The 144,179-nt window shown below is 39.3% G+C and overlaps 5 protein-coding genes across 5 annotated transcripts; 2 read left to right on the top strand and 3 right to left on the bottom strand.

Moving 5' to 3' along the window:
* Positions 1-6,127: 6,127 nt before the first annotated feature.
* prlh2r (prolactin releasing hormone 2 receptor) lies at positions 6,128-8,628 on the top strand (the record flags this gene model as incomplete). Its single annotated transcript, XM_083906723.1, has 2 exons — positions 6,128-7,027; positions 8,308-8,628. The coding sequence occupies 2 exons, from the start codon at positions 6,128-6,130 to the stop codon at positions 8,626-8,628; spliced, it is 1,221 nt and encodes a 406-aa protein (XP_083762849.1).
* Positions 8,629-17,590: 8,962 nt separating this feature from the next.
* bahd1 (bromo adjacent homology domain containing 1) lies at positions 17,591-26,329 on the bottom strand (the record flags this gene model as incomplete). The annotated part of the gene is made up of 6 exons (XM_083910659.1): positions 17,591-17,783; positions 17,878-17,969; positions 19,056-19,135; positions 19,215-19,374; positions 19,620-20,029; positions 24,733-26,329. 6 exons carry the CDS (start codon positions 26,327-26,329, stop codon positions 17,591-17,593), a joined length of 2,532 nt encoding a protein of 843 aa, XP_083766785.1.
* A 27,801-nt stretch (positions 26,330-54,130) lies between these two features.
* ivd (isovaleryl-CoA dehydrogenase) lies at positions 54,131-63,698 on the bottom strand. The gene is made up of 12 exons (XM_083910694.1): positions 63,228-63,698; positions 61,649-61,738; positions 61,452-61,503; positions 61,115-61,284; positions 60,912-61,005; positions 58,814-58,944; positions 58,618-58,714; positions 58,434-58,527; positions 57,668-57,749; positions 57,469-57,573; positions 56,806-56,878; positions 54,131-55,032 (listed from the first exon to the last, which is right to left on the bottom strand). Exons 1-12 carry the CDS (start codon positions 63,360-63,362, stop codon positions 54,899-54,901), a joined length of 1,257 nt encoding a protein of 418 aa, XP_083766820.1. The 5' UTR covers positions 63,363-63,698; the 3' UTR covers positions 54,131-54,898.
* Positions 63,699-65,977: 2,279 nt separating this feature from the next.
* Positions 65,978-77,410, top strand: itpka (inositol-trisphosphate 3-kinase A; the record flags this gene model as incomplete). Its single annotated transcript, XM_083906712.1, has 7 exons — positions 65,978-66,373; positions 73,117-73,213; positions 73,394-73,607; positions 75,407-75,611; positions 75,945-76,046; positions 76,480-76,551; positions 77,171-77,410. 7 exons carry the CDS (start codon positions 65,978-65,980, stop codon positions 77,408-77,410), a joined length of 1,326 nt encoding a protein of 441 aa, XP_083762838.1.
* Positions 77,411-80,409: 2,999 nt separating this feature from the next.
* On the bottom strand, positions 80,410-118,502 carry ltk (leukocyte receptor tyrosine kinase; the record flags this gene model as incomplete). The annotated part of the gene is made up of 29 exons (XM_083906701.1): positions 80,410-81,414; positions 81,502-81,592; positions 82,425-82,559; positions 84,308-84,409; positions 84,769-84,861; positions 85,526-85,623; positions 85,712-85,841; positions 86,594-86,658; positions 86,991-87,081; positions 87,170-87,356; positions 91,916-92,029; positions 92,114-92,275; positions 95,782-95,880; positions 96,852-97,037; positions 99,614-99,770; positions 100,326-100,454; positions 100,548-100,698; positions 101,847-102,021; positions 102,775-102,846; positions 106,547-106,641; positions 107,285-107,445; positions 107,526-107,626; positions 108,548-108,697; positions 111,269-111,394; positions 111,674-111,813; positions 115,736-115,970; positions 116,483-116,632; positions 117,970-118,065; positions 118,472-118,502. The coding sequence occupies 29 exons, from the start codon at positions 118,500-118,502 to the stop codon at positions 80,410-80,412; spliced, it is 4,527 nt and encodes a 1,508-aa protein (XP_083762827.1).
* Positions 118,503-144,179: the final 25,677 nt, after the last annotated feature.

Here is a 144,179-nt window from a genome sequence, read left to right as displayed (position 1 = left end):
TGTACTATGCCGTCGACCTCAATGTCATTCTACACTATTTCGTCAAAAATCGGACAATTTTTTGAAAAAAAATGTTGGTCCAAAATCTGACAACTTTTTTTGAAATTTTTTTTTAGCCCAAAATGTGACCAAAGCGTCTAACTATACTATGTCATTGACCTCAATGTCATACTACACTATTTCGTCCAAAATCTGACCATTTTTAAAAAAAAAAATTGGTCCAAAATTTGACAAAAATGTCATATTATACTATGTCGTCCAAAATCGGACAACTTTTTTTGATTTTGTTTTTTAGCCCAAAATGTGACCAAAACGTCATACTATACTATGTCATTGACCTCAATGTCATACTAAACTATTTCGTCCAAAATCTGACCATTTTTTTTTTTTAAATTTTGGTCCAAAATTTGACAAAAAGGTCATACTATACTATGTCGTCCAAAATCTGACAACTTTTTTTGACATTTTTTTTTTAGCCCAAAATGTGACCAAAACGTCATACTATACTATGTCATTGACCTCAGTGTCATACTACACTATTTCGTCCAAAATCTGACCATTTAAAAAAAAAGAAATTTGGTCCAAAATTTGACAAAAAGGTCATATTATACTATGTCTTCCAAAATCGGAAAACATTTTCGAAACGTTTTTTTTTAGCCCAAAATGTGACCAAAACGTCATACCATACTATGCCGTCGACCTCAATGTCATTCTACACTATTTCGTCAAAAATCTGACAATTTTTTTGAAAAAAAAATGTTGGTCCAAAATTTGACAAAAAGGTCATACTATACTATGTCGTCCAACATCTGACAACTTTTTTTGAAATCTTTTTTTTTAGCCCAAAATGTGACCAAAACGTCATACTATACTATGTCATTGACCTCAATGTCATACTAAACTATTTCGTCCAAAATCTAACCATCTTTTAAATAAAAATTTGGTCCAAAATTTGACAAAAAGGTCATTCTATACTATGTCTTCCAAAATCGGAAAACATTTTTGAAATTTATTTTTTAGCCCAAAATGTGACCAAAACGTCATAATATACTATGTCGTCGACCTCAATGTCAAACTATACTATTTTGTCCAAAATCTGACCATTTTTTTGAAAAAAACATTTGTTCCAAATTTTGACAAAAAGGTCATACTATACTATGTCGTCCAAAATCAGAAAACATTTTTTAAAAATTTATTTTTTAGCCCAAAATGTGACCAAAACGTCATACTATACTATGTCGTCGACCTAAATGTCAAACTATACTATTTTGTCCAAAATCTGACCATTTTTTTGAAAAAAAAAATTGTTCCAAATTTTGACAAAAAGGTCATACTATACTATGTCGTCCAAAATCTGACAACTTTTTTTGAAAAAAATTTTTTGCCCAAAATGTGATCAAAACGTCATACTATACTATGTCATTGACCTCAATGTCATACTACACTATTTCGTCCAAAATCTGACCATTTAAAAAAAAAAAATTTGGTTCAAAATTTGACAAAAAGGTCATATTATACTATGTCTTCCAAAATGGGAAAACATTTTTGAAACGTTTTTTTTCATCCCAAAATGTGACCAAAACGTCATACCATACTATGCTGTCGACCTCAATGTCATTCTACACTATTTCGTCAAAAATCTGACAATTTTTTTGAAAAAAAAATGTTGGTCCAAAATTTGACAAAAAGGTCATACTATACTATGTCGTCCAAGATCTGACAACTTTTTTTGAAATTTTTTTTTTAGCCCAAAATGTGACCAAAACGTCATACTATACTATGTCATTGACCTCAATGTCATACTACACTATTTCGTCCAAAATCTGACCATCTTTTAAATAAAAATTTGGTCCAAAATTTGACAAAAAGGTCATTCTATACTATGTCTTCCAAAATCGGAAAACATTTTTGAAATTTATTTTTTAGCCCAAAATGTGACCAAAACGTCATAATATACTATGTCGTCGACCTCAATGTCAAACTATACTATTTTGTCCAAAATCTGACCATTTTTTTGAAAAAAAATTTGTTCCAAATTTTGACAAAAAGGTCATACTATACTATGTCGTCCAAAATCTGACAACTTTTTTTGAAATTTTTTTTTAGCCCAAAATGTGACCAAAACGTCATACTATACTATGTCATTGACCTCAATGTCATACTACACTATTTAGTCCAAAATCTGACCATCTTTTAAATAAAAATTTGGTCCAAAATGTGACCAAAACGTCATACCATACTATGCTGTCGACCTCAATGTCATTCTACACTATTTCGTCAAAAATCTGACAATTTTTTTGAAAAAAAAATGTTGGTCCAAAATTTGACAAAAAGGTCATACTATACTATGTCGTCCAAAATCTGACAACTTTTTTTGAAAAAAGTTTTTTAGCCCAAAATGTGACCAAAACGTCATACTATACTATGTCATTGACCTCAATGTCATACTAAACTATTTCGTCCAAAATCTGACCATCTTTTAAATAAAAATTTGGTCCAAAATTTGACAAAAAGGTCATACTATACTATGTCTTCCAAAATCGGAAAACATTTTTGAAATTTATTTTTTAGCCCAAAATGTGACCAAAACGTCATACTATACTATGTCGTCGACCTCAATGTCAAACTATACTATTTTGTCCAAAATCTGACAATTTTTTTGAAAAAAAATTTTGACAAAAAAAAACCTTTTTGTCAAAATTTGGTCCAAAATTTGACAAAAAGGTCATACTATACTATGTCTTCCAAAATCAGAAAACATTTTTTAAAAATTTATTTTTTAGCCCAAAATGTGACCAAAACGTCATACTATACTATGTCGTCGACCTCAATGTCAAACTATACTATTTTGTCCAAAATCTGACCATTTTTTTGAAAAAAAAAATTGTTCCAAATTTTGACAAAAAGGTCATACTATACTATGTCGTCCAAAATCTGACAACTTTTTTTGAAATTTTTTTTTAGCCCAAAATGTGACCAAAACGTCATACTATACCAGGGGTCACCAACGTGGTGCCCGCGGGCACCTGGTAGCCCGCAGGCAGCCAATAAGGTGCCCGCGGGCTCACTTCACTTCACTTCACTTGCATGTATCCATATGATTACTCAGTAAAATATCATTGATATTGTTTATAAAAACTGATAATTGTTAGGAGTTTTGTACTGGAATGACTGTGTATGCAATTGAAGGCATGATATTAATAATTTAAATGATAAAAAAAAAAAAAAATGGTGCGTAATATGTGAATATGGTAGCCCTTAATATTATTCTTTACCCTTAAGGTAGCTCTCGGTCTCAAAAAGGTTGGTGACCCCTGTACTATACTATGTCATTGACCTCAATGTCATACTACACTATTTCGTCCAAAATCTGACCATTTAAAAAAAAAAAAATTTGGTTCAAAATTTGACAAAAAGGTCATATTATACTATGTCTTCCAAAATGGGAAAACATTTTTGAAACGTTTTTTTTCATCCCAAAATGTGACCAAAACGTCATACCATACTATGCTGTCGACCTCAATGTCATTCTACACTATTTCGTCAAAAATCTGACAATTTTTTTGAAAAAAAAATGTTGGTCCAAAATTTGACAAAAAGGTCATACTATACTATGTCGTCCAAAATCTGACAACTTTTTTTGAAAAAAGTTTTTTAGCCCAAAATGTGACCAAAACGTCATACTATACTATGTCATTGACCTCAATGTCATACTAAACTATTTCGTCCAAAATCTGACCATCTTTTAAATAAAAATTTGGTCCAAAATTTGACAAAAAGGTCATACTATACTATGTCTTCCAAAATCGGAAAACATTTTTGAAATTTATTTTTTAGCCCAAAATGTGACCAAAACGTCATACTATACTATGTCGTCGACCTCAATGTCAAACTATACTATTTTGTCCAAAATCTGACAATTTTTTTGAAAAAAAATTTGGTCCAAAATTTGACAAAAAGGTCATACTATACCAGGGGTCACCAACGTGGTGCCCGGGGGCACCTGGTAGCCCGCAGGCAGCCAATACGGTGCCCGCGGGCTCACTTCACTTCACCTCACTTGCATGTATCCGTATGATTGCTCAGTAAAATATCTTTGATATTGTTTATAAAAACTGGTAATCGTTAGGAGTAAGCACTGGAATGAATGTGTATGCAGTTGAATGCATAATATTAATCATTTAAATGGTAAACAAACAAAAGAAAATATTATATGGTAGCCCTCCATATTATTTTTTACCACTAAGGTAGCTCTCTGTCTCAAAAAGGTTGGTGACCCCAGTACTATACTATGTCGTCCAAAATCGGAAAAAAAATTCAATTTTTTTTTTTAGACCAAAATTTGACAAAAAGGTCTTACTATACTATGTCGTCCAAAATCGGACAATTTTTTTGAAATAATTTTTTTTGCCCAAAATGTGACCAAAACGTCATACTATACTATGTCGTCCAAAGTCAGATAACTTTTTTGGAAACTTTTTTTAACTCAAAATGTGACCAAAACGTCATACTATACTATATCGTCGACCTCAATGTCACACAAATATTTCTTCCAAAATCTGACCATATTTTTGAAAAACTGTCTCTTAAAACTTTCAATGACCACAGATATTTGCCTTGTTATCCAGTCCATGCACATTTTCATTCCCTCCGCACTAAATCTGCTGCTAATATACCTTTACTCTGGGTCGCTCCTTCTCACATGCTCCGGCTACCGAGAATCACAATTTTTAAATTAGGCTCTGGGTTGATGAATATGTATGTGTAGCACTGGCCAAAGATCATGGCTTGTTGCTTAACTGGTCAATTTCTGCTTGACCCTCCCGTGATGGTTGCCGTCTGGGTGCGGTGACAACAACAAGTGGCTGGAACAAGACATTTAGAACCACAAGTTTTCCTCTCCTTCCTCTTTGTTTTCTTCCAAGTCATTTGAGACGGCTTTTTTAGAATGGAAGATATGATCATGAAAATGTGTTAGTGTCTCTATAAACCTGACTATATATTCTCAAGGCACATCACCGTACGTCCAAAAACCATCAAAAGTCTTCATAAATTCACCGTTTCTATCAACCAGAGGGTCACTAAAGGAACATTGTGTGAGATTATAATGACTATTCATCTAAACCACACTGGGGGGTGACTCACGCACACTCGAGAGACACAGAGCGGGAGAGAGGGAGCACATATCTTTATTCTGAAGTGCTCTGCATTGAAGAAGTGAGGCAGCACAGCAGTGGCACTGACTGCAGACAGAGGGGACGCAAACAGGTGCTCACGCCTTATCAACTTAAATCTGACTGACAGCTATTGCAGAGGTAACTATAGTTTATTTTACTTTCATAAAATTCATCTAATCATCTAACAAGTGTGTATGAGAGAATTAAGTAACGATTGCTGATAAATGAGGCAATTTGAGATGATATGGAAATTGTTTTAATGAAAATCACCCTGATCATTATTGTTCTCATCTGTCAATATTCAATAGAAAAGTGATTCAAATTTGCTTGTTGTTGATTCAAATGGGAAATATAGAGCTTTTTCAAACTTGTACAACATCTTATTGTCTCATTTCAGGCTATACATAATATTACTTATCCTTTATATCAGTGAAGCTGCGTCAGTTTATGTAGAATAAAAAACTGTCACAGAAAAGAACCAAAGAGGAGGGAGAAATCACGTTCCTCTCTTCAGTGGCGCCCACGTTACATATTCATCAAACTGGACCTAAGTGTGGCAATGATTCAACGGTAAAGAGAGTGAAAAGCAGGATGAGACGGATGAACGGTGTTCTTGCTCCAGCTTTGTAACGACGTAGGTTTATTGACTATCGGTTGCAAAGATGGTCACTAATTAGTCTTCTAGTCTTTATCTTCCATCATCGTCATCATGTTCCACGCTGAATACAATCAAGTGATGGTGGTAAATTAAAGGGCCACTTCACCCATAAATTATATACGTAGATAAATGTGCTATTCGATCACCAGACGGTGGACACGAGAGGAAAACAACAGAGGAAGTTTTTGACGAAAATTTGACGTCAAAGTCACTTCCTTCAAAAAGAATACAAGCCCTACACCATTAAAAAATGGGTGAAACAGCCCTTTAAGTATGATATAATATGCCTAACATGTTCTTTACTCCAGCCTCTGCAGAGATGGACTGGGAGAAGTCACTGAACCAATCCAGTGTGAACTCCTCGTCCTCCTTCTCCTCCTCTTGCTGCAACGCCACAACCCCCTTCTTTTCAAACGCCCTCCACTCCGCCGCTTCCTTCTCGGGCCTGGACCTCCTGTACGAGCTGAAGCTCCTCTTCATCCCCCTCTACTCTGCCGTGGTCCTCGTCGCCTTCTCTGGCAACCTCCTCCTGCTCCTCCTCATGTGGCGCGACAAGAAACGACACACCACCACAAACTTCCTCATCAGCAACCTGGCGCTCGTCGACCTGGTCATGTGCGTCTTCTGTGTCCCCCTGACGGCGTCCTACGCATTCGACAAGCGCGGGTGGATATTTGGAGCGCGCATGTGTCACTTCGTCAGCATCATGCAGTCTGTGGCCGTCTACGCCGCAGTCCTGTCCCTCATGGCCATTGCAGTCGACCGCTACGTCGTCGTGGCGTATCCCATCCGCAAAAGAGCGGGTTGCCTGTTCTGCTGGGGTCTGGTCGTCCTCATCTGGCTGTCCTCTCTGGCTTTATCGACGCCCACAGCGCTGCACGTCGTCCACTTGGACCTGCGGGCCGCAGGTTTGCAGATGGCCGTGTGCGAGGAGTTCTGGGACGGCGAGGAGAGAGGCCGCCTCGTCTACTCCTGTTTCATTCTCTTCTTCTCCTACTTTGTCCCACTGGCAGCCGTCTCCGTCTCCTACTGCGCGATATCCTATCAGCTGAAGCAGAGGACCACGTTTGGATTGACGGCGTGTCCGGAGCTGAGGTCTGCGCGGGCGGCCTGGAGCAAACAGAGGAAGAGGACCTTCTACCTGCTGCTGGTGTCCGTCCTCTGTTTCGCTTTTTCATGGCTGCCATTACAGGTAGATTTAGAGTTTGATAGTTACACATCTCGGGAACGACTAATGGTGTTTTTCCACTACACAGTACCGCCTCGCCTCGGCACGGCACGGCTCGACTCTACACGACTCTTCGACTCTCTCGAGTCATCACAGCACGGCTACATGAAACTGCCGTGACTTTGCGACATTTGTTCAGTACTTCCTGCATGACGGGAGCACATACTGCAGTGCTGTTGCTAAATACACCAGACTCCTCTGTTAACTATTGAGATTATAGACTTTTCCTTCCTAGATAGTCAGAGATTAAAGGTGCCATATGTAAGAATGTGGCCAAAAACGGTTACTACAATCAAATACTGAGGTCTTTTAGGTTTCGTTTTTTTGACGTAACTGGCAACCCATGGTTGCTCGGCAGCTGAGACTCTACTGACTGCAATGATTGGTAGACAGCGGTAGGTGGCGCCACATGCCAAAACATGATTTCAAAACATAAACATGATTTGCAGTCTGCAAAATATTTTTTTCAATGCAAATATTTTGGCTGTACTGTTGTTGTTGGTGAGTTCAGTTTGTTATATGAACATTATTCCTGAGTCTCTGTGACATATAAGGAGGATTTTATGGCCATTGTAAATGCTTTACATTTATTACATAATGCACCTTTAACGCACATTTTCAGGATTTTTAAATCGTTCTAACATGATCATGATTCTTCCAGTGACGACACTACATAGTACCGGCTCAGCTCGCTTGGTACCTCACCAGAGCAGGTACAAAAAGAAGTACCCGATACTATCACTAATGGAGAAACAAAATACTATCGCTAGTGGAAAAGCAAAATACCCGCGCGAGTCGAGGTGAGTCGAGGTGAGTCGCACTAGTGGAAAAGCGCCATTAGATGAGAAGATTGACACTACACGTCTTTAGTTAAATGTCCAGGATGTCATTCTTTAGCAGAGGTTAAAAAGCTTCGGTTCCGTTGTTCGCGTTCATCAAGATTTCTCTTCTGTTTAGGTGTTTAGATATGAAGAGTACATCCATACCAAAGTGACTTTTGACTCACATCGGCCTTCAAATCTCCCAATTCATTGGATCAAAAATGTTCAAAAAGATCAAAATGATTTAAAAGTTGAATATGTGGAGAAATCATCTTCATCTTCTATATTCACATGACTCGACTTGAGACTCTAAGGTTAAGACTTGTGACCTTATGACATAACATAAGTGAATTGAATCTTTGACACTGGATCTGTAAAGTGAACAGAATCAGTATCTGTTCTAAATTGAACTGTACTTTGCAGGTGGTGAACCTGATCCGCGACCTGGACACTGACTTCTCTATTTTGGGCAAGAACTACATCAACGTCATCCAGGTGTCCAGTCACCTGTTTGCCATGAGCTCCACCTGCTACAACCCTTTCATTTACGCCTCGCTGCACAACAAGGTCTTGTCCTACCTGTGTCACGGCTTCCTGTCCCAGTGGAGAGGACAGGGGAAGGACCGGGGTCGAGGGTCAAGCATTTTGAAAATGTCCAAAGTGACGCGGCTGCACACCTCCACCGTCACGGCGGATTTACCCGGTGCTGCGAGTAACGCTGTTCCTGAAGATGAATATGCTTAACGTTGTGATTTCAGAGGAAGATACAGGGTTGTTTCTTTTTTGGGTCATTGGATTCAGATTTTCAGTGATTTAAGTCACGTGTATGTAGTTCTGTCCATATGTTCGTATTCTTGGGCTTGACCTTTAAATGTGTTTTCTTTTACTGTGTATGTATTTAGATCAGTTTTATTTATGATAAATGAGTCTGTGATAATGAATGAATGATGTGTTGCTGTCTCACTTTGGACATTAAGATAGAGTAAAAGTAGACATATGATCCAAGGTTATAATAGTTTGGGATTTTTCATTAGTTTTAGTTTTTATTAGGTTTGACTTTTTGTTTATAAAAGTTATTAATTTTAATTCGTTTTTAGAGGTTTAGGGTTAGTTTTTTTGTAATATATATGTATTTAAAAAGGTCATACTCACATAAAGCACAAGTATTGTTTCATAAAAACCCAGCAAAAGATGCCATTTTAAAAATGTATTAGGACAAATGAACATATATAATAATAAATAACCCTCACGAGACACAGCTACTGACAACATCATTACTGTGCATGAAATTCATTTGCAAAGATGAAAACTAAGCACATTTTCACAATTTTCTTAATTCTACACAAGTCAGTTTCCGTAAGTTATCGGGGGGGGTTTTGTATTTCGAAAATGATTTTTCAATTTTGTTTTTGTCATTTCGTTAGTTTTCGTCAACTATAACAGCCTTGGTCTGTTCACTATTTTTACTTCACCTAAAGGAAAAATTAGAATGCATAATTATATTTATATTTAAAAAAATACGTTCCAGACTTTTACACAACATTGCGATAGATAGCATGAGACAAAATTTAGACAAAAACAATACACAAACACAACATAATGAGATATGCATAGCTATAATGGTGTAAATCCTCTGCAAATATTATATATCCTTACCCATAATGCACAGATGAAGACTGAGGCTTTGTTCCCTGCCATTATCGCCAACAATTAAGATCTTCACAACTCTATAAAAAGAGAATAAAGAATACCAGGGTATATAAAGTATCAGCCATAGAACCCATTTCCAACTATATAAACACACCTAAGCAAAAAGTCCTCAAAATGTTTAAATTGGATTGAATTTGTGAAATTTGGAAATAAGTTCACTTGGCTCGTTTTTATGAACAAAAAGAAAAGCGGTCTATTTTTGTGTCTTCTGCACAATTATTGCTACTTTATATCACAACTAAAAATGTGATATTAAATGAATCATAACTTTGGCTCAAAAACAAATTTTTTAAAGCCTGCATATGTGACCTTTAAACACACACCCCCAGGATGTCCATATAAGGAGATCGGTGCCGTGTGAGCACTAAGGGTTGAAACTGTGGTTAAATCACTTAAATCACGGAATTATTACTGGGACACATCCAGAAAATATGTATGCAGTTTTTTTTTTGTTTTTTTTTTAGGAGAAAAAAAAAACAAAAAACATCCTCTAAAGGTGTCAAGTATTTAGCGTGATCTACCTTTACACTTGAACAATAACACAGCTCTGTTAATACTGGAGTGGAACCTTAATCAATGTTACTGGTAAATCCTGTGTTTGTTCTATGTATTATTTCATTTAAAAGAAATATATCTGCTATAAAAAACGTCTATTACACCAGGTTTATTCAAGACATCCTTGAGCATTATATACACACGTTGCACGAGTTCAACTCATTGACAGCTTGCTAATATATAAGAGCAGCTTTATGTCGCATCATTGACAGACGGAAAAAAACAACAGAGCTGGTGCCTGAAACTTTTGCACAGTACTGTATATCATATGATGTAGATCCAAAATATATATATTTGGTGTCCTTATACAAAATATAAGGACACCAAAGTTGAAAAGAAGCTCAGTTGAAATGAAACCTCATTATGTGACATCTTTTGAAATGGTTCCATGAAGATAATGATGACAATGAGACGCTGGAGCTCAAGGGAGAAAAAAACACGACGACCATTAATGTGCAATTATATCAATTCAGTGAGGGTAATTATTTGATCTGCATGGGGAAGGTGTAAACAGTCCCTATGCCTATCTACTCGGATGCAACGTCTATATCAGTGTCAGTGAAAGAGCATTTTCGCTGACATTTTAATTCCAGCGTTTACACCTCTGCGCGGCACACTCCTGCTCCACTCGTCTGCTTGTCAAACATCACATCAGGAGGGGAATTATAATCACCAGGTAACGCTGTTGTGAAAAAAAACGAATGTATTCACAGACGTATGCACCATGCCTTTATTACTAATGTTTGATTATGTTTGTGGGGAAAAAAAAGCTTTGTGAAAATGCAAATAGGAACGCTTTAGAAGAGTCTTCACATTCAAATGTCGGCGACCTCGAGTCGTCGTTTTCATGCCGCGTGTATAAATTCAGGAGCGACCGTGGTTTCTCTTTTATTCTGAGGCTGCTGCTGCCGACCTCTAGTCAAGCTCAGGCCTTTGAGGGACAAGAAAAAGAGCAAGAAACAATAGAGTTCTTAAGAGAATATGGTGCTTAATTGTTTCCACTGGCTTTGTGTAGAATGTGCAGGGGAAAATACTGAATAAAAATTAGCATTAGCTCGTATGTAAATCTCAATGTAGTTTTTATTGACATCCTAAAAAACATTAAATGCATTTTTCTTTTAACCCTTAGTGCTCACTGGTCAATTACTGGGAATAATACACACTAAACTCCTTATATGGACATCCTGGTGGTGTGTTTCGACGTCACATCTCCAGGCTATCAAATAGAAGCAATAAGTGTGCATAAGACACACAAAATAAACATTTTACTTCTTTTTTTTTGTCCATTAAAATGAGCCAAGCGAACTTTGTACTGTGACGTATTTCCAAATGTCGCAAATTCAATCCAATTTTAGAAGAATTTGAGTATCTTCTGCTCAGGTGTGTTTATATAGTTATATAAAAAAAAAATCACTGTCGCATATGCAAATGATTCACCTGCACACCCCGCCTGATTGAGGCCTCATACATTGGACTCCTGATTGGAGTCAGGCGGCGTCTCCTCGTGTCACGGCGCTCGCGTACAAACGGGATCTTTTAATCACTTGAGGTGGAGAGGAGCTGGATGAACGAGGAAAAGCACAAACACACGCAGAGACACAGAGTGGACACAAGGGCTTTTGAATTATGCAGATCATGCATTACTTTCTGTTGTGTCCATGACAATTGAAGGCAAACAAATCATTTTCAGGAGTTTCATTAATGACAGAGAATAGGAAGGAGGGTCCATAAACAATCGCGAAGTATCACTTTACATTGTTATTTATATTTCTAACAACTTTCTACTATCTACTACCTTACTATTCTACTAACTTACTATCTTTGTTACAACCAAACAAAATTAGAAGAAGAAGAGTTGGTAATGGTCTGTATTTAAATAGAGCTTCTTTAGCAGAGCCAGGAAGTGAACCCACAAAACTTAAAGGGATACTTCACCGATTTGAATGTGGCTTTGTATTGCTAGAATAGCAGTAGTATTTTTTAGAAAATGTGCTTCCCTCCCTCAGTTTTTCCCTGACTTATAAAAAAACTGTTTTCCCTTATCCAAATGTGCCCTACTGTGAGTCAAATGACGCGTTTTGCATCACAGTAGGGCACATTTTGAAAATGGAAAACAGATTTTTTTTACAACTCGGTGAAAAACTGAGGGAGGGAAGCACATTTTCTAAAAAAATACTACTGCTATTCTAGCAATACAAAGCCACATTCAAATCAGTGAAGTGTCCCTTTAAGTACATTTTATATCAGAAAATGACTTTTGATACTTAAGTACAGTAAATGTAATATACTCTAAGACTTTTATTAAAGTATTTTCATTTTTTTTAAGTCAGTTTCTGGTACCTTGTCAGATGTCAAACATTGCTGTGATCTCTGTTTTTGATTAGATCCTGTCAAAGTGCGCCCCCATGTGAACAATTGCCAGTACTACAGCTGTCAACCTACCAAACCTGTTGATGGAATGTGGTGGAGACGACGACTCATACCTACCTCTCCCTCTTTTTCCTTAACTAGGAGGGAAACTTTTCCGTTTTCTTGAGCATTTTTTAACATCGTTATACAGAACAGCACAAATAATATTCAAAGGAGGGAAACTAAATGTAATATTTTATTAGTATAAAATACTCAATGGGAACATCTACGTTTATACTTCTGCCTTTTCAAACATAAACGTGTTGTCTTTGAAATAAACCGATCTATAATATATATATCCATATAATATCTGGCATATGTATGCATGAATATTGGGAAAACTGTCCTTAAAATTAATGTTGTTTGGAAAACATAAGAGAAATATAAAAATCAAACTAAGTATTGATCATGTAAACATAGATAGAGTAAATATTTAAATATATATAAATAAATATATTTCAGTTACTGTGTAGGGGAAACATGTACAAAAGCACACGTTCAACCGATAAATGTATACAGTATATAATGCATAAAAGTGCAATCAGATGAATAAATAACGCAGGATATAGAGACAAACAGAAATTAACTCTTCTTCCGGATCTGATTCCGTTTTAAAACGGCGCAAAAAATAATGTTGAAAAGCAAGAAATGATTGATTTCCAAATAAAATCAAGATGTTGTTTTAAGAGAGACAGAGAATAAAAACATAAGTTAGTTTAAAAGAATAAAGCAAATACACATTTTAAATAAACATAAGGATGAAGAACAGCAGTTTAGATGGAGGTAAAACACTGAATCTCACACACACACACAGGTGCAAACGCATATATTATTTATTACAATTAAATATTTTTTTTCTTATATTACAGGGGTCCATTTGAAACCATACAAATAATCTGTGCTGTGATTAATATTTTCCAAGATAAATCTCCAGAAAAGAACGCCATGCAAAGTATACAAACAGAAGTTTCCCATGAGAAGGAAAGAACAAATGTTTTTTTGCGGTCTCTGTACACCGGGGAATGAACCTCCTCTCACTCCACATCACTCTCTGTTTGTGGTGATTCAAGATCAGAGCAGTATTATCTGACAAAAAAAAGAAAGGCAAGTGTTTTTGTGATTTTGTCAGATTTGTGTAAGGTGAATACGAAAAAAAAACAAAAAAACGGCAAGTGCTCGTCTTTGTTTTCAAGGAAAAATGCTTGGAGTAGAAGTGGACTTTAGGGTTAATAATGGTGGGGACAGGCACAGAGGACCAGCTATCACACATCTGGATAAATATAATCACGTTGCTGAATGATTTCTAAGGCCATGACACAACGATCAGCGGATCACGCACTATATTTGACTGAGATGAGGCCGAAAACAACCCGAACTACAACAGAAAGCCTTAATTCTTTCAATCCGACGCGCAAACCTGCGATCAAGAGCACGCGGAGATCCTCCAAGAAAACGTTTCACATTTTATAATGCTCAAATAGTGAACAGACCGAAGTTAACATGGCAAAGAAATCGTGTTTTGGGGGGGAATATGAGCATCCAGATGGACAGTTCAAAGGAGGAATATGCAGAATAAGTGGATTTTCTTTTTAAAACAGAGCAGCGTTCATTTACAAAGAAATACAAATATAAAGCTAAATGCGGGTTCTTCTGTTAGAGGACAAAACTACTTTTTTTTTTTTTTTTTTTTTTAGGAAGATATAATATATTTAGGAAGTCTTCTTGTCCACATTATCAAAAGATCAAGACAAAATCTCATGTACGTACGTTAAATACGAAGCGACAGCCACCACGCGCTATAGTTACTGAAAGCACACAAGAGGTGACAAATAGGGCTGTCAAAGTTAACACGCTAATCGTTGTCGATGAATAATTGTACTTAATTTTCTGGTGTGCGTTAATCTCTGATATGAAAGCCGGTGTAACAGGCCATGGTGTCAACCCAGTCCAGAATAAACCCGGGGTTAAAGTGGCCTGTGCGAGATTATACCCCAGATTATAAATTAGCCTATAGGCCATCATATAACTCTCTTGTGTAAATGTGTAATTATTAGAGGCTTGTTTTTGGATAAATGTATGAAACTTACAAAAGTAGTTGATGACTTCTATGTCCAACATTTTGTTCTGGTTGCCGATGAAAAAAATGTAATGAATTTCAAGAACATGTTTTATTTTCAGCTAAAATATAGATTATTCCAGGTTAAATACATGTTCCTGTTCCTTTATAAATATTAGTGAATGAATATACTGTGTGAATACAATCAAAATCTCTCTTTACACAAGAGGAGTATAGTCTGGTCCAGGACAGTTTGCCCAGTTTATTCTTTATTCTCGTAAGTGTCTTTTTCTTCAAAATTTATTTATAACTTTATTCTTGTAAATTTTACGACTTTATTCTTGTAAATTGATGATTTTATTCTTGTAGATTTATGACTTTATTCTTGTAGATTTTCGACTTTTTCTCATAAATTTACAACTTAATTCTCATAAATTAAGACTTTATTCTCGAAGTCTGTGAAAACATTTTTTCTCAATGTGGCCCTAATTCTCCGTTGTACAATCCTTTGCCTCGAATGTCAAAAAAAAGCCCCAGATGCGCGACTCATTGCCAAGACCTGCACAGAGGAGTAGTTCTGTGTGTCTGAAACGCACACCGTCTGATTACTCATTCATTTTTATTATCCGTTGACAGCCCTAGTGACAAACCGTGAGCTTTGCACACGTTGGTAGGTAGCATTATTTACCTCGTAGCTGCTCGAGTGATAACAATCTCTGTCCAAAAAGATCACGTTCAAACTTCAAATAAAAACACGCGCATACATTTGTCAAAATAAAAAGGGGGCGGGTAAAGGATCGAGTGGTTTCAAGTGTCTAAACGAAAGGCTGGGAATGTTCTATAAGGCAGCAAGATCGAGGGCACACTTAGGGTAAAGACAAGGTAGCTGTAGCTTTTCGGTGATTAAAGGTGAAGAGGCGACGGACGTGAAAAGGCAGGTGACAGGAAACTGGGAGGGGCCAAATAAAACCCGATTTGGTCACATGATAACAGGCTTCCTTCAAAGTGTGTACGATATCCTTCACAGGTGTCCTCCAATCTGCCCGGAGGACGTCGAGGACTCGACAAAAACATTTAAAAAGGCTTCTACTGGGAGAGCAAGCTCAATCTGTCACAGACACCGACCTGCGTCCTAGTCAGGAACGAAAGCCGCTCACATCTAGAACTCTTTAAATTTACCCTTTGAAAATAAATTAGATCTTCTCCGTACACAAATAAATATGCAATCTTCTCTCTCAAAACATAGGAATGAATCGTTACCACAGAGCTAAAAATGCTACACCGAATACATCACTCCGCAAGCTCATAAGTGAAGAATATAGGTGACAAACTTTTGTTGGCATCTGTCGGGGAGCAAAACAACTCACCCCCCGACATCATAAATGCAAATATACAGTCAGCTGCACCCAGGGCAAAACAGATTCCTCAGCATTGGCACAACAATAATCCCCTCAATGCTCGGGGGTCTGTTGGACGTCTTCTTCACATAGAAACAAAGACAAACTGGACTGTGCTTTGTTTGGAGGCAGCGTTTCTGTTCCACAGTGTGAGAACCACCGCAATATTGTGCCAAATTCACCAAAAAAAACATCACTAAAAACGTGTCAATTATGGTCATGTCAAATCATGGAATATTCCTCAAATATGCTTTCTCAATGAGATTTACATCTGTGTGGTAAATATATATATATATCTGGAGGCAGTGGCCGGCGAGCTCAGCTTGAAAATAAAGACCGAGGGGAAACAGCTGTCTCCAGTGTTTGTGCTGAGCTTCGCTCCAGGCGCTCCATCTATATTTACAATACAGATGTAAAAGAAAATATATATATATTATTGTATGCATTTCACATTCACCAAAACTACTACTTCTCTGCTGAACTTACACACACACACAGAGAGAGAAATCGAATCAATCAAACTTGAAATCTTCCTCGACGACGGATCGCTGACACTTATGTGTCTGATATCTACAGGCAGGTCGTCACATTAATCACCTTTAACATCAACCTTTCTCAATCTCTCTCTCACGCTATATATAGATATATATCTCAAATGTCACATTTCTAACAGCGTTTTTATACAGCAGAGTACATTCCAGGTTCTTCCTCGCAGCTGCTAAAACACCAGAGAGCCGTTATGTGATAAAGCCCAATTACACTCGCTATAATAACTCTTACACAACACTCACTGTATGTCAGACATCACTCCTACTGAACTAAATGTGTGCGTGTGGCAATGTTTTTAAAGGAAAAAAAAGAATAACCTCATGTTTTCTTCATCTTAGACTTCCAGTTCCTCTCAGACAGAGGCAGCAGGTAGGGTTTTTGTAGCGGACGCCGCTTTTCCACGACACGGTCCCAGCTCGGCTCGACTCTACACGGTTTGGTTGGTTTTCCATTACAATATAGTTCCTTCTCATTGTGGGCGGATTCATCACAGCACTGGCTGCGTGAAACTGCGCGACACACACAAATTAGTGACTTGTGAAGCAGTTGTTTTCCATGTACGGCATCATTAGAATTAGTTCATTAAAAAGATTTGTTTAGAGAATCGTTCAGTACTTCTGCGTCACTGAACTGAAACACAACAGCAGGGCTTGTGATGCGGCTCGTCGTTTGCGATTGAGATTTTAGACATTTCTTTTTCTTAATGTTGTAGATTAACGCACGTTTTCATGATTTTTAGGTCTTTCTTACTGATCTACAGTTCGGCATTGTTCGGTTTGATTCTTGTGTCAGACGCCACGCTCAAGACTCTTCCTGTGATGACACTCGGTGGCCTGCTCAGCTCTCTTGTAACCTCACCAGAGCAGGTACTAAAAGAAGTACCAGGTACTATCACTAATGGAAATGCAAAATAACCGTGCCGTGCCATGTCGATTCAGACCGGGACCATGTACTGGAAAAGCGCCATGAGCAAAGTTGTGTGGGATGTAACCAGAGTAGCATTAGCTCACGTCCCATGTCCCGTCAGCTGCTACTGCAGGTTCTTGAGCAGGCGTCCGTAGCGGAAGTCGTAGACGTGTCGACTGAAAAACACCAGCTCTGGGTTGATGTCGTCGGGCACACAGTGGTGGGTGGGCGTGGCGTTGCTGGCGATGGGCGGCACCACGAGGGAAGCGGCGCTGTCGTGTACGCCTTCCCTACAGCGTTTTAACAAGGCACGGAATCTGGACACGGCACAGAACACAAAGTGGTTTAGCTTAGATCAGTTTACCCAGCGCATTTTAATAAAACAATAAATTGCCTTTTTTTTTTTCTTACCGACAATACTGTGCCAATGTTAGGACATAGCATTTGTCTTCAATACAGGCCACACTGTTCACATCCTGGTGACGGGACGCAAAGACCTCGTTCTGGTGGAAGAGACGCGTGTTAACGTATGTAAATACTTGTAAACAGGAGATGGCTGAATACGCACATATTAGCAGGATTAGTATAACCTGGGGTGATTTTTCCAGACCTTTTTAAACCAGGTAAAAGTTGCTGTAATCTGATTATGGCACATTCTAGTAAAACTTGCTTTACCTTCCCTGTATTTGACGGCCAACGGATTTTCGTTGTAAGAACAGAATCGGAAAACAAGGGTCACAACAAAATAAGCTACGCAAAGTGGAAAAAACTGTTTTCCACAGTCATGTTGTTTCCCAATTTCCACGTCCAGACAACTGATCATTCTCTTCCTTTACTTTTTTATTCCTTTTCAATGATTTTTTGGGGTTTTTTTTTGTAAATAGTAGTCAGGGAAATGGCTCGTTGTGATCCATTTATGTCGAACACAAACCGTTAAGTTAAATAAAAAGATAACAAACTGGCTGACTAGTAGTGCCAAATAATTCCTCCTCAATCTAAAGTACACTACCATTCAAAAGTTTGGGGTAACCTGTACAATTTTGTTGTGTTTTCCATCAAAAGTCACAATTTAATTCATCAAAAAAGTTGCAAAATGAATCGTAAATATAGTCAAGACATTGACAAGATTATAAGTATATAAGTATTATAATAAGTTTGCCCTTTCGTCAAAGAACCAGCAAAACAGTTTTCAGCTGTGCTAACATAATTGCACAAGGGTTTTCAAGGGTTTTCTAATCATCCAATAGTCTTCTAACATGATTACACAATGTACCATTAGAACACTGGAGAGAAATGGGCCTCTATACACCTATGTACATATTCCATTAAAAACCAGACGTTTGCAGCTAGAATAGTCGTTTACCACATTAATAATGAATAGAGTGTGTTTTTCCGATTAATTTAATGTTATATTCATTGAAAAATAAGGACATTTCTAAGTGACCCCAAACTTTTGAACGGTAGTGCACATAAAGGGTTCTACCTGGAAGTTATAGCAGAGACATGAATGTGTAAATGTTACATAGTCTGTCTTTAACTCATAAAGCCATTCTTTTCACAGCCACAGTACGAGCGGATTGGTGTCTCACCTCACAATGAATGCTGGTGCTGCGTCCCCCCTGTGTGTGTTCTGGACGATAGTACCAAAACAAACTCATCATCATCTCTCCTGAGGAAGAGAAAAACACACTTGTTTCACCCTCAGCCCTCGGGGGCAGCAATCAGTGCGAGTAAACACCGTGTTCTACCTGACTCAGGCTCTTCCCACAGAGCTGAAATCTTGGCCACAAAGGGCAGAGACTTCTTCTTAGGTCCAGATTTCAGCAGAACGGCGTCTCTGACCCGAATCAGCTCGCCGTCCCTCTGGACTCCTTCGAAACACTTCCTCAGCACTGGAGCCTCCTCTCCCTGTGAACACAAGCAGCAGGAAACACAAACTGAGAAGCTGTGTGGAGTAAAAAGCTGCAGGATGACATTTGTATTGAGTGGTTCTGTGTCTTAACGGAAACGTGGAGGGGGTTTGAAAAGACAGAAAACCGCAGACCTTCCAAATCCTTTTTAAGGACGAGTTAAATGACACCAGATTTAATTACAAACAGAACAATCACGGCGGCATGAAAAGGCCCCAGCGTGACGTTTTTTTTTCTACATACCACAGAGAAAACCTCCTTCTGAAAGGACACGCCAACTGGCCGCCAGCCGTTGGTGGTTTTTTGGCGGCCCTTCTTCGGCTGATTGGCAACCAGTCGCTCTTTGACACCAGGATAGCCGAGCTTCTGTTTCTTGTCCCTGTTGAGAGTGCAGACAGCTGTGCTGATGCTGCCGCCGCCGCGCGCGCCAGACCTCGACCCACTGGGGGGCTTGGCGCTCTGCGGACTCTCTTTTGCCACCTGCAGCGGAGGCTGCGGTTGGCTGGGGTCGGAGAGCGGCGTCTGGACGCGGGGCACCGACTGAGCGGCTGGAGGCACAGTGGGGACGGGACAGCCAGTGAGGACTCTGGGACCGGGAGAGACGGGGATGGAGGAGGGGCCGTGGTGGTCGCTGAGGGTCGATGAGTAGTCATCTGGGGAAGGAACGAGGAAAGATGATGAAGTAGCATGCACACTTTAGTCCTTTAAAAGGCACTAAACGTGGTGATCAACAACCTTTAAGGTTATGGAATAGAAACATGAACCGCACTCAGCTGCTCTGCTGACGCAGCAGAGAAAAGACACAGAGGCTCAATTAAGGTCAATTATAGCCTTTAACCGAGCACACGCACGCACGCACGCACGCACGCACGCACACACACACACACACACACAATTAATGGTCAATTTAATTCAGTGTAATCTTTTAGCTCTCTGCATTTAAACCTCATCACGAGCCTTTATTTGCTCCATAGAGAATACATCATCATCATTTGTTAACTCATCGAATAAGCTCAAAAATGGCAACAATTATATTAAATTAGAACACTATTCACGAAGCAAACAACACCTTATGAATTATGCAAAACAACAACAGTAAACCACAAAATCAAGATACACAAATTGCAAATAAAATATCTATTTGATCATTCAAAATTATTGTATTTTATTTATTTCAAAATACACCTTTTCCGTCTGGAAATCCGACATAATAATTGTCTAATAAACAACTAATAAGTTACATAATTCGAATTATTTTGTCGGATGTCGACAGGGGAAACTTGGGGAAGGAGTTCCAGGTGGACAGCGACTCCGTGACTACTTCCTGGTCCATTGAGCTGTCGCTCCAAAATTCAGTAGCCAATCAGCAGGCAGCTTCCTAAGGCCCCGCCCATGGCCCATTTTGAGTTTGTGCTTCATTAGGTGCCTGCACCGCAATGCATTTAGGCCTGAACTCTAGTAGAACTAGAGTTCAGGCCTAAATGCATTGCGGAGCAAGCACATCTTATAATCCTTCGCGTTTATTCCGTATATTATTCCTCTTCCGGCCGTTTTTTGCCGCGTAACTTGTCCCGCAGCTTTGAGAAAACCCTGACACAAGTTATATCAAAACGTGCGGTTTGATCGGGAATCGACTGCTATGACTTTTATAAGGGTTTCGCGTAACCATGGCGACAAAAATCGCGAAAAACCCTTAACGAGTTCCACATAGACATGAATGGGAAACGGACTGAACAAGTCGACAAAACCAAGCCCGCTTTGGAGCCTCACAGTGTCGTCATACTTTCACGTAGAAACGTGATTTTTACTTTAAACGGGTCACAAGACTTGGGACTTTTATCACCTAAGTCACGGTTTCGATACATATTACGGTTTTTCCACAATCGCAGTTTAAGTTTTGCAAAAAAAAAATAAGTTTTTAAATTTTATAATGGGTGTGTATTGCGTGCGTGGGCGGTAGCTAGAGTGTACACTGTAGTGAGAATCAGAACATTATTCCCTTAAAATCTCCAAACAAACTCCTCTCCTGCCCACAATTTCCAACTTAAACAGACATTTTTTACATCAAAATGTTGCTATGGTTGTTGGCTAACCCTGTTTGTTGTTTTCATGTTCATACGACTTGCGGTTTTTCTTCAAATCACCTAATTGCGCAGAGAGTTCTGGTCAACGTCCCCATTGACTGCCATGTTAAAAATTTAGATTTGGACTTTTTGAAAAGTCAAGTTCAGGACATTTTAAAACTGTCATTACTCGGTCAATTCTCACCCGTTTCTTACGAAATTAAATGTGGACGCTGCTCAGAGCCTTGTGACGCTCACAAACCAAGAATTTGAACTCTATCATTTACCGTTCATGAGATATGACAACTTTAAAAGGGCCTGTTTTCTCTGTTGTCTGGAGTTTTCGACAGAGACACAGGTGCGTGTGTGCGTGAGGTAAGGAGGAGGAGGGGGAGGGGCTAGGGGGGGCTTGTCAGTCTCCTACTATCTAAATGTACTTCTCCACCACAAACTTTGACACTCAACTCCTCCCACAGTTTTGGGAAAAACCCCACACATCCTATATCAAAATGTGCGGTTTGATCGGGAAAGGTGTGCTATGACTTTTCTAAGTGTTTCGAGTAACCATGGCGACAAAAATCCCCAAAAACTGTGCAACCATTTCCACATACACATACATGAGAAATGGTCAACAACATGATCAGGACCCAGTCCACTTTAGAACCTCACAGTGTCGTAATACTTTAACGTAGAGACCTCAAACTTTATATGTGAGACCAGAGACCCGTCCTGAACATGTCTGCAGAAGGAGACCTCACTACAGGAAGTGGAACACCTAAAACAGGAAGTTAAATATAACGTTGCCATACATTGACCGATCTGCACGAAACATCATATGTGAGACAAGGGACCCGTCCTGAACATGTTTAGGGACACGCCCTTGACCCAACAGGAAGTCGGCCCATTTTAACGGCAAGTGCCCACATATTTACCAGCAAAGGTCCTGCACGCGACGACACATGCCGGAAGCTGCAGGCACCATCGAAATTACGCCGGCGGAATTTTCTAGTTTTTGTTGTTTTGCTTCTTAAAAAGTGTTTTAAAATATTGACACTAATCTAATTCCATATTCACCCACATCCATAAGATAATAGTCACATAATTAGACACATTCAATTTGACCACAGAATAATAATAATAATTTACCACACAAAAATCACAGCAAAGACGGTTAAATCATCTTCTTTCTTTCTTACTCCTTGTACACTTTATTATGACCTTGATTATTGAGCACAGCAGCTTCTTCCTGAGACTATTGACGAATAAAGAGTCTCCGTGTTAAATAACCCACAGTCTGTTATTGATCAGCTGAGAGGTACATCCCTCACCTATAGATCAAAAAACACTAGACATATATATATATATAGAGAGAGAGAGGAGGGTGTATTTAAACGCTGGTCTATATAGTAGGGATTTTCTTTATTTTTTTCTCCTTAAATTTTAGTAAAATTTTAGAAAGTGAATGGGACTGCATATAAATTCCGTTGTACTTTGTATAATGACAAAGACGTGTGACTCTGTGGAGCAGGTATGGATGTGCACTGTGGATATTTAAGATTCAAGACACTGTATTTATCAATAGTCTAAAACGGAAGCTTTGAGATCCTTCCTTTTCATTTTCATTTGACCCTTGTTTTTATAACCTTTCTTCCAATTTTAGCTTACTTATGAATATAAATGTTAATGTTACACACACGTCTATGCTATGAGTGCTTCTTATGCGGGTTGACCTTTTTTCACCAGAAGACCTGAAAATGTAAAGGGGAAAAAACCCTATTAGTAAGGGTTTCTTATGAGATGAGGGTTAATGCTGCTCAAAGCCTCAGCAGAGCCTGACCTGGTTTAGACTGGAGACCACAGAAAAAGAGCGGGAGAGAGAGAGAGAGAGAGAGAGGGGGGGGGAGAGATGCATCTGTTCATGTGTGATAGTTGTTTTGAGGTCACATTCAGGTGTGTTTTTTTTCCACCACACATGCACGGGTGCTCACAAACACACACACACACACACGGCCCTATTTAAATGATCTACAGTGTATGGTCTAAAGCAGAGTTTCAATGTTTCCCTGCTCTAACACAACTGAAACTCAAATAAATGGTGTCTTTACTCGGCTTCTGCAAAGCTCCTTGATGAGCTGACTATTTGAATCAGGTGTGTCTAAAGTACGTGGTGCAAGTGCATTAGGGCGTGTCCAACTCCAATTTTGCTCGTTGCACAGAGTGTATTCTAGGCCCAAATGGGTTGTATTTCGTGTCTGAATTATTCGTAAGTGTGTTTTGGTCATAATATAGTAAATGACTCAAACATTCTCAGTGAGCGTCTCTCCACTCCGTTATTTCTTATCTTGTCAACGTCTTGACTATATTTTCTATTCATTTTGCAACTCTTTCGATGAATAAAAGTGTGACTTTTAATGGAAAACAAAAAAAATTGTATAGGTGAGCCCAAACTTTTGAACAGTAGTGTAAATCGTGAGCTTTAGCTTTTCATCGCACGCGATGTAGTCTGGGCTGGAGGTTTAAAAAATGACTGTAAATATTGTACAATAGACTGCACAGGATAAGACATTGCACCAGACATTCATCCTGAATATATAACTAATGAGGAAAAGAGGCCGAGCGCGTCCCTATTTCTTTAACAAGCAGAGTTTAAATAAGCATGAAAACACTGCACCAAAAACAAATCGTACATTCAGCTCAGCTCGTTACTTTTTTTAGCTGCGTATTCTCCGTCCGTGCTGTTGTATTCAAACAAAGACACAGAGCAGTTTTTGTTTTTGTTACTTCCCACTCAAGTTCCATTAAAAGTAGTAAATGAATTCCAATCATAACAGCTATTCTCGGCACATTGTACAGACCTGGCAGCCACATTAATGTGGAGAGCACATGGAGAATAATCGTATACTCGTGGTGTAGTTATGAACGTTTGTTGCTTATTAGGAAACCCTACTGTCTTTCTGTAAGTGACTCATTATGGGCATAATCACCTGTGAGAACAGTTGTTTTTGTGGCTCTGCAGGGAGCTTTATCATGGTTGAGCACGTACGGCTGATAATGCCACAGTATAAAGGCTTTTTAAACGACACATTTATAACACAAAAAGACTTGATACTGTCATTTACCAGTGTGGGGAAATGTCTCACACAGTTTCATGATTAGAAAACGTAGTGAATGGTCCAATCAGGATAGTTCCAGGTCATTATTTACAGTATTTCCTAATCCCTCTGGAATAGCTCACAATAAGCCGACAGTGGTAGATTACCAAATGATCAAAGTCCAGTTTCCGATCGACTCACCTCTTTTGATGCTGAGGTTACAGTTGGTGCAGTCTGTGGGGTTGAAGGAGCACCCTCCTCTGGTGATAGCTGGAATCACACTGGTGTACGTGGAGTAGCTGTTGATTCTGCAGGTGTCTCCGCAGCACGCCCCCACCGAGGTGCAGCAGTAGACTGGATGGCTAATCCCTGAGGGCTGTGGACCTGCGCTGGGCAGCAGCTTGAGTCTCTTTCCACCCCTCGGGCACAAGGCGGCCCCGGGTGACACGGGAGGGGGAGTGGGGGACGTGTCCGGGTGGCTGAAGTGAACGTAGTACCCCGGGAAACAGGCGTACGTGTGCGGGCTGATGGTGATGGCTGCTGGGTGAGGAGGCTGGAGATGGTGGTGGTGATGGTGGTGATGGTGATGATGGTGGTGGAACACGTCGGACGTCGGCGAGCCGTCCTGCGGCTCCTTGAAGGGCTTGTCCTTCAGGAAGAGGGCCAGCCGGTGACAGTACTCGACGCACCTCTCCTGGGAGCAGCAGTAGCAGGAGGAGGACACCTTGGTCTCCTCCTGCTCCTCTTTGATTGTTTTTAAGGGGAATCCCAGAGCAGAGCCGCAATAGAGAGCATGTCTGAGGCACTCTTGTCCCCCTGTGGATTCTTTCCACTCAGGATCCAAAGCCTCCTTCTTACATAAACTACAGCCTCCCTGGGTGTGAGGCCCCAGTTGTGGTTGGACCACATCCTCTGTACCCTGTTGTCTGTGCTTTAGCTGCTCCTCGTGTTTGGGATGCATTGTTCTTTTGGTCTGCTTTGTTCCTCCGCACAAAGATTTACCGCTAATCTCACCCTGAGTTGTGGCTGCCGTGTCGCCTCCGCGCCCTGGTTTGGGCTCCGACTTCTTTTGCCGCTTGGTTCCGTATTGGGCGCTGGTGAGTTTGAGCAGTGTTGCAGCAGTGAGGCCGGCCTGACGCCGCGGGGTCGGCGTTAATAAACTCAGCCAGTCGATTTCCACTGGCGACCGCTTCTGTTTTTTAGGCTTTTCTTTCAGTGCTGCAGAAACATTTTTGGCTCCACGCTCAGTTTTAGCAGGACCGTGTTTAGCTGGATCTTCCTTAGAGCTCTGCCGTTTCTTGTTGAGATTTGCTGAGGAGGAATTGTCTCTGTAGAGCAACAAGCTGTTGACAGCCTCAGCGTTGAGAGCGGCCATTCTCCGCCTGCGGGGCTCGAGGACGGGCGTGGGTAAGGCGTCAGATCGATTGATTTTTGGTTCCAGTGTTTGCTGATTGGCTGTGGAAGATTTATTTCGTCCCAATTTGGTCTTTCTTTGAAGCTTCTTTTTACCTTTAACACTCTTTTGTTTCCCAGCTTTTGGCGCATACTTGTGTTTACCCAGAACGCCTTTCTCCTCCAGACGCGTGAGCAGGACGCGACAGTCGAGTGCGTCGCCATCTCCCACCGCCAGTATCTTCTTCCGATGCTGGTGTGAATCTTTCTTAACTTTCCTCGTCCTGCTTTTCAGCTCCTTCTGTCTTTCATTCCTCTTTTTTACACCACCACCTTCTACGTTGCTTGCCTTCTCCTTGTGGGGCTTCCTGCATTTTAGTGGCTGGCTCCGCTGGGCTTTCACCATGGTCTCAGATCCACCACTTCCTCTTCATCCACAGGGTCTAATGGCGACGGTGTGTCTCTGCTCAGAGACGGCCTTCAGTCAGCATCGTCATGGATCGTCGCATGGGTCCAGACAAGCTCTGAGGGGATGGGAGACACAGTTCAGACATTGAACCACATTCAAGTAGACATATCATACCCTATTTTATCCAAGTTAACCTAGTTCCCTGGTGTCCTAATGAACATGTCTGTGACATGCTTTGGTCAAAATATCTTAAGGATGAAGCACAGCAGTTCAATCACCCTGACAAAACAGCCCCGTTCAGAAAGCTTGGTCTCTTTAAATGCAAATGAGACACAGGAAACTAGATCAGAGTCACTGAGGCTCCGATAGCTCCAGTTAGCATTTGGAAAAGCCATCATTTGCCGACTCAAGCCGGCACATTGCTGTCATTTATAACATGTATCCACTGGACACGTAAATCCTCTGAGGCTGGAAGTTTGTGTAGAACTCTGTGCTGCACTGTGCAGCCAAGAATAGAACACTGCGGACTTCTGCTCTTCTGGATACTATTGCCCTACTATTTTTAGGGACAAAGCGGTACTCCGCGAGACAACAATTCCAGGAATGTCGCATTGTGACGTCACAATAAGTGTGGAAGTCAACATCGCTTTATCGTTTTATCTCCTGTACTTAGAATGAAACAGATCACAAAAACATGAGCGAGTCATCTTTTTTCACACCTTGCCTACCCATAGGGCCTCCAGAGTCCCAAATATAAGTATTAAAATGATTAAAAAGTTGAATAATGTAACAGACAGGATCTCCTGATGCATTATTCAACAAACCAGTTTTACTTAGTTTGCCGTCAATTTCCACGTCCCCAGAGAACACGACCACTGAACACAGACTAAAATCTTCTTCTAACATGCAGATAAAGCTGCACACACACTCGCAACCCAAAAATAAAATAAACCCTCTTGACTTGTTCATCCTTTGTATCAACAAAAAGGCAATTTTCAGCTTCTTAAACGCGTGTTTAAGCAGATTAATGACTAATGCAATCGAGCTCCACATTATGAGGATTCACTCAGGCACAGAACAAAGACGAGCTTTCACGCATCTTTTTTACTGCTTGATGGATTCTTTGAGAAGTGATATGAATCTGTTATTCCACAACTACGTTTTCCACACGGCTTCAAAGAATGGGTAAACATGAGAAGACTGAAGGAGTAATCGTGTCTTCGCATTCTCTTCAGTTTTCTTCTCACTTTGCTGTGTTTGGGGCATTTTCAGGCAGTGGGTGTGTGTGTGGCATCCAGCGAATAACACAGGGTGTGTGTGTGAGGGTGGGGCTCTATAAAAACATAGCAAACAGATTACACTGCTGTTTCCGTCTCTCCTGTGCCTGCGTCTGTTTATCTGTGTCAGAGTTGACTGCATACAGTGGACAGAAAGAAAGTGTACACTTTAGCTGCAGGAAAATGTGCTTCTTATAAGGTTGGACATGCTACTATTCCCTCTTTCTGCACAATTTCACTTTACTGTAATTGAGTAGGTTTTTTGTGTGTATTTGTAATTTTTAAAGTCATATTTTTTTAATTGTAATTTTACTTTTTTGGGGGAGTTCTGTACTTCACTACGTTTTAAATCACATCTTTTACTGAGTTACTGAAAAGTTTTTTAATTTAAAAGAATTCATGCACCAGAAGCTTTGGCAGTGAATGAGGAGGACAGGTGAACAAGGAGGACATGTTACCGATGAGGACAGGCGAACAAGGAGGACAGGTGAACGATGAGGACAGATGAACGATGAGGACAGGTGAACGATGAGGACAGGTGAACGATGAGGACAGATGAACGATGAGGACAGATGAACGCTGAGGACAGGTGAACAATGAGGACAGGTGAACAATGAGGACAGATGAACGATGAGGACAGGTGAACGATGAGGACAGATGAACGATGAGGACAGGTGAACGATGAGGACAGGTGAACGATGAGGACAGATGAACGATGAGGACAGGTGAACGATGAGGACAGGTGAACGATGAGGACAGGTGAACGATGAGGACAGGTGAACAATGAGGACAGGTGAATTGGCATCAATAAAGGTCCCTATTTGAATGAGAAAGTTAAAGCATTTGTGACCTTTGACCCATGTTGACTGATACATTATGTGATTACATTTTTCATTTTGTCAGTGCTTTAATTTATAAAGGTTTGCCTACAATTAAAAACAAGTCATTTGATATTTGTGTTCCATTGTGTCCTTTTTGCACAACACAAGAAAGAACCTTGTTTAAAACAAGTAAACTTTTACTTTTACATAAGTAAAAGTATCACTATTTTGATCACATTTTACCAGTATTGGAAACACTGTTCTAAGTGTTCATCTAAAATAATGTTTCTTTCACTTTATTTGGGTTTTACATGTATACTTATATATATGTAATATACTTGTATTGTATTATTTTCTTCTTCTTTTTTTTTTACCACAGGAACCAAATATCGTACTTCATGGACCTTGGTTTTCTACATGAAATACAACAAATTTTATGACCAGATAAAAAAAAAAAGAAACTTGCTATGGCAGTTGGATTTAGGTACATCCTGCCTGCTCGTCCACCTGTGACAAATATAATTCATTGGACGGTAAGACACACCTGCATACTGTATATAAATATTCCAAATAAGTGCAGGAAGCTCTCTGTAGATCTCATATCAGAGCCAAGGCAGAAAAACAGGTCCTTGAAGAAAACCAGCTCTGAAATGACCTGAGACTGCAGGTGCAGCAGTTTAACTTCCAACACAACAAATGACCTGAAGCACACAGCCAAGATTCTGTCAGTGCTGAATTAAAAGGGTTCTGAATTTTGCATACATTTGTAAAACCACGTTTTTGCTGTATCGTTTGCATTTAATCTGTTTGGAATTAAATCTACTACACAAAATGTGTTTCCCAGAACCTCAAAGTTTATGATGTTCTCAAACATCTAATTTCCTCCTTTTTTTTATGAATTCTTTGTTTTATGGCGCAAAGAAGCCAGATAATATCCACATTTAAGAAGCTGAAAACTATCAAATCAACGAATAATCGATTATCGTTGTAGCAGAACACACTGCAGACTATATCTGTCCTCGACTGTCGTTGACTCGACTGTTGTGGTGCGACGTACGACATGATACAATGCATTATGGGTGTATGAATCCGCATATCATTATTCATTTGACTTTCAAAATAAAATGAGAAAAGAAAAAAATGGATAATGATTGTTTTTTTCCAACTTTCAATATTGTACTCAAAAGACAAACTGGGAAAGATCTTCAGTATTTCACCAAATATACAACCATTTGAATCAAAGCTTCTCCAGCTAATTTACAGGTAAATTATCCACATTCTCCTTTTACTCTGTCAACACAGAAACACCTGTGAGTTAATGATGAATTAACTGTCAGTGACACTTGAAAAAAAGAAATAATTCACCACTTGACCTTGAAGGAAATAAGTGAACAAGTGCCATTTTTATATTTTAAGTGACTCTGATTCATCATGAAAGCATTTCACAACCACACACACATTCCATTAATGTCCGCTACACAGCAGCCATGATGACTAAGGCAACTATTTGTAGAAAGGACATTTCTATACACGTCTTTTTTGTCAATTTCCAGGGAAAATGTGTCCAACGTGTGAGAGAATCTCAGATGCCGTGCAGTAGTTTTCAGAGAAAACCACCAGCAGATGAAGGCTGGTGTAAGACAGAGTTGTAGAAAGACAGACTTAAGCATGAACGTACACTTGGGCTCAGAGTGACTGTGCTGCCGATTGTCGCCTCTTGATCTATAAAAAGGTCACTGCAAATGCTTCTTACATAAATGTCTTGTTTCATGCGGCTAAAGGTCACGTTAAAGAAAAAATACTGACAGATGAATTATAGCAGATTGATTTTCTGTGGGTCACTCAGTCAATTATGGGCTGGTTTCACACTAAAAAGCATCATCTCACATGGAAAACCAGCACTTCAAATAAACTGCTTTATCTGCAATATTTGGAACCATGGAACCACTCGCTTTTATATTCCACATGAGGGGGAATAAAAAAAGCAACTCACTGCAACCATTTAATCTACGAGTGCCGACGGCAGCTGACTGCAGCCGACTGCAACGTGCGACACTTTTATTGCAAATGATGTTTCTCTCTGTCACATCATGGCAAATGTTTATCAGTGAGCTGCTTGCAACTTAGGTTTGAGCGGCGACAGACGAGAGGAAGAGTGTGTGTGCGTGGGTTAAAGCCTTAAGATAAATGGAATACAGCCGATTTCTGCTTTTCCAAGCGCTTGCTTTCCAATACGTTTCCTGCTTTTTCCTACAGAATGAAAAAAAATGGTAAAGTTTCAGGTCATAAAACGCCCTCTCCCTAATAAGTGATGTTGATGCAAGAGTCCACGATGAGATCTACTCGACATAATGACACATGACACTGCACAACGATGACAAACTGTTATCATGGAACAACCTAATGAAGGGGCAGCAAAAGCAAAAAAATCACAGGGAACAGACGGAGAGACTTTTATGTTGTTCAATACAACGATCTACAACAGAAGACCGTGAGACTTGTAAAGAGTTTTTCTAAACACAGGATATTATTTGTAAGGAAGAGTTTTGGGAAACATGGAAAAAAAGGTTCTGAAAGAGAGAAAAAACAAATAAAAACAGCATGAATTCTGAGATAAAAGACAGAAAGTCAGAATTGTGAGAAAAGTCAGAATTCTGAAATAAAAGTGGGAAAAAGTCAGAAAGTATGAATTCTGGGGAAAAGTATGAATTCTGAGATGAAGAGAAAAGACAGAAAGTCTGTATTCTGGGATTAAAGTCAGAATTCTGAGAAGTCAGAAAGTCGGAATTCTGAGATAAAAGTCAGTAAGTGGGAATTCTGAGATAAAAATCAGAAAGTAGAAATTCTGAGAAAAAAAGTCAGAAAGTCAGAATTCTGAGATAAAAGTTGGAATTCAGAGAAAAAAGAATGTCTGAATTCTGAGATAAAAGTCAGAAATAAGGAATTCTGAGAAAAAAGTATGAAATAAATATGGCTCTCTTGTAAAGCATGGCTCTTTTCCTGACCTCTAGAAAAAGCAGAGTTGAGTTCTAACTAAAACAGCTCAGCTGGAGTGGGCACACACACAACTCTCTGGCTGGACATTTTGAAAAACCATCCCATGGCTCCGTCTGGCCCTTCTAACCGAACGACTCGGTGAACCGTGAAATGCAATCCATGACGGGAGAAATTTAATTTCCAGATAACAAGAGGACAGAAGGAGCCTCACATTGAGTTTCTGTCCGTGGATATCAAATCAACTTGTTCCATTTGAATAAGACAAGCACGCACAGCGGGAAAGACGAGGGCTGTTATTTCTCCCTGGCTACACCATCATCACAACGCCGACCACAGAGAGAGACTTTACACTCAAACTAGACTCATTGCGATAAAATATTTGCAGCCACACACACACAAATAACACATTTGAGTTATTATTTTACATGGTATAGGAGTTTAAACACAGGACTGGTACAAGACGTTCACTTTGAAAACGTACAGAGATTAACAAATTAAAAGCCCCACATCTATTAGCAAAATCACTTTCTGTAGTTCTTTATCCGAAAATGATTTTTGAATGCTTAAAATATAATCATCATTGTTACCCATGATTTTTTAAATGCACTGTTTTACAAAAGAAATAGTAAAGCAGAGAAAAGCACATTATTATGATGCATTGTGTTATTATTAGGACGTCAAATTATAGTGTTTTACTTGCATTAGTTTTAGTGGTTGAAGAAGATGACAGAGCCCAGTGAGTCAGTGAACAGTTGTACTTTTTTTGACTTCTCCAAAAGGAGGAGGAGCCTGTGCTGGCCGACTGTCACACAGGCTCATTCAGAAGAAGAAGGACACTAAAGTGTAAAGCTGTCATCGAGACAGGGGGAGGAAACAGAGCCCAGAGGCAGCTGGTGTGCAGCTTCATAGACTGGAGTGCATATTTCCTGGAGCTCATCAGCAGTTAAACAGTCGTACAGCAGCAGTGTCGCTGTAACTTTTAAGGTTAATACGTTCCTATCATTTTAGTTCTTCCTTTACTTTTTTTTGTGTGACAAGAATCTGTCGTGGACTCCTGTTTCTCTCGTACTTTTTTGGCAGGCAGGCAGACGGGCAGACATCTGGCTGCATGATGAAGTATTTGCATTATATTAAAACTTTTTAAAGGCAACGCAAGTTGTGCCCGAGTAACGATGAAAGCCTGTCGACAGCAGGAAAGGAAGCGATGTAAGAAAAGGGTTTGAAAAGTCTGTGTTTATAACAGACAGCATTAATACAGAGCTGTCAAGGTGACTTTGTGTCTGTCATTATGGAACAGATACAATATTAACATTATTATACGTAGGGCTGAAACAATTCATATTTTGATCATTGGTTTGAAGGTTTTTCCTTGATTAAAACAAGATTTCTGATTGTTTTAGCTTCTTAAATGTGAATACTTTCTAGTTTATTTGCTCCACATAACAAATAAAAAGTTAAAACTGAATCATTTTGGTTTGTGGACAAAACAAGATGTTTGAAAACATAATCGTTTTGAGGAAAAACTGATTTTTGACTACTTGACTAAAAAAAGCCAATTTTTATTTCAAATAAAGATTAAAAAGCTGCAATTTTCTATCACCACATCTTTCAACTCAGATTTTACATTTTCCCAAAGGGCATGTTATACAATTATATACGAATACACAAATTCATCTGCTTAGTAACACAAATATCTCATCAGTAAATCCCATAGCAACAATTCAATGCATTTGAATGATTTAAGTGACTTAAAACATGCTATGGTTCACAAAACTGCTGCACTATTAAGATGTTTTACACACAACCATCTGTAGAGATACAGTGAGTAGCAATTTTCCCAGAGAAATGACCTTACTGTAGTCAGACTGCTTTAAAAATGATAAATAAATGATGAAATGAAAGACAACAGTAACCAGTGATTACAACCAAGCAGATGCTACTTTCAAAGGTGCCCTGTGTGCACCTGAGTGGCTGCCGAGTGAACACTCGGCTACTTAGTAAGTACACCTGTTCAACTTAATGCAAATACCTAATCAGCAAAATGTAACCGGTTATTAAAATGGGTGGGAAGATGACTGTGAATGTGTCAGGCTGCTCTGTGTATTTCAGAAACTGCTGATCGACTGGAATTTTCAAGATAGAATGGTCCAAAAAAAGAGAAAACAGTCAGTCTGGAAAAACCAGCGTTCTCCAGGTTCCTCCTACAGTCCAAAAAACATGCAGATTTAGGGCTTAGGCACAAATTGGGACACACTAAATTGACGGCAAGTGTGAGAGTGGATGATTGTTTGTCCCTATATGTGTCCCTGTGATGGTCTGATGACCTATGTCAGCTGAGATTAGCACCAGCGTCTCCTGTGACCCTCATGTGGAAGATAAAGCGTTAGAAGATGGATGAACGGATGAATGTCAGTGAGCAGCAGCTCTGCAAGTGAGCGATGTAAGAGAATGGTTGAAAAAAAAAAGCTTGAATTAGGCTACAGCAGCGTTAAGGGTGCCTAATAACGTAGGTCTCGGCTCACTTCAAGTGAACTCAAGGTATGAAGCGGACTACAAAGCAGGGCATTGTGGGTAAACACAACCACAACATGCACGCGAGTAGAGCGATAGCCGGGAGAAATGGCTCGTGGTCAGACATTGAGTGAGAACGAGGTAAAATAGTAAGTTGCGGTTTAATAAGAGGGGTCTCCTTCAGTAAATCTTGATGCAGCGCCCCCCTAAGGTGAGGAGGGGAATGCATTATTTAGTGCAGTGGGGGGCCATTTCATTTGGTTCATTTGGGGAGGTGTGAACGCGCAACCGAACTCTGATTCGCCCACAAACATACGTAGGTCTCGGTTCGCGTCAAGTGAACCAAACGCAGGAAGCGGAATGCAACGCAGGGCATTGTGGGTAAATGCAACCAAAAACATAGGCGCGTGTAGAACGATAGCTGGGAGAAACGGCTGAGTCCATTTTTGTAGCGTATTAATGTGTCGTATGTCGTCGTTCACGGTTTGTCTCGCCTTCTCCTTCAGTAATTCTTGATGCAGCGCCCCCTCAGGCGAGGAGGGGGAATACGTTATTCAGTGCAGTGGGAAAGCATTTCATGAGGTTTGTTTGGGGAGGTGTGAACGCACAACCAAACTCTGGTTCCGCCTAAAAACTTAGGTTTGCGTGAACCAAATGCAGGAAGCGGATGACAACGCAGGGAATTCTGGGTAATGTTAATGTTGCCGATGTTCACATAAAACGATACGATTTGATGCAGCAGAATTTGCCCTGCGTTAACCAACAGATCAGCGAGTCTTCTTGTTCGCGGTTTGCCACGTCTTCCCCCATCAGTAATACTCTATGCAGCGCCGCCTCAGGCGAGGAGGGGAATACGTTATTGGAAAGCGGACTATTAAAGTGTGAAAGCCACCCCTGTGTGCCTAATAAAGCGGCACATGGGTGCACGAAACGTCACATGTTACTTTTCCTCAGACGGTAACAAGTTACATGCACCATATAATTACAGCAGTGCAGTGTTTACTTTGAAAAGTAACGTCCACCAACGCTGTTACACTATCACACTGTTACACCAACACTAGAACCATCCTCCTTCTGCTCTTCCTCTTCCACCCTTCACCTCCATGCAGGTTCAGCAGTTAGTCACACACACACACTCGCACACACACACACACATCCACTCGCGGATTTGTGGATGATTTTCATTTCTATCAGAAAACGCTGTGTTAGTGTTTGTGTGTGTGTGATAAAGCTAGAGCTGGAGCTCGTACTTGGCCATGGTGGTGTTGTTAGTGTTAGTGTTGGACAGCGTTAATCTGACAGCCTGCCTGTCGTACTGTAGCGCGAGAGCTGCGATTACAAGAAGTGGAGGAAAACGAGTCACAAAACAAGCTCAACATCCTCCATCGATCGCTCGCGTTAAACGCCTCTAATAACAGCCCGAGTTTTGATTGTTATTTCTGGTGTAGACGCAGAATCACATTCACGAACCCCGCGATCCCACCGCGTCTCCAAGTGTGACGGCAAAAAAAAAAAAAAAAAAATTAACAGTCGCGATTCATCGGTTTACCTTGCGTGTCCCATCGGAAATGAACGCCAATCCGCAGCAGGGGGAAAACATGGGTTAAAAAAAAACCCAATAATAATAATATTTACAATAATAATAATAATCCTCGTCCTGTGCACCGCGGTGTCTTCTGCCCACTTCCTAGTGTGTCGGCGGGGCTGTGGAGCTGGAGAGAGATCCGCGGAGAGAGCAGCTCACAGTAGCTGGAGACATGGTGAACAAATCGGTGAGCGGTGACCTACTTCCGAAGTGGCATGCTGGAGATAATATATCCATGCGCTGCCTGCATTACCGGGACATCCCTCTGCTCTGCTGTCATCCTCCTACACGGAGTGGAAAAATTGCTTTCTATTTCCACTCGAAACTGTTTGTTTTCCCCCCCGTGCACTCTGCTCCAACTATCGATCTGACATCGATTATTATTCGTTTTCCGAGAAGCTCGACTCAAAAGTTTAAAGGAGCTGCATGTAAGGAAATGGAGGGCGGGTTCTCAAAGTGTGGCGCGTGCACCATCAGTGGTACTTGGGAGGAGAGTCAGAAATGCTGCTCTAATGTGAGCGTCAGTGGTGGCCGGGTCTGTGTACTTGATGGCCAACGGGTTTTTGTTTTAAGATAAGATAAACTTTATTTATCCGTCACAAGGGGAAATTCACTTGTTACAGCAGCAAAAACATAAAAGGACCAGAGAATGTCCTGTAATTAAGCACTTTTGTCCATTTTTTCCAGAATAACTTGCAATGAAATATCTGGCAGTTATTTACAATTAACTGCGTGTTTTAACAAATTGAAATGAAGAAAAACAAAAAGGTTCAAGATTTCTGATCAAACAAAACGTTGCATAACTACAGTAATGCAAAGTGCAAACGTGTTGTCAGCAATAAGCTAGGCTTTAAAGGGTTAAAGAATGCTAAAACAGACAAAAGGACTACAGTCTTAGTGCATTATGTATAGTAAAAAAAGTTATGGACATTGTATACAACAAATGAAGGCTAGAGAAATATCACACACTGCAGGTAGATGCGTAAATAAATATAGTGAATATTGTGTATACTATTGTAAGACTATTGCTAATTATTGCATAATTAATATAATAATGATAATGCACTGTTGTACAGGCAGTAGGCACAAGATGGTGGAAGGTAATGGTTACAGTGCAGGCTGCAGTCAGGATGAATGAGCTGCGTTTTTTTCTTTTTGCACCAAAATACCATTTACAAATAGGGAATCATGAAGAAGGCGAAAAGAGAGAATGATCAGTTGTCTGGATGTGCAAATAAACAGAAATTGGGAAACAAAATTACCGTGTTTTTTTCCAACATTGCAGAGCTTATTTTGTTGTGACCCGCCTACTAAAAGAGTCTTTACACCAATTTGCTCGTTTTTTACAGCGCAAAACAGACTGTGAAAACCTCCACATGCTGTTAAACACTCAGCAAGGAGCGACCCACGGTTTTTCCCTGTGACCATAATACATTTGACCTGTTTTTACTGTTTATTCGTCATTACAAAAATATAAGGAAGAATTGCACAAATACAATATAAAACTCTATGATGTTAGGTTTTATATAACAGAAACTGTGTAGGTTATATAATATTTCCACCAGTGCTGTCTTGTTCATGGTGACTCTGGCTATTATCACGCTGAGTTTCAGTGTCAATATTCACAGATTACACTCACGGAAATCAGGAAAAAAGTGCCGCACTGAAGGGACATTTGTCTGAAAAAAACAGAGATAATTATATAAAACTTGTATCCATCTGCTATAAGAACACAGTTAATCAAAACAAATGTGTTCTTTTTTAAACTGTTGCTCAAAGTTCAAATCCCAATACGACAAAATCGAGTCTTAATCATGTATTTAAGTGCAAAAAATTATGTTAAGTATTGGCTTTTAATCTTTAATGGAATGATTGACTCGACGAAAACAAGCATTTCTACCATTGTGGCCATTTTTGTAGTCCTTTGAAAGGAGAGAAGCTACTGAATCATCATCACATTTGGTATATTTGTAGTCAAGGAGTTGCTGGAGGGGATCAATGACATCTGTGTGCATGGAATCATTGTAAGCATGGTGTTAAAAAAGAAATGTCACTTTTCTCCTTTGGTTTACTCAAATTTACTCAGGCATAGTCATAGACACAATATTTCTATCACTGGTTATAGATTCTCTGAGGTCCTTAGATGTCCTTAGACACCAAGAAGAACATGCACATGGACCTTAATATTGTGGAGCAATTCTTCATTTAAATTTGTCTTATAGGCGTTTTTTGTCTGAAAATATGGTCTTAGGGCTTAAAAGGTTAAGAAACTAATTATACAGAAATATTGTAGGACTTCATTTTGTGGTTTTTGTATTATAATAAACTGAATATCAAGTTTTATTTAAAAGACGGTTTATTAACCTCTTTTGCTGTCATTTTAAAGTCTAATATAATAAATACACTCATAATGAAAATGACAGCTGACATAAAGTCGGTGCGAGAGCGAAATAGATGTAATGAGATCAATGTCATGTTTATTAATGAATAAAAAAAAGAATATCTCGAGGAATATTCCAGAGAATTTTCCCCTCCATTTAGATTAATTACAGCAGAAAATAGAGGCACACATCCCTCTTAATTAGTCTCATTTACTGTATCCTCTTCTCTTAATGATACATGCAATCTAATAATATGGATGAGTGATCTGTCTGCGCTCATCATTTATTAGCCTGCTCCCTGATAACATCGGCCTATTATGACACACAGTCAGAGTCAGACTGCTCGGCTTACAGGAGTCGCTCAGCAGGTGTTCGGTTTCCAACACAACTCCATCTACGTCTGCTGCCGACAACTCTTTTATAAACCTTTTAAAACCACAAAACTGACGAGTTAGCGTGCAGTCGGAATCCAGCGTAATTGGGATAGATGCTAATTGTCTCCGTCGCGATCAGCGTTACAGTGTGTAATTAACAGCTGTAAACGAGCCGAGTGTGTTGAGTTAATGAGGCATGAGAAGCCACGCGAAGCTGAGGGAGTGCAGACTGCTGAGATCTGACCTGCGCTGCAATAAACACACACTGCAGCGAGAGAGAGAGATGCACAACTCAAACCAGGGTGAATAAATGCTTCCTGCACTCAGTGAGTTATGTCACTGAATCATAAAAAAGTCAATTCTGTCAGCGATCGCGCTGTCGAGTTATGTCTTGTTTATTCTCACAGGGAAGTGGTGTGAAGGTAAATAACTGCACCAGAGTTAGCCTGCGGCTAAGTTCCATGTGTTGTCCCTGAGCAGGTGAAACACTGGAACTGGAACAACGTCCAAAGTATAGGGCGGAACAATTTTGAATAAATTGCCATTCCGGGAATGGTTATTTTTACATAATTATTCTCATTTTCATTTGAATGAACATGTTTCAAATGATCACGGTGTGATATTTGTGCAGATCTTTGAGAAACAAATATGTTTTCTTCAGTCTGGAGAACATAATGTGTACAGGTCAGGCCAATATCTGATCTAAAATGGTCATTTTATGAAAGAAATTTAAGAAATATTCTGCTGTTCAGCCCTAGACGAAAGGTAACATAATACGTCATATTGATCACATAGACTAAAGCCTGAGGTGTACTTCCGCGCACATGCTATTTTGGCGGACCATGATATACTCACGCACCAGGGTCCTGTAGTATCCCACTCCGCCATCGGGTGGCGGTACAAGTCTGGACGCGGGGAATAGGACGCATTCCTACCAAAGAAGAAGAGAACGATTGCAACTACAGCTCCCTCGGACGCGTCTGGTTCGAGCGGGGCTTAGTTCGCACAGAACTTACAGTTCGCACATGTGCTGACCACGTGCACCCAACGCGCTCTTTGCGCACAGTTCCAAAATTATGGCTAGCGTTGTGCGCGTAAGTGTACCAGGGCCTTGTACTACTAAATGGTACGCTCTAGACCCAGACCCTGTCCTATCACGAACAGGACCTATTTCCATAAATTCCATTAACAGGACACAAGGGAGAGGGCAAGAGGGAGGCAGATGATTCAATGTGGCGACCCCTAAAGGGAAAAGTCGAAGGAAGATGATTTGTTTTTTTAACTGGCGCAGCTTTTTCCAGCCTTTTACAGCCCTTGAGGAAATGCCAATTACATGCGCTGTTAATTACCACATAACAACACTCAGCCAATCACATCAGAGAACTGGAGCCACACTGGATACAGCGCGTCTGCATTTTCTGAACGTCTTACCTCATTTCGTGGGGTTGGGACACATGATTACAGCATCAGCGCTGGCTTTGCTGGGATTAGAGCTCTCGTCTACTTTCTATCTGGACCTATCAGGATTTGGGCAGTTGCTCAGTGGCTGCCCGCTGCTCCTAATTCTAGGAAGGCTTCTAGTCGAGGACGGGTTAAAAGCAGAGATGGAATTTCCCCTGCGGGACTGATAAAGGACTAATTTATAAAAGAATAGAAGAACATTTATAATTCCACTTTGTATTATAGTCTCTCACATCAGGAAGCTAAACCGAGGTATGTCTACATTTGTCCCCCGTTTTGCACGATCTCACCATAGAAAAGCTCTCATCTCCAGAGAGATTTCTTGAAGATGATGAATCTTTCATTCTGGAGTTGGACAGAGACGGCGCCGCAGCAGCCAGTGAAATAACACAGTAATACTTTATTGATCCCTTCCTCGACTTGCCCCCCCGCCTGAGAATGTCGGACGCCTACAAGCTGCCACGGCATCAGAAAGGTTTACAAAAATATCCACCGTCTGAACTCGGACTGCCAGATTATTTATAGGATATAAAGGTAAAGGAGGTAAAGTTGTTTTTAAGCCACCATGTTTGCTTTCCCTCCCGTTTGTTTATTTACACCACAGTTTATTTTTTAAAGCAGCGCTAAACAGTAAGTACTTCATACAGTGTATATTAGATTACTTTCTTCTAAGGTTTGTAGAGAGAACGTAATAAATGTGGCGCCAAAGTGAAAAGATAAATTATCACCTGAATCTGGAGTTTATGGCGGCCTCGCAGCTAATTCCAACTCGTTGTTCCGCTGCCGTTTGTGTCGTCTGTGTTTTTTCGGTTCACTCTCACCACTTTCTGAGCGTTGTTTTCAACCACATTAGGCATCTGGGAGAGGAAAAAAAAAAAGCGCCCTAAAAATAAGCACAACACACAACCTGCTCAACGGCAACAGCAGACGGACACAGTTAATGATGCGATGGAGAACATCGTGGAGCAATTAGCCGCTAAACAGTCAGGCTAATCTTTTGTGCACATATTTTTCTACTCTTATTTGATTTACAAATGTATATCTTTGCCAACGAGGTTATGTTTTGTCTGTGAGCATAAAGTGGTATAGAAAACATTATTTAACCCACAACCTGTGAGTCAGGGGATAGATTTCAAAATCTTACTCTTGGTCTTCAAAGCACTCAATGGTCTTGGACCAAAATACATCCGAGACTTATTAGTTCCCCATGAAGCATCCTAGAGCCCAAAGATCACCAGGGACAGGTTTACTGGTTAAACTGGTTCAAATATTTAATATCGTATTTAAAAGACAGGGAATACTTTGTCCCAGTTGGTAATTAGGAGCCAAGCGAACTTCACAAATTAAATCCGATTTTAAAACATTCGAGCACTTTTTTGTTCAGGTGTGTTTATATAGTTGGCTTTTTCATCACATTGCTTATAGGTTGAGCTGAAAAAAGGATATACACACTCTATATTGTACATTCTTTTAGCCTCTGTAAAGACAAAAAAGCAGCCTCAATGCTCTGTGTTGACTCTATACAGGTAGGTGCGTATTTTAAAACACAGATAGTAATATTGCTTTTTTATATCGCTTACTCACCGAGTTATTCCACTAAGTAATCTTTAATAATATCTTAATGATTTTTTTGGTGAATTGGCCTGTTGCAGCTGAATAACAACACTATTTCCTTCCAAGTGTGTATGAGAACTGATGTAGCCATGGATTTTTATTTACTTTGATAACATTTTCAGATCATGGCCAAAGGAAGACATTAAGAAATCACAGATCTAAATATGGATCCTGATTCAGGATTTTTATGTTGAAACAATTTTCATCAGACTAAAACAATAACATATTATGCTTAGTCGGACTGGAGTCAGACTTCTACACATCTGATTTTAGTTGGACTAAGACAATAATTCGGTTTTCTTAATGTCATGTTTGTCCGACTAAAATCCAGCTAGTCTTAGTCAGTCTATCATACCTGGATAATGCGATCCGTAGTCCGATACTCCCGCATGTATATGCTGAGTCGGACTGGAGTCAGACTTCTACACATCTGATTTTAGTTGGACTAAGACAATAATTCGGTTTTCTTAATGTCATGTTAGTGCGACTAAAATCCAGCTAGTCTTAGTCAGACTATCATACCTGGATACTGCAATTTGTATATACTCAGGGGCCAAGAAACTCCACTGGAGTGGAGTCGGACTGGATTTAGACTTCTATATATGCACCAAAAACCAAGGTTTGTTTTTCTGTGACGTAGAGGTCAACAGAAAACTGATTCAACACACACTAGCTCACAGAGAGATACAGCGCCACCTATGGAGGCGGAGTCAGACGTACACGGCTATTCGCGACAGGTCTATTCAGCCACCGGAAGACTCGCCACTAAAAGACAGAAGAGGACGTCATCATCGGACTCGATGGACAGCCACGAGCACTTGCCAATAAACCAGATTCTGATTCTGATTCTGATCCCCCCCTCAACTTCCTCTTCTAGTCCTACACAGAAAACATACAAGCCACAGGCTGAGTTTGAAGGAGAACACGGAGCAGACATGAGGTTCACATTAAAGTCCCCCAAAGCTTCCGCGATTTTCGCTCCTCGTCATCGTTAACATGATCTACAACGACGAAAACCTCCCTTTTGCCGTCATTTAGTGTAAAAGTGGTTGGCGGAGCAACAACAACGCCTCCCAACTCTTGTGAACAATGCCTCTCTCGGGTGTTGTGACTGTGGTCACACACACACAAAAGAATATGTTAACACTCCAAAAATGTAACAAACAACCAAACCTCGAAAACCAGAGGGATTTATTTAGCCACATAACGAAAAGCAGCCAGTCTCTGCTGGCCAGTTCACAAAAACGGTAGAAACGGGTTATTGTAAAACATCAATATTATAATTATAATTATCTCATATATACGTTTTGTGTGATCACGTCTTAAGCACACAAACGATCCAGTTAATCACTCAGAGAACCGTGTATGTTTGCTTGTTTTTACAACGTGTGACAAAGTCAAGTGTTTTGCACGGCTAATGGCAACCGCCGTGTGAGTGCTCTGTTTGTGTGTGTTAGTTATTCACACACACACACACACACACACACACACACACACACACACACACACACACACACACACACACACACACACACAAATGTGTTTGTGTGGGTTCACAAACAAAAGGAACAAAAGTAGAAAATTGGGGATTTTCCAGGTAAAAGGCATGAAAACAAGCAGTGTACACACACATATACAATACATATAATGATGGCAAAACTGTGACACTGAAGGTGGGAAAAGTAAAATAAATAAAAAAAACTTTCCAGCACACGAACGCATCATCACTATGACAAATCCCAAGACTGTCATTTCTCAACATCAGTCTATTCTCATTAGTAAAACTTTTAAAATACATGGAAACATGTATCAGCCGAGCTGAAACCCTACTCTGTATTTATCAGACAATGGGGTTGACAGAGCTGCCTCAAGGTGTAAGTGAATGAAGCAGCTGCTTGGGGGCCCCCCTGGTGATGCGGGGGGCCCCCCAGTAGAATGTGGAGAAACCACTCAAATTTAAAATCTTTTATGAGCTAATCAGATTCTCCAAATTACACAACTGTTGAAACGTTTGGGGTCACTTAGAAATGTCCTTATTTTTTAAGGAAAATCACTTTTTTTTTCAATGAATATAACATTAAATGAATCATAAATACATTCTATACATTGTTAATATGGTAAACGACTATTCTAGGTGCAAACGTCTGTTTTTTAATGGAATATATACATAGGTGTATAGAGGCCCATTTCTCTCCAGTGTTCTAACAGTACATTGTGTTTGCTAATCGCGTTAGAAGACTATTGGATGATTAGAAAACCCTTGTGCAATGATGTTAGCACAGCTGAAAACAGTTTTGCTGGTTCTTTGACAAAGGGCAAAAAATCATTATTTCTAATCTTGTCAAAGACTATATTTTCTATTCGTTTTCCAACTCTTTTGATGAAGAAAAGTGTGAGTTTTAACGGAAAACACACAAAAAAAAATGCATAGGTGACCCCAAACTTTTAGCGTACGTCACGTACTTACCAGCAGCCAGACTCCTCTATCAAGGAAATGCGTCATTTCGCTCCAGCCTTATCCATCGCGAACGTGTTTCGGGGTGTGAACACAGCGTTTAGATGTTTCCACTGCTCAAACACACCTGATTCAAATGATCAGCTCGTCAGCAAACACCCTGCAGAAGCCTGATAACGAGCCGTTTATTTGAATCAGGTGTGTTGGAGCAGAGACACATCTGAAACATGCAGGGCAGGGGGATTTGAGAAACGCTGTATTAAAGGATTCACGCATGTAAATAATGCGTAGCTTAAAGGTGAAGTAAGTAGTTTCTAGTGCCATCTAGAGGAGAGGCTGAAATTTACAACAAAGAACTGCTCCTCTGCTCACCCCCTCCCTTCCCTGAGCGCTAAGGTATCCGCAGCTGGTCAAATGCTGTAGCAGACAAAGCAGAGAGAGTGGAGGCGGGACTTCCGCTATAAGTAAAGAGACACTTGATTTGTTCTCTCGGGTTTGTCCTTACAGGCTCCGGTAGAAACAGGGAGTCTCGCTGCTAACAGTGGCTATGCAACCGCGGCCCACGACCATGTTATTTTACATGACTTTTTGAAACACTACGAAAATGAAACAAAAACTATTATACAGCGACTAGACAATGCAGGAGCACATGATATGTATAAAAGAGTGGATTTTGGGTTATATAAACCCATAAATACTACACAGTGTCCCTTTAAGTTATTTGGTTTCATGTTGGAGTTGACGATTGCCAATTTAGTGCACATTATGTGAAATTTTAAAAATCGAAGTCGTTAAACTGCTTTACTTGTTTAAATCAGTATCACCACACTCAGTGCTTCACTTTGAATACGAAAGTGTAAATTTGTTCTAGACCAGGGGTGTCAAGTCCAATCCAAACAGCAGGATGAATTGGTGAAAAATGTCTCATAATAATAATGTGGAATATTTTTCAGCTCCAGATACACTCTTAGAAATAAGGGTTTCAAAAGGGTTCTTCTACAAGGGCTGAGGGTTCTACCTGGAATCATTTGCTTCTGAAAAACACTTTCCCGAAGAACCTTATATGGTTCTACTTAGCACTTTTATTTCTAAGAGTGTACCTGTGACTGAATGCTGTGTGCCTTTGCAGATCCACTGTGATTTCTAACACGTTGTAATGCGCGTGCATAAATGGTAAACATTTAGAATTGGACAAATAATTGTAAAAATGTACAATTCTTTTGTCAGAATGAGTTCGAGACAGACAGCGACTCCAAGCCTGCGACTACTTCTGGTCGCTACAAAACGCAGTAGCCAATCAGCAGGCAGCGTCCTAAGGCCCGCCCATGGTCACAATCGCAAACAAAAAACAGAGCAAACAGAATTCCCGATCAACGCAAACAAAAAGTGTATTTTCAAACAAATAAAACACAATATTTATGAATATTAAATCGATATATCATCTGCAATTTGTGTATTTTGTTTGTTCAATTCATAAAGTGTTGTTGACCATGAACTGACGTCTAAAGAGACGGGAAGCCGTCTAATTCACTGCTCGACGTGGTGCCACCGAGTTGTCAACAGCTAAATCACTTGTCAGTTGTTTTGGTTTGTGCTGTAATAAAATGAGTTGGACACAGCTCATGTGATAAATCCATTCCGCCCCTCAGTCTTGTTTGTATATGGAGACAAGGACAGCTCGACTTAACTGTGCATGGAAACCTCACTGTTGTCAAGTTTATAGGCGAGTTAAGCAGCAGCACAGGGGGCACAGGACTGGACAGGAAGTGTAATTATCTGTATCTGTAAGAGCTCGCTCGGCAAAAGATGGGAGAAGACGGAAGAAGAAAAAAAAAAGGGAAAGTGACTGTAATGAAGAGCGATCTCACAGCGATCAAAGCAAAGCATGAGAGATGAATGAGTGAAGAAGCACGCCACTTCTGCTGAGACACAGTCGTCTGACACGGGCTTTTTCTTTGAGAGCGAGCGGCGGAGGGAACAAGAGGCGGGGGTCGGGAAGAAAGATTAAGACAACTTGTGGGAGACGGCGACGGAGCGAAGAGGAGAGGGAGGGGGGGGGGCGAGGAGGAGACAAGAGAGTGACGGATTGAAATAGAACAGAGAATGGAGACGGAGCGAGGAGATTGTCATCCTCATCATGAACAATGACTCTCTGATGGGAGGCCTCGCTCTCTGGATTTTTAACCCAGCTGAGGAAGGAGTGTAAGGGGGGAGGGGGGGGTGGGGTTTAGCACACCCGCCTGCCTGCCCACCTGCCAGAGACTCACTCATGCTTTTCAGCATCTGCCAAAGCTGAGGGACGCTTGGTGCCATGTGCTTTTTAACTGAAGGAGCCTGATGTTTGTCAATCACAGTGAGGGCTTCTGTTCTGTTCTGTTCTGTTTAAGGCCTTGCTCCACTCCAACACACACACACACACACACACACACACACAAACGTGAACAATCCACAGTGTGTCTGAGAAGCGAGGAAACACATCCACTGCAGCTGTGGACTGGACGACAGCTGACGCCAGGCTGTGGGTCTCTGCCCTCTTTCCTCCTCCTCCTCCTCCTCTTCTTCTTCTGCGTTTCCATGAAACAGACCTGTAATTTTCACAGCTGTGTCTCGGGCGGCGTGCCAGAGTGAGTAAGGGAAAGAGAGACTAAGAAGGGGGACAGACGGGGGGGGGGGGACAGGCTAATGGCTTTAAGAGAACTCAGGGAGCTAATCACGAGTCACTCAAAAGTCACCGCTCATTCAAACCCGAGGACTATTCAGAGAGCGAAATCTACCTGTGAAAGCGCACAAGAACACGCTCTGACGGCTGAAATCTGAGAACAGCAGTCAGATAGAGACGGGTGGCGATAAAGTCAACAGTGTGGTCTTGTTAAACTGTTCCTTGAAGGTAAAAAAAAAACAAAAAAAAAACGAGTGCACCCACAATAATCCCAAATTACAGGAAAAACTATTTGCACGCGACACTAGGTGAATACAGAAGGTCTCTAAGCCGAGCCAGGAATTCAGGCTGTAAAACTGTGTTCACAACAAACAAAACACTTTAGGAGCGAATATAATACTAACACTTTTCTTTAGGTTTCCCTCTTCCAAAACTAACTTTGGGAGATGTATGTTGTCCACATTCCCAGATCTGAAATGAGTTGGGATTATCACAAGACATTCAGAGCCGCAGTCGGGCTTGAAGCTCCAGTTTCCAGCTGGATTTGGAGAAGCAGTTATTGAACATTAAGTAACGCGATAAAGTCACGTTTCATTCGCGGTGTGTCTTAAACGTCTAAGTTGTATCGAGTATCGGGTTCTGCCTGTTCTGCATTTGGGCAGAAAAAAACCACACAGTCGACACACACAAACAAACAGAAACGAGACGGGAAAAGCACAAACACGTGCTTCATGCTACATTTGCAATATCTGATAGAAAAAAAGGTCTGAATGGAAAAGCTTGTGTTTTAGCTCAAAACATATACACACATTCACAATTATTAGAATGGCTAAGTAGGCGGCACATAGTTGGAACATTTGGATCGTTTTCTGTAATTTTCTGGAACAATTTTGAAGTAGATGGCTGCTGTAACATCATCTAGTTCCTGTATGTATACAGCACTATAGAGACGTATCAATGTCTTCTCTCTTTGTACGAGTGTTAATTATTCTCTACTTAAAATTAACAAAATACTCAATAAACGAATGGTTAAGGGGGAAAAAGGGAATCTATTGCACAAATAAAGTGGTTTTAAACATGAAATTTTGAATTAACCTTTTGAATTTAACTTAAAATTAACCTTAAAATCATGAATAACTGTATATTTTATATATATACATATATATATATATATATGTATATATATATATATACACACAACATATGCTGATTGTATTGTTTGAAATTCTTATTGTGGTTTGAAAAATTTTCCAATCAGGGCTGCAACGATTATACGACCGTTAATCAATTATTAAATGAATCATCAACTATTTTGAGTCTTATTTTCATTAATCTTTCTGGTTTTTTCCACTTTCTTTGCTCCATATAAACAAAGAAATCATTAAATCAGAACCAACAAAACAAAGACGTTCGAGAACATCATTTTTTTTTTACGTTCTTCTGACATTTATTTCCGCTTATGTCTCTTCCAGAAAACCGCTAAAAAAAATACTTGACAGATTAATCATTTATGAAAATAATCGTTAGTTGCCGTCCTGAATTTGACATAATACTGATTCATTTATTTTAGACTTTCCAAAATTCCAAAGCCGTGCAACGAGCAGTCGTCCACGGTGAAGACAAATGCGATGAACTTACAGCTCAAACGACTGAAACATGGTGCAGATCATGGACCGACAGCAAAGTCATCTAAAAGAAGAAGAAGACGGCTTCTCCTGAGCAGCATACAAACAAATCACACCCACTGAGCCCAGTGAAGTCCTATTTGATCATATTTACCATCCGTCAGTGGAGCAACACTGTGTGACAATGATGACACATCCATGTCAGAGTCCACTTACAACGACGACTAAGACTAAAACACCACCTAAAACCACAATAATCCACATCATTGTATGTTTTCTGGCCTGAATCTGAGCAGGAAGCCTTTTGTCTCCTGCAGCGAGGACAGTGTTTGGGAGTCATAATCTCCCCCCATCCTCTGTGGCCATAACAGGACACTTCCTCAGAAATAATAGGATTATGTCACTGCACCTCTGTTCCAACACGCTGCTGCTGCTGCTGCTGCTGCTGCTGCTGCTGTATATACAGCACTGTCAGTGAAGGCTGTGGAGAACCAAACGGACACAAATCTACCAATACTGACGAGGAACTCACCAACAAACTTGCATTTCATGCATTAAAACCCTGAGGTGATTTCACGTCAAAGCCTGATCGACAAGTACACAAATGTACAGATATATGTAATTTCACGAGCCGACTAACACGTGTAACCCGGATCAAGTTCTGGATGAAAAACATAAAAAAAGACAAATTTATGAAACTTTAAGAAACTAAGAAACTTTACGTTTGTGTATTTCTGCATTTTACTTAATGATATCTCTCTTTTTTAACTCTCCTTTAGCTTTTATATTCTGCTGTGAGTTTTAAATCTGAAAGTGTTTTGCCTCTGTAACTATTTGTGCTGTTATCTTGACCAAGAAGACCCTGGAAGAAGAGCTCTTGTATCTCAAAAGGGAACTTCCTGGTTAAATAAAGGATAAATAAATAAATAAATAAAAAATATTAAATTTTTAACATTTTAACATTCTTTTACCAACTGCCCATGTAATATTTATATTACAACATGTTATATCAGAAAATCTTCATTGGCAATAGACTCAGATATAGATAGTAATATATGTGCATAATGACGCCATGTGTGTTTTATGAGGTAAAGGTCATGGAAGGTACATAAAGTGACATGTCTCCTACTGCATGACTTACTGTCCTCACTGTATTAGTAATTACATGTATTATTCAAATGTTTTGTCCTTACTGTTTTAAAGCATAGTGTCATTAAATTCTGTGTTACACCTTGTAAAACCGTGCCCTGTTTTTGAGTTAAAATAAAATGTGTAACCCTTTAGATTAGGGAACACACATTCACCATTAACTAGGTGCTTACTAACATATATAAGTAGCATAATAGCCCTTTATACCTCCCTTTTTAGTATTTTAAGTGTCTTTGTTGACTTCCAATATATCCCTTTAAATAAAATGTTTAATTTCTATCGTTTTTAGAGACCTTTTTTAGAGGAAAAATAGGGTTGAATACATGTATAAATGCAAAATTACGCTGAAACAAACCAAATATATAATCAAATCATCTAAAAACAAAACCTAAACTGCAGACCTGTGTTTTCTGGAGCTTCAATAACACAACATTCATTTCCAAAACATTCAACCCTCCTGTTGTCCTCAAATATACAAACAATTTGACCCCAGCAAGACATTTAAACCTCAATATTCAAAAGTGTGTAGCTATTCAAGTGTCTTTGTTGACTACTCATACAGCCCTTTAAATAACACATTCCACTTCAGTCATTAAATGTGATAATATATCGTTTTCAGAGACGTTTTGTAGAGAACAGGAGGGTTAAATACACTTATAAATGCATCATTAGGCTGTAAACAAAACAAAACAAACTTGTAAGTGTATCAGTGTGGAACAGCAGCAGCTGCAGATCTGACTGTGACACTTTCACTTTGACCATGACAGTTTAAAAACCTTCTGTTGTTCTTTAAGTCTCTCACCGTTTATGAAGTGTGGAAAAGATCACGTCCACGGTGTGAGAGGGTGATGTGTCAGGTGTACACGTCCCGCAAAACACCCACAACTCATGTTGAGTTGATCGCGTGAAGCCTTTCTATGTGTTCCCTTCCTCTTCTTCCTCCTCTTCCTCTTCTTCTTCTTCTTCCTCGCTCGAGACTACGCTGCTCCACGCGCACCCCCTCCACTCAACTGACTGTAAAACCACGACACAGGTGTGTCCACGCGCGGCCACCGTTCCACAGAGCTCCCGTAAAAACAAAACTACGAGTCACTTCAGCGTGTTTTTTACATAACAAGCATCATCCGCTTTATGTTGACGCGCCGTGGAGAGAAAACATGGAGTTTCTTAAAGGGCCACGTACTGACGCGCTGTCCACATGTCCACATGTCCACCGCAGCAGCAGCGGCAGCAGCAAGGGTGGTGGTGGTGGTGGTGGTCGTAGTCCGACTGTGGTTGACAGATGGCTCTCACCTAGTTAATGTCTTTAACCCTCCTCCTCCTCCTCCTTCTTCTTCTTCTTTTGACACTTGTATTAAGCCTGTGGCAGCTGCAGCAGGACTGGAACAGGACTGAAGCAGGACTGGAACAGGACTAGAGCACTAGAGCAGGACTGGAACAGGACTAGAGCAGGACTGGACTAGAGCACTAGAGCAGGACTGGAACAGGATTAGAGCAGGACTAGAACAGGACTAGTGCACTAGAGCAGGACTGGAATAGGACTAGAGCACTAGAGCAGGACTGGAACAGGACTAGAGCAGAACTGGACTAGAGCACTAGAGCAGGACTGGAACAGGACTAGACCACTAGAGCAGGACTGGAACAGCACTGCAACCGGACTGGAGCAGGACTGGAACAGGACTAGAGCACTAGAGCAGGACTGGAATAGGACTAGAGCACTAGAGCAGGACTGGAACAGGACTAGAGCGGGACTGGACTAGAGCACTAAAGCAGGACTGGAATAGGACTAGATCACTAGAGCAGGACTGGAACAGCACTGCAACCGGACTGGAGCAGGACTGGAACAGGACTAGAGCACTAGAGCAGGACTGAAGCAGGACTGGAACAGGAGGACTGGAGCAGGACTGGAACAGGACTAGAGCAGGACTGAAGCAGGACTGAAGCAGGACTGGAACAGGACTGCAACCGGACTGCAACCGGACTGGAGCAGGACTGGAACAGGACTGGAACAGGACTGGAGCAGGACTGGAACAGGACTGGAGCAGGACTGGAACAGAGTCAGGCTTTACTGCTCTGGGACTGAATGAAGGGTTTGTTACTCATGAACAAAAAGCATGTGACTGAGTCCTCAGTGTCATTTTAACCCTCAGGCTTCAGTTTAATTTACTACCCGCTTAAGTCACTGAAAAAATTAAGTCGCAGAAAACTGTTATGAAACAAACACATTATGCTCAAAACTACCAAAAATTCAATCATTTTGAGGATTTTAACCCTTTAAATGCCGGTTTGATTACTTGATGTCAAAAAAACAAAAAAATGGTTGTTTTCCATATAATCAGTCTTGGATATGTCAAAGCTGAGCCAAAAATATTGACTTTGATGCATTATTGTGTAGCATTAAAATTCACTGCCCTCTTGTATCTATGTATAGATATGTACACACATATATATGAATCTGTACTGTTTTTTATAGCAGTTTCTGAGTGACAAAAGTGTACGGTCAATTTTTTGTTCACAACGTTCTATTGATCTTTTACAACAATTAAAATTTGAATTGCAAAAAGTTGTCAAGAGAGAGACATTGTTACAAAAAAGGAAAAGGAAACATTTGCTCAAATGGACTAAAATGGACCATAATGACACTGTAGAAGCCAGTATTGAGTTTAAATGATTAATAATACATTATGTGAAAGTAATTTGAGTAAATACTCTTGTGGCTTTGTGGACCTTTGATGCCTTTGATCGCATACAGAGCTTTAAAGTGGATAACTTTCTTTTTTTTTTACACCATGGCTTTATTGACTTTGTTATAATGGCCTTTAAAGTTTTTGAAGTTCTTATTTTACTGTAAAGCCCCTGGTGTGCAATTAGATAGCATAGTATTATCACGTATATCAGTCAGTACTGACAATGCTGAAATCTAAAGCTGTGAATCTCCATCTCGTGTCAGAAGCGCCATCATTTTAACCACACAAACACATTCACTTCAGCCTCGAAGCTCATAGCAAAATGTGAAACCTTGTCTTGACAATAACACATTCAGGGAGGAGTCCTTCCTGCTTCATAAAGAGCCATACAGCCAGAAGGTCAGAGCACAGTCAGCATACAGCGCTTACACTGCAGCCTCCTTCACTGAGAAGTGAACTCTCCATTGCGATCACTTACAACTGTTCATGTTAGTGTATATGCATTAAATAGACCACCAGTAATACCCAGAAATACAATACTATCATCCTCTATCTTGTTGTTACCTTTTGGTTGCGGGAACGTTCCCTGAAGGTCTCTTGAAGGTGGTGAAAAAGCAACATTAGGGCAGTGTTTCTCGATTCCTGGTCCTGGAGACCACTGGAGACCCTCCTGCATGTCTTCATGTCTTAGGTGTTTCCCTGCTCCAACACTGATGATTCTAACAAACGGCTCATTATTTGGCTTCTGCAGAGCTTACAGACGAGCTGATCACGACCATCAGGTGTGTTGAGGAGAAAAAGCCTTGGATGTCACGTGATTAGTACTAAATGAATAAGAACAAAAGTAGAAACACAACCACAGAATAATATGTCTGTAGCATTGCGACCATATAGCTGCTCATAATTGGTTATTATCACTGTGTATGTACATTTTAAAAAAGCAACTAAATTATGAAATAGAGTTAGAAGTGTCTTGAAAAGAGAGTCAAAATTTTCATAAAGTCACATTTAAGGCTTTTATTTACGTCTCTCTTACATGACTTCATATGCTCAGAGGTGGAAAGGTGGAAAATCACATAAATCACGTACATTTTCACCAGGTCTGATGCAAAATCCATGAATTTTGGGGTATGGGAATGGCCTCAAAAACATGATTTATTTAGAGGAAAAATAATAATAAGAAGAATAACTCTTTCAGTATCAATAGGGTTCTTGCACAGTCCTACTCTAAAAACGTTGGCATGAATTAAAATTAATATTTCTTTACATTTCTAGAACAGCACTTTTATTGTACTTAGTAAAGTTAGTTGCAAAATAGTGCTACTCTCACTTCAGTAGAATACTTCAGTCCTCTTTCCACCTCTGCACACGCCGTATATGATAATAACACATGTGAAAGATTAAGGTTGGATTTATTTGAGACTACATTCTACGAGGATTAACGTTTGAATCTGATAGCGCTGAGCTCAGAGCGGCAGAAGGTATGAATGTTTAAAACAGACGTTTACTTCCTGTAAAAGGGAAAATCCACAGTGAAACAGAGCTGCCATGTATTATTCAAATGAAAGCGGGATGGTTTCAGTCGTTGAACTATTGTCTCCCCCTCTGGCTTTCCTCGAAACAATGAGCTCTATATTCAGTGGACACAGAGGAACTGTGTGTGTAGAGAGAGAAGTGAGTTTTGTTTACAGTTCTTCCTTCTCGTCGCCTTTCCTTTATTTACTTTTTCACCACGGGATCCATTTGAACCATAAATGCACCCACATTTCAAGACGAGACACAGTCGTCGTCTCTGATTATAGTCACACTATCTTTGACATCTTTCTGCACATGAGGGTCTTCACCTTTGGAGAGTCCCCATTTCCCCCCGTCTGCACTGGGGTTTATGAAATAAAACAACAAACTCTCGTAGTAAGATCTAATACTTTAGGTTAAGAAATCATCCCAGGTTCTCTGAAACGTGAGCGAGGCAGTGATAACTGTGATAATTATCATCATCTCATAATTTAAAAAAAGCTACTTTTCTTAAAAAATTAATTGAATAAATTGATATCCACTTAAGTTTCTTTCCATGTTGAAGATGACGTTATTACGGTTACGAACGTTAATATTATAATAATAATAATATCTTTGTGTATGTAACTTTTTATGTTAAATAAAATACATTTCTGTGTTCTTAAATTAAAAAATGACCACCATCGTTTTATAACTTGGTGAAACAGAATAACACATCATCCGTTTACATAGTTCACTGCTGTTCATAGTTAAATATTCTTTAAAGAATAAAGAACTCAGTCTCCAAAGTGTCTTGTATTCATTTATTTTTTAATAAATCACATTAGCTGTTATTGCTTCATGATCAGAGACAGTTTGACTCTAAAGATTCACTTCTGTGCAAATCCTTGGGATGTTTTCCTATCAACTCTTAGTGATATAGAGCAGTAATAATGATACAGACGGACCTTACCAAACAACAGCGACCGGTCAAGATGTCCTGCAATTTAACACCAAGCCTCTATTGCCATTTTCCTGACATTATAAATAATCCAGCATTCACAGTCCACTTCCTCTCTTGCAAACCTTTACACGTCAGTAGCAGCGGTTTTCGAGCTCTCGTAGGAGTGTTCCAAAGTCATTTCCCAGTTAGTTGAACTAACTCTGAAATAAACTAGAAAAATCCATATGAAAATAAAACAAATAACCAACACACAGGCAGGGTCTCAGTCAGGACAAATTCATCACAAAACAGGAAAATCTGTTCTCGGTGGGTTAAGAATTACTGACATAATAAGAAACTAAAGTACATAAGGACCACTTCACACAGTCAACAGACAATTTCATTCGGTTTAGTCTGCTGTAGTAACATCACCGTCAACTCATCATCATCATTCAGTGTAAAAGGTGCAGAGTCAGAGAGTAACAGCCACGGTGATAGACACTCTCTCAGCGATCACCTCTTTTCTGCTCGGCTCATTTGAACATGGAGTTGAACGATCGTCCGATGATGAGCCGGCGGATCTCGCTCGTGCCCGCGCCGATTTCGTACAGCTTCGCGTCCCGTAGAAATCGCCCCATGGGGTAGTCGTTAATGTAACCGTTCCCGCCTGTTGAAATATATACGTATAATCTTTTAGGTGTGTGTTGCGTTATCCTTTGTCAAACCAGAATATATCAAAACCGATGATAATGCAAATGCAGCACAAAAAGCACAAGCATGAAACTAAAATCCAAGTCACACTTGACATGGATATTCAAGCACAAATTGTTGTTATTGTAGCGACTATAAAGCCCGAGTGAAAACGCTGCGTGAAAAGTCATATTTGAATGCCACTTAATTTTATGCAAGTTATTAAAGAAAATGATCACTGACAAACTGTATGACGGATAGAACGTGAAAATTAATATTATGACACTAAAAAGGTAACAATAGTGTAAAGTGCTGGTCAACAGAAAATTATTGTATATATATATATATATACATACATACATATACATTCTGTTACTGTCCTGCATATTTTACGCGTTTTCCTGCTCAAACACACCTGATTCAAATAAATGTCTCATTATCAGGCTTCAGCAGATCTTACTGACGAGCTGACCATTTGAATCAGGTGTGTTTGAGCAGGGAAACATCTAAAACATACAGGACAGTGGCTCCCCAGGACCAGGAGAGAGAAACCCTGCAATATACTAAAAAAGAAGAGGTTTACTGGATATAAAATGGGACTAAAATATCATTTAAACCTGGGATGAGGGACAAGACAAAATCACTTTGCCATTTGCATGCATGTCCACACCACCTACATGTCAGCTGCAGCGCTGCTACTACACTGCATCTGTCCCGTCTCTCTACTCCCAGTTTATTTTGGAAAATGCTCATCAATAATACAGCGTTTGATTGCATTTCATCACAAATTTAATTTCCCATTTAGTTTGAGACAGAAAATGAAGATGACATTGAGCATGACAAGCCCCGGAAACCTGCATACATATTGACACAATTATAGCCTGGTACTTGGTTTCTGCTCATGACAACATGAATGATGAAAAGTTTTTCTTTATTCCTCCTTTTTCTAACGCCATATCCCAGGGCAAACATACAGAGACAAACAACCATTCACATGCACACCTACAAGAGTGTCCAATTAACCTCTGCATGTTTCTGAACTGTCAGAGAAAGCCCACACACACACACAAGGGTAGAACATGCAGACTGCATGCAGAAAGACCCTCAGTCAAATTGGTATTTGAACCAGATTCCAATAAACAGATCTTTTCTTTTTTTTTTGCTGTGGAAAAAGGGAACCAAAATGCTAGAGGACTTGGCTTTCGCTGCAGAAAAAAGCTCGATCAGTGCCAGAAAACGCACGGCTCAAACAGGCTGAGATGCTGCTGTGACCTGTTAGCATGAGCACTGGAATGAAAATGTAACACATTTCACTACTGTTACGCACAGGTAACTGCCACTAAGCCAAACCTCCTCTCTATTCCTCCATGAAAAAAGACACTTTATTTATGCAGCTTCACCTAGGGATTCTTAAACATCAGGTGAGCCCACGAGACTAAGTTCTCGTTGCCAGTTCTCAAATGTGCCAGAGTCAGAGAAGTAAGAAGATAAAAACAACAAAACAATGGTGCTTCAAGGAAAATCATACAAATTTGAGTCTCTTACAAAACTCAGGAAATAAATAATAAATCATATTATTATATATAATTGAAGGTATATATATATAGGTGTATAAGTGACAGCTCTTCCTCCATGTTCACATGATCCACACTGATTCAATGTATACCTTAATTCCTCTGCAGAGCCTGTATTTTAGTATAAAGTGTGTGTGTTTTTCCTTCACTGATTTCTGATGGTTCTGAGCACTTACCCAAACACTGAATACCATCCAAGGCAACCTGAGTGGCATTCTCAGCACAATATAAGATGACTCCAGCACAATCCTGCAACGACAACACAAACCGACACGGTCACCGTGTGTGTGCAGGGGTGGGGGCAGAAAAAACAAAAAACAACTTTCCATATATCTGATGAAATTAGAAAAAGACAAAACACGACATTTTAATCACAATATGAAAATGTAAACACTATCAGATAATGAGATAATATAGGATTAGACTCGTTTTAAAGAGTAAACTATACATTCAGTACATTTACATGCACAGGTTAATCAAACTAAGGCTGTAGTCTGATTAAGACAAAGTCCGCCAAGTCTGAGTAATCAGACTATGAGTCACATTATCCAGGTATGTTAGTCCGACTAAGAACAGCCCGTTATTTGTCGGACTAATGTTTATATGACGTTTAAAAAAAAAACTTAATTATTGTCTCAAACTGTGTTCACACCGAAGTTGTCGCGTTCTGTGTGAACGCAGCATTAGTCCGACTATAATTGGACATTTACGTTGCATGCAAACGCATGGTAAAAGTAAAATTTTGCCATTAAACCAAATTAATACAACAAAATCCCTGGAATTGCTTGTAATATACAAAATATTCCAAACACATTTTAACATTCTTATAATAATCTCACCATCGGACTGAAATGTCCTTTGTCACAAGCCCGGGCGACGTTGTACACATACTGTCGACAGGAGCTCAGTCTGGTGTACATGTCGGCCATCTTGCCCTGCATCAACTGTAGAATACATAAATGTGACATCATATTAAGACACTTTCATTCACATGAAGCATTTGAAAATACGCTCAAATGTATGAAGTGAAAGTCTAACCTGAAAGTGACCGATCTTCTGTCCAAAAGCTTCTCTGACATGAAGGTAGGGAATCGCAAAGTCCAGGACTGCCTGCATGATGCTGCAACGTGATAATTAAATAAAACGCAGCTGAAACAGGACTCGTTTATTATCAGATTTAGCAGCAACTTGTGAGTTTATACACAGCAGGATGTCAAGAACAATAAACTTGTGTTTTTTAAGCCAAAAGTGTGAGTTTAGTTACAGAAAAAAATACATTTTACCACTTTAGAACCACACCTAAATGTTTCCACTTATTATGGCTATAACAATAATAAATGGCTCATGTGGGCAAATAATAGGAATAAACGACACAGATAACAACATGAAATGGGATGTTTGTTGCCTTCTAGGCTGCACTTAAAAACCAAAAGGATTTAAACCCACAATTAAACCCGTTTTCATGTTCTTTGGAACATCCCGAGGTGAAGTGAGGAGGAGCAATTATTTTAGACGAACAGCACTTAGTAAATGAATAAGCGAGGTCAAAGAAAACTTTACGATCTGCTCACCCAAGTTTAGTTTTCGTCTTTCAAGGCAAAGAACATAGCAAAAGCAAAGTGCTTTTTCTGAAAGAAATTATCAAATAGAGACTCCTGAGTGCTGCTGCTCAATGACCTTAAAATGTGAAAATGTTGTGACATTTTTTTGAAACACATGATTTCCCAGATAACTGGCTTTATTGTTGATCCACATACATGATATCATGTATGTGTATAGTTCGTATCTTGTAATATGAACTTACCCGATAGGTCCAGATGAAAGCACCAGCCTCTCCAGATCTAACCCACTCATCATCACATAAACGCCTTTGTTTAGAGGACCAAGAACGTTTTCCTCTACAACAAAAAAAACATCACTCTCAGTCAACAGACACAGAATCCAGTCACCGTGTGGCAGTTTGAGTTTGAGGTTTTTAAAACACACACCTGGGATTTTACAGTCTTCAAAGACCAACTCGCAGGTGTTGGATCCTCTCATGCCGAGTTTGTCAAGCTTCTGTGCCGTAGAGAATCCTGGCATTCCCTACAAACCACACACACAGAGAGACGGTGTATAAAACACTTGTGATTCTACGAAGTTTGATCTCAGAAACAAAGCACAACACTTTCCGGTGGGATTTACCTTCTCAACTATGAAAGCCGTGATACCTCTTTGATGGGCCTCAGGATCTGTCTTAGCGTATACAATGAGGACATCCGCATCTGGTCCATTTGTGATCCAGAACTTGTTGCCGTTAAGAACGTAGTAATCGCCTGTCGCCAAAAAAAAAGAAAGTCAGAGTTAGAGCTAGAGCTGAAACAATTAATCGATTATTAATCGATTACTAAATTAATCGTCAACTATCTTGATAATCGATTTGAAGCTTTTTTCATGATTAAAACAAGACTTCTGATTGTTTCAGCTTCTTAAATGTGAACATTTTCTTTGTTTCTTTGCTTCACATAACAAAGAAATCCTTAAAACTGAATCATTTTGGTTTGTGGACAAAACAAGACATTCGAGAACATCATCATTTCCAGGTTTGACAAACACTGATCAACACCTCCACAACGGACGTTATTCTTCTTCTGCGGTTCAATGTACGCAACCGAATGTGCCCGGAGCAGGAGGATCTGCTGTTCAGGAGAACCGGTGTTTGCGCCCGAGATTACAATAAAACACAGTGTTCTCAGCAGTGGCTGAACTGTTTGTTTTGAACCTTCTGGGCTTCTTAAACAAGGTAATGACGCAGATACACACTAAAAAACAGCGTTAATTTGAACTTCCGGTCTAGGTCGGCTTTAACAATTAATCTATCTTCTATATAAAGATTAGGAGTCATATTTTGTGACTGTGCAACAGATACATTCTCTCATCCAGGAAACATTTAAGTCTCTGTGGTTAAACCAGAACAGACATAACACATTACGTCACTACCATTATCCATACAATCAACAAAATCAGTAGCCTGCAGATAACTTCACTCTGATGCACAAACTCACTGTGGATACACTTCTCTGTGAATGTGTGCACATTAGTAATCTCGTTCTTCTCACATCTTATTATATTTTTGAATCTCTTAATTCTCTTTAGTCTTAATTCATAACAGATCCTTAGTTTAAGCCAAGTCGTACATCAGGGTTTACGTTTGCCGGTATATGCCGGATTTTGGTCGCTGTCGCGTGAATTTGGCCTGCAAAAAAAGAACTGTCAAAGGCCAAAATGTTGGGTGGGAAAAAAATGCCAAATTATTAATCATCGTTGAAGTATGAAATATTCAGAAACAAAAACACAGAAGGATTGCAAGTTATCACAAAGAATCGGACAAATGAATTCATAAAAGCAGCCGAACACTGACAAACGTTTGCGTGTTTCTTGTTACATCGGTCTATTTAAGAACACTCTATGCCCGGCATTAAATATGCATGGCCACATGGGCCGTTAAAAACATTTTGTATTTTGACGTACACACACGATGTTCACACTGACAGTGTGTCCATGCTGCACCCACGTTACAACCCTGCTGAGTAAGAGTCACTTGGCAAATGTAATATTCAGTGTGAAAAGGGCTGGAGGTGTTTATATCATAAAAACAACAACAAAAATAAGTTGTGGGTTAATTTGAATTTAGAATTAGAATATCAGATGTCTTTGCTTTAAGTATGCATGACAATGGATGTGTACATCTTCAGTGTTTGTGATGTGTACATCTTCAGTGTGTATAAATATATACATCGAAAAAAGTGTGGAAATGTGGAAAAAGTACACAATCCATTTGTCAGGGCAAACAATCTTCCAGAAACCATTTTTTTGTGTGTTTATTTCACTGTTTTATGTTTTCTCTTGGCGGCATTCTGTACAGCCTGGGTTGCTTTTACATGTGCTTCATAAATAAATGTGCGTTGAGATGAGAACAGACTTTCTTTAGCATTAACTAAGTACCACTGCATTATGGAGATGTTACCACAATCATCCACATTACACTCGTTCTGTCGCGTAAAGCAGTTTACATAATGTTTAAAATGAAAGCGCCTATTGTACTATATTGTTGTCAAGTCATTATCCTATTAAAAAAAACAAGTCTTTAATTTTTATTGTGCCCTTAACATTTTTATGGGCTCTTAAATTTTTCATTTTAGCAGCACACAGCTCCTTAAGATTAAAACACATACCCTGATGTAATAACTTAAGTGCGCACTCATGGAGAAGAGACTTTTGCAGGTTTTCGTGTGTGTTCTACCTTTCTTCTTGGCTTTGAGTTTCATGGAGACAACATCTGAGCCAGCATTGGGTTCACTCATGGCCAGAGCGCCGACGTGCTCTCCTGTCATTAACTGTTAACAGGAAGAACCAAAGGAAAACAAGGGTTTTTATTCATAGATCTCTTTTAAATGTCGGCCTCTCTCACCCACTTCCAACAGTACAAGGTGCATCGATTCTGACCTTGGACATGTACTTCTCCTTCTGCTTTTCGTTGGCGTGGCGCACCATCTGGTTGACACAAAGATTTGAGTGGGCCCCGTAACTGAGAGCGATGGCTGCCGACACTCGTGACATTTCCTCCATCACAATGACGTGATCCAAGTAGCCCAGTCCTGTGCCGCCATATTCCACTGAAAGACATAAAGGGATTAAATGAGTTCACCTCCAAAGAAAGAGAAGCTTTCAGATTTACAAACTTTTTTAAATGATGAAGCTTATTTACCAGTTTCCTGTAAGTGTATGTTATCTATCTATATTTATATATACTGTAGTATGAGTTTTCCTCTGGCTATAATACCTGGAGCAGTGAGCCCAAGGAGCCCCATGTCTCCCAACTCTTTCCAAAAATTCTAAAGAAAAAAGAGGAGATAATGCACACACAAAAAAAAGTTACCAATACAGAAATTCTGCTCCATGTTTTGAAGTAACCATAACAGATATTGTCTTTCCTGCACTGTGCAACCTAATAAGGGGATTACTAGTACATCAACTCACCCGCATTCCTGGAAATTCGTTCGTCTTGTCGATCTCGTCGGCATAAGGTGCGAGCTTTTCTGCGAAGAACCTTTGAACTGTCTGTCTGAGCTGTGGAAAAAAAAAGCAACAGACTTCAAACTAACACTTTCATAATTGTCACGACTTTAGTGAGAATATGAGCACAGTCTGGTATGAAGGTATGAGGTTATTACTTCCCTCTTCTTTTATTTGACGTCATGTCTTTTGCATTGTTTTTAACCACAGAGATCGCGACTAAGCATCTACACCTCACATGTACGAGGAAGGCCTCCAGGATCATGAAGGACTTGTATTATCCAGCACATGAACTGTGCAACTTTTGATTATTGTCCAAAAAAAATTCAGAAAAATGTTGAAATGTGTCATTCAGCTTTTCCCAAAGTTCAAATAATGATGTTTTAATAATAACAAAGTCTTATTTTGTCCACAATTTACCACAATTATTTGCACCCTATTTCTTTGTAATGATATATGATGGATGGGTGGATGGATGGATAGGTAGGTAGGTAGATTATATTTATCCCCTGCACATCCAACCATAAACACATAGAGCAATAAAAAAATTAAAGACTCAAGTCACTGGCTTAAAAACATCGGATAAGGCGAAGAGGATAGTGCAAGTACAAGAAGCTGCTAAAAACTCTAAACACAAGGGAAGTAACTACAACAAAAGGGTGACTGTAAGTAATTGTATCTGTAATGTACACGAGATAAATATAGTGTAAAGTTGTTGTACTTGTTGTAGAGAAAAGAGAAATATATTGTAAAATAGTTAAATCCTGTCTGTTAACTGTCAATCTGTTTGGCCTGTTGTTGTTTTGGACATACAATTATCATTCATATATTACTATGTTCTGCAATTGAGTAAAAGTATGTTGCTGTGTGTTCTTGCACGGACAACACACTTTCAACAAATTTCTTGGTTTGGGGCAAATTGAAAAGAGAAATACTCATAGAAAGCAAGAAATATTAGAAGCATTATCGAATGCTCTGCTTCATTCCTGTATGACCACAACAGCAGCCACTTCTATCCAATCAAATCCTTTAAAAGAACCCCACCTCTGCCATTCTTCTACTCCTCCTCCTCCTGGTGCCAAAAACAACACAGACTGTCCTTTCACCTTACTTTATTTCAATAAATCTGAAGTGTACAATGGTTTTAGACTGACCTTAATAACCCTCACTGTCTTTTCCTTTACACTCACCAGTGAAACTTTAGCAACGGCTAACTGCTACCTGAAGCTGGAAAACACTTACAATAACACACAAATAACTTCCTCATTTGATTCAATAATTGGTTACAGTAATGCAACTTAAATCAGAGTGGCACTTAAAGGCTGTCGAGTATGAAATATATGTGTTGTTGTGTTTACTTCGTGATCTCTGCTAACGTCAAGGTCTTATGCTAGCTAACGTGACGTCACCACGTCAGAAGCACTGTGTTTTTAAACGAGCGTCAAATTAAACCGTCATGGACGACTACAGGGACACATTCTGCAGCGGACGTCACGTTCACAAAGTCGGGTTAGTCTGAGCTAAAGTCATGACGGGACTGAACCTGTATCTGGTCGTCGGTGAGTCCGTTCACCACGTCGTCCACGGGGATGCCCGCTCCTCCGGCGCATCCTCTCCTCGCCACCACGGACATTGAGAGCCTGGAGCCGCGGCGGAGAGCGTTCCTGACGGCAAACATGGCGGTTTCTCTCGCAGAAGTGAATTAAAGTGAATGGAGCATGAAGCAAACGCAGAAGAATGAGAGTCGTAGCCGAATGCTAACTGCTGCGTTGAAGAGAAGAGAGAGGTCTCACTCTGCTACAAATTCGCGGCGCCAGACTGTGGATGTGTTATAAGGACTGGATAGAGCACCGCCCCCTCTGCCTTGGAGACAACTATTTTGTCATGGTGGTCACTTTGGGTACTGCAACAAAAAATACTCATTGGGCCCAAAAAGCTATTTTCCCATTAACCACAATAGTAAAAGAGACGCCTGTAAAAGTGTCAACAGGACACCTCGAGACATGGACATAAGCTTTTATTGATCTTTACAACCCATATTTTTTATTCATGGAGTTTCATTTTTGTAACACCTTCCTAACGGCCATAAAACCTCCATAAAAAATAGCATTTCCCAGATTGTGGCGGTGCTACTGTCAGGGAACTATACAATAAGAAAACTTTATGAGAAATGTGAATACATTTAAAAAAAATGTTTTAGTAGTATTAATTTTAATAAGAATATATTTTTGTTTAACTGATGTTACAAATAAACGTCAAACTTTTTTGTGGATTAGCATTAAAAAATAACTACATAAATTAACATTTCAGTCCACTAGATGGTGCCAAGTGCTCACTTTCGATAGAAGATAATCGTTTCAACTTGATAAAAAAAAAAAAAAAGTAATCATTGAAATGCATAATATATTTACCAAATGAAAGAGTACATTGTAATATGTATTAAAAACTACAAACAGTGAGTTTTGAACAATTTTACTATTATTTTGTGGTTGCTCAAAAATGTGTCCCACATATTTGTCACCACCCTATATTTCTTTATTACCTTTCTTCATTCTATCTACCTGCATAGAACACAGTATACAATATCCATTGTAAGCTATGCATCTCCAATGACTAAAACCAAATGAAAATGGCATGCTGACATTTAACCAAATCTAACATTCACTGTAATTCCCACAATTTCAGTCATTACACTCAACTTTGACTTTTATTAATGATGATTGATTAAGTAATAGTCTCTTTTAATACAAAATGTGATTTTAAATTAAAAAAAACATTACTTTTTCTATTTAGGCTTGCATTTAAAGGAGCACACATGGAACAGTATAAAAAATGAACAAAGGTTAATATTTAACATTTAACAGCATATATGTGTACTAAGAATGCCAGATAATGATTTAAAAACTCTAAATACATGTTAGACCAAATACATTAAAAATAATTTGCTTCATATTGTGACTGACGGTGTTAAAATAACTGGAAAAAAACAAAATGAGGAGGTTGCACCAGTACATTGCTGAACAGCCAAGACCTTGATCTATAATGATATACCTTCAGATTTTGTAATTTAAGTAACTTTTTATTTTCAAAATTAAAACCTGTTTTATCTAAATTCCCAAGAATCAGTGAATCATCATTTCCAGGTTTGAGAAACACTGATCAACACTTTTCAAACATTTTCTGGACCAAAGAAATAAAATAAAAACATTAACATTTCCTGGATTCTTTGTCTTTCTGTAACAAACAGAAACAACATAATTTGTATGTGAAGACAAATGAAATGAAAGATGTGTGTTTACTGTGGAGCAGTGACGTCACGTTAGCATTAGCAGCAGGTGTAATCTGAACACCTGTGATCAGATCACTCAGGTCAGATGTTAACAGCAGGTGTGAACAGAGCATCAACAGAACATCTAAGAAATGTGTGGATCATTTTTAAGCAGCAGTTTGTCCCCGCTGCTCCTCCTGCTCCTGCTGGCTCTGTGTGTGTGTGGAAGGTCCCACTGGCAAACAGGAAGTGGATGATTCCAATTAGATTTATGGAGAGGGGAGGGCGGGGCCACACTAAGCCAGGAGGAGTCCACTTTTCCTTGTTGTGTTTTGCAGTTGTGTTTAATTTGCATTTGTGTATTGTTTGTTGTTTGTTGTTTGTGTTCCAAGAAAATAATGACAACATTAAGTACTTAAAAAAACAATTCAATCAAATAGGATTTTTTTTTCACCCTCATTGTTATGCTTTGTATTTTGGTTTAAGTTTCAAATTTCAAAGTTCAAATGTGTAACTACTACAAAATAAACAAACGTTTTATTTTGAAAATCCAGCGTTCTTGCGCACGTTTTTTAATTTCCGCAGGTCGAATTGTTTGACGACATTGTGTGTGTGTGTGTGTGTGTTTAAATGAATTTAAATCGTTGTAAAGTTAGTATGAGGACAACAGCTTAAACGTCCTGTTGTTGATGATGTTTTCAGTCAGGAAGTAAAGTGAGATAATGCGGAAGATAACAAACCCTGTCGATGCATGCTCGCGCGTGCGCGTGAAGCTGCGCGAAGCCACGCCACCAGCAGAGAGAGAGAGAGGGAGAGAGAGATAGAGAGGGGTTCCCCTCACACACACACACACACACAGAGATCTGACAGAGTGTGTGTGTAAGAAGACAAGGACAACATCGAGGAAGTCTGAAAGTGAGAACTTTATGAAGTGTGTGAGAGTGAAATGACCAGATTTAAGGGCTGAAGTGCACAGAGATCTGCGCTCCTCTCTGTGCGCACGCACGGCGGATTTCGGGTCTCCGATGCCTAAAGAGTACAGGAGAAAGACGTCCAAGGACTCCGGGCTCCCTGGGACTGGAGCAAACGAGCGAAGAACAGTCGTGAAGTCCTCACAAACCTGCGATGAGCTCCTTCAAAAAGTCTCCCCTTCGTCCGCAACCGGGGCGCCGACTGTGATGGACGCGCACCGCCCTGTACCGCAGGTTACCATCACCCCGGAGGGAGGCGGCTGCTCCCGGGAGATGCAGCAGGAGGACTGGGACGACGCGGTGGACGGCACGCTGAGGAGGAAACTGTCCAACTCGTCCATCTCCTCCACGGGCTCCTCCGCCGTGGAGTCCGAGGACGATTTGCTGAGCGACAACGAGAGCAAGAGCAAAGGCATCGTCACTCTGGAGCATCTGGTGGACACTGGAGAGGTGAGCGAAAACACAGCTTTTACCAGCTTTGTTTTTAGCTGAAAGTCACCAGTGTTGGAAGGTGACAAACTTTACTTTATTTAGATTTCTTGCAACGTTTACTTTTACTCCACTAACCATCCTTGTACTTACTACCAAATAAAATCAAAAGAAGAAGAGTTGGTATCATGGTCTGTATAGAGCTTTTCACTTATTCACACACTTCAACACAGGGTTAAGTGCCTTGCTCAAGGACACATACAGACTAGCAGAGCCAGGAATTTAACCCACAACCTTCCAGTTGAAGGTCAACTCGCCCTATCACTGATCCGCCATGGCTCAATCCTTACTCTTACTACCTACTACTTACTTACTACTACTTACTAAGACTGATAACAATTAAGTATATTTTATATCAGAAAATGACCTTTGATACTTAAGTACAGTGAATGTCATGTACTTTAAGACTTTTACTGAAGTACTATTATAAAAAAGTGACTTCAACTTCAAAGTCATTTTCTGGTTAAGATACTTTCACTCAAGTATCTGTTGACATTTAATAAAAACCTACTTTTTTGTTTGTCAAACTCCAAGTTTTTCAGAAGTAAATTAAAGTGTGAGATTTACAATTTAAATTACCTTTCACGGTGCAACAAAAGGATCGGTTCATGACTTGAACTTTCCCCAGGTTTTGGCGTCGTTTCGCTTGTTTTCTGCACACATATTGTGCGTTTCACTTATTCCAACTCATGTAGTTGGTCCCTCTGTAAACTGACTGACAGCGGAAACAGTCTGTGAATCCACGTGATGCATTCATGGGACAAAAACACGGACACTTGAGCGGCTTTTACATGGTTACAGTACAAAGCTGATGACACGTAAACACACACAGCAAACTACTTCCTCTCTGAACATAACTGGGATTGTAGAAGCAGATATAATCTGATTTGGAATGTTTTAAATCTAGGTTTGATGTTATATGGATGTTGTATATGCGTTGTGTATTATTGTAACCGAACTGTAAAAGAGATAACAGGGAAGAGATAACAGTAATTTTTTTTTAGTATAGTTTTCCAGCCCATGTCGTCAGATTAACCTCTGTGTTGAGGATGTTTTGCCGTGGGAAATAAATTAGTCACCGCTATATGTGAGGAGATGTTTCTGTGTTCTCTGTGTGTTATTTTCCAGATGTGGGACATCTTAGTTGCTTGTTTTGACGACTAAAATGCACAGGAAAAAGAGAGCGCTTACAGGAAATGTAATTTTCCTCACTGGAATCAAATGATGTCACCTGGTGTTTAATGTGCTGTCGTCGCCCCTAATGATCACAGAGTGAAACAGACATGAAGGAGCTTGCCGAAAAAGCCAAATAACCTTTGTTGTGTGCTGAGAGTCTGCGCTGCTTCTGTTTCAATGCGTTATAATGTCTTTGAGGTCATGTCGTACACATTGAAGATAAGAGACACTTGATGATGTAATGTTTAAAACACACACAGCACGCCATCCTGTCGTTTTGTTTTCTTTCCCTCTCACCCATGTTAAACACATGAACATAACTACATGTGCTGCATCAACACGTCCTTAAATGTTATGTTTTGCTTGGTTGAGTCCTAACCTTTAACACGACGCCTCCCTCCTTCAGCACACTACACTGGTGTTGAAGGATTGGCCTTTTGTTGAATGACGCCGAGAGCGGTTCGCCTGTGACATTCTTGGCTGATACAGTCCTTGCGTTACTGAACATGTATTTAAATGCACGCGGAGGTGTGAATTCTTAATATCTCTCTCTGAAAAATTAAACCCATGACTCAGATTTGAGGAGAACACTGTGTGTGTGTTTTTGCAGCTGCAGAGACGTCACTCCACGTGAGTTGTGGGGAAGTTAAAGCTGTGATCGGAGTGAGTCACCTCATAGTTGTCCACAACATAATCTGCTTTTTGTCAAAACTGTCATCGTGTTGGACATTCAATGGCGTGTGTGTGTGTGTGTGTAGGTGCCACAGTACCTCTCCATACTTGGTCTGTAGCCGCCACTGTCTTTGAAACAGACCGAGTACACATTGCATGTTTAGCCTTTGTGTTCACAGTGTGTGTGTGTGTGTGTGTGTGTGTGTGTGTGTGTGTGTGTGTGTGTGTGTGTGTGTGTGTGTGTGTGTGTGTGTGTGGAAGAGCGAGCGTGGCTGAACATAACACGATGTAAGCTTTTTCCTAAATATTAGCTCTTTTAAAAGTGTCGTTGGGCCTTGAAGCTCATAGTGGAAAAAAAATGTTGTTTGTGTCACCTCTGAAAATAGGGCCTTTCATGCAGCCCACACACACACACACACACACCCGTGTGTGGGTGTGTGGGTAACAAATATATGATGGTCTGCGCTGTACAGTGGGTGTGTGTGTACACCCACTGTACAGCGCAGACCATCATATATTTGTTTTCCGTGGTCACTTTGCCCATTTCAGCCTCTGCTTTTTTTTTTGAGTTTTTAAGTGTGAAGCACTTAGTATGTTTCAGTATGTTTTTAGTGCCTTAAGTGCTGTTTCACGCTTGAAGCTTTGTTACGTAATTTGTTTCTGAATCATCACTTATTCAAAATTCACAGTCATGGCTGTCCTTTCAAATTTCAAGAGAATGTCCATGTGAAAAAAACAACTTTCTCTCAAAATTAAAGGGACAGTCATTATTGTGGATTTTGGGTAGACTATTGTCAGAGGTGGAAAGAGTACTGAAATATTCTACTCAAGTAAAAGTACCACTATTTTGATAATTATTTGATACTTAAGTACAAGTAAAAGTACTGGTCTAAAAATGTACTCAAGTTAAAGTAAAAAAGTAGCTTGTCTAAAATGTATTCAAACCTTTACAAATTAAAGTGCTAACAAAATAAAACATGTAAACACATAATGTGTCAGTCAACATGGGTCAAAGGTCACAAATGCTTTAACTTTTTCACTCACTCAGGGACCTTTATTAGCACCAATTCACCTGTCCTCAACATTCATTCACCTGTCTTCGTGATTCACCTGTCCTCCTCGTTCACCTGTCATCATCATTCACATGTCCTCATCATTCACATGTCCTCATCATTCACCTGTGCTCATCTTTCACCCGTCCCCATCATTCATTCACTTGTCCTCATCATTCACTTGTCCTCATTTGTTCACCTGTCCTCATCATTCACCTGTCTACATCATTCACCTGTCCACATCATTCACCTGTGCTCATCTTTCACCTGTTCTCATCGTTCATCTGTTCAGCTGTCCTCATCGTTCACCTGTCCTCCTCGTTCACCTGTTCTCATCGTTTACCTGTCCTCATCGTTCACCTGTCCTCATCGTTCACCTGTTCTCCTCGTTCACCTGTTCTCATCGTTCATCTGTTCAGCTGTCCTCATCGTTCACCTGTCCTCCTCGTTCACCTGTTCTCATCGTTTACCTGTTCTCATCGTTTACCTGTCCTCATCGTTCACCTGTCCTCCTCGTTCACCTGTCCTCATCGTTCACCTGTCCTCCTCGTTCACCTGTTCTCATCGTTCACCTGTCCTCATCGTTCACCTGCCCTCATTATTCACCTGTGCTCATCGTTCACCTGTCCTCCTTGTTCACCTGTTCTCATCGTTCACCTGTCCTCATCATTCACCTGTCCTCATCGTTCACCTGTCCTCCTTGTTCACCTGTTCTCATCGTTCACCTGTCCTCATCATTCACCTGTCCTCATAGTTCACCTGTCCTCCTTGTTCACCTGTTCTCATCGTTCACCTGTCCTCATCATTCACCTGTCCTCATCGTTCACCTGTCCTCATCATTGACCTGTGCTCATCGTTCACCTGTGCTCATCGTTCACCTGTCCTCATCGTTCACCTGTCCTCATCGTTCACCTGTCCTCATCATTCACCTGTCCTCATCATTCATTCATCTATTCAAAATCGTTCAGCCTTAAATCTAACAACATCATGTCTCAGTCACCTGTAAGAACAGGTCACACATTTTTTACTCTTTTATCCCTTTATTCATTGGTAGCTACCAGGATGTAAACCGGATTTAAAGGGAGGCAAAAAAACGTGTTTCAGAAGCCAAGACTTAATAAGATTTACAGACTTAAGCTTTAAATGCCTGTGGATGTGGTAAATATACAGTACAACAAAGAGGCCAGATTTAAATTAATCTGATAATCTTTCAGTCGATCAATTCATAGCGTCACATGGAAGGTCAGAATGAATAATGGATCGGTCAACAAAACCTGCAAACCTGAGTCAGAGGAATTTACTTCAAGATTCTATAGAATATACTTGATAACACACTTAACACAGCCTATTGAAAACGTACACACAGAGACATCATGTATTCCCAAGTCCATTACCCTAACCTTAACCATCACAACTAGATGCCAAACAATAACCCTTAAAATAACCTTCAATTTGAACCCTAAAACCAGGTTTTAACCCTGAAAAAGCCCTTTGATAATGTGAAGACTAGAAAAAAAATGTCCCAACTTTCCCAAAATGTCCTCACCTCTCACAGACACCGATAGATATCCCTTATTTGCTTCATTATTATTTTGGTGCAGTGAACAAAACTGTATTTTGTGAGTTTGTGGAAACCGGTTGTTTCTCTTGACAGAAGTGTTTACTCAGCGGCTCCACACCCCATAAAAATGTAAAATGCTCTCATCGTGACATTTAATCATCATGTCACGCACATAATTACATGCTGCCAGTCACAGACGCTGTTTCACCAATAAACGAGGTACTTTAAATCGGTTTTACTGAGGATATTTTTTAAAGTAGGAGTTAAATACAGGGATTTCAATGTTGTCAGTGTTGCTTCATCTAAAAAAACAACGACAATAGCTATCTAGCTAGCTATAAAAACAATAGCTAGCTCGCTAGATAGCTATGAAAACAATACATAGCCAGCTTGTTTATTATTATTAATAAAACAAAACAATGAAATACTACACACACAAGACACTTTCACACTCACAAAATAAAAACATGGTTAAAACGACAAGAGATAAATCATGTGGGTTGTGATGGCTATTTGATTTTGTTCAGTACTGGTGTGAATGCAGCTTTTGAGACGAGATAAGACTATTGCATGAAACCTTGCTATTTCACGTGATGCCAGTATTATTACGTGTTATCAGTGCAAACGGACATTTTCCGTGTCAGACTTTGTTTTAAACATAAATATTGCTCCGTGTCCCTATGTTTACAAAATAGAGGATTCAAATTTAAGTTTCCATTCCTTCTCTGGATGAGATAGTATATCTTCCCCCTTCATGGGTCGCCACAGCATATCATCTGCCTCCATCTTATATGTATATAACATGATTTTTACAGACTCCACTGTATCAACATGCATTCAAATGATTATAAATTATCTGGCTGGGTTAAGCAACAAAACCAAACCTGCAGCCATAAAGCACGTTTGATATCATCAGTGAACATTAGCTGCAACAAGCATATATGACTTGACATAGTAATAGAGGCTCAGCCGACCACTACACAGTTCTGTTTTTTTTTGTGAATCTATTATCTGAGACACTTCAGCGTGAGTGGAGCGCTTCACTGACACAAGTCCCCTGTTTCATTTCCTGTTTTCAGTCACAACCCACAGAATAAAATGACCTCTCAAAAGGCCTAAAGATGAGTGTTGGAACATGTTTAGTGTAATCTGGGAGGTTGCTTACATTGTTTTTTGTTTTTCCATTGTCATGATATCCAATAGGAATATAAAAAATGGTGTATTAAGATTTGGTCGCTGTTCGCGGAGGCAATAAAACAGTCATCAATGTGTGAAGCACGAATGTGTCACTGTGAAATCGGCAAGCTGTTGCGGTGTAAGTGTGTGTGTGTTTGTATTAACCCTTAAACACCTAAGCCGCAAAATGTCCGTCTGGCCTTTTGTTTGCTTATTGCACCCATAAAAGGTCCAGAACACTTCGGCCTTTTAATATCTGGCAGTTATTGATAATTTACGGCACGTCAAAAGAGTGTATTGACAGTTTAAATTCAAGAAAAAAAGATTTTAGCTTTTTTATTTCGATAAAAAAACACTGGAGTTGTACAAGAATAAGAGATTTTGCATTTTAATTTCTAAATTGGAACAGTATAAAACATATTTCCAAAAAAATAAAAAAATATTATTTGTATCCTAATGTGCAAATACAGGCCAACAAAATGGAAACTATGTACAGCAACAGTGATATTATCATCTGAAAGGACATTTTTGGATAAAATGTGCCGCGCTCTGCTCCGTTTATCTGAAATTACCATAATAACCATGTGGCATGTTCTTAGCTTTCAAAAACCGTTATAAATAATTCCGATAGCACAAACCGTCGTGTAGTTACGGTAATGTAAACAGTGACAATACGCTCAGTGTTAAAGGGTTAAAAGGTCAAAGCAAGACCGAAGAGCCAAGACATTTTACTGCCAAGAAATAATAATTGACATATATATAAAACAATAAATAATCAAGCATATGACAAACAAAGTATAACACCATGCTCCTGATGATAAATCATAGGTTTTTGAGAATTTCTTCATCGTGAATCACACCAAGCTGGAGAGTCTGAACAGACATGGAGCACTCAGATACGGCATTTAACCGACCTAGACTGGAGGCCGCATGCAGTGGAAAAACCAAAAGCCCTGGCATCAGGGGATAGAACTGCTGATGTGATCACATTTCTCTGCAAAACATTATGGTGAATGACCAAGGCCATCTGTTGTGTTCACTTCTGTTTTCTTGGATGTCATCTGCAGAGCAAGCCTTGGTGGAAGTTGAAGACGATTGTTCACTGGCCATTCAGCGCGACTCAGAGGAGAAAGGTGAACTGGGTTCAGCTCGCCGGGCATAAAGGTATGAGCCGTTCACATCAGAACATTCACTGCTGTCTGTGACACTGAGGAGCCTTCTTTTGTGCGCTGCGCAGCTCTTTGACGCGTTTCTTTCCTGTCGTACATAAATCAGGGGTAAAGCCCCCCCCCACAAAAAGGGCCTTAAATCCCGAATACTGATCAATCTCTTGTCTGACCTCAGGGAACTTCAAAGCGGCAGACGAGGGCACCATTCTGAAGAAGTTCTCTGAAAACGAAGTGCAGTGTTTCGAGGAGCTGAGGAACGACGCGCTGCTCCCGTTTGTTCCCGGTTACCATGGCGTTGTGGAAAAAGACGACGAGTGTTTCCTCCACATGACCGACCTGCTGGCAAACTTTGACTCGCCCAACGTCATGGACTGTAAGATGGGAGTGAGGTAAGGAAGTCAGATCTCCATTTACTCACTTGTAGCAGATCATTTTTTATTGGTTTATTCATTTATGTTTTAATGTTAGAAGATAATGTCAGCTATATCTTATAGGTTGGATGTTTTTTTTTTATGTTTAAAACCTTCTGTTAACACGGATTAATCATATTAGTGCAGACTGGGTGACAGTATGTTACAGCTTGAAGCATTTCTTCTGCTCTACAAAGGGAACACCTGTTTCAACTGCAGGCTCTATGCTTGGCTTCCTGTCACAGCAGGCAGGCAGGCAGGGTGCCTCACAAATACACACTTACACATACACATGTATACACACAAACGCACACATGAAAGCGTACAGTGCATGCGCACCCTGCTGTGAAATCTAATTCGAACATGCAAGTTCACATATGCATTAAACGTAGCATTAAAAGTTATTTTATTGTCTAATTAGTGTCTGTTTTAGTATGTTTCCTGAGGCTGCGCACGCACACACACACACACACACACACACACACACACACACACACACACACGCTCAGGGTGTCCCTGGAGACTCCCCTTTGTCAAAAACACTCAACCACAAAGCTGCAAAACCGCCAACGTGCACAAAGACACAAGTCACTTTCACACAGTTGAAGCCTGCAACAGTGGAGTCTCCTCTCAGCTTCCCTCTTCAGCACAGAGGAAGTGGAACTCACAAACTGAAACTGAAATACACATCTGTTTGCACATAATAGCTCGGTTTGAGTGCAGCAAATTTACCAGACGACTTAGACACTGATACAGCAGCTGTGCAGCTCACTGATGGTGTTTCTGTGCTCTGCATAAGACTATACCATCATTAGTGTCACTGTATTTTGTTAATTTATCAGAGGTGGAAAGAGTTGAAATATTCTACGTTCTAGTCTATATTCTAAGTAATAGTGCCACTATTTTGATTAAAAAAATGACTGGTATGGTCTAAAAATGTAATCAAGTTAAAGTACAAAAGTAGCTTGTTTAAAATGTACTAGCAAAACCTGCTTTTTTAACAAGGTTGTGTTTGGGGCTCTTTCTTGTGTTGTGCAAAACGGACAGGAAAGGGGACACAAATCTCACATGAATTGTTTTCAATTAAAGGCAAACATGGGTCAAAGGTCACAAATGCTTTAACTTTCATCATTCATTCACCTGTCCACATCATTCACATGTCTGCAGTATTCACCTGTCCACACCATTCACCTGTCCTCATCATTCACCTGTCCACACCATTTATACACATGTCTTCATCATTCACCTGTCCACATCACTTCATTCACCTGTCCACATAATTCACCTGTCTTCAGTATTCACCTGTCCACATCATTTACCTGTCCACATCATTTATTCACCTGTCTTCATCATTCACCTGTCCACATCATTTATTCACCTGTCCACATCATTTATTCACCTGTCCACATCATTTATTCACCTGTCCACATCATTTATTCACCTGTCGTCATCATTCACCTGTCCACATCACATCATTACCTGTCCACATCACATCATTCACCTGTCTTCAGTATTCACCTGTCCTCATCATTCACCTGTCCTCATTCATCTGTCCTCACCATTCACCTGTCATGTGAAGTAGTGAAGTACAGTACTTCCAAAAAAACCTACTCAATTACAGTAACACAGGTAAACATAATTCATATATATATACATATATATATATATATATGTATGTGTCCGCCTATCTAATAACCTGGGTGTGAGTGCTCCGTTACCATTTAGTTATTTACACGATGATGATGATGATGATTTGTTTGTCTTTCCTGTCGGTTCAGGACGTACCTGGAGGAGGAGCTCGTTCGGGCACGAGAGCGGCCCAAGCCGCGGGAGGATCTGTACAACAAAATGGTGGAGGTGGATCACGAGGGGCCGACTCCCCAGGAGCATTCCCAGCGCGGCGTCACCAAGCCTCGCTACATGCAGTGGAGGGAGACCATGAGCTCCTCCAACACCCTGGGCTTCAGGATAGAGGGGATAAAGGTAGTTAGAGGGACGTGTATTGACTCAATTTAAGAACCACAGATGTGTTGTGCGTCCACAGGTGTACACCTGACTGACATTTTAATGGACACTTTTATCTCAGCGGTCTCTGAAACTCTAAATCAGGGCTATTTAACTTCAGAAGTGGGGGGGTCTGTGGGCCACACAGAATATTTGTCAAAAATAGCCAAACTGTAATAGCGATACCGTATTTTTCAGCAGCCAGTTCACTTTACAAGTGGGACAGATTACACAGTTATTATTGGGGCATGGTGTCACTTGACTGTGTTGAAATTATGCTAATGCTAATGTCATGTTTTCATCTCTCTGCAGAAATGTGACGGCACGTGTCGAACTGACTTCAAGAAGACGAGATCGAAGCAGGACGTCGTCCACGTGTTCAAGGACTTTGTCGGAGAGAACGCCAGCATCGTAGTACGTGGCACTGGATTTCTCGCGCATATACGCCGCGTACAGTGCATGCGACGCGTAGTATTTGGATATACACAAGCAAATACGCTACATATTTCACCGGAGGGACCACACCTAACTACACACACACACCTGTTCACTGAGCCGTCAGCGTTTGTTTTCATTGTTTGGACACATTTAAATATTTCTTTACACGCTTCACTTGCATTTATTAAAGGTTGTGGCTCGTCTAATGATAAATGAAAACATCCTCTCTGTTTGAAATGCAAGAGCAAGCCAGGGTAATTCCATGCACACAACGCAGAGCAAACATTCGTGGCGTAATACTGTTTGAGTTTCCCAAATATACAGAACCTTGTGTCTACACCCATGTTAATATTCTACTCTACACCCTTAACTGTTTTTTTTCTGTTTTTTTTTTCTTCTTCAAACGCAGAAGTCTTACCTGAGCAGACTGTCCGAGGTCCAACAGGCGCTGAAGACCTCAGAGTTCTTCAAGCGCCACGAGGTGATGAGTCATCTAGAGATGAATAAGGAATAAGAAGAATCAAAAGTCTGTTCAACCAAGTGTGGCAGAGGAACAACGCCAAAATAACAAATATCTTTTTAAACCTAATCTTACCGACAAAAACTGTTTTTTTTTATACCTAGACTCCTAACTTAAAACATGGGAAAGGAAAGGTGAAACTTCTGCAACCTTTTAAATTGAACTTGAACACTACCACAACTATCTTAAATAAACAAAAGCTCTCTCATAAGCAAAGCATCTACTTACTGGAGCTTTCAAAATGAACTCAAACACCACACCCATACAGCAACTTAATTATCAAACTGCTTTCCAGGATTTGACTGAAAAAAGGATGCCATAGATTGCAACCATTCATCAATGATTTTTGTCATTTTATCCTTTTAAAGTGTTTAAAGTCCCGGCAAAGTAGTTTATCACGCAATAGCCTTTGGTGTTTGTTTAGTGGATGCAAATGATTAAAACCACCCACAGCGAGCTGTGATGAGGATTATAAAATTAAGTTTTAATCGAATAAAATTCAACTTCTTTCCGCCTAACGTGCATTAAAAAACGAATCGAAATGCAAATCCTAAAGTAGAATCTTCCTCGTCATTTACAGGTGATCGGCAGCTCGCTCCTCTTCATCCACGATCACACGGGCAGCGCGCAGGTCTGGATTATTGACTTTGGGAAAACCACTGCTTTACCGGAGGGCCAGGTGTTGAACCACGACGTTCCCTGGCAGGAAGGCAACAGGGAGGACGGTTACCTGTGGGGACTGGAGAACCTCATGCACACGCTGGAGTCTGTAAGCGACAACGCAACCGGTTGCTTGGATACCAAAGAAAATAGCCTTTGACTTATAAATGCATGTAAGGAGCTCTGGCTTTTACCATTTCAGGCCATATTTGCCACTGAACATTGGTTTTAAGAGCAGCAGATTATCGCCAGTTTGAGCAGATTAACTGACACTAATTCCCTCTTCCTAAGAAATGAACAGAAGTGAAAGTGTGGCCTCTGTGCATGTCCATTTAAGGGATGGGGGTTTTATTGTGAAAGAGGTGTAACATCAATCACGTGACTACAACATTATGACACATTCTCAGCACTGCACTGCAGAACAGTCAGGCTGTATCGTATATCGTCCTTGTCACTGCTTTGTTCAACTGTCACCTTGATATTTCTATCATTGATTTTTACTCTTTTAAAAGCACAGTGTGTATAATGTATTCACTCAGCATCAAATCTTTTTTGATTAGCAGGACGAGGTCCGACAATCCCCGATGATTGCGCTTGGAGAGGTTTTCTTTTTAGGGCTAATGCAAAAAAAAACAAAAAACAATGCATACAATCATGTGATTTTACACTTTAAAGAATTAAGTTGAATTTTTGTATCTTAAATTCTTGCCAAATTGAAATAATTTCCCGACACACTGGAGCTTTGAAGACACTTGTAAATAGTTTCTGCTCAGAATGTAATATAATGAGAGAAGTGGTGTACAAATGAAATGAACGAACATGTGTGTGGAATTAAAAAAGGGGGACAATACAAGTATTTCTTTGACAAATGTTCAATAGTAAAACACTATTTTAGGGTATCTTACTGTACATCTGTAACGCATAAAACTTACACCGATGAGATGAAGATATACTGATTTATTTGGGGGCACAGTTAGGTTAGAATAAAGTGTGAGAGACCGTATATTGCATAGAATGTCTTACACCGTTGGTTGAGGCATCACACCCACAGCAACATAAAGAAAATAAGAACACACCAGGCCTTAAAAAAATGACTGTAAGCAAGAAAAGTTTGTTTTTTTTCCTCTTTGTAAAATAAACTCCACAGAAATCAATACTTAAGTGGCACAAATCTCTCACATATTGAACTATGCTTTTAGTAAAGCAACTATCAAACACATCAGCAAGCCTGAGAATAAAAAAAAACAACATACAGTGAGCTAACTGAACCATTATATATATATGTACATATGTATATACATGTATACATATGTATATATGTATATATACATATGTATGTGTATATATATATATATATATATACACACATGGCAATGTTGATTTAACAATTTAAAAAGTAAACTATCAACATGTTTGTGGAGTACAACTATTAAAGTGATTAAATAAGAAAAACCCGAACGTATATAAATACCTAACATAAACAACGGGATCCTTCATTAACATAGCATAAGGGTAAAGCTCAATACATCCTCTGGCTGAGTAAACAACTACATCAGCATATATGCGGTGTAGTGCATCGAATGGCAGTGATCAACTACTAAGTACAGATTCATCACAAAACAATAGACCCATCTTCTAAAGACGGCTACAAATAGGTTAGTCGAGTATAAAAAATAGCGATAGCGATCATTTCACAGCTGCGCGGTCATCATTAATGAAACCCCATTCAGTCCAAGTAAATATTGTTACATGGGGGGGGGGGCTTGAAAATAACCTAAAATATGCAAAGTCAAATTAAATGTATGTACTTTGGGGGGGAAACTCAACTTCTGTTCCTTCTTTTTCTTCACACAAATTTTCAAACACATTATACACGCAGAGATTTTAAACCACGACAAGCGAGAGACAAAATATTCAATGCCTCAAAATAAATTGTTAAACAACCTAATTGCTTTCCTTCTTAGGGAGTTAAATGAGATATACCACCACCCTGCCTGTACACACACTATGCGGCTAGCACAGCTAGCATTCATGTAGCGTAGCACAACAACTCAAAACAGATTTACACGGCACTCACCTTGTTAACCCACCCAAGTTGTTAGTTTTTGTCGAAAAAAAATACAGTAAAATGTTTTAATGAATGAATTAATGTGCCTTTCAAAGGTGCTGGTACATATTTTGCTACTGGTTCCCCTTATTTCTAGTCTTTTATTACGCTAATAAAGTGACCACGAGCTGTAGCTTTCGTAGTCACAGTACAGACACGAGACGGGGTTTTTTGGACTTCTCGGGAACGTGACGCGTCAAAACTGATAAATAAACGGAAACAAACATCAGAATATTGTTCTTCTTCAGTGGAAATCCAAAAAGGATGAAAGCTTTGAAATCACCACGTACATTAAGTGGACAAAATGCTGTTTCCAATGTCATGAATAAACCCCAGGCACAGTATTCTCAGGAAACATGTTATTGCAGTAGTTTGGGAGGATGTGTTTTCACATTATTTGGGCTGAAAGCAAACCAGAATTGCATAACTAGCTCTAAAAAAGTTCCTGACGCATGCCTAAAAACCCTAGTGCTATATTTCCACAATCAAAAGAAAGGTTTTAATTTTCCTACAAAAGTAATTTTTCTGACTTTTCTCTGCTGTCATAAAGATTTCTATTAAAGCACATTCTTGGAGATTCTCTTCCAGTGGTTATTTATGTTTTGTCTGTTTCTGTACACTCATAACAACAAATTCCAAACAATGATTTACAATAATGCATAATATACGACTATCAACGCTGCAAGAAAACAACAAAAACACAAGTCAAACTACAGCAGTTACGTACGGTAGCCTGCACCAACAGAGTGGTCATTGAGGAAGTGCAGGGCTATGTTTTCCAGTGTTTCAGCTTCAGTGTTTAGCTACCAGTGTATCAGAAACCTAGGGAAATAGTCAAGCACTGGCTCCGTGTATCACAGTGCAGAGGATTGTTATGTGCATGTTAAGTAATGAGTGTGTTTTCCAGCATTCCAGTAGCTCTACTAATATCACGTGATGTCTCTGGGTCGGAGCCCTTGTGGGGTCATGCTTTTTGTTCTAGAAATACAGAGCTTGAATATTAGTTTGTGAGGAAAAAGGGGCCAAAATCCCTGTTGCAGTAAGCCGATTTCTTAGATTGGGGTAACGCTGAGGTCTTCGGAGAGAGAGAAGCCCGAGTCTCTGTCACGCGTGGGCTTCTCAGCTTTGGCGTGTCTCTTTACATCTTCGTGTCCGTAGCTGGCGTGGCGCTTCAGCAGCAGCTTTGGCATACAGGACGAAGGGGTGTGGAGGCCCGACGCTAATCCCAGGCCGGTCCCCGAAGAGACACTCGGGGCCGAGCCGGTGTTTGTGACGGCTTCGGAGGCTCTGGACATAACCAGGGGCAGGCTCTCTGCCTCGTAGCTCTGCTCGTCATAGGCATAGTTGACATTGCCGCAGGGGAAACTCTGAAGCTTGGCCAGGTCCACGGCAGCCTTTGTGGTCCCACCTGCTGAGCTCTTATGTGTGGATGCACTCTGAGCAGCTTGAGGCTGGAAGGAAGGGGATGGAGTCGAGGTAGTGCTGCTGGTGCTGTTGCCCCCAGCCTCGTTGCTATCTAAGGTCAGGTGGCAGGGTGTGTTGGTGGTGGTGCTGGAGGGTGTGGCGCTCGAGAGCGGCATGGACTGAGTGTGAGCCAGGGTTTTCTTCCCTCTGAAGTTTTCCAAAACCCAGGAGCCATATGTGGGGTTCCACAGATTCTTCGTCTTGTTCTTCAGCCTCTGGCTCCCCGAGGAGGAGCCGTTTCTTGAGCAGGGTCTGTGGTTTGGAGGCTCCGGGTACAGCCAGTGGCTTCCTGCCGTTGTCAAACCAGCGACGGGCACAGGCTCCGCCCAGGACGGCTGCAGCGCCTCGCGGCACGACGTCACTTCGTGGTGGACAGGCGGGATTCTCTGGAGGAGTAGCCGAGGTTTGGTGGGCTGCGGGGGAAGGGGAGAAGGTCGTAGGTCCAGAGAGGAATCCTGAGAAACTGGGTGGGACACGAGCAGTGGAGTGAGGCTGGTGGAGGTGTGATCGGAGGGACGGATGACTGTGGCGCCATCGTCCTCTGTGTTAGGATTATATTCCACTGGTAGAGGTGTGTTGATGACATCAGGGTCCTGGTGAAGAAAAAAAACAGAGGTTTGTGTTAATACATGGTAGGAAGAAAAGAAATGTTATTTTCTGTAACATGAAGCACAGAACACCTGAGTGCAGTAGTTAATTCGCTCCAGGATCGTAGAGAAGTTGGGCCGATGCTCGGGACAGTGCTGCCAACACTGGGTCATGATCCGATAGCTGCACAGCAAAACACAAACATACCATTACACTGCATGTTACTACACTGTCAATGTACACTGCCGTTCAAAAGCTTGGGGTCAGAAATGTCCTTATTTTTTGAAGGAAAAACACTTTTTTTCAATGAATATAACATTAAAGGGATACTTCACCGATTTAAATGTGGCTTTGTATTGCTAGAATAGCAGTAGTATTTTTAGAAAATGTGCTTCCCTCCCTCAGTTTTTCCATGACTTGTAAAAAAATCTGTTTTTCCTTAACTAAATGTACCCTACTGTGAGTCAAATGACGCGTTTTGCATCACAGTAGGGCAAATTTTGAAAATGGAAAAAAAATATACTACATAATACATAAGAGAAAGTCCAGGCAGTTCCAGATCAATGTTTGCTTTTGTACGCCTTGCAAAGTTACTAAAGTTTCCCCAATACAGACTTTATAATTGCTTGCCTACTGTGGAGTTTATTAATTCAACAAATAACGCTTCAACTTGTCTGTATTTATTCTGCACTGATGTGCTGTGGTAGATCTTGTGTAGAAAGATGAAACAGGTTTATGACTGACAGACGCAGATAAATAATTGCTCTATGGAGTATTATTCTTGAAAGACCATCCACTGATGGAGCTTGAAGGAACTCAAAAGGCCCCGAGAGGGTTGAAGAAAAAAAACACAGCTACTGTGTTCCGACTTAGCCGAGAACTTGTGAAGTATAGTCACGCAGGAAAACCCAATCAAGCTAAAAACCATTCCACTTCTCTGCTTAGATTTACATCGAGGCTCGAGGAGTAAAAAGCCTCATTGTTAGAGTTTGATGTATTTCCTGTCAGGACTCACACTGGGCCTGGGCAGCCCTTGGGAGGATCCATTCTGCCACCGCTGGTGACAAACTCCAGCACCTCCTGGTTGGTTTTGCAGGGATATGGCATGTAGCCCAGAGAGAGGATTTCCCACAGCAGCACTCCGAATGACCTGCAGGGGGAGACACAGGTCAACAACTGATGGGTTTGGAGCTCAAGGAAGAGGAATGCCAGAGTTCTCCTGCTCCCATCGACACCACACACACAAAAAAATGCTCACTTAGATGCATATGTAGTGAATTTTGGGTCTTTCTCAAACTACAAAGTGAGACTTTGGTGTGGTCGCACTCCAGATACATTCAATTCTATGTTGCCTAGAGCATAACAGCCCATTTCTGATCAGCAATTACATGCTTGTGTTGTTTTTTTTTTTTGTAATCATGTACAGCAGGGTCCTAAGCCCCAGCATACAGCCAGACACTTCTGACAGACTAAAACTGTTAAATTGAAAGTTACATTCTATTAATTGAACTATTAACTGAATCTACGCGTCACAAAAAAACTGTGACATTTCCTTAACTATGCATTTCAGTCTAAATGACATTTAAAGAACCTCACATATGGCGGAGTGCGATGTGTTGTATTATCCAGTTTCTCCCTGGGGTTCACTTCTGGTAAGTGGATGAAAAAGTTGTTGTTTTTTCATTTGTTCCTTAATGGAAAAACGACTCCTCGCCCTCAAAACAGCTTTAAGCGAGACTGTCCCTCTGTAAGATTGGGCGATACTTCTTTTTATGGGCAGATGGATCTGCATGTTCCCACCACCGTGTTTGACTTGTGTGCCCATCCTGTCCACATGAAAACACTTCAGACTTTTCACTTTGTAGATTTGATCTGTAAACAAGTCTTTCTTCTGGGTCTTCAAAACTAAAAAATGGTGTTATTTGCTTAAATATCTGACTTGTTTTGTCATGTGGTTTTGGAGCGCTGTCTATCCGGCTCCATGGCTTGAATAATGATACTGATCTCTGAGCTCTTATGATCTGCAGCTCTTCAGATGGTGAGCTTTCCGTTTGTCCACCAATAAAGACTTTAAATGAGCTGCAACTAAGATGTGAACACTTGCAGGAGAAGAGTTTGGGTATTTAACTTTGTTGGAATATAGAATTTGTTTTCAAAACGAGCGAGCGACCACTGTATGTTAATACAGAAGATTATATTCAACAGCTCGTCTGGACGGGACTCAGCTGTCCACCTACATCTGAAGGACAAGGACGAGGATGAGAACGTTCACATTCTGGCCAGGGAAGATGGATGGTTTGAAGGAAGCCATGTACGTTAACCTAGAGAAACCATCGCTCAACCATTTTGATAATCGATTCATTGGTTTGAAGCTTTTTTTCTGATTGTTTTAGCTTCTTAAATGTGCATTATGTAATAAACCTAAAGCAACTGACCATAATCCTCCTAATATGTCACAGAGACTCAGGAATAATGTTCATATAACAAACTGAACTCACCAACAACAACAGTACAGACAAAATATTTGCATTAAAAAAGATATTTTGCAGACTGCAAATCATGTTTATGTTTTGAAATCCTGTTTTGGCATGTGGCGCCACCTACCGCTTTCTACCAATCATTGCAGTCAGTAGAGTCTCAGCTGCCGAGCAACCACGGGTTGCCAGTTAAGTCAGAAAATGAAACCTAAAAGACCTCGGTATTTTGAATTTGAATGTAGTAACCGTTTTTGGCCACATTCTTACATATGGCACCTTTAATTCTTGAAAAATGTCTTTGTTTCTTTGCCCCACATAACAAAGAAATCATTAAAACTGCATCATTTTGGTTTGTGGACAAAACAAGGCATTCGAGAACATCGTCATTTCCAGGTGTGTGTGTGTTAGTGTGTGTTTATACCACGTGTCAGTCTTGCACGTGAAGATTCCCTCCATAAACGCTTCTGGTGGCATCCACTTCACTGGCAGCATGGCACGACCACCTTTCCTGTAATAACTGGCTCTGGGGGGAAAAGGAGGTTAGCAGAGTGTGATCAGATTTACAAGGTTAGAAAACGATGTAAGTACAGTTTTTAGGAATTGAGGAATTGACTAGTTTCAGGTGAGTTTTTATTCAGTTTTAGTCTTAGTCTTTCAGGTATTCACGCTGAAGAGGATGAAAGAATGTGTGACACCAAATATGGTTGATCAAATCCTTTCATTTCATTCTTAAACTTTTAACACCTGCAGGTAAATCAAAAAGTAAAACTTAAAATGGTCAAGTTTTGGAAAAACGAAGCTGAATTTCTCTACAATTCAGTTTAGTGTTAGTTAGTTTTGCTTTGTCCGTTGTAGTTTTTATTGCGTGTTCGGCGCACAAACCTGTAAATGTCTCGTGCCATGCCGAAATCTCCAATTTTAGCCACTCTGTCCGGTCCTGGGCAGGTGAGCAGGCAATTTCTGGCAGCGATGTCTCTGAAAAACAACAGTAGCCGTTACAAAAGTGTAGGTTTGTGATGGCACTAAACTCAAAAGGTGTCGACAGGAAGGAAGTTGATATGTGTTTTTGTGATGTTCTGCCTCTTACGACGCTATCAAGTTGCATTAAATGGGATGTTTGCTCGTCCATGTGTGTCTTCTAAGTTGCACGATCTTCTGAAGGCAGCTTGCCTCCTCAGGCGTCCAAACATGTTGTGGACCAAAAGGTTTTGAGTGCGACTTAAATCAGATCTGTTTTTTGAACTGAGGGGATATTTTTGAGTTCCGAGCTACACATGCATCTCATTTGAGCAACCGCCAGCTATGTTTTTATACTCATTGAGGTGTTCTTGCTTCAGTCCAGAAGGCATTCGCTGACCCCAAAACATCTTTTTCAGCTCTCTCTTTCACACACACACAGATTTGCTCCCATAGCCTTCTAACATGATTAGCAAACACAATGCACCATTAGAACACTGGAGAGAAATGGGCCTCTATACACCTATGTACATATTCTATTAAAAAAACAGACATTTGCAGCTAGAATAGTCGTTTACCACATTAACAATGTATAGAGTGTGTTTCCTTCAAAAATAATAACATTTCTAAGTGACCCCAAACTTTTGAAAGGTAGTGTATATTACGGTGTGTGAATACGAACCTGTGAATGAAGTGGTTCTCCTCCAGGTAGCGGCAGCCACAGGCGATGTCTCGAGCCATTTGCAGCAGCTCCCGCATGGTGAGGGAGGAAGTCTGGCCCTGGGACACAGTTAAACATCTCCGTTACACACACACATATAATGTTCAGTATACCCTACAGAGAAAGGTGTAAGTCAGTCAGACTTACAGCGCGTGGCCTGTTTTGTCTCAGGAAGCTCTTCATGTCTCCTCCGGTCATCAGCTCCAGCAGGATGAAGCGCGGTAAGATGTTCAGGCTGACGCCGATGCAGCGCACGATGTTGTCGTGGCTGAACTTGCTGCGTGGATAAACAGCAGAGAACACAGTGGCTGTAATTTCATTCAGTGTGTCTGATCCAAACCTATCCAATCCAATTGTATTTATAAAGCACTTTTTATAAATTAAACATCACCGGAAACAAAGTCCTTTGCATCAGAGATAAATAACTAAAACACACAAACATGTGACCTACACTGCTGTTCAAAAGTTTGGGGTCACTTAGAAATGTCCTTATTTTTGAAGGAAAAACAAACGTAAATTTGAAAGTAAATAGGTGTATAGAGGACCATTTCTCTCCAATTCAGTGGCAAAATTATTATTTTGAATAAAAATCATTATTTCTAATCATGTCAATGTCTTGACTATATTTCCTATTCATTTTGCAACTCTTTTCATGAATAAAAATGTGACTTTTAATGGAAAACACCAAAAAATTGTATAGGTGACCCCAAACTTTTGAATAGTAGTGTAAGAACAAGCAATAAAACATACAATAAAACAATGCAATATTGTAGAAAATACAAAATCAGATGGTTTTTTTTGTTATCTAGTGAGGGAACCTAGTTTGTGTCTTATCCAAAGTTATCGCTGTTAATATTGTACACCAGGTCTGGTGATAAGAATAATTCAGTAAATAAACTTAAAAGTTGGCTCATAATAATAATAATGTAATACCACCTTAAATTTTAGATCCGGAGTGGGTCTGAGTCATCGCGTGAACGTGTTATTGTCAGCAATTACAGTGCGGACCGCTGCGGTAAAAGAGTGTACCTCATGATCAGTGCCTCCATCAGGAAATCCATCTCATCCTGTTCAGAGCAGATTTCTGGAAGAGTCTGTTGCAGGAAATGGGGGAAAAAGAGATGTTTTTTGAGTTTTGTTGAGAGCAAAGAGAGGAGAAAAAATCTGAAATTGAACCCAAGGGATCTCAGTGTACATTCAATGGTTGTTTTGTGCATTTGAGACGGACTCAGTGGCTCAAAGCTCTACGACTAAGGAGGTGGTCGTCGCTTATTCCTGTTTTATTTTTTAATATCCAATTGTTTTTATTCAAATACTCCTTCAGTTATAGCACCCCCTGTTTTTTTTTTGTGTGGGTTTCTGTACGATGACAATAAAAACGACATCTTATTTTAATCTTATCCTATGATCTATGAGCATAGATTACCTTTATGGCCACCTGCATGGGACAGTTATCACCACTCATCCCCAGAACTTGTCCTTCATACACTTCTCCAAAAGCACCGTGTCCGAGAGCTCTGGAAAAGATAAACAAACAAAAGATTGAAAAAAAACGTTTGTCACCTGTGGGCACTGGCACAAGGCAGGGAAACCTCAAACCTATACCTGAAAAGTGTGATGTTCTTGCGCGGCACTTCCTTGAGCTCACTGAGCGACGCAGCCTTCCCCGCAAAGCAGTAGTTGGGGTTGTAGTCGGTCATGATGGTGGACGAGCGGATCTTGCTCAGCTTGTACTCGGGACTCTGCAGACGTCCCCTCACCGCGTGCAGGTCGTTCTTTTTGCGGTACCACACTGGACACACAAGAGGCGCAAAAACAAGGTCAGTTCACACAGAATATGTTTAAAGAAACACGTCAACAACCAACAGATTTTTCACCAGAACTCCACTGTGGCATGTCTTCACAGAGATTACATTCACCGAATTTCACCACCAGCTGATTCAATGACTTTTGGAGAGTTTTTTGGGGGGGAAAGTGGATGACTGATGTCTTAAAAAGGAACTCCACTAACTTGCCATGACTTCGATGAGGATTCGGGCCAAACAACAAAGACAAATAAAAAATAAATTGAAACTGTCAAGAATGAAGGCGCAATATTGTGAGAATAAAGTTACAATAAAGAATACAATTTAATTGCTTGATTAATGATAACTTTATTCTAGTAATGCTACGACGTTAATCTCATGTTAGAACTTTATTCTCGTAATGTTCCGACTTTATTCTCGCTATGTTCCGACTTTATTCTCATAATGTTACGACTTTATTCTAGTAATGCTACGACGTTAATCTCATGTTAGAACTTTATTCTCGTAATGTTCCAACTTTATTTTTGTAATGTACCGACTTTATTCTCATTATATTACGACTTTATTCTAGTAATGTTCCGACTTTATTCTCGTAACGTTACGACTTTATTCTCGTAATGTTACAACCTTTTTCATATAATATTAGGACTTTATTCTAGTAATATTACAACTTTATTCTCATAAGGTTCCGACTTTATTCTAATAATATTATGACTTTATTATGTTTTTCTTTTCAGTTCGGCCCTAATACTCTGTCGTACATTACACTCCTGACGTTGCTCCCAAACATTTTATTCCATGCATCCATCAGTTGAGTGCTATGTTGCTAGTGAACAATATAATCGTGAGCTGCTGATCTCAAACTCAGATAAGCAACTGCACACATGAAATTTAATAAAATCACTCAAGTGACAGCACTTGAGGATTTTGCAAAAGCTTCCAAGACCTGTGCACAGAAATCAGTGGAGTTCCCTTTTAATAAGATGTTTTTTTTTGGGGGGGGGGGAAATATCCACTCTTTACTGCTCCTTGACTGTCAATGCCAGTGAGTTTGGACTCACCCGCCCATGGAGGCAGCCCACATCCCCGATGCAGGTTGGTAGTCTGCCAGGGAGAGGGGGTGTTGCGTGCAGGTAAGAGGAGCCGTCGAGCCATCGCCCGGTGCAGATGCTAGGGACTCGTGGGGGTTTGGGGTTAGGGGAGGGGGGAAGGAGGAGGATGAGGGGGGAGGAAGAGGAGATGGGGACGCCCAGGAAACAGACTACCTCCCTGCATGGGGGAGAGCTTTGGTGAAGAGACACCGTTAACCTGGAAAAAGCGTGTATGTGTGCGCTTTTGAAAGCAAAGTTAAGGTATTGCACATGTCACCAGCTGGTTTAGTACTTGATTTATTCAACTGGACATTTGAAAAAAAAAAAAGAAAAAAAAAAGACATACAATACAGTTATTAAGATTTCACACTAAATAAAAACAATTTGTTCTGCCCAGTTTGTGCATTGTGTGCTAATTACAGGAGTATGATGCCATGCAGTTCCACTTCCACTGCTATTTAACAACCATCTAATCTGCCCTTACAGTAATATCTGAGTGAATAACATATGTTTAGCTTAATCTAACCTTCTAAAACCCTTATAAAGTTTATTGTTTATTTAGGCTCCAGAGAAGAGCATGCACTACACTGATGGACTAATATCCGTCCATCTGGCAGACGCAACCGTGGCTAACCTGTCCTTTTCCTCAAAAAACATGACTAAGTGATGAACGCTGTTGCCCATTTCCCACTGCTCTCATCTCCTGAAATCACAGTACACGTTCTCGCTGCCTCTTCTGCAGAAAAACAACTCTGTGTCGTCACCCAAGCGTTCGTTCCAAACATGCATTAGCCACAATATCCAAAGTAATACCCTGTCATATAATGATCTGCCTCTGGGACTGATAATCAAGTCAAATAAAAGTATGTCTCACTGATCCTTTTTTATTAATGGTCTTTCCCCCCTAAGACTGCAGAGATCAGCTGCTCTGGTCTCGCTGCCAACAAGAAAAACAACTCCAGATTTGGCAGATTTACTTAGTAAAGATGGTTCCTCGGAGTATTTACTGATGCAACTGCTTTTGTCGTGCCTGGTTTTCTTGTTGGTCGATGTTTGAGACCAGAGAACTGACATTATTTCACAGGAGAAATAAGGAAAAGGGGGGGGGGGCACTTTTATGGCGCTGTTCCACTACATAGTACCGCTTCGGCTCAGCTGGACTCTACAAGGTTTGGTTGGTTTTCCATTACAATAACAGAGAGGTAACAGGAAAGTAATGAATTACATTTACTTGTGTTACTGTAATTGAGTCGTTTTTTTGAGTACTCGTACTTTTTAAAGTAATTTTACTTTTACTTAAGTATTTAAGTAAGAAACCTTGGCAGGGAATGATGAGAACAGGTGAACAAGGAGGACAGGTGAATGATGAGGACAGATGAACTATGAGGACAGGTGAACTATGAGGACAGGTGAACGATGAGGACAAATGAACTATGAGGACAGGTGAACGATGAGGACAGGTGAACGATGAAGACAGGTGAACGATGAGGACAGGTGAACGATGAAGACAGGTGAACGATGAGGACAGGTGAACGATGAGGACAGATGAACTATGAGGACAGGTGAACTATGAGGACAGGTGAACGATGAGGACAAATGAACTATGAGGACAGGTGAACGATGAGGACAGGTGAACGATGAAGACAGGTGAACGATGAGGACAGGTGAACGATGAAGACAGGTGAACGATGAGGACAGGTGAACGATGAGGACAGATGAAATATGAGGACAGGTGAACGATGAAGACAGGTGAATGATGAGGACAAGTGAACGATGAGGACAGGTGAACGATGAGGACAGGTGAATGATGAGGACAGGTGAACAATGACGACAGGTGAACGGTGAGGACAGGTGAACGATGAGGACAGGTGAATGATGACGACAGGTGAACAATGACGACAGGTGAGCGGTGAGGACAGGTGAACGGTGAGGACAGGTGAACGGTGAGAACAGGTGAACGATGAGGACAGGTGAACAATGACGACAGGTGAACGGTGAGGACAAGTGAACGGTGAGGGCAGCTGAAATATGAGGACAGATGAATGATGAGGACGAAGATTCGTGATTCACCTGCTAATTAAGGTCCCTGAGTGAGTGACATTTGTGACCTTTGACCCATGTTGACTGACACGTGTTTACATATCATATTCACTTTAAAGTCAGCACTTTAATTTGTAAAGGTTTGCCTTTAATTAAAAACTATACATGTGTCCTTTGTGCACAACACAAGAAAGAACCCCAACCTTCTCCAAAAAGTAACTAAGTACATTTTAAACAATCTACTTTTTTTACTTACTGACCAGTACTTTTACTTGTACTTCAGTAGAATCTTATCAAAATAGTGGTGCTTTTACTTGAGTAGAAGATTTTAGTACTCTTTCCACCTCTGACAATAACTGTGGCGCACAGAGGCGAGGCCACCACATGGTCACGCTGGGACCATGTGGTGGAAAAGGTGCCATTACAGTTGTACTTAGATGAATATTCAGCACGTTCAGTAAGTTTTTGGAAAAAACAACTGGGGGAAAGAACGGGATATACTGTATGTGAACTTGGTTTGAGACTAGCATGTCAACCGATATGTAAAGATTCCCTTCCCTGTAACCTGCAGCAGATATAAAAATGTGACAAAGGTGCACCAAAAAAAAGAAGAATATAATAATTTTAATAATCCCTCACTGTCCTATATGTATGTTATTGTTATACTGTTTAAAACTGTATTTCTGGTTCACAAAACAAGGCTTATGATCATTTGTTAACAGTATACATTGCATAGCAGCTTCTCAGACTAAGTTAAATACTAATAATGCAACAATAGCTATTATGCAACATAATGCAAGAGTTCATATTAAATATTACATGGGGGATTGTTTCTGTATCCCTCACAACTCTTATTATTATTATTTTTAAAAAAAGAAGACATAATTCCCTAACCATTCCCATTCTGAGCTGTTGTGCAAAGCATTTTTCCGTTATGTTCGGCTGTCCCGTTTGTCTCCGATCAACCACCAAAATTGCAATCATCTTCAGGTTCTCATTCAGAAATGACATTTGCACATTGGTCCTCTGCTCAGTTCTTTGTGCTTTCTATTTCATACGAGACTCATTATCGTAGAAAGTCAGTTCCCTCTTCCCAACACAGATGTGCTTACAGTACATCTCTATAATGCTTTGAGAGCAATCGTTCCACGTCTACTTCAGGGACTAAATCGTTTGTTATTTAACTGCAACCACCACTTACTTTTCATTCACACAACTAGGGGGGCTTATTTCTTACTACATGTGCACACCACTCGTTCTTTACGCCTTCAATCGTACGACACAGAGCCCGAGGACAAACTCAAACTTGACGCTTTATCCAAAAAAAGGGTGCAGCACGTAAACGTCCAGCTGAGCTCACAGCCGGTGGAACGTGGAAGGCACAGACTGCACACACATTTGGAGGAGTCTCTTACTGAGGATGAAGCTGGCACAGACCAGCACGACGCAGCTCGCGACGGTGGAGACGACGACCGCCACGATGAGCAGCGTGGACATCTGGCCCTGTGGTGCTGGGCCTTGAGGAGCTGCTGGGAGAGAGAGAGAGAGACAAGAGATAAGAGATGCTGCTTTAGGACTATTAGACTATTTTGTTTGCAGGTTGATAAACGTACCGACGGCGTCGATGCACGTGACGTTGTCGCTGGCCAGCACTTCGTGTTCGTCGCAGAGACAGAGGACGAGGTGAGTGTCCTCGTCGCGTTTGCAGCTCTGCGTCTGACAGTGGCTGCAGTTCAGCTGCACCTTGATCTCACACTCGCCATGACTCTCCATCGCTGGGGGGGGGAGAAGAATCATGTAAAACAAACACACCATGAAACACAAAATGATTTGGTAACATGAGACAGGAGCCAAATTTGAACTGACGTGTCAAACAAGTGTCGTCTGTGCTGCCAGAGTTTGAAAAATCTATTCAAGCTCTTAAGTTCAGGTCCAAAAACAAACACATCAATAAGCCGCACATGTGCAGTGGCTGATGAGTTTGTTTATCACGAGGAATCACATATTTATTTTGGCAGTTTATTTTAAGTCAGTTTTCACAAACAAACAGCAACATCCCACAGCAAAAAAAGAATACCCGGAAATTGAAATAATTTATATCAGAAGGTTTTGTGACACAGAAATATATGATAATTATTATTCCTATTATTATTATTATTATTATTATGAGTATTAGAGCCAAACTGAAAAGACAAAAAAATAGAATTTTTCGCGAACAAATTCTGAATATTACAAGAATAAAGTCGTAATATTATGAGAAAAAAGCCATAATATTATGAGAATAAAGTTGAAACATTATGAGAATAAAGTCGAAGCATTACGAGAAAAAAGTCGTAAGTTATGAGAATAAAGTCATAACATTGCGAGAATAAAGTTGTAACGTTGCAAGAAAAAAGTTGTAAGATTACGAGAATAAAGTCGTAACGTTGCAACGTTGCGAGAATAAAGTTGTAACGTTGCGAGAAAAAAGTTGTAACGTTGCGAGAAAAAAGTTGTAAGATTACGAGAATAAAGTCGTAACGTTGCGAGAATAACGTTGTAACATTATGAGAATAAAGTGGTGAAATTAAAAAAAAGTCGTTACATTACAAGAATAAAGTTGTAGCATTGCGACGATAAAGTCGTAATTTTATGAGAATAAAGTTGTAACACTACAAGAATAAAGTCGTAACATTACGAGAATAAAGTCGTGAAATTAAAAAAAAGTCGTTACATTACAAGAATAAAGTTGTAGCATTACGAGAATAAAGTCATAATGTTACGAGAATAAAGTCGTAACATTACGACAATAAAGTCGTAATTTTATGAGAATAAAGTTGTAACACTACAAGAATAAAGTCGTAACATTACGAGAATAAAGTCGTAGCATTACGAGAATTAAGTCTTAGCATTACGAGAATAAAGTCGTAGCATTGCGAGAATAAAGTGGAAATATTAAGAGAATAAAGTGGAAATATTAAGAGAATAAAGTTGTAGCATTACGAGAATAAAGTCGTTATATTATGAGAATAAAATCGTAACATTCCGAAAATAATGTCATTATTAATCAAGCAAAGATGATCAGCTACAGGCGACAAGATGAGAAACACAGAGCAATTACATTTTAAAACTAAATCAAAAAATGTTATGTAATAACATTATGACTTTATTCTCGAAAGATTAGCTTCTTTTTCGTAGAAATATGCTTGATGGACAAAAAGAAACGATTGTTAATATTGTTTGAAAGTATACATCATCAATCGTGCGTGTATGTTGTGCAAGATGGTTAAAGATCAGAGGACGCTTTAATTACATAACATAAAAAGATCAAACTAAATCACATCTTTTTTAAGTGCATTTCATGCTACAGCAGCAGCTATTGCGGTTAAACGCAGTGACTGGCAGCACACGCAGCAGCAGCAGCAACAGCAACAAACAACAAGGTCTTTCACATGGAAGGATGGATGTTTGTCTGCTGGCGCCAAAGGCAACAGGCTGCATGAGGCTGGGAATTAGTCGACAGTCCTCCCGAAGAATAATGAGAAGCAGATGGCCGCTGCTATCGTCTCACAAGAAAAAAAACAGGAAAGAAAACACCTCATAAATCCATGTGTACCTGTGAATTTGTGGAGCTCAGTGTTCACAGCGAGAGTCTGGCACGCACACACACGCACACACACACACACTGAGGCAGTAGCTGGATCAATAGCTGGGAGGAGAACTGAGTGATCTTCACACCATGCATGTCTCTGAGCTTTGAGATCAAATCATGCGCAAAAGTGTTAAATAGCCGTTTATGGACAATGATGCAACTCCATGTTATATTTTGTTATAAAACTCATTTTATATCCTCACTTTTTTCCACATCAATCCTTCAAAAAAGTTATGTTAACACACAGAGAGCACTAAAATGTGCTCATCAAAAAGCTATCAAACATTTTCAGGAGTCTTTTCCATAACTGTCAAATATTAAAAATGTTTAACCCTTAAATTGTCAAGTTTTTGTCATGATTCACCTTCATTTTATGAAAAAAATACAATAAATGAATTATTATCACTATGGCAAACTGAATATTGCAGCCCGGTATATGTGAAATATTAGCAGAAACATTTGTTTTCATGCATTATTATTTTTATTTATGTATCATAAAATACTCTCGTTAACACACCTGGAGCACCATAATGTGCTCATAAAAAACATTACGTTTTTATTGTTTTTAACCAACATCTGTCCTTTCCATCCAACTTTTTTTTTTTAGTACATTTTTACTTTACAATAGACTAAAAATATATGAAACCCATAAAAAAATTCATAAACTGACACACAATATGGATGAATGAAAATTTAAGATGTGTTTAAGGGTTAATACAACAGTGGTTTATTGCTCATGTTCGCTCTAATTTGATTTCCCTTCTTATTTTTCTTCAATTCAAGACTTTAATTTCTACTTCCACCATTAATCAAACAGTCTGTTTATTTTTTACCCAATTGCATCCAATCTCAGATTCAGAGAAAGTTGCTCATTTGTCCTACACTCTTAGAAATAAAAGTGCTCAGCAGAACCATATAAGGTTCTTCAGCTTGTCCTCATAGGAGAACCCTTTTTGGCTCCAGGTGGAACCTTTCTATAAAGGTTCCACCTGGAACACTTTTGGAGGGTTCCATCAAGAATCCTTTTAAAACCCTTTATTCAGGAAAGGGGTTTTCAAGGGTTCTCTGGATCAAAATGGTTCTTACTGGAACCATTAGTGTTATCAAGAACCCTTGAAAGCAAATGGTTCCAGGTAGAACCTCAGCCCTTGTAGAAGGACACCTTTGGAACCCTTATTTCTAAGAGTGTAGTAGTTTGTTGGGTTTTTATGACACAATACTTATTATAACCTTATTATAATACTCCATATTACAAAAAAAACTAACAATAAAACTTAGCATTTACCAAACTAAATAAAAACTAATGGAAAATATCATGGCATCTTCTTCTTCTTCTCTACAGTTTCACAAAACACTCAGCTCAAGGTCTACTTACTTGACGAGATTATCTTGGGATTCTAATCATCAAAGTGAGGATCTATTACATTCTACAATCCAGTGCTCTCAACTAGACCAGCTGTATCACCATTGTTTGGCCTCACGTAAGAACCATTCATACAAAAGAGTTTTGTGTATAGTAGTGGTCATGGCATGAGCGTCTTCAGACCACTTCATTAAATCTTTCCAGTGTTATTGTGTTTTCAGGTACAAACAGGTTCCTGTGTGATGTTGAAAATAAAAAAACGGTATCCGAATCAGAATGAGTCTCACCCGCCAGAGGCTGCAGGAAAATCTCCCCCATCGGATGAATGAACGAGACTCCGTTCTGACCGTCGGCTGTGATCTCATCCGTCAGCACCGCATCGCCTCCTGTCACAAAAAATCCATCAAATGCCAGTGTGTAACCATTATGTTAAACATTTCCTCTCAAATATTATATTATTACTTAATTTAAAAAATATCAGGATGCACTATATTATCAGCAGATATAGGCTTTGATATGTATGATTGGATATTAGATAGAGCGACCTTTAAAGAACGAATTCCTTATATTACGAGGATAAATCCTAATATTGGAAAAGTCGGAATATTATAAGAATAAAGTCTAACCATACAAGAATAAAGTTGTAATATTAAAAACGTCAAAATAATATGAGAATAAAGTTGTAATATACAGAAATATACATATATACACATAAATATGTATGTATAAACATATATACATGCACGTATACACATAAATATATATACATTTACCTGTACATATATACATACATATAAGTGTACAAATATATACACATCTATATATACACATACATACATACATATACACATATATAAATATACGTATACACATAAATATATATATATATATATATATACACATATATACATAAATATACAGATATATACATACATATACACATATATACACAGACATACATATAGATGTATATGCATGTACATACATGTTTACACATAAATATATACATATACACATATATACATACATATACACACATATATACATACATACATATACATAGATATATACGTGTGTATATATGTATATACATATATACATACACGTATACACATACATATATAAATATACACATATATACATACATATACACACATATACATACATATACAGATATATAGATATATACGTGTGTATATATGTATATACATATATACATACACGTATACACATAAATATATAAATATACACATATATACATATATACATATATACCCATATATGCACATACATATAAAAATATATAGATACGCGTGTATATATCTATATACATACATAAATCAGTGTGAAATGTTACCTCTGTATCCTCCTCCACCACCTCCAGCTGTGCAGGCTCCTCCGCCGCCTCCAAACCCCCCGAAAGTGGACCAGCCCAGCTTGGACAGGGCCAGTGGACACGATGAGCCCCCCTCTGCACCCTCCTCCAGAGACCGGCCCGCTCTCAGGTGAGAACCAGGACTGTCTCTCCAGCCTCCACCTCCACCTTTAAAACAAGAAAAACGTAATCAAACACTATTACACCGTGTCCTCATAACCATGGAGGATTTGCATTAAAAGTTTGTTACTTTTACCATTTTTAAACCATATTTTTAAGTCCAAAAATATGAATATATAAAAGTAAGGAATGGCTTTAACAGCACCAGTAACCTGTTAAGAACTCATGGTTACCATATATTATGTGACTGTACTGTATCCGCTCATACAAGCTGCCACTGAGCTGATGGATCACATACTATTTAGCTCTAGCGACAGTCAGAATCCAGGGTTTTGTGAGGAACAAGCTCAATCTTGTGAAAAGTGCATTTGGACATCCATGCTGGAGAGTTTGAGCGAGGCAAGCAGAGACACATGCACAGGATTCAGTGATGATTGCTTGTGATTTTTGTTTCCAGGAAGCCAGTGGGCAAAGGTTTGATTACAAGGCTCTTCAGACGTTCAATCTCACTCTCTCTCAAAATAAAGACAAAAAGAGTGAACATTTTCATGTTTTTTTCCCTCATTCCCATTTTGTCACCATCTTGTGAAAGCTGAATGATGATAAAAAGAGGGCCAGATTTGATCATTCCTTAATAACTGAATTCTTATTATCACAATTAGCATGTTTAAATGGAAATTTACCCCACCATGAATTTGTGAAAATTTCACAGTATGATTAGAATCCAATCATACTGTGAAATACTGCATTTTTTTCAAGGGTAAATTATGCATAATATTGCTATTTTTCTTAATGTCAGTCTGTTCATCATATGTTTTGTACAACAAAGGGAAAAAAATCCCTTTGGAGTTTCTTGTTGTAAAATGAGTTTGACACCTCTGCCATAAATAATATAAAACTAAAACCCACATAAACTCAGCGCGCCACGCTCCCTCTGACCCTCAGATCAACCTCACAGGTAGTTTTTATGGTCGTGCAGGAGGTGATAAATAAAAAAGGGATTTTACTCAGAATGTTTCTGATGAAGCTTTGCCCTGTATGTTTGGTTTCAGAGGTAAAAACCCCATTTATCTTAAAGCCAAACACATTCTGCCTTGAGAGGGGAACATGTGAGTGGTTTTGAGTTACAGGAACAAAAGCTTTCAACCTAATCTTTTTTTTAAATAACTGACAATTTCACACAAATGTTTAAATGATGCGTTTCAAGGAGAGAAGCCAGTTGCCAATCCGGAATAAAAAGTACTTCATAAATAACGTACATATTGTAACGTTTTTCCTCACTTTTCCTTCAAGTCGATGTTCCAAAGCAATCCACCTTTGATAATGTGGAATGTTGGTGCACTAAAGATCTCTGAGCAAAGCGTGCATGTCTAATAGGCTTATTAAATCAATGTTTGCACAGATTGAGTATGTGGATGGTGATGGTTCAAATCTCCAGCGTCTACCATAGAACTGATACCAGGTGGGTATATTTTTTATTAATATGAAATGTTAAATTATTCATACTCACAGAGAATGTTTACTTCAAAAAAGATGAAAATGTTCCCTCGTGGCATGAGAGTTTGAAGCACACATCATAAAGTGCAGCAACTTCTTTTTTTTTGCATGCGTGCGCACGTTTACAAAGTCTCTCTGCCTTTGTTTGATTTCATCTCCGCCTTTTCCTGATTGATTGATCCTGGTTTCAATTGAAGCCAGTGTAAGTGACTGACAACGACGTTCTACAGATCGTACACATGTAGATGCAATAAAGGTTTGCGAGAAAAGGAGTAAAACGACGGGAACTGAAACTCATGAATCTACATCTGTGGCGGCTGGCGTATTTTAATAAAAAGAAGAAAAAAAAAACAGAGGATGCAGATCGAAGTGGCGGGTGATCGATTAAAGATCAGAAGTGATGATCGGAAATACATCACTTGATAAGATTTTCATGTTTTTGTGACAACTAGTGCTATACACTACCGTTTGGGGTCACTTAGAAATGTCCTTATTTTTGAAGGAAAAACACATTTTTTTCAATGAATATAACATTAAATGAACCAGAAATACACTCTATACATTGTTAATGTGGTAAACGACTATTCTAGCTGCAAATGTCTGGTTTTTAATGGAATATGTACATATGTATAGAGGCCCATTTCTCTCCAGTGTTCTAATGGTACATTGTGTTTGCTAATCGCGTTAGAAGGTTATTGGATGATTAGAAAACCCTTGAAAACGATTGTGCTATGATGTTAGCACAGCTGAAAACAGTTTTGTTGGTTCTTTATTCTAAATCAGGGGTTCTCAAAGTTTTGATACCTGAGGGCCAATTTAGGAACCCAACATTGGACTGAGGGCCGCCACAGGAAAAAAAAAACTGAAAGAAATCCCATTTGTAATCATTTTAATGACAAGATTGTAGTTCTACAGTCTACACTTATTGGTCTGTATCCAGTAATGTCCAATAAACATTTAACAAGCTTAGTAGCTCCTGGATTAAAACCATCAACTGTTATTCATTTGAGAACCAATGTTCTAAAAAATAATCTTGTCAATGTCTTGAATATACTTTCTATTCATTTCAGAAATGAAAAGAAATAAAAGTGTAAGTTTAATGGAAAACCTCAACCTCATTTACTCACCTGCTGCACCAGTCTGACCGTTGCTGCTGGGACGCAGCGTGCTGTTTTCATACTGCTCCAGTGGGACGTGGTCCAGACTGGACTCTGGGTCCTCCAGGTAAGAGTTCCCTCCTCCGCCTGCTGCGATCAGCAGGGGAATCATCTTGCCGTTTTCCATCTGACGGGAACAGAAATAATATTATTGGGATCAATAATAACTCTCAGTTTCATGTGCAATATTATATAATATTACAATATTTTGTATTTCAATCTCAATATTATTGGCTTCATTATGTTCACTATCATGTGCAATATAAATATATATAGACTCCGTTTGCACCACTCTTTCGAAACTTGCGATCTTATCTTTGTTATTGTTATTTTTTGTCATTTTTGCAATTTTTGAGCAAGAATTTCCTTCAGGATTAATGAAGTTCAATCTTATTTTATCTTATATTAACACTCATTAGTTTGGAGCCTCCTCAACTACATCACAGCTAGAGTAAGTGGTGTATGGAGCACTATGCACAGGTGTTCTTCCCACTCTCTCCTCTCTGGCGAAAGAAAGACGCTGATTCTCCAGCTTCCTGAAACAGCATGAGTGAAATTACCGCAATAACCACACACTGGCTTTGATGTGCAACTTCTCAGCTTTCCGAAAACTGTTGGAATTTTTTTCCGATAGCACAAACTGAACATGTCAAATTGAGCGTGAACCTGGCATTTTTGTTACCTTGAAGATGTAGGTCGCTCCACCTCCTCCGCCTCCTCCACCAGCCCACTCAGCCCCAGCCTCTGCCCTGAGGTCATCTTCAATCACTGACCACTCTCCCAGGCAGATCTTTTCAGTGTGAGGATTCCTCTACACACCAAGAGCAAGTGAGAGAGAGAGGTTCATGAAGTCACTTTGTGGAACATCACCAGAGCTTTGCCTTTAGCCTAACCGTATACTCACCCCCGGGCATGCGTCCTCTCCCTGGTGACCCACCAAGGTGTAAAGCAGATCTCCTTTCTCCAGAGGGAATATGGCCGAAATGAAGACCCCGTGGTTGCGTTTGTTGTGATTTTTGGCTCCTTTCCCTCCTGCGGCACCATAGGCAGAGATCCTGGGAGAGGTTATCACATGGACTCATTAGTGAATGTCGTTAAAAGTATACTGCTGACTCATGGCTCATATCATACCAGATATGTAGACTGCCATGATTTCCTGTTAATAGAAAAAACACATTTGCTCTTGTTTATTTTTTGGCAGAAAGCGCAGCTGTGTGTTATTTAAGCAGGGTAATTCAACACCCTGTAAACCCTATGATTGCGCTGTGATTTTTTATGGCGCTACATGTCGAGCAGTGAGCGTGGCAAAGTGAGGTCAGTTTTGGATAGCTTTGGATTTTAGAAGCGTGACCGGTACAGTTCAGTCCCCGAGCACATGGTCACACCTCTGAAACACCACTTTAACACTCCATCAAGTCAGGAAGTGACCACAGAAGTTATTGGTTTTTAATCATCAGTGGCCTGGCTTTTAAAATATAAATCAAGAACTTTAGCTTATTACATTTTCTTTAGCATTATGGGTACATATATATATATATACATATATATATATATACTCATATACACACACATATATATACTTATACATTTTTTTGATATATATATATATAAAAACCTACATGCATACATACATATACGTATATATATATATAGATATACAGTATATATCAATATACATATACATGTATGTATATATACATATATAAATATAAACCTACCTGCATACATACACATAATATGTACTGTAAATGTGTAATAAATAAATAATATAATAAAAATAATAAAATAATAAATAAATGTGTATATATTATATACACATATATACACATTATATACCCGCATATAGATACATGCACACATATACACATGCGTACTGTATATATACATACTGTATATACACACACACATAAACGCACACATATACTCTATTTTAGTTACTGTAGAAAACAATATCAGAATCAATAGGTTTATTCCATGAGCTCCCTCTAAATATGTAAATCTATAAATCTTAAAAAAAAAAAAAAACTGGCCACAGACTTTTCAACACTTTCTCTCACCGTTTTAGCTGCAGATTGGATTCATGTGTTTGTAATAGACAACACTTGTCTACAGTGCACGTCACAATCTTGTAGAGCGTCCTTAATGAAGTTTAAATTCAACCTTGACGTGAGCCTCACATCCTCTCATCCTCTCTGTCACTTACAGGTATCTGTTGGTGGCAGGCACTCTCCACATTTGGACTCCCTTCAGCGGGCCTTCCTTCCCCACGGTGACACTGACGTTCTTGTTCCTGTAGGTGCTGTCGCACTGGGCCTGGGTCGGACCGTGGGGGCCGCTGGCGCCGCACGAGTTAAACCACCACGTCATCAGAGACACCTCTAGAAAAACAGACAGAGACAGGACCAGACACTTTCATGAAGAAAAACACTCAGGGGAGCAGGAAGTACATCTGGAGGAAATGACAGGAAGAAGAAAAAGAAGAGCGTATGTGTGTATTGACACATGAAGGAGCTTTTTAATCAACCGTGTATCATGTGAACGCAGTTTGTATTAAAGGTGAAGTAAGTAGTTTATAGTGCCATCTAGAGGAGAGGCTGAAATTTACAACAAAGAACTGCTCCTCTGCTCACCCCCTCCCTTCCTCGTTGTCTTTCTCCGTGTCAGCAGATGAGGTTCGTGAGGCGAGGGAGAGGGCAAGGCTACCGCGGCCGTAGCAGACGAAGCGGAGAGAGAGGAGGCGGGACTTCCGCTACAAGTAAAGCGACGCTTGATTTGTTCTCTCGCGTTTGTCCTTACAGGCTCCGGTAGAAACATGGCGTCTCGCTGCTAACAGTGGCTATGCAACCGCGGCCCGCGACCATGTTATTTTACATGGCTTTTTGAAACACTATGAAAATGAAACAACAACTATTATACAGCAACTAGACAATGCAGGAGCACATAATATGTATAAAAAAGTGGATTTTGGGTTATATAAACCCATAAATACTACACAGTGTCCCTTTAAAGCTGATACAACAGACTGAGCGTCAAGCATCCTCGAGTCTGCAGCTTGTGTGTGTGTAAACGCAGTGTGCAGAATGGAATACAAACTGCATGGTGGACAAAGTATGCTTCGGCTGCATGTGTACCTGACGCTGAGGGCTCTGGAAGAGGACTGAACATGTCCTCCAATGCAATCATGGGCAGCAGAGAGTTGACGTCTGGAGAGAGACAGAAAAGGACTCATTAAACACACATTTTGTTGTTTTTGTCATGAGTTTCCTACGTATAGGAGGTGTTTACTGGTAACTTTGCATTTTTCCTTTGTGGCTGACATACAGTGCTGTTAACATTATTTCCAAGCGGGTTTCAGTTCATTCCTCACGTATATATCAGGTATAATGCCCGTAAATAAATGTTAAGTGCACAGACGTATGTATGTAAAACATATTCCTGTGCACATAAAAAAATTGAGTCACAGTGACTCATTTTCCTGTCCTTCCATAGAAATGATTTTCAAAACAGAAGGATGCAGATGGAAGAAAAATGAGCGCAATTTAAAATCCTAAAGAGTGTTATTAAAGATGATTTATGGCCTGCTGTGACATCATGAATATAAATGTATGTCTGACTCAACACATCAGAGAATTCTGTCCATTTATTGATGATATAACTCAACGATGGAGACGAGGAGACACTCGAGTGACTGCTGCCATAATACTGACAGTCTTATCCTGTGGTTTTCCTATTGCAACAAGGAACTAAAAGCTGCCAATTTGCAGCTGGATGAAAACACCTGTTTCTACCTGTCCAAAATGGTGAAAAACAGAGAAAACAACATGTTTTAAAGTTGTCTTATTTGAAGAACAGTTTATGATACAGATTAAATTTTGGTTTGTGAGCGTCAGGACGCTTTCAGGAACTGGCACATTTACATTTGTGAGAAATGGGTGTGAATTGACAGAGCAATTTTAAAAATCACCCCTGCCTTCATTTTTTTTTTTTAAACCTGCACATTTGAGTTTTAACATGGGAGTCAATGGGAGCACTCTCTGTGCTTTAAGGTGATTTTAAGAAAAAACACAAGTATTATGAAAGTGAAAACACACAGGGTTAGACAACAAACATAGCAATGTTTTTATGTAAAAAATAAAAAAAATGTCTGTGTAGGTTGGAAATTGTGGACAGGAAGAGAGTTTTGTGTAGATATTTTTGTTTAAGTGTGTTACTCTAGCGGCGCTCATTATAAAATCTGAAAATGTCCCTAAAAAAAGGACAAAAATTACTCTGAGATTGTTTAAAAAACCGTAATAGTTGGGCTGTTACTGTTCATATGTACTGAACCGTGTGTCGAAATTCGCATTTTCTTGCGTTTCTTGTCGTCGAGGTTACTCAAACGATAACACTAAAGATGTCAGTGAGAGAAACCAGTGAAACTATGTCAGGATTTTATAGAACTTAAAGCTGGAGTGTGGAATTTCTATTGCCCCGAGACATCGGGTTCTGCTTCATTAGCACCAGGTTTTGTTCTCCTTGAGGACGACTGGTCCTGACATATTTAGTGTTTATGCCAGAAAAGGTCCTAAAAAGTTAACACAATACCCACACACACATATATATACATCTATATATATGCATTGCATGCGGGGGTGCATTTGCATGTGCAAGCAGTAACATTCGCCAGACTGCATCTGCATCTGCGACTGCTCTGATTGAACATGCAGGAAGTCGTTTAGGGAGCGCTTGATTTGCTCGGCATTCCTTTGGCACAGCCCTTTTTTTTTTTTAACGTCGTGCTCGTCAGGAGCCAAGATTGCGATCGTGATTAAAACGAGTCTGTGGAGCATCCGACGTTTATTTTGAGCGGTTTCTGAGACTTGTCATAGAAACGCGTTCCTTGGCGTCTGCTCGTTTCTTTGTCTCCGTCAGTCACGATCGATAAAAATGTGTCACTCTGTGCAGCATGGGAGTGTTGACGGAGACGGAGACAGGCGTGAGGACCAGCACTGTGTGAAGTCATTTGACAGTGGTTTGAATGTAGTGCACATTTGTTAATATTTATATACACTACTGTTCAAAAGTTTGGGCTCAATTAGAAATGTCCTTATTTTTGAATGAAAAGCACTTTTTTTTCAATGAATATAACATTAAATGAACCAGAAATCCACTCTATACATTGTTAAAGTGGTAAACGAATATTCTAGCTGCAAAAGTCTGGTTTTTAATGGAATATGTACATAGGTGTATAGAGGCCCATTTCTCTCCAGTGTTCTAATGGTACATTGTGTTTGCTAATCGTGTTAGAAGGATATTGGATGATTAGAAAACCCTTGAAAACCCTTGTGCAATGATGTAAGCACAGCTGAAAACATTTTTGCTGGTATCTGACGAAAGGACAAAATGATTATTTGTAATAAAAATCATTATTTCTAATCTTGTCATATATTTTCTATTCATTTTGCAACTCTTTTGATGAATAAAAGTGTAACTTTTAATGGAAAACACAAAACAATTGTATAGGTGACCCCAAACTTTTGAACGGTAGTGTATATATAAAGTTACATTATGTACAGCTTTAAACTGTGTTTTACAGGAAATCCATTCAAAATTAATTTTGTGACCAAAACTCATTGGATCAAACCGTGAAACATTCTTAGCAGCAACAGCTAAGAAGCTCTTTTTGTTTTCGTTGGCCACGTCCATGAGCACAGCATTAGGCCGCCTACAGTTATTGTGAGTTCTCGACGCGAGCACTGAATCACTTAGAAACAGCAGCATGTTGTAAAGTGGTCCAGTCTCAAAGCGGTTGCAAGTTACAGCCTCGCAACAGAGCCTATTTTTAAAGTAGAAACAACATCTTGTGGTGATTCATCTCCATCAGAAAAATAATGTGTGTGGTCACAGAGACTTTAACCACCCTGAAAGAATCAAATCAATACTTCCTTGGTGTCCAAGTTTCCCCACAGAGCATTTTTGGGATATTTCATGCATGAATCCAAAAAATGTCATTTAAAAAGGTGACCGTGACCCTAAACTTTACCCGCTGGAACAAAAGAGCAGATGGAACAAAAAATGCCCCTCAGTTCAATCTAATTCATTTGTAAAACAGTTGGTTGACACCAAAGTGATGTACAGTGATGAAGCATTTAACGTTTAAACGTATACAACAGGTGAGAAGCGAACACATACACAGCACAAACTCATGCTGAGTCGAATGCCAAAGCAAAGAGATTTGTTTTTTAAAAAAGAGTCTTAAAAACAGGAAGTGCTGAGGCCTGCCTAATGGGAAGTGACAAACCACTCCATAATTTGTGAGCGAAGGCCTCCTGATCGCCCCGGAGCTTCAGCCTTGCACCGTGAAGGTGTGATATAAACTTATATGTAAATAAGAATATGACTTACAGTACAGTTGAAAGGTTTGGGGTCACATATACAATTTTTCTTGTGTTTTCCATTAAAAGTCTCACTCTTATTCATCAAAAGAGTTGCAAAATGAATAGAAAATATAGTCAAGACATTGACAAGATTAGATATAATGATTTTTATTCAAAATAATAATTTTACCCTTCAAAGCAAAACTGTTTTCAGCTATGCTAACATAATTGCACAAAGGTTTTCAAGGGTTTTCTAATCATCCCATAACTATCTAACACGATTAGCAAACACAATGTACCATTAGAACACTGGAGAGAAATGGGCCTCTATACACCTATGTACATATTCCATTAAAAACCAGACGCTTGCAGCTAGAATAGTCGTTTACCACATTAACAATGTGTAGAGTGTATTTCTGGTTAATTTAATATCATTTTTCCAATTTTGGTTTAATTTTCTTCAAAAGGAAAAACTGTTGGCCGTCAAGTACCCGGACTGCTGTTACAGTCCACAGCATTTCGTGGTGCCACGTTATCGAGCGCTCACCTGAACTGAAGCACGCCGCTCCAACTGCAATGTCGTCGAGAGCGACGTCGGCATTGGAGCCGTGCTTCCACACAGATATCACCCGAATGTGGAACCTGGAACACACACATCGACCGTGTATTCAGACATACATTGGTAATGTGATGTTTATGTGAACGTGGATCCTAATATAATGTGAAACAGCTTCTATCAAAAAACAGATCTGTACAACCATTATTGGAAAATTGTGATGAAGCTCGTGCTTCACATTTTAAACGTTAAAGGTAAGGTGGGAGCTCCTTTTATGGGCCTGCTCAAACTGCTCCAGAGCTGAAACAATGAAACGATTATTAATCGATTACTGAATTAATCGTCAACTATTTTGATAATCGATTTATCGGTTTGAAGCTTTTTAGATAAATAAACCAAGATTTCTGATTGTTTTAGCTTCTTAAATGTGAATATTTTCTTCGTTTCTTTGCACCACATAACAAAGAAATCATTAAAACTGATTAAAACTGTTTGTGGACAAAAACAAGACGTTCAAGAACATCGTCATTTCCAGGTTTGACAAACACTGATCAACGTTTAATAACATTTTCTCACATTTTATGGACGAAACGATTAATAGAGAAAATAATCGACAGATTAATCAATTCCAAAAATAATCGCCAGTTGCAGCTCAAAACTGCTCTGATCTCTCACTCTCTACCTTTAACAGAGCCTGATATGAGCAGGAAAAAGGTTTTTTTTACTAACGCATGATGGAGGCCAGTTAACTGCAGGGCGACGTCTTCCCAGTCGTCCACCTGCTGACCATTTCTCTCCCACACCAGTGGCGCCGTGTTTGTCCCGTTCTCCTCGATGGCCACCAACAGAGAGCCATTAAAGTTACCGTGGACGTACAGAGAGAAGCGTAACTGCACACGAAAAGAAAGATTTAGCAACATTTTCACGTGTTTGGAGATCGGAAACCACTCTGTGTGTCTAAAGAGCTGACCTGGCAGGCAGCAGTCGAGACCGGAGGAGGGAAAGTCGAGCTCCGAACGGAAGCTTCCTGAAAAGAATGACTCTCTCTCACCTGCAGATATAAGAAGTGACCTGGGAGAGAACAACAAGAAAACAACACTGGTCACACTTTAGATGAGGGAACACAAATTCACCATTAACTTGGTGCTTACTAACATACATATAAGTAACATACTAGCCCTTAAAGGTGCCATATGTAAGAATGTGGCCAAAAACGGTTACTACATTCAAATTCAAAATACAGAGGTCTTTTAGGTTGCGTTTTCTGACATAACTGGCAACCCGTGGTTGCTCGGTAGCTCAGACTCTACTGACTGCAATGATTGGTAGATGGGTGGCGCCACATGCCAAAACATGATTTGTAGTCTGCAAAATATTTTTTTTAATGCAATTATTTTGGCTGTGCTGTTGTTGTTGGTGAGTTCAGTTTGTTATATGAACATTATTCCTGAGTCTCTGTGACATATTAGGAGGATTTTATGGCCAGTTGATTTAGATTTATTACATAATGCACCTTTAATTCTTTAATTCTTAGACGTAGAATAAGGTGTTAATAAGGTGCTTAATGATTACTAATAAAGGGCTAGTATGCTACTTATATATGTCAGTAAGCACCTAGTTATTGGTGATTATGTGTTCCCTAATCTAAAGTGTTACCATAATAATAATAATGACCCAGACAAAACACTTATCAGGTCATAAAACTAAGAAAGTGAACGTGTTAGGAACAAAATACACAGAGCAGTTACAGTAACAGCACTGGATCAGGTGTTAAAGTCTACATCTGCGTCTAATCAAGCCTCGTTCCTGTCTGTGTGTGTTCGTACGGTGAGAAAACAACGTGGACACTGACAAACGAGATCTGTGGCTCAAGCTGTCCAGGTCAACAATAAATAACTCGCCTTAAAAAGGTAGAAGACCCACAAGAGGCCCAAACAATAATAACAACAACGCAGTAGAGTCAGAAGAATGAAGAATGAGCTGAGCTCTAACCTGGTGTACTCTGCAGAGCTGTACCCTGCATGTCTTCCCTCTCCAGAAGCTCATCTCCAGCGACCCTCCTCCAGGCCGAGCGCTGCTTGGACACAGACCAGCCACATCTGTCTCGTTCAAATGAACAATGCGAGCCAGATGGAAGAGCACCTGCAGAGAGCGCACACGCAGTTCAAGATATGAACATCTCCCCCCTGTGAGACTTCTTTGTTATCGTCTGTGATGTTTTACGTCTGTTTCGGTTGCATCACCGCTTTCTCCCGGGTTTTCTGGTCGCGTTCCAGAGCCCATCCAAACAAACGGAATGTGGGAATTATTCTACCTGGAATGCACAAGCTGCTACTTCAAAGCGTTCCAGGCAACTGAAGTGGAATGTTAGAAAACATGGATGACTGCGATGTTTTGACTGAAGGCAATTCAGTCGACTTACAGACACAAGCGAGCCGTATATGTAAAAGCGATCCATATCGATATGTAGCGTCGCGAGTATACTTTTACCGTAGCCCTTCATGTCTTCATGCCAACGGATAACAACGCCATCATTTCATGCCATAACATGAAAAAGCTGTGATAAAACTGCGGTGTCTGAAACAACTCTACACGCAGAAAAGTAAAGTTTATAGTCTATTCATGTGACTCCACGGGCGCCGCCATTATTCTCCGACTTCATTTTGTTAGTAGGAGGTCCCACTTCGACAGGTATTCCAGTGCACTTTTTCTAGTTGGAGGTCGGATTAAGTCCCACATCCAACTGGTTTGGATGAGCTCTGGAACGCAGCATTATCGTCCATTACTTCTCCTCTTTGGTGTTTTATAGCAAAGTGGCATTGGTTTCCGTTTAACAGAGTTATCCAATGGCGTCCCGGTGGTTTCGATTTGGAGGAAGTAACTAATTGCGATTGTAAATCGATGAAGATCGGCTTAATATTAACTGCGTAATAGATTTAAAGTGAGAACTTTTGAGTCGCAGTTTTTAATTTGGATAAAAGACAAAAAGAACAGTGAAAACAGAGGCATTTAATTGCGGCCTCTGCTATTTGTTAAGTGCTTTGTTTCAAATTGCAAATTGGACTTAAAAATGGGGGCCAAATGGGGGATAAAGTGGTAAAAGATGGATTCGAAAATACTAAAATTGTTCAGCCGTAGTTTAAGGCCATTTCATTTTTGCTCAGTCTTGATGTCATGACCTTGCAATGTTATTGCTACGTTCTTCCATTTAGAGCAAGCAATTCAAATAAAAACAATTTATACATCTCTTTTTAATTTTATTCATATCTTTCATTCCTGGTCTTAAAGCACAACTCAAAGGAAAAAAAGAGATGTTAAAAATTATGTTATTCACTGTTCAAATGTCCAAAGAACACAGAGTGGATGTTGAAGATGGAGCTGCTGGGCAGGAGGAAAAGGGAAAGTACAAGCTGGAGGCAGATGATGAAAGAATGTCCACGCCAGGAAATGAAATTCTTAACTCTTATCTCATATTCATGTGTTGATCTGCGAGTCTCTTGGTTTATTAAAGACAGTCGAGGGCGACAGGAAATGCCAGAGGAGAGAATATGCTGTACATGCACTCACTCAGAACTTGGTTTTTGATTTAACGTGTTTCTCCCTGGGGGCTGCACAATCGTAGAATGAAAGAAATTGAGGATTTCTGAGAAACTGGGGCCTGACCTTTGCTCCAGAGTTCATCCCTGGCTCAAACCGAGGTGTCGCGGCGGTGAAACAGGTGTAACTAATCCTGGTAAGTGCACATTTACAGCTTTTCAAAGTAGACCCTGAGGTCGATCACAGGTTTTACGGATGCAGAGCTGGTGGAAGACGCGAGCTGTGTATTATTTACATGGGAACTGATGAGGAGGTGAAGCACCTGATGCACAGGAACGCCAATACAGCTGCTATTAATGAGCTCAGGTTCAAAGCCCAGCAGACAGCAGGGGACCAACTGGATGCAGAAGTAGCCCATTATTCAGTTAATAGTTGCAGAGCTCATACTGCTGCTTATGATAAAACAGCACATTGGCTCTTTAGCTTGTTCTGTTCAGCCCTATGGTCGGAAACCTGGGTGTTATCCTTGATGATCCTGATGTCAAAGACTTTTCTGAGATTTGAGCTGAAACAACTATTAATGGATAAATTAATCGCCTACTATTTTAAAAATCTATAATTCTAATCTATATATTAATGCGTGGCCACGCGTTACTAAGGCAAGAATATTCCCTTCTTTACATCAATTCTACACACTTTCACATTTAGGAGCAGCTTATTTGACCATGGAAAGCCAAGTGATGGCTGCCCCTGACTCTTACGAATAATAACATACTTTACTGCATGTGACTGTAATTCATTTCCAGATTAAAATAAATCCAATATAATTCAAATTTGTCAAACAAATAAACTCTCTCTCTCTGTAGGAGATGACGACGAACAATAATTATCCCGTTCCGAAGCAGAAGATGGTTATATTTCAGACATACTGTATGAGGTGTTGAGCGACACCTTTTCTGTTCTGTATTCGCTTGATCAATTTGTGACTGTGATATTTTTAGATTTAAAAGATATGTTTCAAAGTGTTTGCAAAAGCCTGAGGACAGGTGTGTGACGGAGCGAGGAAAAAAACATCTGCAAACATGCAAATAGCCATGTTTTTAACATTCAGGACCATGGTTTCAATCAAGGTGATGTCAACGTTCAGTGAGTCTATCCAGACAAAATAAATCTCACCACAGATGAAGCCTTCATCCTCTCCGTACGGACAGTCGGTGTGGAAGTTACACACTTGGCTTGGATCGATGCAGACTTCGGAGTGAACACAGTGGAAATACTCCCCGCAGATTGCATCCTGGTGTTCTGTATCCCGGGCAACCACACAACAGTTAGTCAGACTGCAACAGAACTGCTCTCGACATCTTCCTCTTTTTGTGAACTTGTGAGCAAAGGGTTTCTTGTCTTTACAACCTCTAATGGACATTTAAACCACTCATCAGAAAGATGATACCTAGGATACGATTCACGATATCAGAGGGAATGCTAATTTGCCCCTAACCCTGACAGCACATCAGGTCAGAGATGACCAACCATGGGCACTGATTCAAAGAGACATCTGTAAGTCACGCGTGATCCACTCACCTGATTCACAGTCGATGAGCTCCAGAGAGTCCAGAGCCACAGTGACTTCACTTCCCCACAAACAGGACGAGTAGACCAGGCTCAGCTCGAAGGGCTCCTCCACTTTGCCGATCACAATCTCCAGAACTTCCCACTCAGCCCTGTGTGACGACCAAACACAGAATACTGGAGTAAAGAGAATGCACGCACACAGGTTTTAAAATACAGTAAACACCAGAAGTGTAAAGGAATTGAGTAGGTTTATATTATATATAGGTTTATAGGTTTTATTTAGTGCAGGGCACGTTAACGGCGTCAACGTTAACGCATGACGCGGTTCCATGACTACTGACCGGGAAAAAGACACACGTGACTTCAAGTGTACGTGACTCCCGATTGTTAAAACGGTTATTTGTAGCGCTGCTCTTTTCATTTAATAAACAGACCACTCCAGTTTGACTGTAGGTGCGCTAATGCCGCCAAAGGAGCTAACGGAGCTAACTGGTAAACGGTGCCTGGACTCCGGTGCCGTAGCACATAAAAACATGACGTCACACGCGTCTTTGTTCCATGTACTTTCGCCGTCAAAGTTAAATCCCCATTACCTCCCATTAACACACTATGATAAGGACAGGTGAATGATGAGAACCCAAGAATCCCCAATTGGGGTACCCAGAGAGATTATTTGAAGTCAGGCGGACTTCCTGTGTTACACTCCAAACATTGCGGGCGTCTCTAGCTGACATAACGACCCTAGGTGAAGCATTACCCTATCCAAAGGCAGCAGCCAGTCACGTCACAGCCAGGCGCTCTGCTGCTTCTCATTGGCTAACAAAGCTGTCAATCACAAGTTCGAGAGGACAGCGTCCTTCTATTGGCTGTAAGGCAGCCAATGAGCTGTCAATCATTCATATAGACCCATCCCTCGCTGAGATACAGGCCAACAAAGAGAGACCATCTGGTGTTAGTTTTTTTGGAATGGAAAATATATCGAAAATACATTGAATTCTGCAGGAACTTTGAAACAAAGCCATAGATTGTTTTATTGAACATTAATTGTGATATAAAAGTGGGGGAAAAAAAGTACTTTCAAACACATGAGAAAATACAAAAGGCACAGATGTTTCTAATATGTGACAAATGAGACATCTAATTTTGTTCTGCTTCACTTGATCAAAGTCAAACTTTGCAGAGATGGTGTTCACATGTACTCTGATTTGATTGAATACATTACGTGCTTACATGTTTTATTTTGTCAGCACTTTCATTTGTAAAGGTTTGCCTTTAATTAAAAACAATTCATGTGTGATTTGTGTCCTCAAGAACCCCAACCTTGTTAAAAAAGTAACTCAGTAACTTTTACTCCAAGTACATTTTAAACAAGCTACTTTTTTACTTATAGTGGTGAAATAGTGGTACTAATACTTGAGTACCTGGTAAATACTGTATTGCAGAAGCCTGAGCAGTCACATGTTTGTGCTCTCTAATCAACAACAGTCACCTGCTGTCAGTAAGTCAGCTAACAAGGTTAGTGACATTAGGTTATGTTGTTAGCAAAAATCGAAAAACAAAAACATGATGCGTCTAAATTCACTTAACCTGATCATTAACGTCCAACAGTATTATATACATATGTATAGCTGATGTTTTTCATCAAACAAACAATATTAAACACCTTTTCCAGATTAATAACAACTTTGAGTTTGAAGTTTTCTCTTTCGAAAGGTACGAAAACAATCCTGGTTACCTAAGTTTATATTGATATTAGATTATAACTATCAAGCAATCTTTAAATCTAATAGAATATAATTAGAAAAGGGGAAAAGGGGGCATCGCCTTCCTAGAACTAATGTGTTTTACAAGAAAACCTGGAGATTTAATCCATGTTTGGAACATCTTGTGAGGCCTTTTTAACTTCATCACTTTTCTGTTTTTCTGCTTTACTCTATCCACAGGAGATAGTTGGATTTTTTTTATCTAATTGATGTGAATTTCTGGTTTGCTGGTGTCTTTTTTTTATTGTAGAACACAAATATAGAAACTAGTGAGAAAGGTGAGGTTGATGTCAATGTCTATAAGTCACAAACAAAAGTACACCTCGTCTTCTTCGTCTGTTGTTGTTATATCACATTTGAAATAAAGTAGCAATAATTGTGCAGAAGTCACAAAAGTAGACCTTTTTAAGTCCATTTTTGTGAACTTTGAACTGTGACCGATTTTAAACATTTTGAGTACTCAGGTGTGTTTATATAGTCGGTGAAAATGACAAAAATAATATAAGATAAGATAAGATAGTCCTTTATTCGTCCCGCAGTGGGGAAATTTCCAGTGTTACAGCAGCAAGACAATATGGATAATAAATAATAAACATGCATTACCAAAAAGAAATAGAATATATAAAGTACAATATATAAAGATATTAACACTGACTATAAAAAATAGGTTTAAAAATAGAATGTAGAATGTACATTACAACCGGTCTGCAGAATATTATATAATTATATATTATATAATATATAATTAGATTGCCTAGGTTGTGCTGGAAAGAAAGGATATAAGACATTATATTGCACTTTTTTTCTGTATATACTGTATGTTTCGTGGGAAAAAATGCTCTGTGTTCTCAGGGTTAATTTCTGCCTCTCTCCTTTTTAATTTTTTGTTTTTGACAAAATCCCCACTCACATTTTGAGGTTTCATACCAAAGCATGTATCCATTTTTGTTTCAAATTTAAATGTAACTTTCAAGAGAAATCAATGACTGTCCCTCTGTCTGCCGCTTTCCTTTGATTTTTCACCCACCACTAATCTGATCAATTAGCGTTTGACTCTCGAGTTTATCCTTTGAACGTACTTCTTTCGCAGCGCTATCACGGCCGCATCTGCCTTTTGAACAGAGACGCTGCTCTTTGATGATGGTCACTGTCGACATCAAAGGTCACGGCGCCAGCTTGACGTGCGCTGCGTTCTTCTTCAAATCAAATGTCAAAGTGCAGGTAAATCGTGGCGAAATACACGTGGAGAAAATGTGCCACACAGGAAGTGCAGGTCTATGTGGATGAACAGCTGATCCTCTCATAATGGAAGTGCTGTCCATTACTGCACAGAGGCGAACAGCCAGTGTGCAAACCTAATGCATATGCCCCGCTATCTCCCTTCTGTCCCAACCAATTATATATAAATTCATATCCACAGACATGAATGCTTTTAGCTGCACTGTACTTGGCCGCGTACTTCGACATTTAATCAACAGAAACTACCTGTCCCTGTTCTGGAGACGACACAAGAGCGCTCCACTGTCCCCACACACTCGCCAGCCATGCGGGACAAAATACTTTACAATTGTAAGATTTTATTTTATTTTTCCTTCCTTTATTCAACTTCTGTGCCCAACAAATAAAACATATTAGTCACCATGTCCTTGCACCGTCTGGAGGCCAGTGCCCCCCCGTCTTTGTACAGGCTGCACCACAATTGAGGAGCACTTCAATCAGGAAATAAGCTTTTTTTTTTACCCTAATTAAATGGACACGATACTGCATCAATCAGGACTACATGGCAGAAGCATGGTGAATGCGTGTGTGTGCGCGTGTACCTGTTATTCCTAATGTTGTGGGGACCGAAATCTGTTTACACAGTCACATTATGGGGGTATATGTGTATATGTATATATACACACACACATATATATATATATATATATATATATATATATATATATATATATATACATAAATCTATACATATACAAATATATATATATATATATGTATATATATATATACAAATATATATATATAAATGTATATATATACATATATATATATACACATATACAGTAGATACCTGGTATTCCTTATGTTATGGGGACCTAAATCCGTTTACACAGTCACATTATATGACTACATCTTAAGATGAAGATTATGTTGTTAAGGTTAAGGTTATGGTTAGGGGTCAGGGTCAGGGTAAGTCCAGTAGTAATTACGGTTAAGGATTAAGTCTCCAGGAAATGGATGCGAGTCAATGCAATGTCCTCTGAAGTCATGGAATTCAGTGTGTGTGTGTGTGTGTGTGTGTGCCCACCTGTGGGCGTCTTGGCTCCTGTGGTCGAGAGCCACAGCGTGAACAGCCGAGTCGAACAGAACCGGTTTGATCAGGAGCGTTAGGTTTCCCACAGCTGGATCAGACTCAAACAGAGCCACTTTCAAGGTGCAGTGCTTGTTGCTTCCTGGCAGGACCAGGCTGGTCAGGTGGTACTCGTCGCACTTCCCAGAAGCCTCAGCAGCAGCAGGGGACGCGCTGAGGAGGAGGAAGTGCCCTGGGGGTAATAAAACAAAGACGACATTTAATGTAATTCGAGTTTTATAGCAGCCAGATTAAATGTGGCAAATTCAAAATGTCCCACCAATAATGCATTCATGCACATACACCTATGCGTGTATATATATACTTGTACATTTACGTGTTTATATATATATATATATATATATACACGTATTTTGCTGGCCTTTGACATCATCCAGTTTATCTGCCTCTGCTTCATTTCTTTATAAAATGATTGTGTGTATTTTTCATGAGTGGATCACAACCACTCATTGCCGTTTGCTGCATGTTCTGCTCTCCCTGTAAAGTGCAAATGCACAGCGGGAACAAAGCACGACCTACAAAACATCCATTCTCCCTCCTTCCCGGCATCGGAATTTTTTGTTATTGTTCTGATTAAGAGAGTGGCGGAAATGAGAAACACTGTGGTGTTTAATAGAAAGCGATGCGATGAAATCATGGCACAGACTGTGGAGCTCTTCAGTCGTCTGTACACTACACTCTTACCATTACTGCTTTTTTCCGAGTGGTCGGTCGCAGGCATCATCCCAACCTGTGCCCTTTGTCGTTGCTGTGGCGACACCAGTGTCCAGTCACTTTGGTCGCTGTGATTCGATAAGGTCCAGAGGCACGGAGACTCGAAATCACAGGAGGTACCTGTACATGGAGAGTGTTTGCCGTTAGTTTAACAGCCGAGACACAACTTTTCTTTCGTCAAAATAAGTTAATACACTAGGCTACTGTGTACTGTTACTAATCAAAGAAAAAAATAAATGTTCAAAAATATCTTAGAAAATATTCCTAATCATATTCTTGACTCAAAGTCCACATTTCCACTAAATTTAAAGTGATAAATGTGTCCATCAGGCGCACAGACAGTGTCTCTGTTGGGGGTTGATGATGATGAACAGGAAAAGAAAGGAGGAGACGTCATGTGAGGATGAGAGAGGAAACTGCCACTGCAGCATTATGCTAAACAGCCATAGGCATTATCCCTCTGGGGATGATAGGACAGAAATAGACACAGTGTCATTTTTATTTCTGCAGTTTCTATTTTTCTGTTTGCTTTGTGTGTGTGTGTTTCGTCTTTCTTTAGGTCAGTGTGTCAAACCGCAAGAAGTCAGACAACAAGCAGTTTTCTGTTCCCCCACAGATCAAGTGTCTGTTTAACGCTTTTTATCCAAAAGCGAATTACAGAAGAGGAACAAGCTACATAGAAATGATCAGTGACACGAGTATAGTACCCTACTATTCAATCAGATTTGTGTCAATATTTTCACGAAAGCAAACACACACAAATGAACCACAAAATCAAAATACACAATTTTTTTTAATTTAAAAGAGCCATATTATGCAAAATCAACTTTTTAATCATTCAAATCCTTATATTTGGGACTCTGGAGGTCCTATCAGTCGGCAAAGTGTGAAAAAAGATGACTCACATGTTTTTGTGGTCCTCCTCAGTCTAAGTACAGGAGATAAAACATGCAATGTTGACTTCCGCGCTCACTGGGACGTCCCAATGCGCTAAATTCCTGGAATTGTTGTCTCGCGGAGCTCCGCTTTGTACAAAAAACACGGAAGAGTGCTGGGGAGGGCAACAGTATCCAAAAAATGGAAGTCCGTGAAGTCTGAGAAAAGTTATATTCTTGGCTCCACAGTGCAGCACAGAGTTCTACACAAACTTCCAGCCTCAGAGGATTTATCTGTCCATTGAATACATGTTATGTATGACGGCAATGTGCCTGCTAGAGCCTGCAAATGATCACTTTTCCAAAATGCTAACTGCTGTTAGCTCCCAGTAGCCTCTGTGGCTGATGTCACTTCCTGTCCCTTCATTTTCGCACACTCTGCCTCTTTTAACTGTATTTAATTGAGTCATTTGAAATCTGAACTTCACTGAATGATCACAAGTGATGCTATGACACAGAGACAATAGTTGTGTGTGTGTGTGTGTGCGTGTGCGTGTCAGGAGAAACAAACACAGTCCTTACTTTGGCTGTCGTCTTCTGGGTCCATGTGATGAGGAAGCCCCTCGTCGGAGTTCTCGTCCTGAAATCTGTCCAAAAGGCCATGACACGTACTGCTAACTGAGGACAGAAAGACAGACAGAGAGGGTGTTTACAAAACTAATAATAGTTTACCTACAATGGAGTTTATGTCCAATACGCAATTTTTTTTTTCTATAACTGGAATAGTTGACGTATTAATCTGTAGATGAGGCACTATTGAAGTAATTTGCCATCTTGATCTGTTAACAAATATATTGTGTACACACACACACACAATAAGTGTACACACGTGTCCATGTGTCACCATCAATGAGTGTTTTCATGATCAAATATAGCCTTTGTTCAAAGCACCACTGCAGAACCTCGAGAGAGAGAGACTTGATAAGAGTTGATAAGTAAAAATGTAGGTTGCCTCTTTGGCAAGCGTTCACTGCAGTGCAGCACAGATGCTTTGTGAACTTTATTTTGAAGGAAACAGGCTGACCTAACTCTCTGGGCTGATCTGGGTTAACCATCGCCTCTGAAGAACCGTGGTGCAGGATGAAACTATAAGTGCAATTTTTAATAAACCCTAAGGGATACTTTTCACAAAGAAGAGGAAGAGTCGGTGCGTTATTGAAGAGATCAGGGTTCAATCTCTCAGAAACGCCAACGCGTTTACAGGAACCGTGTAAGTCACATTTAGAGATTTCAGCAGCAGAAAGAGGTGGACAGATTTACAGACGCACAATGAAAAACAGAGCAACCTTCACTAGATGTTTCAAGGGGTGAAATTGATTTACACTTGCAACACTATTCTTATTATGAAGTACTCTCTTAAAAAGCAATCAGCGATAACAGCAATAATAGAAGAACTCTTTTTGGTGAAGATGCAGCACAACAGTAGATCAACAGTAGACCAACAGTAAATCAGAGGTCCCAAACTTGTGATAAACACTTTTATCTGTGAAATAGTCACATAATATATCATGATGGAATATTGAGATATAGTTTTGAGCTCACATCAGCCACCCTGACTGTTTTTCCCCCAAAAAGTTTTCCCCCCTGTTGCAGATCATCTCATATAGAATCAAGGTCATAAGTAATAATTTTTAGTTTTTCTTTAGTTTTGACTTTTTTTAGAGCAGGTTTGCTAGTTTCTTCTTTTATAAATAAATGCTTAGTTTTAATTTAGTTTTTATTAGTTTTTTTGTTATGTGAAGTATTTGCCAGGTACAAGATGGAAAAAGGTCATAATAAGTATTGTGTCATACAAACCCAACAAAAGATGCCATTTTAAAAATGCATTATGACAAAATGTGCATCATAGTGCTGAGGTTGGATGCAGTTAAAGTGTGAAAGGTAAAACTCAAATAGCCAACAGACTAAAGACACATGATCATAACATAAATAATAAGAAATAAGCCTCATGAGACACATCACATTGTGAGTCAGGAGTCTCAGGAGCTCAGTCTGAACAATAAACCCAATAAAAGAAGATGCTTTATTCACTTAGATGAACCAACTCAACCCAATAACAAATGTTATGCTCTTATTTTATTATAAGTGAACATTTAAAAAAATAATCCAAAAGGATTATGTATGAAATACATTTCTAATGTATTTTCTAAGCACATTTTCACGACAATAGTTAGTTTTATAAACAGACAATTCAGTGTTCAGTTAGTTATTGTATATACTCTACTTTTTATTTTTCAGTTAACAAAAATGTTTTTTTTCAATTGTAGTTTTCGTTTTTTCATATTCTTTAACTATTGTATATGATAACCTTGTATAGAATCTTTAGAATTAGTTGTCATTAATGTCATAACAGCGTGAGAAGCAGTCGGACAGAGCTTCATCCAGTACTTGCTACAAAAAATGCTATGTCACTGTATTTGTTAAGCCAGAGACAACACACAAAATAACCAAAATAATCTGTCCTATATATAGTATATATATATATATATATATATATATGTACTATATATATGGACTCTGTCCTGGTTCTGCTGCAGGCCTGGACTGGCTTCTGAGTTACTGAGAATAAACAGGCGACAGCGTCGGTCCACAAATAGGACAAACACTATAAGAACATCGCACAACCAACAACCAACTTATTTTGTCTTCTTTGAAAGGAGTCCGTGTGCACATGGAGGACAGAGTCGGACGCGGGGGGGGACGGGTTGGGGGGACTTGACACATGACATGACATTCAACATACCAACGAGTGCGACAACGAGACAATGGGAGAGTTGATGATAGCTCGGCGGGGTCATCGCAACTTAGCCTCGCTAACGGCCGCAGACCAGGGACGTGGTTGTTCTCCGCTGCCCGAAGGCGCGGTCAAAGAGGTCAAGCAGGAAAAACTGAATTACTCAAAGAGAAGTTTTATTAAAAGCAGTTAGTGCTGATTAGGGCGAGAGGGTGAGGGGGGTCATGGCCGTTGAATGGCAACATTGCGAGTAATTATGGAATAGAGACAGCTATGGATACATTCATGCACACGGAACCGAGAAAACTTAATCGTACAAGCGAGGGACTTTATCCAAACACTAACAGATTATTATGAAGATAAAATACCATAATGTTTTTTCTGGAATTCCCCTTAAGATTCATATTTCCTTTCCTTGCTTTCTTTTCTTGTTTTACTGGGCAAAAAGTCAGAGAAAAATATGAAGTGATGACAACGGGGGGGGAATGAAAAATGAACAAATGATCTGCTTCATTAGCAGCAAAGCAGTAGTCTGTATGGAGTGTGGAGAGAGTGGGTTAAAGCACTACTCACGCTGCAACAGCATGAAATTATAGGATTTTAAATTCAAATTAAAAACCCTATCAATCAATCAATCAAGGTTTTAGTTTAGTTTTTATTCAGTTTTGACTTTGTTTTTATCTTTTGTAAATGCTTAGTTTTAGTTTTTATTAGTTTTAGTGTTAGTTTTTTGTAATATGAAGTATTTTTTCAGGTGCAAGATGCAAAAAGAAAAGATGGAGAAGTGATGAAAACGGGGAATTAATAAGAAGAACGGATGATCTGCTTCATTAGCAGCAAAGCAGTAGTCTGTAGTTGGGAAGAGCCGAGTGGATTAAAGCGCTACTCACGCCGCAATAACATGAAATGCATTTCTGTGTCGATCGATGTTAATATTTTTCTGTCTGAAAAGAAAAAGTCTCCTCTCCACATCTTCCACCTGTCTTTGTTTCCCCCTCTCTCAGAGGATTTATTTCACAGCACAGGGAAATGTAATCTGGGCCTGTTTACAGAGCCGTCTGGAAGAGAACTGTATCAAACCTGTCAGCTTGTCAGCTCAAATAACCCTAAATCACAGCAGCTACGAAAAGGACATGTATTTTTTCTTCTTTACCCGACAGGCCTCGCAGAGAGCGTGTCATGTTTACACGTGAAAGAAAAAGTGCTGTAGCATTGAAAAAGTGGATGCACAATATGGATGCTAACAAGACTATGTTTATTGTAAAGGCACAAACAAAGTTGAGGCTTTAGTGCAATGTCACGTGTGCAGGCTTCAAAAAGTAGTTTTTTCGTGATATATTTTGTTCTTGAAGTTGAAATGATCAAATATATCATGCACTCCTATAGCTTTGTCACGCTGATGATGGACTCAAACTGCACGCAGAATATTCACATGGAAAGTAAAACTCAGGAAAAACCCAGCGAGCAGATTCTGATATAGAAATTTCAAGTCGACTCAAAGTGATTTATAATCAATAAAAAAACACACAAAAAAAGAAAGAAAATCATAATCTTTAGATTCAAATCCATGGCACTCCAGACAACTTTGACATGAACCCTTTAATCAAAGAGCCCACGTTTGCATCAACGTAATTACGCAATGGTTTGTGCCATAGTAGAAATTCCAGCTTCCAGTTTCTAAAAAGCTGGAAGAAGTTGCAAGAAGCCGGCGAATCAACGTCTTTGTCAACAGAGAGGAGAGAGTTGGAAAAATGCCTGTACATTTGGATACTGAGACAAAGACTCAAACAAATATTATTTTAAATATGTGTTATTCTGTTCAAATTTCAAATTGAACACACTATTTTAACATGCAGTAAATTGTAAATAACTGCCAGATATTGAAAGTTAAGGATATTTTGAGGCTTATGTGTTGAAGGGTTAACAAAAGGTAAGATTAAGGTTACAACAGAATAACAAATGACTTCTGGAAACATTTTAACACTTTTTGCAGAATTAGCACCTAGTAAACCGTAACCGCACTGTGGAAATCTGCAACGGCAACAATTCGCATCGTAAGTTCTGCAGACTTAAGTCTTCATGACTGGAGAGTAAAGCTGCGTCTGCCACCTTTCATCCCTTTAAAAAAAAAAAATCCCTCTAGTGAATTCCATCTTTCAAATTCAGCGGGGAATAAAGACGATTGTAGATCACTGCGATCGTAGATGATGCAAAATATGAAAACATTGCACAGTCAAAAGGTGAAAACTCGACAACTAGACAGGCAAAATTAAAGTAGGACATGAATTTACCATAGGTGAAACATCACTGTGATAAAACCACAGGAAGTGAACACTGTACACATCCCATAGGCAGCCTTTGTTTTACAGTGGTTTTAGAGGAGAACATGAAGCTTATAGTATTTATATTGTGATCATCACGGCATTAAGCATAAAGCAGTTGAAGATGATCAAGCTCTACTAAAAGTAGTCGTCAACTGTTGTTTGAAGAAAACAACATGTGCACATGCCATGTACAATAGCGAAATGTCTGACTGACATGTGCACTGAGTTTGGAAACATGACTCATGGATTATTTAATAAAAAAAATTTTGAAAAAATTTGGTAAGGAGGAAAAGAAAATGGCTTTTTGTTAATGACCCTCAAATCAGTCTTTATATAGCTTCACGAGCAGCATAGAAATATCTCGTCTAATTATCAAAGGTCCATAAATTCGTGCAATTGAAAATGAAATTACATGAATAATTCGGAACTCCATGTCCCAATATTCCAATAGAGAGAGAAAATTATAACCCAACATAATCCCAGAGCAGCTCATTTATCGTGCCGTTTGACATCATCAGTCAGCAACGATCCAGCGAGGGGCGTCTCAGCCACAAAAACATTAGTTTAACGATTTCAATCCACGTTTTTCCTCTTCTTCTCCCAAAGCAATAACGTTAGCCAAAGCGAAAAACCTTGACTTTAAGCACATTGTTCTGACGTTTCACATTTTATCATCATCTGCTCATCAAACACTGCGGGGAAAAAAAACACATTTGTGTGATCTGCGCTCAGAGGAACTGGGTCCAAAAGCAGAACACACTGCTTACGCCTCCCAGAAAAACTCCAGATGCACTCAAATTTGGAAACTTTACTTTAAATGTGGCACACTGTACATATGTTTATTTTATAGAGGGCACATTTTCCTGTGTTTCAAACGCCGACGAGAGAAATAAACAGAGACTGCATCCAAAAGATTCTTCACAACACAGACCAATCAATGAATCAATGAATCTTAATCTTTTTCTGACTATTTATGGTCAAGTACGGGCGTTAACTGAAACTCGCAAAAGCCGCGTTGGATCGCGAGTTCAGTGTGATTTATGAAGCCTGCGTGCACATGGTTTTTATAAAACTGAATATTTCTCTGTATTTCGTTCATATACCAATTCCAAGTGCCACATTTCTTCATCCCCTAAAGATTCAAACATGCCACTCTACCCTGAAAATATAGGTCTTATGCATGAAAAGGCTTAATGTAAATGTTGTATCAAAAATGTCCGCCTGGATGTTTTTTGCTTATTTTAACCATAAAAGGGCCAGGATGCATACTGCTTGTTAAAATAGTGCATTAAGAAAAAACGAAAAGCTTTATTTAAAAATAACAACAACAACAAAAAAAACACTGTAGTTGTACATAAACACCAGATTTTGCGTGTTAAATTCAAAATTTGACGATGTACATGCGTTTTTTCCCACTTTTTCCCGACAAAGACTGATTCGCCAACTTCTTACAACAGTGTGAGTGTAAAATACCGTAATAACCACAAGTTGGTTTTGACGTGAAACTTCTCAGCTTTTCAGAAACCGCTGGAATTACGGTAACGCAAAGCGCAGTCGGTCTTAAAGAGTTAGACGCCAGGACTCTTCGAGAAGCTGTGCATCTGCTGGTTGTGCAAATATTTCACAATAAAAGATTTTGTTTGTTGGGGGAAAAAAGGGTTATAAATACTTCTACTACTTCTACAAATGGTGACAGGACGTGTTGTGTTTTGGACGTATTTGACTTAAAAAAATGTGGTAAAACAGAACATTTTCCCGACAAAAAATGTTGCCCGTAGAGTGACCGCTCTAACCGTTAATTATGTGCGACTAAATGAAACGAAAAAAAGATGTTTCCGTGACACAGGAGTCCATAAATTCATGCAATTGAAAATGTCAGGTTTTTGTTCTCCCCTTATTCTCATTAACATGTGAAGCATAAACTGACAAAATGTCTTATTTATGTCTTTAAAAAATGTGTGTCTAATGTCTTTATATTAGTTGAGCACACCCCATATAAAAGGAAATTAGTATCACTGAAATATCCCTGATTAAAATAGACTTTATTATCCCATTATTTTCTTTATTATATTTTTGTCTCTTTTTAGGCCAAGAGGTTAATTCTGTTTCTGATAAAAGCCTTGACAGTATTAGCGACATGATAACCATGCATGTCCCATGTCAAAATATAGGCCTCAGCCTCTTCTCTGAGTCAATGTCCCATTCATGTGCACTGAATCAGGTCTTTGGCATTTCCAAAAGAATGAAGTCCAATAACTCAATTTATGATTTAATCCGTCGCAGCTCGTCTTCACTTAGCGGAAACAAAAAACGCACACTGACGTTCAGAACATCACACAACAGAAATCGTTCATCGTTCAACAGAACGTGTGATTTTTCCCATGCTGGTTTCACCGACAGAGAGCGTGGAGAGGTGACGACGGTGAAAAGAAAAGTTTTTACCGCATTATCATGACGTCAGGTTCCTTCAGGAAACACATGCTGCTGCCCTCAATTCAACATCGATGCTGAACCTTCAACCGTAAAATGGTTTCCAGAATCAAGAAAACCTATGTGCACATTAAAGCCGATTTTAAATGTAACTGTTAAATTGTCTGTTTGACAAAAACATAATCCATCCACAGAGGAAAAAAAAAACTTTATAGGGAACGTTAGGAAAACTTTCCATGGCAACCACAGTAGAACCTAGGGGGAAACCTTCAGGAAACATTCCCGCAACCAAAAGGTAACATACCAAGAATGTTTCGGGATCCAAAATACACCTTTTTTACTATAAGCAGCATAAGGCAACACATAAATAACAGATTTTAGTCAAAATTCATGGTCCAAAGAAGAAATTATTTGATTTTATCAGATGAGGGGGGATCTGAGTGGGCCTGGTGGACGTTTGTGTCTGAGTGCTTTCTCTTGTCCTGGAACTGGGCAATCGCGTTGGTTTTGACATGGTATCGCAGGGATTAGAACTTTCACTTATGTCCATGTGGGTTTCTGCGGGCTCTCCAGTTTTCCTACCGCAGTCCAGAGACATGAAGTTTGGTTGGTTTTTGGTTGGTTTAAGTCTCTGATGATCACACCGCCTGGATTTATTTGCTGTAGAATTGCCAAAACACATACATTTCTGCCCCTTTTTCCAAGTTCACATTCACTTTTTCAATATCTGGCAGTTACTCAACCATAACTGGCAGTTACGGTGCTGAGGTTTGGTCGTTCTGCGGAAGTCCTGAGAGCTACCGTAATGACTGCTTTCCGTCCGGTATCCATTCATCCATCCATCCATCCATCCATCTTCTACTGCTCTATCTATCTATCTATCTATCTATCTATCTATCTATCTATCTATCTATCTATCTATCTATCTATCTATCTATCTATCTATCTATCTATCTATCTATCTATCTATCTATCTATCTATCTATCTATCTATCTATCTATCTATCTATCACAGATCACCAGTCCATAGTTTTTTTTTCATCGCAATGAGATAATGAAATAATGAGAAGTACGCATGCCAAATCCTGACGGCGACGACAGGATGGTAACAGAAGGGTTAAAGCTCCAGTGTGTAACTTCTGTCACGAAAACAGCGCTAAAGCAATGCTACCCACAGCCAGCACCACTGCAGATATTAATCCACAAATTGACGAGATAAAATGGCGAGATAACACGTTAAAGAAGTGCAATCTGAAGGGACTCAACAGCTCCTCTCATCTGCAGCCAAATCCAAGTCTGTCTCGGGTCTAAATGGGATGGCGAGCTGACCTTCTTCCTCCACTGGGATCCCTGCTTGAGTGATGAGCCATTAGTTTTTAAATCTTAAGATTAGAACGAGGAATCGACAGTGTGTGATACAACCAGATTTCCATGAGTCTAACATATCAGTTCTCATCTGTACGCTTTATTTATTCCAGCCAAGAGTCTGGGATGACTGTGATCTGCATCGACATCTTTTCATAATTCCGTCTGCGACTTCAAAACTCTTGGTTGCACTAAATTATCGTTTTTGACATAAGCCTGTTCTCAACCTTCAAGTTATTTCTCACCACATGAAAGCTCTCCTAACAACAGGAAGTCATTTAACTGTGGATGACACAAAAGAATGAACGGACACAATGAAAAGAAAACTTTGAAAACAGCACCTGCTAAGAAGACACAAATACAGATGAGCTTGTTTATGACCAGCAACACAACGACCGGAAAGGCCCACAATTCAGGACCGACCATGACGACAAACACAGTCGCTCTTGCACATACAGAACCACATTGGCAGGTAACCAGCACTTTTCTTACTTTAGACTGCACTTGTCATTGAAAAATAGAATCTAGAAGCAACAGTAACAACTTCAACTACGTCTTGAAAGAGGATTTTCACAGAAATATACCAGGGCCTTTAAGACAACAGGGACATGGGAAAGAAGGGAACAAAAAAGAAAATCAATAAATAAGGTGAACTAAAATGAGTCAAATTGACCCCAAAGATGACCAAATTTAGTAAAAAATTTGAAAAATTGGATCCAAGTTTAGTTGTCTGATAGCTGAGGGTATGAATGATTTGGAAAACCTCATTGTTCTGCTCAGAGGCAAAAGAAACCTGGGAAGGTAGAAGCTCGAACTCAGATGTGATCATGATCGCTGATTATGTTTTTGGGCGTTTTTAGCCGCTGATCTCCCCATGATTGAACACAGCTCCTCTCTGCCTGCTAACACATGTTTACGATGCTGCAGAGAGCATTTCTGACCGTGAAAGATAAAACACTGAAGCGAATCAAAGGATTGTCGTCTGGCGGTGCAAACGAGACAATCCAGACTCTTTTCGGGAGTCGTATGCGGGTGGAATGACCTGCAGAGCGAATGACCCACTTTTTTTTTTCAATGAATATAACATTAAATGAACCAGAAATACACCCTATACATTGTTAATGTGGTAAACGACTATTCTAGCTGCAAACGTCTGGTTTTTAATGGAATATGTACATAGGTGTATAGAGGCCCATTTCTCTCCAGTGTTCTAATGGTACATTGTGTTTGCTAATCACGTTATAAGACTATTGGATGATTAGAAAACCCTTGAAAACCCTTGCACAATGATGTTAGCACAGCATTATTTAGAATAAGTTTCATTATTTCTAATCTTGTCCATGTCTTGACTATATTTTCTATTCATTTTGCAACTCTTTTGATGAATAAAAGTGAGACTTTTAATGGAAAACACAACAAAAAATTGTATAGGTGACCCCAAACTTTAGAACAGTGGTGTAGCTTTTACCCCTCCTTCCCTGCACGACCTCCTCCTGCACTTGGATCCACTTCTGCACTCTCACCCATTGTCAGTCCACTGGTCCTATCTAGTGGAGTTCTTTCCAAGACTTCTTCTATGTAGCTTATAACTCACTTTGGATAAAAGCTTCTGCTAAAAGCACTTCTTTCGTCACATTTAAAAGAGTTCACCGTGAAGGCGTTACTAGTGTAACTCAACAGTGATGAGAACCACGTCTTCTCTGAAGAACTTCAGTCACATAAAACCGCTCCGATCCAACACCAAATGAGAAGATGAAGATGAAGAAGAATCCACTCTGCTGCTGCTGCTGCTGCTGCTGCTTCTGCGATGCAGCTCATAGAGATTCCTAAATACCACTAAAAGCTCCCGATGATTTGATATCAATGAGAAATGAGAGAGGAGATAAGCTTGTTTGACAATTTCGCTCAGAAACACTCACTTCTCAGTCATAACAAATATTTCTGTCTCCTCTCTCTCACACGCTAACTCCCCCCGTCTCCCGCTCACAGGCATCAACAATTACCACTCTGTCAAAGTTGTAATTACTGCAGAAAACAGCTGCTTTTACATCTGCTTCTTGTAAATCTAAGTCTAAATGTTGCATAAGGTGACTCAAAGTGGCAGGTTCAGTCCTAAGCCGTTTAATACAAAACACCATTTTAGAAAATCAATCAAAGTGTCAAAACACGCAGATTTGGAACGTTTCGAACAGAGAAGCTGGTTATTTTTCTTAAATAAGCTCTTATGTCGTTATTTATGATCTGAAATTGAAGTTTTTAATTGTGAACATGCACACATTCTCATAGCTGATGGTTTCTTGTCAACAATTAAACCCATTCACTGCGTTGGGATCTAACATTAATTATTCATTCTGTTTGTCTCACTTAATTGAGTTAAGACAAAACTCTATTAACAATTGTGTCTGTTTTTTGTCTTGTTGTTAATTCTGAACAAAACAAAACAAACTACAATGAATGTAATATCTTTGGGACGATTTTAATCCTGACCAAATTATATTGAGGTATTCGTTATTATTTAGATACTTAGTATACTTTTTCTCAGATTGCAACGTCGCAGACAGGTACTTTTAATCCCGATGGGTGATAAATTGCATATTGTTCCGTCACTAAAAATAAACATCTGCAAACGCAAGAAGACACATTTACAAATATAGTTAACAGATAAATAAAGTATCGTCGTTAAAGTTAATTTCCTAACTAAATAACTAAATAAATTCACACCAGCCCTTGCTAATTGAACTAAACGTGACTAAGCATGGGATTTAATATAACATTTTAATTATATTTAAGTTCAATATAATTTTTCATTTTCCGATTCGGTCAGATCATCAACGACGCAGATAGGATACATCTTTTGTTTGTGATTTTTTTTTTTTTTAAGGTCAAAGATGAAGAATGAATAAAAAATGATGTAAATTATAATATTTTTCTTAATTTGCGATTAGCTTGATAATAGAACACGGATCACTTATTGTAAGTGCTTTTAATCCCAAGAGGCAATGAATTGTATATTGTTCCGTCACTAAAAATAAACATCTGCAAACACAAGAAGACAAGTTGACAAATGTAATGAACAGATTGATAAAGTATACTAGTTAAAGTTAGTTTCTTGACTAAACAACTCATTCACACCAGCCCTTTCTTAATGAAGAAACCCTGAGGCGCTCATGTGAGAGCTCCACAGGAAGCTGCTGTGTGTCTGTTTGCCAGCTGACAGAGTGACGACAAAGCAACACACAATAACGCTGCAGACACATCCAGCTAAACTTCAGAGACACAGAAGGAAACGCTCTGCTCTTTATCACCTCTCTTTGTGTGTGTGTGTGTGTGTGTGTGAGAGAGAGAGAGAGAGAGACTGTTGCTGGTGCAGAAGGTGGAAACTAAGCAAAAATGAAACACAAATAAAGAGACAGTCCCAGAACATGAGATCTTCCCCCGAGAGCCTGCCAGAGAAATTCTGGAAAGAATGACGAGCAGTGACGGGATGAGACATTTTTGCAGGTCGTGTAATTCCCTCAACAATCACAATCAGGTCGTGTTTTAATTGTGATTGTGATTGTGTGTTATTCCCAGATTAACTATTCAAGACAAGCTTCAGTTGAGTACTTTTAGATTAGTTGCAGATTTTACGAGATGTTGCCGTTGACAAGATGATTGGTTGCCTTGCACTTTTGCCATTCGCCCATTCACAGCCATTCACTAACACTTTCACACAGCATAACATCTACAGAATCCACAACCGTGGAGTTGGAAGACGACTCGCCAAGAGCCGCCGCCGCCGTCGCGCATATCATAGATAAACTAGAAAAGCACTCGGAGAGTGCAGACCCCCGCCAAGACAGCTCAGCTTCCCCCATCACGGATCACGGCCAAAATGTATTTAATCACTTGTTTCTGGTCCCATTGCGGACATTTCCGAAAACAAATACCTGGTGGATGTTTATAATAATGTATTAATCATTACAGAAACAAAACAATATGTATATTTTGACCATTACCAATGCTGTTCATTTCGCGCAGCTACGGCTTTGATACATTTGTAAATAATACCGTACGTCCACAATTGAGCTCATTGGAATCACTTCACATTATTTGATGTGAGTTCAGTTCCATTTGTGTTGACAGAGTGCAGACGAAACGCATCCAAACAAACAGATCCACAGAAACATGTGCGGACCGAGAGGTGCAAAATAAACACAGATGATTATTTTAAAGAGGGATTATTGAAGCTCCACACACGCAAACACACACACACACACATAGACAGTGCACAGTGTTAGTGATGCTTCACCAAAAAACACATCAAACTGTTGATGTGCACATTTACATTGCAGTCGCACGTCAAGACACCACAAATCCTTTCTGGCTCAGTCAGTTCAATCACACATCAAACCATATCTGGGGGACCTGAAATGTGAGGGCCTCATTCATTCATTCATTCATTCATTCATTCATTCATTAGAATCAAGGCAGCAGTCTTATATAAAGTACATAAATGGTGTCACTTGAGTAAAAGTACAAGTATCTTACCAGAAAATGACCTTTTTTTTACCTTACTTAAGTATGAAAAGTCATTATATGATTTGAAATGTACTCAAGTAAAAAGTAAAAAAGTGAGGAGTTAGAGACGGGAATCAGTATCGGTCCAACACTGGCCAAAATCACTGGATCGGATATCGGACAGATACAAATGTAGAATCTGATAAAATCCCAAAATCCTACATATATGGCGTGCTTCACTATGCACTGACTGTAAAAATATCAATAAAAATACAAGTGAAATCGTGACATAAATAATAGTAAAATAGTAAAAATTCCATATTGTTTGTGTTGACTATTCTTATCGTGTAGTGAAGGCCAAAGAGAAAAGGTGGGTTTTTAAGAGTGATTTAAAATGTTCAATGGTGGAGGCAGATTTAATTTAATTTCCATGGGTAAATCGTTAAAGAAAAACTACAGAAAAGGTCGTCCTGGGTCAGGATGTTGGCACTAAAATCTCAAATCAGCCTGTTGTTAGACCTCAGAGCACAGGATAGAGCGTGAGGAAGAAGTACAGATGGTGCCAAAGCGTTAAGAGCTTTAAAAGCCAACAATAACAAATAATAATAATAATAATAATAATAATAATTTTTTTCTGTTTAAAAGGTACGAGCAGCAGCGTTCTGGACCAGCTGGACAGAAGAATTACAATAATCCAGAGACAGATGTTATGAAAGCATGGATCAGTGTCTCTAAGACCTTTGCGAGGGAGACAGGCCGCTCATCAAGACTATAGAGAAGCTTTTATATTTAATACAGACCATAACCAACTCTTCTTCTTCTCCTGATTTTATTTGGTAGTAACGAGTAACGAAGATAGTTAGAGTGATAGTAAAAGTTGCGAGAAATACAAATCACAAAGTAAAGAACAGATACGTGACTTTTGTACTGAAGTAACAAGGTTTGTTACATTATAATGCTGCTAGAATCAGGGTGGGAAAATTAAAAGTCGCATGTAGAGAATATATAATGATTTAGTATATTATATTTTTGGCTATGCTCAGCTTTTTTAAAAGATGCAACTTTGCCCAGAGCTGTTGAGAGGAGGGGTGGGGGGGGGGGGTCCTGATCCAGAGACGCGACGCCATTCTGCATTTACAAAAACCTAAATAAGCAAGAATATCAGGGAACAAGAGAAAAGAGTCCTGAGAAAACCTTACTTTTTTTTTGTTTTTATGACCTCTTTTTTGGAGCCTGAGACCACAAGATTAAAGATGTTTTATGCCGGCTCGTTGCCAGAAGCTGACACTGCAGACAAATATAACTGGCATTGAATAATGGAATAAATTGGAAAAACAAACACAGCCTCCACGGATTCCATCCAAATGACGTATTCAGGAAAAAAAAGACCATTAACAACAATCACGCATCTTTATACTATTTAGGATTGATGTGTTATTGTGTTCTGTGCTTCATATTAATTGTGCAAACCACTGTCTTTGACACGTGTTCATCGCCTTATCCACGTGTGATTTTATCCTATTGCACTCTTGGTTTCAATGGTATTTTACTCTTGTTTATCATCTCTCTTGTCTTTTTAAATCGTCTTTTACTCGAGTCATTTTTGTTTCTAAAAAACGTTATAAAATATCCTTTGTTTCACAAATAAAAAGCCAAAGAAATAAACCAAAGAAATAAATTGAAGAAATAAACCGGGTATAATATGAAAACAAATCTCATATCTGTATTTTGAATGCAATACAGATCAGAAACAGTATATATTATTTACATATTTACATTTGCATACGTATATATACGATTAATCAATTAATATATATATATATATATATATATATATACATTGATTATTCTTAAATTTTGATCATGGATTAATCGTTTTAAGTGATGATTTTTAAAGAATTTGAACAAGTTTGCTGATTGTTTCAGCTTCTTAAAGTTGAATATTGTCTGGTTTCTTTGCTCCATAAAACAAAAGAAGCCATTAAAACTGAATCATTTTGGTTTGTGGAAAAAAAACAAAGACATTTGCGAAAATCATCATCATCATCATCATCATCCTATATCGCACCAGCCTTACTTACATATACTGTCAATTTACAGTTGTTTTATAATTCACACTGTCATTAATGAGCCAGAATTTGATCAATCACGATCTCGATCAAACTTCATTTTCTTTTTTTGTACTGCAGGTTACAGGATACCCCTGTAAGGAGAATTCCTCTGAGATTGAGTTGCTCCTACGAGGGAGAAGCCCCTTTATACGAGTGTCACGGTGAAAACTGCTGCTGGATATGACTCAGACACAGAGTGTGTGTGTGTGTGTGTGTGTGTGTGTGTGTGTGTGTGTGTGTGTGTGTGTGTGTGTGTGTGTGTGTGTGTGTGTGTGTGTGTGTGTGTGTGTGTGTGTGTGTGTGTGTGTGTGTGTGCGTGTGTGTGTGCGTGTGTGTGTGTGTGTGTGTGTGTTAATGTAATCCTGTGAGTTTTTGGCACCGCCTGCACTGGTCTCTCTCTCTCTCTCTCTCTCTCTCCTTCTCTCTGCCGTCACTGGCACTGACTGCAGTGAGAGCCACTGACACATGGTCCAGCCACTATGACTCTCAAAGGCACAGACAGACACAGAGTGACTCATTCTTCCTTCCGTCTGTGATTTAAAATAATAAAAATAATAATAATAACAGTAGAAAAAGCTTGGCTCGTCCTAATGTGCACGCCTCTGCTGGTCCTGGAACTCCATATTCATATTCACATTCAAAACTATTCATCCTCATGTGCTGGTAACTGTCGTTTTCACACGCCTCTGTGAGATCAACGTGAAGAAGTGAACAAAAACAACAGTAAAATAACAATAACCCTGTGAGAGGAAACCCACTAAGTGAGATTATAAGGGAACACTTGCATATTTGCAAGAGCCCCCGTCTCTTGCCAAGTGTTTGTCGGAGCTGCAGCAGAAAGTGAGGATAAATCACATCCTGACACCTGGACTGATGCCGTCTGAGCAAAGTGGACGTAAAACACCGTCAACACTGAAGCACAACAACCTTAAACCTGACACATGAGGGCTTTCCACTTCAATCTGACATCCACAGCAAGAAGAAGGAAACAAACACAGCAATAATAATAATAATAACAGGTGAAAGTTTCTGAAAAGTCTTACCTATCAAAAAGACGATGAAGACATTTTGTTGGTTTCTGTTATAATCCATTGCTCTTTTCCCCACAGTGTCCGTGTATGTGTGTGTGTGTGGAACCTCTTTCAGGTCCTCATCGACACGCTGAGGAGACAAACAGTGCTGCTGATGCTCACAGGGATGAAACACACACACACACACACACACACACTGAGAAGAGAGAGAAACACACACACGCTCCTCCGGACAGTCAAGTTGTTTTCTCCAAGTTGCGCACTGTTACTCACGTCTGTGATGCTGATGCAGCGGCAGCTCCCGGTGACGACACCTCCTCCTCCTCCTCCCCTTCCTCCTCCCCTTCCTCCTCCTCCTCCTCCTCCTCCCTCTGCTCCCTCTGTGTTAGTCACCAGTCGTAATAAGGTCGTGACGGTCCTTTTTCTTCTTCTTCCAGCATAAAGTTAACATATTTTATCAGACCACCTGTCGTAAAAACAAGAAAACAAATCTTTCAAAAATCATGAAAAAACTCTCCTTTAATTCCTCCGATGTTACTTAGAGTTAATACATGACTTGTTTTTTTAAGATAAGGACTAAAGAAACAACTATTGATTAGATAGATAGATAGATAGATAGATAGATAGATAGATAGATAGATAGATAGATAGATAGATAGATAGATAGATAGATAGATAGATAGATAGATAGATAGATAGATAGATAGATAGATAGATAGATAGATAGATAGATAGATAGATAGATAGATAGATAGATAGATAGATAGATAGATAGATAGATAGATAGATAGATAGATAGATAGATAGATAGATAGATAGATAGATAGATAGATAGATAGATAGATAGATAGATAGATAGATAGATAGATAGATAGATAGATAGATAGATAGATAGATAGATAGATAGATAGATAGATAGATAGATAGATAGATAGATAGATAGATAGATAGATAGATAGATAGATAGATAGATAGATAGATTGATTTATAGATAGATAGATAGATAGATAGATAGATAGATAGATAGATAGATAGATAGATAGATAGATAGATAGATAGATAGATAGATAGATAGATAGATAGATAGATAGATAGATAGATAGATAGATAGATAGATAGATAGATAGATAGATAGATAGATAGATAGATAGATAGATAGATAGATAGATAGATAGATAGATAGATAGATATCAGCGAGCAGGGTTAGTGGAGTTGACAGTTTCTTTGCAATTGCAATTTGCTCCATAATTTAATGCATTTTTTTAACACAGCGCAGCTCTAATATGCAAGATGTGAGTCAAAATCTCTCAGATGACGATAATTGGGCACGATGGAAGATGTGAGTTTGCGGGCTCATTAGACTCCTCGTCCGTTTTAGTACCCCGTCTCTACATGCACTGGGCTTGGCTCAAAGAAAACAGTGTGGTAGATATTTGTTATTTATATTGACCATTAGAACACAGAGCATTTCGGCTGCTTATTTCCAGTCTGTCCAATGTCAAAACGTACACTAAACAGTACAGAGGCTATAAATATAGAGTGTCTCATATCCTTTTTTTTCCATTTTAACCAACTATATGAAAACACCTGAGCAAAAAGTATTCAAAATGTGATTGAATGAGTGAAAATACGTCACAGCTCCTTTTTAGGGAGAAAAAAGTCGATTTGGTGACTTTTGCACAATTATGGCGCTTTTCCACTATCTACACAATTTGGTGGGTTTTCCATCACAGTACAGTAGATCCTCGACATGGGCGGAGTCATCACTGCACGGCTGCATGAAACTGACGGAAAAACATGTCCTTTTTTAAAGCCTGGGTACGTGACCTATAAAGTGATTTCACTATCTATCAATCTGCCACATTTACTCAATTAATAGGTTAATGTGTTTTTGATGTTGCCTCATAAAAAAATCCTCAGAATTTAGATATTTCGTTCACCTCCAGGTGTTTAGTTTACTCTGATGTAAGACAAAGAAAGCAACAGGCATTTCAAGTCAATTTTGGTCATCATTTGCTTTAAAAAATATTTAAATCCATCATAAACTTGCAAAACGCCCATATGGACGCCAAATTCAAAATGGCTGACTTCCTGTTGAGTTAACCTGAGGATTTTAGACCTAAATCTAAAGCTTTTAAAATGCATTAAAACCCATTTTTACTCTTTGGCTTTCAACCAAGTATATCTTTCCATTTTATATAGTTTTATTGTATGACTTGTTTACTTGTGTTGTTTTTATACTTTCTACAGTATTTCATTGTGTTATAGTAGCCAATCCAACTTTATTTATAAAGCACTTTAAAAACAACAGCAGCTGAAACAAAGTGCTGTACATTAGAGATACATAAATAAAACAAATTGTGTGACCTAATAGACCTAAGAACAAACAGTAAAAACATACAATAAAATAAAAAAATACTGGAGAAGATATAAAATCATAAAAAATATAATATTCGTTATAAGTTTTACTGTAGGTCTATTTGGTCTTATGTTTTTATATTTGATTCATCTTCTTTATTATCTTTGATGTACAGAACTTTGTTTTAGCTGCTGTTTTTGAAGTGCTTTATAAATAAAGTTGGATTGGATTGGAGAATCCAATATATGTGACCATATATAAGTTGGTGTAATGATGATGTGTAAGAGGGTTTGTGCAAAAGGTTTATGTGCAGCTCCACCAGAGTGCAATTATTTTAAGGGGAAGTGTGCAATCAAGCAATTATGCAACAATGCACTATATATATTCTCTACACCATGTACAATAATTGAACTGTCTTTAACATTCGCACTTTACTGTCATCCACTGTCCTGTGTTTTTGTTTCCCTTGAATGGATTTTTCATTTTCATATTGTAACAGGCGTAAAATTAGCCTCAGGCAATAACCTGGCATATTTCCATTTTAATACATATTTATATGCACTGTCCCTTTCATTCATGAAATAAATACATATTGTACTTTCTTGGAAATGCATGATATTATTTATTATCTTTATCTTTACCATCTTTGCTGCTACGACAACGTAAATGTCCCCACTGCGAGACTATTAAAAAAGTACCATCTTATTTGATCTTATCTTACCTTAACCAACATCTATTTCCACACACACATAACATGTAGCACAATTTTATTTTTGTTTGTTATTAAGGGTAAGATTTATCGTATGTCTGTGGTAACCGCGGAAACAAGGAAAACAAATGGATTCCCGTCCGTCCGCGTGACAAATGATCGCAAGTCAACAGAAAACTGTATTTAAAAAAAAAAAAAAAAAAAAAAAAACATTCCCTCGAACCATCCACACACACACACACACAATCCTTTTTTTTTTTTTTTTTTTTAAACAATGCATCATTAAAAAAGTGAATTGTGACATTTGTTAGTTGTTGTTGTTGTTTTCTGGTCCACAGAAAGTATGAGGGGAAGATCACCGCACACACACACACACACACTGTGCAAAAGTGCTGTCATTAAAAGTCCAATATGTGAGGATCAAGGTTATTATAATAATAATAGTTTGGGATTTTTCATTATTTTTGGTTTGTATTTAGTTTTTAGGTTTTTTTTGTTTTTTTGTTTTTTAGAAGGTTAGGATGAAGAAAAAATGACATTATGACCATGATCCAAACCCAACAGGAAGGCTGCCATCTTGGATTGAACATTATTTTAACTGTGTATTGTCTCAATTACTTTCTCTACTTCTCCTTTCATGATTGTATGAATCGGTGGATTTTTAAGTTCTACCCTATTCTATTACTTTTTAGATGTGATTAATTGAGTTTTCTGAGCTCAGTCAACACGAGTACAGTACAGTAATCTAATTTCTCTGTTCTGTTATTCAGAGTTTTCTCCCTGTTTTCTTAGACTTTTTGTTTCTTATTCCATTGGCCCTAAACGCCAACATCTGTTAGTTGTGACTAAGTTTACTGTGAGGTCAAATCTCGGCTCCTGTGCTCAGACTTCACCTTTTCTCTGGGTATTCCAGACCCGGCGTCATGGCATCTTCAGCTGCCGTCTCTCTTTTACCGCGTTCTTACCCTGACTTTTTGTTTGACTGCGTACACACTGTGTCTCAGGATGATCCTCACAATCGAATCATGTAATTTCATTCCAAGAACCTCATTACTTTGAATCGCCTGAAGTGAACCTTTGTCTCCGGTTTATTATCTGACATTTCTTCTTCCGTGAAAAGAAGTCTGGTTTGCCGGCAGCAGGATGACAGATGAAGGACGAGATGGAGAGAGGACTGTTAACTCCAGAAATGCCGGGAAAATTTGAATTGAAAGCATAATACAATCCTAGAATTAAAAGTTGGAGTCTTAATAGCAGAAACTTGTAGGTGATCTCCTAATGAGCTGTTCCTGATGTTGATCTGATTGGTCAAATGTGATAAGTTGAAAGAAAGAGGTGCTGACATGTTTTTCTCATGATTTCATACAGCATTGTTCTGGGAAATGTTCTTTTCCACTCGTCAAAGCCAAAAAAAAGAAACTATTTCGTAGAGTTTCAAAATAAAAGTGCCTGTTTTGATACGGAACAATAAATGTTTGCAGGCCTCGAGTTTGATACCTCTTATCTACAGCCTGTCGAGCTTAGACGAGCAGCTACAAGATTCATTCAAGAAACCTCGTAAATTCTCAAATTCACTCAGTCCGCTGACCAAACGCTTACCGCCGCTGCGTTACGAATTATGTTTTTTTTTATTCTTTGGAGTCATTAACAAAAGAGTTTACAAGTGTATTTTCAAACAATAAAATGCAATATTTTTTAATAATTAAATCGATATTTTATTTACTTTTTAAAAAGAAAAAAGAAAAATGTTGACACAAATCTAATTCCGTCGACTTCCAAGTAAATGCTGTCCACAAACCGTGCTTGTATGTTCAGTCATATGTTGTTTCGTTATAATAATAACTAATTATATTAGAGATTCACCTTCTTTTTCAATGGCGTTAACATCCAGGACGTCTCCTGGAGTTAGAAAATGTTGTATGTTGTAGGTCCTGCTTTCACCTTGGAAAAGGTAATATCAACTTGTCGTTTTAAAATGAAGCAGCATGTGTCGGTGTTAATTTGAAGCAACATGTGGTTTGAAGCTTTTTCTGAGTTGTAAGAAAGAGGTGCTGACATGTTTTTCTCAAGATTTCATACAGCATTGTTCAGAAAAAAAAAATGTTTTTCTTTTTTTTGGAACATTGCTCACCGTGTAATTCAATTTCCCTTGCCCTGCAAAGTTCTGGTGTCGGCTGCACTTTTGTGGGAAACGGCAACATTTGTGCGTCACAATACATCTGTTTAATCCAATTTGGCATCATGGTGACATTGAATCTCGACTCGATCTGCACACGTTTGTTTTCCACTTGTGCAGAAGATTGTGCAGGTTACGGAAACGTTATTATCCAAATTCAACATCTATGCACCTGATGATGTAAAGAAGTAATAATATTACCATTTTATTCTCCTTATATTACAATTTTATCCTGGTGAGATAAGCACTATTATTAAACTGAAGAGGAAAAAATAGTTTATCTTTCGAGGAAGAAAGTCGGAATATTACGAGAATAAAGTCAGAATATTATGAGAATAAAGTCGGAATAATATGAGAATAAAGTTGTAATATTACAAGAATAAAGTCAGAATATTATGACAATAAAGTCGCAATATTACGAGAATAAAGTCGTAATATTATGACAATAAAGTGGTAATTTTATGAGAATTAAGTCTTAATATTATGAGAATAAAGTCAGAATATTATGAGAATAAAGTCGTAATATTATGAGAATAAAGTCGTAATATTATGAGAATAAAGTCGTAATATTATGAGAATAAAGTCGTAATATTATGAGAATAAAGTCTTAATATTATGAGAATAAAGTCAGAATATTATGACAATAAAGTCAGAATATTATGACAATAAAGTGGTCATTTTATGAGAATAAAGTCAGAATATTACGATGATAATGTCATAATATTAAAAAGTCATTACTGTCTACATACTTTTTGTTTCTCAGGACAATTCCACAAAAATACTACTTTGTAACAAAGTCACACTTTTACCAGAATAAAGAGTAGAGTAAAAATCTGTGGCTGGATTAAATTTCTTCCAGTTCAAGAGGCAAATGTTAATAGTTAAAGTGCAGTCCATGCATTTAAGGCAAAACACACGCAATGACGACAATGCTTTGTACAAAATGGGAACTTTGTGTACCGTCTGTGAGAAGAGGTAAAACAAATATAATAACGAGATGAGCGAGGACTGAAGAGGATTAGAGGGGAAATAAAGATGAAGGGGACGGAGCAAATTGCTTAATGATTGCATTAAAGCAACAAAAGCAACAAGCTCTTCTTTGTGTCGATAATTTGCTATACGGTCATAATAAACCGGATGGAATTCGCAGAAAATCCTTTTTTTAACTTTTTTTTCCCATTCGTATATTAAAACGTACATACAGAGGCTATAAGAATGTGCAATATAGAGTCTCTTACATATAATTTTTTCAGCACAACCTATAGGCAACCTGATATGCAGTAAATAACTGCCAGATATTGGAAGTTATTCTGGAAAAATGGGCAAAAGCACTTTGTTACAGGACATTTTCTGGTCCTTTTATGATTAAAATAAGTCAGAAATATTGAGGCTTAGATGTTAAAGGGTTAAGGAAAGAGGGTGAGATTTTAGAGCTAAGCTTCAAATAGTATTTCCCCAGAAAGAAAGCACACTCTGACATCAGTCAGAAAGACACTAATGGTCTTATTTTCTGGACGCTGATCAGTGAGGTCATATCTCTCGCAGACAAATGCACGGTCGGTGCCTCTCGTCCGACTCTGCCTTTCAGCTCATATCTCCAGTTCTGTTATTCTGTATTACAGGAGGTAGGCAGTCTCGGCACAGACGTGACCTGCGTAATGTGATTCACGGCAAACGCAAGGGAGTGCAACACACGGCACTGAAGTGCTGCTGTGCATGTATTACCTGTACAGCACCTTGCTCAAGTCTTTTTCACAGCATTATCGTCCTCTGCTCATTTAAAATCTCGACACAAAGTGTATAAGGTGATATAGTCTTAGTGCTCACAGGTGCACTCATGGTCATTTGCCATGGGAATAATACACAACTCCTTATATGGACATCCTGGGGGGGTGTTTAAAGGTCACATATCCAGGCATAATGGGGGCAAAAAGCAGCCAATGCTCTGCGTTCACTATGTTATTCTGTGTTAAAACACCCTCAATGATGGAGATGATGAACAACCCGCTGGCAGTTTCTTAAAATAGCACAGTCCACTCTGAATGAGTCATTAGACGCCTTTAAATCACACACTGTGTGCGGGTGTTTGTGTGTGTGCGTACGTGCGTGCGTGTGTGTGTGTCAGTGACGCCTCTCAAGGCCCTCAGTCTCAAAGAAAATGTAGTAAGATAAATATGTGATTGTTGAGTGTCATCAGGTCTCTGCTACTTAATAAGCAACAGACGACGTGAGGTTGACCTCTGCATCTCTGAAACACTGACACACAGTTTACAGCGTTTTTACGTTGCTATTCCAGCACTTATATTTTTGTTCATAAAAACAAGCCAAGCAACTTTGAACTGTGATGCATTTCCAAATTTCACAAATTCAATCGGATTTTTTAATGTTTTTTTGGGGGACTTTTTGCTGAGATTTTATCCAATCCAACTGGATTTATATATAGAAATAGAAATTTCTGTACATCGGAGATAAATAAAATAACTAAAATGTAAAAACATAAGACCTAATAGACCTAAGAACCAACAGTAAAACTTACAATACAATACTGTAGAAAGCATAAAAACAACACAAATAAAACAAGCCATATAATAAAACTATATTAAAACAAGATAAATATAAAAGTTATATAATATATAAAAGTTTATAGTTAAATCAGATTGCTAATAGGTTGTGGCCCACCAATCAATATCAAGTTTAAATGTCTGTTTTTGATATTTATAGATTAATTTAGCATTCAGAGTTGTGTGTGTGTAAACTATATATCATCCCATATCAAAATAAATACTTTTATTTTGAAATTCTGAAAGAAAAATATCGTTATTACTACAATATATCAGGATAGAATATTGTGATATAATTAAAAGCTAATATCGCCCCTGCTCTGAACACTTTTTGGGAGTGGGAAAAATGTCAGAATTCTGTCTTTAATCTCAGAAATTGCACATTCTTATCACGTCTGTATATACTTTTTTACATAGCTATGGGGAGGAAAAAGCAGCCTAAATGCTCTGTGTTTCCTTCTGATGCTGCTCGGTTATTCAGAAAAATAATATGAAATTATTTAGACGTCCCTCTTAAAACATTCACATTCGTTGAAAAAAAGATGATCTTGTGTATGAATTTGTAATGGACAGAAACTCAGAAGTGTCAACACGGCGCAGTGTCCAACAGATAAAAAAAGGGGCTTATAGTGAAGGACTTACAGAGAATGGAAAAAATTGAAAATTCACATGTCATAAAAGCAGGGAAACATGGACAGAATCCAAGGACAAAAGACATTTGCATGCACTCAATGCTGCGCATGCTGAGCGGCTTTCACATTCTGACAGAGAAAGGAGCTGGAACATCAGAGTCACACTCTGCAAAGATAAAGGTCCGGTGCGTCTGCAGAGCACATTCAAGTTTTCACTGCAAAAAAAACTTCACTGCAGAACTTTGGGAAATGTTTTCAGCTCACCACAAATCAACTCTGTTATAAACAAGAGGGTATTTGCTATGATGTTGGAATTATTTAAACGTAAACGTATTTTGTGTCTGTTTTTCTTTGCTCATTAACAAAAGTGACACGTGCAACGACTAAAAAATCCAGAACTTGCATCGCCAAAGAGAAGCATTTCCAGTCGTCACATGACGCACGTTAGGGCATGTGTTCTATAATTTGGTAGGCGTGTGGTGAAAATAAATAAATAGATAAATAAGTCAACAAATAAATGATGACTCGTTTTGTTTTTCGTCTAATCTTCTCTACAGACTCAACGCTGCTGCTCACTGCCAGCATTTTCACGTAATTGCCCTAAATTATTAGCCCAGGTCAAATAAGCTCGCTGACCCGGTTTGCAACAAACAGCTCTATTAAAGACGGTCAATGGGAAGCTACGCTCACACATCCCTGCTTCATTAAGGTCCCCCCCCCCCCCCAACCAGGCTGCAGCTCAGCTGTGCAGGAAAATCTTTATCTACGTTTAAGCCTCAGCGATGGAGGGATAAAACACAATCCCTGCAAAAAACAAACCAATTCAAGAAGAATAAAGATCAGCACGTGAAGGAGGGAAAAAAGAAGTTATGATGATTGGAGGATAACAATAATAGAGAATATAATTCTGACTATTTTTTCTCAGAATTCTGACTGAAAAAATTGGATTATTCAATTACGTTTACTTTAAAAATAGTCAGAATATAAAAAAGTCAGAATTCTGACTTTTTTTTCTTAGCTGTAGCTGTAAGTTCTTATTCCCTGATTTAAAAAAACTTGTGATAATAGTATAACAATAATAATAAACATTTCTACTGTATTATATTAAATAAAATCATATTTTGAACAGAAAAGCTTCTACAGAAAAAGGGCAACATGAAACACGAGACTAAGCTCTGTGCGTGTGTGTGTAAATGTCTCTCGTAGGCTGACTTTAACATGCTTTTTTGAGCACGTTAAAGTTGTTTAGTTAAAGTTAAGACCTGGTTTTAGGTTTTAGGTTTTACGGTTAGACATTTAACATCTACGTCTCAAAAAGTCTGTCTGGACTTGTGTGTGTGTGCTTATTTTAACCATAAAAAAAGAGCCAGAAAATGTCCTGTAACTAAGTGCTTTTGTCCATTTTTCCAGAATAACTTTCAATATCAGGCAGTTATTTACAATTTTACAATTTTTAAAATAGTGTATTAACAATTTAATTTGACATTTGAACATTATAAAACATGCACAGGCATTTTTCTCCTCTCTGGTGACAAAGACGCTGATTCGCCGGCTTACTGCAACAGCGCGAGTGAAATTACCGTAATACCCTGCACGTTGGCTTTGACGTGCAACTTTCTCAGCTTTCAGAAACAGTCGGAATGTTTCCGATAGCACAAAGCGTCGCGTAATTACGGTAATGCAAAGTGCACTTTAATGTCGCTCGGTGTTAAAGGGCTAATATGTGCTCCTTTCTATTATTTAATATATATTTAATTGTCTCTTAAATAAATCCAAATCAGTGTAGTGTGTATAAAATTA

This window comes from Microchirus variegatus (assembly GCF_963457635.1).
Source record: "Microchirus variegatus genome assembly, chromosome: 2".
NCBI classification, from domain to species: domain Eukaryota; kingdom Metazoa; phylum Chordata; class Actinopteri; order Pleuronectiformes; family Soleidae; genus Microchirus; species Microchirus variegatus.
This window is presented reverse-complemented; position numbering and strand designations above follow the sequence as displayed.

Excerpts from the sequence above, each read along its gene's own strand:
- ivd (XM_083910694.1), bottom strand. The coding sequence starts at position 63,362 with ATGTTTGCCGTCAGGAACGCTCTCCGCCGCGGCTCCAGGCTCTCAATG. Across the intron at positions 58,945-60,911 it reads ACTCAAAGCCAAGAAGAAAG|GCGATTACTACGTTCTTAAC; the intron begins GTAGAACACACA and ends TTTTGGCGACAG. Across the intron at positions 58,715-58,813 it reads CGGCTTTCATAGTTGAGAAG|GGAATGCCAGGATTCTCTAC; the intron begins GTAAATCCCACC and ends TGTGGTTTGTAG.